At 47.4% G+C, this 131,743-nt stretch overlaps 2 protein-coding genes across 4 annotated transcripts; one reads left to right on the plus strand and one right to left on the minus strand.

The window, feature by feature from the left end:
* Positions 1-3,014: 3,014 nt before the first annotated feature.
* Positions 3,015-98,729, minus strand: SSPO (SCO-spondin). The gene is given in 109 exon segments (XM_078152987.1): positions 3,015-3,342; positions 3,902-4,052; positions 7,083-7,213; positions 7,607-7,667; positions 7,874-7,969; positions 8,333-8,556; positions 10,833-10,879; positions 11,195-11,337; positions 11,652-11,779; positions 12,230-12,391; positions 12,516-12,718; positions 13,116-13,254; positions 14,283-14,399; positions 14,828-14,986; positions 15,832-16,110; positions 16,355-16,401; positions 16,805-16,935; positions 17,446-17,576; positions 18,715-18,882; positions 19,509-19,853; positions 20,144-20,190; positions 20,404-20,556; positions 22,839-22,960; positions 22,962-23,086; positions 23,222-23,353; positions 25,714-25,881; positions 26,217-26,444; positions 26,919-27,074; positions 27,253-27,294; positions 27,543-27,763; positions 28,036-28,196; positions 33,086-33,252; positions 33,762-33,961; positions 34,097-34,193; positions 34,547-34,747; positions 34,986-35,156; positions 35,330-35,521; positions 36,229-36,275; positions 36,985-37,154; positions 40,044-40,123; positions 40,288-40,458; positions 40,630-40,833; positions 41,228-41,280; positions 41,529-41,623; positions 42,476-42,621; positions 42,882-43,013; positions 43,487-43,657; positions 43,862-43,908; positions 45,463-45,715; positions 46,119-46,283; positions 46,724-46,897; positions 48,743-48,834; positions 49,278-49,403; positions 49,567-49,696; positions 49,900-50,022; positions 50,115-50,294; positions 52,314-52,478; positions 52,633-52,803; positions 55,022-55,168; positions 55,575-55,754; positions 56,237-56,294; positions 58,721-58,787; positions 58,973-59,126; positions 59,226-59,367; positions 63,959-64,086; positions 64,338-64,556; positions 64,952-65,050; positions 66,404-66,458; positions 66,780-66,933; positions 67,954-68,104; positions 68,384-68,566; positions 68,685-68,825; positions 69,218-69,370; positions 69,687-69,918; positions 70,031-70,122; positions 70,637-70,765; positions 71,112-71,348; positions 73,373-73,597; positions 73,912-74,145; positions 74,461-74,630; positions 74,742-74,835; positions 75,096-75,245; positions 75,525-75,634; positions 75,733-75,817; positions 75,820-75,859; positions 76,038-76,181; positions 76,183-76,241; positions 77,111-77,245; positions 77,528-77,784; positions 78,643-78,737; positions 78,894-79,083; positions 82,779-83,013; positions 83,260-83,425; positions 83,561-83,791; positions 84,648-84,823; positions 85,049-85,166; positions 85,388-85,532; positions 86,131-86,371; positions 86,762-86,924; positions 87,653-87,805; positions 88,296-88,375; positions 88,517-88,675; positions 89,359-89,461; positions 89,946-90,190; positions 90,461-90,631; positions 90,896-90,978; positions 92,446-92,619; positions 93,026-93,102; positions 98,104-98,729. Coding segments are annotated over 109 exon segments (15,855 nt in total). The 5' UTR covers positions 98,167-98,729; the 3' UTR covers positions 3,015-3,319.
* A 205-nt stretch (positions 98,730-98,934) lies between these two features.
* On the plus strand, positions 98,935-110,151 carry ZNF467 (zinc finger protein 467). Of its 3 annotated transcripts, none has more exons than XM_020977921.2 (4): positions 98,935-100,203; positions 103,545-103,661; positions 104,482-104,595; positions 107,924-110,151. In XM_020977921.2, the coding sequence occupies exons 1-4, from the start codon at positions 100,080-100,082 to the stop codon at positions 109,471-109,473; spliced, it is 1,905 nt and encodes a 634-aa protein (XP_020833580.1). In that variant the 5' UTR covers positions 98,935-100,079; the 3' UTR covers positions 109,474-110,151. The 3 variants fall into 3 exon arrangements, with proteins under 3 accessions (XP_020833580.1, XP_020833579.1, XP_020833581.1); XM_020977920.2 differs by having other exon boundaries at positions 98,936-100,203; positions 107,921-110,151; XM_020977922.2 differs by lacking the exon at positions 98,935-100,203 and adding an exon at positions 102,676-103,128 and having other exon boundaries at positions 107,921-110,151.
* The last annotated feature ends 21,592 nt before the right edge of the window (positions 110,152-131,743 follow it).

Consider the following 131,743-nt stretch of genomic DNA (forward strand, 5'->3'; position numbering starts at 1 on the left):
CTGAATATGAGTCAAAGTGTGATAAAGTATCCAAAAAAGCTAATGTGGCCTTAGGGTACATTAGGAAAGGAATAATGACAGCTGTACTAACCATACTCATCTGGACTCTGGGGTTTAATTCTGGGTATTGCTTTTTAGGAAAGATATTGATCAGTTGGAGAATATCCAGAAGAAGGCAATCTCTTGCCCTCTTTGAGTTCCAACGGTGTTCCAAATCATACCACATGAAGATCAGGTTCACAGACTTGGGGATGTTTAGAGATTAGATTTATTTGGCTTAACTCCAGAGAACAAAACCAGAAGCAATGAGTGAATGTTATAAAGAAACAGATTTTAGCACGAGGAAAATCTTCCTAACAATTTTTTTGTTGTTGTCATTTCCAACTCTTCATGACCCTATTTGGGGTTTTCCTTGGCCTTTGCCAAGACACTGGAGGGGTTTTCCATTTCATTCTCCAGCTCATTTTACAGATGAGGAAACTGAGGCAAACAGGGTTAAGTGACATGCCCAGGGTCACACAGCTAGTAAGTGTCTGACACTGAATTTGAACTCAGGTCTTCCTGACTCCAAGCTAAGCTCTCTATCCACTGTGCCACCTAGCTGCTCTTAACAATTCCAGTGATCCAAGAGTTGCTTCAATAGATAGTGGGTTTCTCCCTCGCCAGAAATCTTCAAGCAAAGGCTGGATGACCATCGATCAAGTAGAGGAGATGCCTATTCAGGCACAGGTTGGACTAAATGGCATTTGAGAGCCCTTCCAATTCTGAGATCTGGTAATACTAATTCTGCTGTCCTGTTATATCCTGATGTATTAGCCTAATGGATTGGCCATCCAACTACATGTCTGGGCAAGAGGTATTTTTTTAATCCATTTAGTTTTTCCTATATAGATCATTAGGCCAATTTTATCAAGGAGGAGACTCTGCAATTTTCTTGGGTTTGATACAATTAGTACTAAATCATCCACAAACTGAAGCATCTGGATGGCTTCCCCCCCCAAATAGTACATCCCTTTTTCATTTGCTCCCCCACCACCACCATGGACATCCTCAGAGGAGTTGGAAGGCACCTCAGACACAATCTGGTTGAGCCCATACCCTAATAAGAAATCTCTCTACAACATAACTCATTCATAGTCTGTAGAAATATTTTTTAATTTGCTTTCATACATATTACTATTTCATAGGATTCTCATGACATCTCTGTGACTTACCTGGGTCAGATGTTACTCCTGTTTTATAGATGAGGAAACTTAAGACTCAGAGAGGTTATATGTTTTGCCCAAGGTCATGTAGCTAATTAGTGATAGGTCTGGATTACACACAGATTTTCTGGCTCACCCAACACCCTCCGGGTGGCATTGGTTTGCTAGTTAACCCTGGATTTCAGGGCTAGCTTCCTGTACTCCTCATTTGAATACAGTATGACATGTTAGCTTGTCATCTATCTGCTATGTGTTAATTCTTTGCTGTATTTATCTGCTAAATGTATATTATTTGTATCCCCGAATAAAGTATAAGCTACTTGAAGACAGATCTGGCACAGCAGAATGAGTCCAGACTCTGGAATCATGGGATGTCAGGTCAAATGCTTCCTAGGTAATACCTGTATGATCTTAGGCAAGTCACTTTGGGCCTGTTTCTGTACCTGTGAAATGAGGACATGGGACTAAATAGCCTTTAAGGTCCCATAGAGCTCCAGATCTATGATTATTCTTTAAACTTCCTTTATATTTGAAACAGGGTTGGACACAAAAAACTTCATTGCAAGCCATGGCTGAAGTGGAGAAGTGAGGGTAGGAAGAGCAATACATTAAAGATGAGCTCGATAAAAATATATTTTCTTTGATCTAAGGACCCTCACCCAACTAACTCCCCAAGGAGTCTTCTTTTCAAAATTATAATGTTCACTACTTAAAATATTTCTTTCTTTCATACTCTGACATTGGCACTCTCTCTATTTCCTGTCATCCCCTGAAAACCTGGCTCCTTCCCTGGACTTCCCACTGGACTAGTCTCCCTGTGGCCTCTCAACCATCACAGGTCTCCAGAATTAACAGCTGTGCCTCATTGGGTGGTTAGGGTTAGGACTAGAGACTGAATGTCCTGGAACAGCTGAATGGAGCCCACAATAAGGCACCAGCCCAAACAAGGGTTGGTTGTGGTAGAAGAAGGGGACACTGGACAGGGTAGATGGATGGACCTCTCTTGTCTGGGTTAATGGGAGGTAGGAAGGGTCCTGGGTGAAGGCGGTTTAGAGAACATTTTAGAGCTGGAAGACCTTAGAGTACATCTAGTGAAACCTTCTCATTTTGTTGATGTGTCCGAGGTGTGAAGTACTCAGCCAAAATCACAGCTGGGAATAGCAGACCCTGGACTAATGCCTTCATCTCCTGGCTATAAGACCAGATGGCTCCAGAGGAAGGAGTGAGGTGGTAACTTTGCACAGCCCTCCCTCACTTAAATCCAATTCACTTGCACTTTCCCGATGCCATGGTTCTCTTCGAGAAAGAAGGACACGCAACAGCAGAAGACTAAAGGACTTTCCAGTCTACCACGCTACCTTTTAGGCAGCTAGGTTGCACAGTGCTGGGTGCTTTAGGAAGACAAGTTCAAATTTGACCTCAGACACTAGTGCCATGACCTTGGGCAAGACATTCAACCACTGTCTGCCTCAGTTTCCCCAACTGTAAAATGGGAATCACAATAACATCTACCTACCTGCCAAAGGTTACTGTGAAGATCAAATGAAACAATATTTATAAAGTGCCTGGTACTTAATAAATGCTTGTTTCCTTCTCTTTCATTTCACAGGTGAAGAAAACAAAGCCTAAAAAGGACAAATGATGACTGACATACTGAGGTTACACAGTTAGTAGTAGATTGTGGATTTAAGGAACACCACCCTTCCTGTCCTACAGAAGAAAACCACTCCAGCCCCCGGGTCCTGTCCAAGGCACAGATCCACCACCTACTTCCCCAGAACCCTCAGACAGAGATTCCACACACATAAGTATTGGCAAATTTGCTTTATTAGGGAATGAGCTGCTCCTGTTCCACAAGCCCCCAGGCCATTCATGGTTCATGTACATAAAAATATACATGCAGGCCTGCTGGCTTCATGAACAAAGAGGGATTGTTTCCCATGACTATGGTAGACTACATTCTTCCAAACTCCAAATTCCAGAAACACAGTCTAACAAAGTATGTTCCTTCAGCTAAGCTTTGTTAAAAAATGTATTTTCTTGAAATGAGGACCGTTCCAGACAATACAGGTCATATTGTTGAACTAAGTATGTTGCCAACGAGTCCGATCCCTTCAGCGCTTTGATAAATCCCCTCCTGTGAATGAGACCCAGGCAGAGAGACAGATATGCAGAAGAAGGAGGCAAGTGGCAAGCTAACCCAGGATGGCTGGGACAGGAATGAGTTTTGGGCAGAGAAGCTGGTAGGGGAGAACAAGGTCAGGAGAGAGGCTTTGTTTGTTTTGGTGAAAAAGAGATTAGGTGGATGGGGGGTAAATAGGAAAAGTCTCCCTAAGATCAGTCCAGAACAGAGGCAGCTAGGTGGCACAGTGGATAGAGCACCAGCCCTGAAGTCAGGAGGACCTGAGTTTAAATCCAGCCTCAGACCAAACACTTGACACTTACTAGCTGTGTGACCTTAGGGAAGTCACTTAACCCCAATTGCCTAAAAAAAAAAAAAAGCAAAACAGAACAGACCCTGTGCTTCTTGTATCCTTTGTACCACCTAATCCTGGCACACTGTGCATCTGTCTTGGGATGGCAGGAAGAACCCACTAGCCCAGGTACAAAATTCCAATCCCCTCTCAGACCATCAACAACCACCATCCTCCCCACGTTCATACACCTACACGCATACAGACACTCTTTGGCCTCACCCTGGCAGGCACTGCACTGGCAGCTGTGTATGACCGGAAGTACAACAGGTTCTGTGTCACCCCCAGGACAATGCAGATTCAAGATGCGCACAGGATTGACAGGGTCCAAGAGGTAGCTACAGCAGTTACACACACTCTGCAGGTATGGCTCCTGGGTACAAAAGAAGGGAGGCTGAGTTACAAAGGGATCCAGCTGGACTGGGGCTGGAGCAAGAGATCAACCTTGCCCAGACCTCACACTATCTCCCCGATGCCATCTGCCCACCATTACTAGCCCCCTTGATATCAAAAAGGGAAATCTAGAAGCCTGGAGTTGGAGCCTCCAACTTTGACTCTCTCCACTGGCATGTTTAGCCAGGTAGAAGAGGACAAGAAACACACCCTTCCTCCACAAAGTTTCTTGATTACTATAACCCACACTGATACTCAATTAACTGATCACGTTTTTATGAACCTAGCTTTGAGCTTAGGGATACACAAGATTAGAAGAGGTTAGTAGTCCAGTTCTCCAGAGGCTTTTAGTCTAGTTAGGAAGAAAATTGTGAAACTGCTTAACTATCAGTATTTCCCCACCACACACTTCTGGGGATTTTCTGTATGTAAATTTGGCTATGCATTTAAATGATAAAGTCATTTGGGGAAGGCCAGTCCATAGGTCAACACTTGAATCTACATCAGAGCACCTAAGGAATGAGCCGATAACCTAAGACCAGAGGGATAACCATGGAAGGAGAGATCATTGACATTTAAATAGTGCTTAAAGATTTACAAAGTATTTTACACACATCTCATTTAAGCCTATCCTATGAGGTAGGTATTATTATTGGAAAGTGAGGCTGAGAGAGGTCGCAACTTGTACATAGCCACAGAGTTAATATTATAGGCAGAATTCAACTCAGGTTTTCCTTATGACAAGTCCAGCATTCTAACCTCTGAGTTAGGATCCGGTAGTCAACTACCTAGTCATAGAATCTCAAGATTGAAAAGGACCTCACAAAACATCTAATTCAACACAAGAATCTGCTCTGTAACATGTCTGACAAGTTGTCATCCAGCCTTTAGGGGCAGCCAGGTGGTGCAGTAGAAAGAGCGTTCGACCTAGAGTCAAGGGGACCCGAGTTCAAATCCAGCCTCAGACACTAGCTGCGTGACCCTGGGCAACTCACTTAACTCTGTTTGCCTCAGTTCCTCATCTCTAAAATGAGCTGGAGAAGGAAATGGCAAATCACTCCAGTATCTTTGCCAAGAAAACCCCAAATGGGCTCATGAAGAGTCAGACATGACTGAACAACAATAGGTACAGTCATCAGACATGGTCAGTATACCCATTTGCTGGGCTTAACTGCACTCTATTACACAGGAGGGTGCTACTGGAGTGGAAACGTTATTGGGAAGCAACTACAGTGCTTTTAGGTGGCACAGTGGATAGAGCACTGGGCTTGGAATCAGGAAAACTCATCTTCCTGAGTTCAAATCTGACCTTAGACACTTACTAGCTGTGTGATCTTGGGCAAGTCACTTAACCCTCTTTGCCTCAGTTTGCTCATCTCTAAAATGAGCTGCAGAAGGAAATGGCAAACCACTCCTGGATCTCTGCCAAGAAAACCCCAAATGGGGCCATGAAGAGTCGGACAGGACTGAAACAATTGAACATGTCTGGGAACTTCAAGGGTAGATGGACACTTCTGTATACTGTGGTGAATTTGCCCTTTTCATTTTTGATACTAGTGATTTGGTTTTCTTCTTTCTTTTTCTTAATCAAATTAACCAAAGGTTTATTTATCTTATTAGGTTTTTTTTTTCATAAAACCAGCTCTTAGTTTTATTTACTAGTTCAATAGTTCTCTTACTTTCAATTTTATTAATCTCTCCTTTGATTTTCAGGATTTCTAATTTGGTGTTTAATTGGGTATTTTTAATTTGTTCTTCTTCTAGCTTTTTTAGTTGTATGCTCAATTCATTAATCTGTTTTTTCTCTATTTTTACTGATGTAAGCATTTAGAGATAAAAAATTTCACTCCTACATACTGCGAAGAAATAACCCTTCCTCTATACCTGAGAAGATCATGAGAGTTAGAGCAGGAGGGACTTTAGAAAGAATCAAAGTCAAGCCCCTCATATTACAAATCAAAGATGGATATGATTTGAGATATGATATACATGTGATATTGTAAACCTATAAATGTTTTTCTGTGGGGAATGGAGAAATATTTTCTTGGGGAAGAAAAACAGGAGGAGTGTTGATGCAATAGTCACTCTGGAAGAAAAGACAGAAGGAACTATGCTAATGTGGTGCACCATAAGTTCTTGTCTAGGGACTGGTAAGCAAAGCCAAGTTTAGTGCAGCTGTTCTTGGGAAGAAGAAAAGCAGTCAGACCTAAGTTAAGCTAAAGGGATGAAGCCAATGGGTTTGCTCCTAAACAAAGACGGCTGCACCATGAAGCATGGAACCCAGACACTCTGACTATAAGTAAGGAATGTTCTACCCTTCTAAGCTCATCCTAGACATTTATGGGCCATATAAGAAGGCACCTTTGGCTAAGATTACCTGGATTCTGTGCTAGATACCTCTGTAACTCTCAAGAGGTTGTAGACGTTTACCTTTTTCCATGAATTGCTAATAAATGTCTCGAAAACCTATTTCCAGAATGGATGTGTTAGGAAAGATGTCTATTGATTTGGGAAGATGACAATGGCAAAAGGCATATACAGAAGGGCTATATCCTAAAGTGGCTATCCTGAGTTGTTAATTGCCAGCAATCATTTACTTTGGTTACAGAAAGACTGTAATAGAAGAAATAATGAGCTGAACAGGATTTAGGCCAATCCTCCTGCCTCAACCTAAGCCAAATGATTTTTTTCACTAGCACTAATTATCTCTGTCTCATAGCATATCTTTTTTTCCCCTTCAATTTGATAGGAAATTCTCAGGAAAATAGACCCTTCTCTTATTGTATTGCCCACAGTGTACTGTATTACCCAGAGTAGGGCAGTTGTAAGTAATCAGTAAAACTGGCTGACTTCATTCCATCAGTTCTCCTGCCTCACAAAACACTTTCCCTTCATTAGACAACAGGGCCCCCATTTCTTCAATCTTCCCTTCCCAATGTTCCTGTCCTCCTTCCCCCAACATCCTACCATCCCTCCCTCCCTTCCTTTTTCTGGAGGATCCACTGCTCACCTCAGGAATGACATCAGTGCTGGAAGGACAGTGTCCAGTACAGTAGCTCACCTCTACCTGGTGCAGGTGGCAGGAACCCTTGGTGATGTTTCGAAGCTCAGTGAGATGCTTGCAGGACATCGATGCTTCTTCTGTTAGGAAAAGAGGGAGAAGCAGGCAATGGCATAGAAGGAGGGCAGGCAAGAGGAGGGGATATAGCGTGGGGGCTGGAGCAAGATGTAGGAAGGCAGAAACCTGGCTGGGTCTAGCCTCAGTCCCTACCCTGAGGGATAGCGAAGTGCTAGAAGGGGTCAGGGCTGGGACACCTAGACCAGGCCTACAGACAGGCAGTGCCAGCAGAGGAGGAATCGGGGCCAAGGGCTGCTCAGGGACCATGAAGCAGGCCCTAGTTTTTTCTAAGACTTCTAGTGAGAAGAGAAAGAGCTGAGACAATCCAGAAAGGACTGCATGGCAAGGGAAGGGAAGAAAGGTTGGACATAAAGAGGGGCAGAGCAGGGGAGTCCCCCTGAGCATTCACACTATACCTAGTACTTCCTGCTGACAGACAGGGCAGCAACCATCTGGCTTCTGTACTTTTATCTCACCCTGTAGGAACAGTCAGAGACCCGACTTGGGAAAAGAATCCCACCTCAACTCACTGCCCATCCAATAATCCCAAGAGTGAACCCCACATCCTGGACTTCCCCTGTGTGTGGAGTGTCCCTTTCCCAGATCAGCACATTAGCTCCTTCAGAGATGCCTCAAGAGGGGTAACACGGAAGGCCATACCTGGCACGAGGAGGTAGTGGTACCTGAGCACAGACAATGTGGGGACAATTCCGGGCACAAAAGCTCCTCCCATCAATGCATCTGCACCATTCACAGTCTTCCTGCCACTCAGCCCCAGGCTGAAAGGAGGACAATAATTATGGAATGAGATCCTCTCCACTATAAACCTTTCTCCCCAAAATACCCTGTAGACTTGGTCCTAACCTGGGACCTCCCAAATAGGCCAAAGTGAGAGAGACCAAAAGAGCAGAAAGAACAGGCTCTGGTACATGGTTAAGGAAGTCATACTTTATGATGGGAAGGAGGTAGAGCTGCTTTCATATCAGATGCCATGACCTTTACATTTGGGCTGAAGAGCCCATACCAGTGTCCAGGGATGTGGAGGAAAGAACAAAGAGAAAAATTGGAGCCAGGGTAGTAGTTGGAAGAGCAGGGTGGGGGAAATGGCCCTTTTCTGTGGTTGGCAGAAGGCGGCATCTCACCAAGTAGAAGCGTCCGTGGTGCCAGCACTCGCAGTGGGCAGCAGTGACACAGGTGCCTGCCTGACTGCGGTAATGCCCACTCTGGCATACACAGCCTTCAGTCTGCCCCATGCTGCAGTTGTTCTGATGCGGCTCCTCAATGTACAGCTCCTGACAAGTCTTCTCACATGCGCCTGGTTCCCCTGGTACCACCTGCTGCCACCTCTCTCCAGGCGGGCACTCTGCTGAAGAGTACCACAAGCCCCACCACTTCCATTAGTCCTGGACAGTCCAGGGACCTGGGACCTGAGGTAGACTTCCCCAAAGGATTCTATTTTCTCCCGTTTCCCTTCATGGTCCCTGGAAGACTTCCTTGCCCCTACACTCCTTCCCTATACATCTCTTTGAATCCAGACAGACTGGTTTCCTTACTTTCCCAAATCACACCATGCTCACTCCCACCTCTACACATTCTGTTCCCTCTGCCTTACACCCACTTCTCCACCCATTCTTCAAGAATTGGCTCAAGCCTTCCTTCTTTTGTTAAGATTTCTCCAACCACCCCACCCACATGGTTCTTCCCCTTCCCTCACTTCCTCCAGCATCACTCACTGTAACGCTTACCATGTGCTACCTTCTACTCTTTTGAAATGCTTTCATAACTGTTCCGTGGATCTCTCTAGCTAACTTACAAGCCCCTAGAGAGCAGAGGCGTGACTTATAGCATAGAATTTAGAGCCAGAAGGGATCAGAGAGGGCTCATCTTCCCAAGGCCACATGGGTAGAAAGTAGCAGAACTGAGATTCTCACCCTGACCTTTTCTGATTCAATTACACTAATACCTCCACTATCCCCATGCTGCCTCTCACTGTAGGCCACACAGAGGTGTGTGTAGACTGCTCAAGGGAGGCTAGTGGAATTGAACTGAATTGAATACAATCAAGCCTCCTTAGCACAGTGGAAAGAAGACTAGGAATAAGGAGATGAGTCCTAGTTCTCACTAATGAGGTGTGTGACCTTAGATAAGTCATTTCTATTCTTGGAGCCTCACTTTCCTCCTCTGTTCCACAGCGGCACTATATTAGATGACCCCTACAGTCCCTTTGTGCTTGAACATTCTGTAATTCTCTTGACTTCTCACTTCCTGTCCTGAGGTCTCCCTGCTCTTATCCACACGTTCCCCAGATACCTCTCTCCCAACCTGCCTATTCCAGTATGGCAGCTGGCAGGATTGCTGAGACAAGCAGAGGCTTCATATGCAGGGCCTAGTGTCACAGGGGTCTGATGGAAGTTGAGGACTCCTTCCCCACTGCTTATAGAGCAAACTGACCAGTCCCCAGACACATGAAGTTGGAGAAAAAGGCAGGACAGATAGGGAAGGGAGTCAGGCCTGTGGGGATGCTCACTGGAAAGTAAGGACTTCCCTGGGAAGAGGAGGCTAGCAGGTGGGCATTACATTCAGGGATGCTGACCACATCTGGATAGATGGGTCTCTATCCTTCAGGGTCCCTGGAAGACTTCCTTGCCCCTACACTCCTTCCCTATACATCTCTTTGAATCCAGACAGACTGGTTCCCTTACTTTCCCAAATCACACCATGGATAGATGGGTCTCTATCCTTCCCCTGCCAGCCACATACATGCCTAATGGCACAGAACCCCTCAGAGTAGGCATTCTCACTTTTGTCCACGTTATTCTCCCTACCCAGATGCCCCATCCTTTCTGTCCAGCCAAATACTGCCCGTCCTCCTGTGCCCAACTCAAGTCAGGCTTCTCCAGGGCCTTCTCAACAGCTCCGGCCCACAATGAGCTTTCCCTTCTCTGAAAGCCTAGTCCAAGCATGTGTGCATCAGGCACTTGGTGCTTATCAATACTGCTTTGAGTCACTCTCCACCCATTCCCCATAGTGATGTTTTTCCTTCCCAGCTAGACTGTAATCTCTTAAATGGCTAGAATTCTCCCTCCTCAGGCTCTGTATTCATCACAGTATATGCTGGGTACACAAGTGGCTGCTAGGTCCTATGAGGGATAAAAGAGCATATAGCATGGTCCCTAACCTCCAGCTTTCAATCTAGTTGGGAAGACAAGATATATATATATAGATAACTGCCAATGGCAGGCAGGAAAGGAGCACCAATGAATGCTAGATGACAGAAGTGTTACAGAAATTGAGGAGGAAGAGGTTGCTGTGGTCAGTGGTCACTGGGTGGGTCAGGGAAAATGTGAGACCTTGAAGGACAGGTCGAGTACCAATAAATAACCTAAACAAATCAGGGGAGGAAGGATCAGGGCCCATCCTCCCCAAACACAGCCTCCTGGCCACCGATAACTCCCAGTGCAGCCCCACTCCTAGCCCCATCTCCAATGAAACGTGCAGTGCCCAAAGCCCTGGGTGTTGGGAAGATGGGGACTTCGGACGTGACCCAGATCCTTAATTGAGCCTTTAGGACTCGGGGAAAGCCTGGCCCTTGGTGTGGGGGTAGTGCCAGTGGAAGGATCGCTGCGTAGAGCTATCTCTCACCCTGACAGTCCCTGCTGGAACAGTTGAAGGATCCTTCCTGGCAGAGGCTGGCAGAACAGAACCACAGGGCTCAGGTGAGCATCCCACTCCATTCCCTTTCCCCCCCTTCCCTACCCTATCCCATCCCTACTCTTAACCCTATCCCTTTTCTCTTCCCCCATTTCTCCCCAAAGGCCCCATCTATTAGGTTCCTAGGTGCCTCCACCAGTTGGTATAATTCCTACTGAGCACACCATTCCATTCCCTTCTGTCCCATCCCCTCCCCTCCTATTCCATCTCTAGCCTCATCCCCATCCCATTTCTCTCCCCCTCCTTATTTTTCCCCAAATTCTCCTAGCTATTAAGTTCCTAGGTGCCCTCACCAGTGGGTACAGTTCCGGACAAGTATAGTCCCAGAAGGCAGCTCTTGGGCCTGATCCTCTGGGGTCAAGAAGAGGGCCCAGGGCAACGAAAGCTGGGTGCAGGGGCACTCAGCCAGGGGGACACATCTGCCCATCTGCAGCAGCTAAGGCAGAAGCATAGCACTGACTTAGCCCCATGCCCAGGGTAGGCTCTGCTAAGGCTAGAGCCGGCTGCCTCCCCACACTGACAGTACCTTGATGGAGCATTTCCAGTCCTAGGCCTTGAGCCAGTCTGTGCCCCCTCCCGTTTCCGAGGATGGCCTATCCTCTTCTTATAAGATCATGAGAGATCTCCACTCCCAAGACACATGCACACATCAGTCTGGCGTGTGTAGAATATAAAGAGACAGCCACACACACACACACACACACACATACCCTCCAATCCCCACTCCTATAGCATTCTCACTATACTCACCTGCCCATCAGGACAGCTGCAGCCAGGTTGGCAAGGCAACTGCACACAGAGGGTGCCAGGCTGTAGGTCTGAGCAGCGGCTTGGGCATGATGTGGCACAGGGGGTGGGTCTCTGATCAGGGGGGCACTCTGGAGAGGGAAGCAAGGGAGACCACAACTTCATGGGAGGAATCACAAGGTAGAGAAGGAACTAGGTTTGGGTCCCCTTCCTGCCTAGAGGGAAAGGACCACAGAGCTGGAAGTCATGAGGCCTGGCTTCTTAAACTAGCTCTGCCACTGATCAGCATTGTGAACTTAGGGGCGACTCATTTAACTTCTCTGTGCCTCAGTTTCTCCACATCAACAATGAAGATATACTACCTTCTCTGCCTGTATCTGAGTTACTGAGATAAAATGAGATCATAGCTGTAAAGGCTATTGGAAAGATTAAAAAATATTCTACAGAAATATAAAACTTTGCTCCTTGCCTCTTACTGTAAGCACACCCATTCCCTGTCCTCCAGAGTTTAGGATTTAGAAGCAATGAATCTCTGCCCCTTACCTCTCCTCTGCCTGCCTCTGTTTCCCCCCAACCCTTACGTTGGCTGCAGGGCTGAGGGTTGCATGTCCTATGGAGCCGCAGGGGTGGGAGCAGGGGGCACGGTGTCCCCAGAGGTGGATCTCTCTTCCTTTCTGTCACACCTCCCCCACAGCTGGCACTGCAATCACTCCACTCTGACCACTCGCCCACCTGGCACAAAGCTGAAATATAAGGTACCTCAGTCAGTTCCAGCCCAGGATGGCACCTGGGCATCTAGGGGAGGGGTAAGAAAGTGCTGCTTAGTCACATTATCCAAGAACGGAAGGACCATCCATGGGCACTCACTTGTGCAGGGCTCAGAATTGCATTCTTCTATCTGCTTCATGTCCTGGAGTTGGCATGGGAACCCCTGGAGACTCTCCTCACAGCTCTGGTGCCGCTCCCTAGTACCCCCGCCACAGGAGGTTGAGCAGTCACTCCAGGGTGACCAGGGCCCAAAGGCCAGGCATTCATAGGGACTGCATACCAAGGACCCATTGACACAGGTACTAGGATAGGCAAGTACACACCAAGGGAGAAGGACTGAGATCTCAGTCTCTGGGTCACTGCATTTCCCCTCTTCCCAATCCTCTGCACGCCCCACTTCTCACCCACCCATCCCCAAGGGCTCCAGGCCTAGTGTATACACGCTGATAAATGCTTAGCAACTGACTTTCCAAACAAAAAGAAGTACACCTGACATACTTTTAAGTGTCATCTGCACTATTAAACTTTTCTCCATAACTTTCCTAAGTCTAGGCAATCAACAAGGTAACAAACCAAGCCCCGATTTGTAGTGTTTGCTGATTTCTGAGGTGTAGATGCTCACATTAAAATTCTAACAATTAGCCCTCTGGAGCCGGGTCTAGGTCAACCTCCCTCCTAGCTCCACAACCAACACCATACCAGTTATGGCAATCCAACTGCAGCTCCCCAGCTGGGACCAGCTCCCAAGTGGCATTGGAGCTGGGGAGGCCACAGGGACAAGAAGATACAGGTACACAATGCCCATCCTGAAGCAGCTGGCCAGAGGGACAACGGCAGCCTCGGTGGGAAAACAAGATTTGAGGGGTTAGGGGAGGACCCAGGATGGTGGGTAACATACACGCGCATGCACACACACATGTATGTGCATTCATTCTCTCCCTAATGAACAATGGCTTACGATAACTACAGAAAGTGTGAAATACTTGGGAGGCTACCTGCCAGGACACAACTACAAAACATTCTACATAAATAGAGATGAATCTACATATTTGGAGAGATATTAGTTGCTCATGGGTAGGCTAAGTCAACATGGAGATGACAATACTACCTAAGCTAATTTACTTATTCAGTGCCATATCAATCAAACTACCAAAGGATTAATACACAGAACTAGAAAAAATAATAGCAAAATTCATCTGGAGAAACTTAAGGTCAAGAACATCCAAGGAATTGATGAAAAAAGTGGGAAAGAAAGGAGCCTAGCAGTACCAAATCTTAAACTATATTGCAAAAGAGTAATCACCAAAATAATTTGGTACTTGGGTGATTAATATCAAAGCTAATCAGTGGAATAGATTAGGTATACGATGTGCAGAAGCAAATGAGCAGAGTATCCTAGTGTCCAAAAAATCCCAAAATTTTATTATCAGGGCAAGAACTCAGTATTCAACGAGAGCTGCTGGAAAACTGTAAAGCACTCTAGCAGAAACTAGATATAGATCAACATGTCACTGTATCCCTAGTTCATAATGGCTCTCCGTTGCCTATAACGCTTCCAAAACTACTTTGGAAATTGAACATTTTGGGACTAAAAATTCATTGGTGGAATCCATTAATGCTTTTCCAAGGAGGCTATGGGTACAGAAAAATCCACACTGCTTTCTTAAGCAACCATCTTAGATAAAGAACAGTTGGGTTAATTTTGAAGCAAAATAAGGAAGTGAAACTTATTTTCATACAGGAATTATTATTGCATGCGTAGCAGTAGCTAGGGAGCTGGAACCAGGACATTAGTTCTGTGGCTATTAGCCTCTAGCCTGGTCCTTCACCAGAAAGTAAAAAGCTGACTGGAGGGTGGGTTTATACCTGGGCTGCAGGGCCCTTGGAGACACTGCACTCTGTTCCACAGGTCCACACAGCTTCGGGGACATTGATTGGCACAATCAGCTGTTGGCACTGTACCTTGGGCCTCACAACTCTCCCCTGAGGACACAAAAAAGTATGTTAGGAAGAATGTAGGGTAAATGGAAGCCCCATTTTGTCCTCCATCCCCCCTCAATCTCTCTACCACATCATTCTTTCCTTCTGTAGTCCCTACCTTTGCATTTCCTTCATTCTTTCCCACACCTGACTTACCCACTAGCACTGTTCTTAAAGATGGGAAAGGGAAGGAAACAAGCATTTATTAAGTGCCTACTCTGTGCCTACACTGTGCTAAGTGCCTTACAAATGTTATCTCCTTTGATCCTCACAGCAACCCCATGAGGCTAATGCTATTATTATCCCCATTTTAAATGAGGAAACTTTGGCAGAGGCTAAGTTTGGGTAGGTCATTACCCAAAGGGAGCCCTCCTCTCCCTGCTATTAGTCTCTGTCTTAAATACCTGGAGTTTCTGGAGCAGGAGGGTTACCTGGGCATGGATCAGTATTGCAACTTTCTGTCTGAGCCCAGGGCTCCTGGCATCTTTCTCTGGCAAGAACCTTTGCCTTCCTCCAGCGTAGCCGGAATCCTCCACTGCAAGATACTTGACATGGACTCCAAGAGCTCCAGGTTTCCCACTGGCAAGGGTCTAGTGGGCAAAAAAAGGAAAGATTTAATTTTATAATAACATAACTTGATAAGATGTTTATACTTTGCAGACCTATCATTTCCCTTATACTTATTTCCTACTTTGTAGCAGGATTTCTTTTTTGAAAAAACACACAAAACATGGCACCCTATGTAATTTATGTAGACTAGTATCTCTTGGGAATACATATACCATAGAATGGTAGTCCAGTTGTACTCAAGTTTGAAAAAGCTATCATTTCAGGATTTATGCTAAAATTAACCACTGCAGGGACTCATGATCACTATCTAACATATTTGAGTATACAAGAGTTATAATTTCAACAACAAGCATAATAAGGACCTTTTACGTCAACAGGATTGTCAGAGTTGTCAAAGGAAGCATTACAGATATTAGTTGTATCATATTCCCTATGATATGCACACAATCAGGGGACTTTCTGAGAACTGTGTTAACCATGTAAAAATTTCTCTAATAAAACTGAAATTGTACAGTAAAAAAAAAAGAGAGAAAGATTGCTGGGAGATAAGTGGTGAGAGGAAAAGATCAGGGCTTACTTCCCATCCCTATTTCCTGAAAGGAGACTGCCCCTATACCAAGACCTTTCTTGGTTTCCTTCTGGAAGCATAGCTGGTTCCTGAAAACATCATGTTCAGCTTGGCAACTGGAGAGCCTCCTAACCCAAAGGCCAGGAAGGAAAAAGGAAGGGGAGGAGAGGGAGTTCAGGCCTGGTTCAAAATCCTTACTGGGTATGGAAACTGGCCTGGTCACTCTAGAAAGAAACTCCCTCCCAACTCCATCCTGGTGGTAGGACCACTTCACTTTCTAGGTCCTCTGTCTGTTACCTTGGCAGACTTCAGGGTCAGGGCAGAGGCGCTGCTGGCTCAGAGGGGCAGTGCAGAACTGTGAGTCCCCATCCCAGGGCTTTCCTGTCTCAGGATCCAGGCACAGGCGGTGCCGATGCTGCTCTGAGGCCAGTAGGGGGAAATCAGCAGGCATAGGAGAGGGTCCATCCTTGGGTCCATGCTCCCACAGAGCACTCAGCAAGGTGGGAGCCAGAGCAGCAAGTGGCAAACAAGGTCCACAGGGTGACCACTCTGACCACCCACTCAGGGGTAGAAGACCTGGGGGTAGGGCATGGATATGGAGGATCCAGGCCTGTCTCCCACAAGCCCTATTTCTCCCATATGGGTGCCTCGACTCTAGTGGAAATCACTAGACCCAGGCATGAAGGAGACTGGAGAATTAGCAAACAAGAGGCATGAGGAGAAGTAGTTAGGCTTGGTGTATATGAGCCATGGAAGAATGGCCCAATGGGACCGGGGCAAGGATGAGAAGGAGATGGGATCAAGGGGGATCTGCAGTTACCTTGGCAGTTATGACTGGAACACTGCAATTCCCCATCCTGGCAGACACTGTAGAGAAGGCATTTTCTGTGGGTGGGGGGCTGAGTCTGGATAACCCTAGGAGTCTAGATACAGGTAGGGACGTGTCCCTGAGGAGTTTGGTGAGTGAAGGTGAAGGAGAAGAACCGGAGCCTGGGAATACTCGGGGATGGAACAGGAGAAGAAGGATACATCCATGAGTCCAAACTCTCGCACATTCCACCCCATGGCCAGGCTTCCTAAACCTTTGTTCAATTTGCTCTGTCAAGGTCGGATAAATGTCCCTACCTCTCCCTACTTCCCCCATCCCTTTCCTGGCCATAGATCTTGGGCCTGTACTAAGAATCCATCTCTCCTAGTTCCTCCAACCCAGCCTCAGTCCCAAATTCTCCATGGGGCCCTATCGCCAACCCATCCCCCTTCCATCACTTACCACTCCTTACAGCCCAAGTGCAGGTGTTCTCCAGGAGCCAGAGTCTGGGGCTCCCCTACTCCATTGCTGGGACCCAAGTGACAGTTACACTGTTCAGGAGGGACACAACCCCCTGCCTGCTCTAGTAGCCCCTGGAAGAGAGGGAAAGAAGAGTTGGGAGCTGGATTCACAAAGTCCCTGTCTGTCCCAAACTTCCCTGTTTTCCTAGGTAAAACCTATAGGTGTTTCAAAGGGACTTTCTAGAGAAAATGGACAGATATAGACACAGACACAGACACAGACACAGACACAGACACAGACACAGGCACAAGCACAGGCACAGGCACAGACATAGACAGATATAGACACATACTCAGACACAGGCACAGGCATAAACACAGACACAGATATAGATATAGATTGTTTGAGCATCACATCAACCTTGGCAGGTAGATGCTATTATTATCCCCCTTTTAGAGAGGACAAAATTAAGGCTCAGAGAGGTTGGGTCACTTGCTCAAGTTCACACAGATAGTAAGTCAAGATTTGAACTCAGGTCTTCCTGATTCCAAGTCCAGCAAATGCTTTCCTCACAATAGCCTTAAGATGTGCCCTCTTTCCCCCCAAAGATGTGCCCTCCTTACTGCCTTTCTCCCCCTCACCTTGGGGCAGTAGCAGCCAGGCTGACAGGGAGCTAGGTCTTGGCAAAGGCCAGCGTGCTGACGGATAGCACAGAGCCCAGCACAAGGGGAGCCACAGGCCTGGAACTCAAATGGTGGCTCACAGCTCTTCTCTAGGGGGAGAAGAAGTTAGGGAAGCAGAGTCACCTGGTGGGGAGACCCCATGATAATCCCCTCCTCACTCCTACCCAAAGCATCACCCAATCACCTGATTGACACTGTCTAACCCAAAGGAGGGGATTCCAGTAGGATGAAGTAAAAATCATGGAGGAAACCTTAGAAGTGGGAAAATGAGAAATCTGGGATGTCCTGCTCTAGACACAAGAAGGAAAGGAGTGCTAACCAGTATGGCTGAGATAGTTCCTGAACTCAAGGCATTGACAGTTCCATAGAAGGAATGTGATTGACCCACCAGCCCCACATAATGGAAGGGACCCACCCCAATACCCATATAAATCCATTATATCAGGGAAGGATTTGAGGGAGTGAATGATGCCTTAGAGCTGTTTTTCTGATATATCAGGGAGAGCTGTATGGAGGAGGAGGTGGGGGAGGAAGAGAAAGAGCTAAAGAAGAGCGTGGAAGGATAGGAAGGGAATAACCTGACAGGTGGGAGAATAGGAATTTTCAGTTTGACCTGAAGTCTGGAGATGGAAGAATACTTGACAGAGATAGGAGAGAGAGAACTTTGGAACTCTGCCTGGCTATAACAAAGGCTATGGATAGGAGAACAACCACAGTTAGGGATGAGCTTTGGGTGGGAAGTAATAATAATAACTCCCATTTATACAGGCTTTAAGATTTACAACATGCTCTCCTCACAGCTCTATAAGTTAGGTAACGCAAATGTTAACTGTTCCTCAACTGAGGAAAGCCAAGTTGACAGCGTTTAAGGCACTTGGCCCAGAGTCAAACATCTAGTTAGTATTAGAGCCGGGATTTGAATCCGGGCCTTCTGATTCCAAGGATCCTTTCCATTACGCCACAGACACCTTTCTATACCACACCTACCGTGAGTAAGGGCGAAGAGTAATCACTCTTGGTATGGTAACTGCCAGGTAGGATGGAGCAGTGGGTCAAGAGGACTGTCAGGGAGACCCAGGGTGATGCTAGGATTTTTCCCCCCGGGAGTCAGGGGCCTGGGTAGGGCACTGGTGGTAGCAGGGAGCAAGACAAAGGGAACCTACTCTCCTCAGTCCCTGGGATCCTTCCTCCCTTCACTCTCAGTGTACCCCAGCAGCCATTTCTCACCAGAACAATTTCTGGGATGGCAGGGCCGGAAGTGGCCATCTAGGCGGGTGCAGGGGGTCTCCTGACTGGTCCCCCTGGAGCCTGGACCCTGGTGCCGGTATCGCTGCTGAACTAGCACCCGGCAAGAGCAGACAGTCCAGCTGCTCCAGCTAGTCCACACGCACTCCTCTAGGAGAAACAATGAAACAAAGCGTTGGCCAGACACGTCTTCCAGTGACTCCTGCATAACCTCCCCATCTTTGCTCCCCTGTCCCAATCACAGCAAGAAAGGGGAAGGGGGTAAGAAAAGTACAGGATATTTAGAGGAAGCTTGGGCCATTTCTGGCAGGGTTCCCTTCCCATGGTTCACAGCTATACAATCTTTCTACTATATCCCATTATGGAGCACAAAAGGAGTCTCTAGGGGGCAAAGATAGAGAAGAAAGAAAAGAATATCATAAAAGTGAAATAATGAAAATTAGAAAGTCTAGAGTTTGGGTTTTTTTTTTTACAAAAAAGACACTCAAGTAGAAATTCTTTTTCCTGAAATTTTGTCTCCGCTTCCTCTGCTCCCTCTCCTTCCCCAATCTTTAACATCAGAAAGAAAGGAGATCATCGACCTAGGGTTGGAAGGGACCTCAGAAATAATTTCATCCAACCCCCTCATTTTACAGATGAAGAAACTGAGGCCAAGAGAGATTTCATGACATCTAAATTTACATAAATAGCAAATAATAACTACAATTTAAGCTCTGGTTCTCTGACCCTAAATTCAATGTTCTTTCCACCATACCTTATTGCTTTTCTATCCTTACCTGGGCAAGGTCCAGAATAACATGCACGGGTGTCCAGGTGGGGTGTGGTGCCATTGCAGGAAGGACTGAGGCCATTTGGGGAGCAGGGACAGGAGCCAGATCGGGAGACAAGGCCAGGGCCACAGCTTTGGGAGCAAGGTCCCCACGGCTCCCAGGAGCAGGAAATAGGCAGCTCTGGGCAAAGCTGCTGCCCACAAGGCTGGGCTTGGGTATCTGGGCCTGGGCAGGGCAGCCCCCCATGTTGTGGGGGTGGGGCAATGCAGGCTCTGGTTCGAACCTGGTTTGCACCCCCACAAGAAACTGGACAATCTGACCAGGGGGACCATGGTGTCCAAGCCCCAGGCACTGTAAACAGAGAGGTCAGAGGTCAAAGGAGCCAGGACAATGTGGGTAATGGTCACAGGGATCACCACCCTCAGGATATAGGAGTTGAAGGGGACTCCAAGAGGTTTCTGGGAATAGATATGAATAGAATCTCAGCTTCTTTGGGCCTTAGAGGCCAGATGGAAAAAATAAACAACAAGGAGGACAGAAACAGACCTGGGCAGGGCTGGGATGACAACAGAGGAGGAAGCAGAAAAGGGCAAAGATGGAAACTGGTAAGGGCAGGGGGGTGGGGATTAGGGACACTGCACCTGCGCATTCGATGTCCTGGCAAATAATGCCCTCTGGAGTGCAGAAGCTAGAGGGAGGAGGTAGAGACTTAAGTCCCTGGAAAGCAGAGCTGAAACATAGCTTCAGAGGACCCAACTCCTTTCCTTTCCTCACGCATTTCTCCCACCTTGGTGCTTCCCCTACTCTGTAATACTGTCATTGCCAAGCCTCTGCCCAATGTGCCAGCCACACATCTACCCCCACCTAGGGCAGCTGTGCCCACTGCTGCCTATGGACTCACCACTGATGACATTCTCCTTGTAACCAGCTGTCCCCGAGGGCCTTGAGGTGGCTGCCATGTGGGCACAGAGGTGGGCACAGGGGCTGGGGGCAAGGCTTACTCTGTGACTGCTCCTCCCGGCACTCCGGGGCCCATGAACCAGATGTGGATGACCTGGGTGGGGGTGGAGGGGAAAAGCAGAAAGAAAGTGAGATGGGACCCCAGGGACCCTCTTCTAGCACATCTGAGAGGACATGCAGATGAAGGCCCAGGATGGTGCAAAGACAGGAAGCAAAGAGCTAAGGTTTGGGGAGGCAGGCGAGAGGTCAGGAAAGTTAGGCAAGGACTGGCAAGCATAGAAGGGAAAGAGGATATGCTGGGGAGGAGAAAGGGAGAGAAGGAAGAGGAAAGAAGGGAGGAGGCAGAGGGAGAGGAGGAGGAGGGGAAGGAAGAAGAAGGGAAAGGGGAGGAAGAAGAGGGGGGGAGGGGAGGAAGAAGAGGGGGAGAAGGTGAAGAAGAAGAGAAGGAGAGGGAGGTGGAGGGATTGAGGAGGAGGAGGAGGAGGAGGAGAAAAAGAAGAGGAAGAAGAAAAAGAAGAAAGAAGAAGAAAGGAGAAGGAGGAAGAGGAGGAGGAGAAGAAGAAGAAGAGGAAGAAGAGGAAGAAGAAGAAGAAGAAGAAGAAGAAGAAGAAGAAGAAGAAGAAGGAGAAGGAGAAGAAGAAGGAGAAGGAGAAGAAGAAGAAGAAGAAGCAGAAGAAGAAGAAGAAGCAGAAGAAGCAGAAGAAGAAGCAGAAGAAGAAGAAGAAGAAGAAGAAGAAGAAGAAGAAGAAGAAGGAGAAGAAGAAGAAGAAGGAGGAGAAGAAGAAGAAAGGTGCCAAAGAAACCTTTAAAAAATGCACAGAAGAAAACAGAAGTTCAGAAGAGGACATAGACAAGCAGGGCAATATTGGCACTCCACACTTCCACACTGAATTTAATCTTTATTTCTAAAAACTCAACAGCATGTAATGGATTCATAATTTTGTGTACAATCTCCATTTGGGGGCCTTCTTTGTATAGGGAAATCTTTGTCTTTGTTGATGATTTTCTAATTCAGTATTTTTAAAAAATTTTAAAGAAAGGGAAACTTCATAAGGGGGTGAGAGATAATTCAAAGAAGACAATGTGATTGAGTAGGGGGAGGAGGGGACAGAGTTCAAGTTGAAAGAAACAGCATCCTAGAGAGAGAGGGACACTGAGGGAAGAACGAGGCACAATGGAGGAGAGAGAGAAAATGAGAAGAGAGACATTGGCAAGAGACACTGAAGAAGAGAGACAAGAGAGTGACCATAGGATTAGAACAGGAAGGAACCTTAGAGATCTAGTCTACTGCTTCTCAGAGGATAGGCTGAGAGTTTAGTTTCAATAAGTGTGACTGTGATATTTCACAGTTATTGCAGATTTTAAAAAACCCATAATTTTGTTTAATATATATTTTATTTACCCTGCATACAAAGTCTGGTAATTGTTCACAAAATAAACAAAACATCTCTATTACCCCTCTGCACTAATATCAAAACACATGATGGGCAGCTAGGTAGCACAGTAGATAGAGCTCTGGCCTTGGAGTCAGGAGGACCTGAGTTCAAATGTGACCTCAGACACTTAACACTCACTAGCTGTGTGACTCTGGGCAAGTCACTTAACCCCAATTGCCTCATATAAAAAACAAAACAAAATACATAAGACCTTACACTTTTACTCAACAAAAACAGATACTATCACTGAAGAGAAGCTATGCACGTTCAACTGTCCTGATTCTCTAAAAGTGCTGTCAAGTTTAAAGTGATGGACCTGGAGTAAGGAAGACCTGAGTTCAAATCTGGCCTCAAACACTTGCTAGCTGTGTGACCCTTGGAAAGTTACTTCACCTCCATCATCTGTAAAATGAGGATAATAATAGTACCAAACCCCTCCCCCCGCCACAGGTTGTTGTGAGGATCAAATTATATAATACACGTAATCACTTTGCAAATTGTAAAGCACTATACAAATGCTATCTGGCATTACTGCTATTATGTGAGCCAAAAAATGTTTGCATACCACTGATCCAGTTTGACCCTTTCATTTTATAGATGAGAAAACTGAGGCCCAGAAAAGTCATGCTTTGCCCAAGGTCACACAAGTAGCAAGTAGCATATCCAGAATCTGAACCCAGTTTGTTGGGGGAGAGGTAGACAATTGGCAAAGAGAAACATCAGAGGAGAAAGACATTAGAAGAGGGATATTAGGGAAGTAGAAATGTCAGGAGGAGATTGAGCTGTCAGGGGGACAGAGGAAGAGGAGCTTTAGGGGAGATGGAGCTAGAGACAAAGGAAGGAAGGCCCAGGTAAACACAAGGGAAGGGTGGGAGGGATCCAGAGGATTGAACAGAGAAAAGAAAGTGCCAGGTGAGCACGGACCAGGGGGTCCCCTCACCGGAAGCGGCTTTGCTGCCCTCCTTGCCCACAGGAACGACTGCACGGTGACCAAGCTGACCAGCGGCTCCAGGCACAATAGGCAGGCGGTGGGCAGAGCTGGGCACTGCAGGACAGATGCCCCCACCTGGCACGTGCAGTTATTACAGTCATCCTGGTGTTGGCTCCCCGGTGCCCAGCTGTACCCGTGAGTATCAGTGCACTCACAGTGCTCAACTGGCACACACCCTCCATCTTGCTCCAGGAATCCTGGAGGAGAGAGAGAGGAATAGGCAGAGTGCTTCCCATCTGTTGAACAGTGGGAAGCCAGCACTGGACGGAGGGGACAGGCGCTGCCAATCCCTCCCACCCTGCCCCGCATCTAGTTACTTCATGGGCACATACCCTCCAGGCAGCGGCAGCCTGGTGTGCAGGTCTGGCCTTCCTGACACACAATGCCTTCCTGGAGGTCAGAACAGTGGCGCGGGCATCGGTTGGCACAGTCTGTGACTTTCATGCCTGGAGGGCAGCCTTCCGCTAAAGATGAGAACAGCCTGAGTAAGGAGGGCCCATGTTGAAGCGCTCTCCCTCCCCCCCTCCCCAGCATATCTCTAATGCCCACCATCAGGACGCCTGGGGACACTTGTAGGGTCATAGAGAAACCTCATCTCTCCAGTCCACACCATGTCTCACTGCAAGACTATAAGCTCCTTGAGGGTATGGACCCCATCTAACATTTCTGTGTATTCTCTACAGTGCCTAGCATGGGGCTGAGCATAATGCAGATTCTCAATTTATATCCATTTGATTGATCAACTGATGAATCAAATGTCATTGCTATGCTACCTGAAGTTTCCCCAGCTCACATCCCCCTGCCATAACAAGATGACAACCATAATGTAAGAGAAAGAGCATTGGGAGTCAGGAGACCTGGGTCCTAATCCCTGATACCCTTCAGTCCTCACTGTAGCCACTCTATTTCAGGTCCTCATCTCTTCTTGCTTAGAATATTATAATAGCTTTCCAGCTTGGTCTCATACTACCTTCCTTCCCATTTATATGCTCCTGTCTGTGTCCCCCTTCCAGTTCTGCCCTCTTCCATCTCAATGCCTTTACTTAGGCCATCCCCCATACCTGGAATGAACCCCTCCCCACATACCCATTTCCATCTGTTGAAGTCTCTCCCGTGCCTTAAGGCCACACCTCCTCCATGAAACCTTTTCTGATCTTCCCCCTCTGCCTCCCATCTAAAGGTGACTAAGTTCTTGAGGGGCAAGTAAGTGGTAGTAAAGACTATGTGCTAGGTCTGGCATCAAGAAGACCTTCCTCATATACCTATTAACTGTAGGACCCTGGGCAAGTCACCCTTTCTTAGCCTCAGTTTCCTTATCTGCAAATAAGGAGGTTGGACTCAATGGTCTCTAATGTCCCTTTCAGCTCTAAATCTATGATCCTATGATCAGGACACTTCGCCTAGCCTGCTTCTTGATAGGTATCTCAACTTCCCTTGTGTCAAAGTAATTTGTGTGCATGTCTTTTATCTTCGAACACTGAAGGAACAAGGACTAGGTCTGCAGTTTCAGTAGTACAGGGAATTCCTTCTACTAATACAAGCTGGCCCCTCCTCCAGGCAACTTAGAGTCTTAGACTATTGCCTAGACCAGTGGTATCAAACTCAAAGAGAAATAGATCCCTGCTGCATATTGGCTTAAAAAATCACAAATTAACATTATCTATGTTGTGTTCCATTTTGATTTGTTTTTGTTAAATATTTCCCAATTACATTTTCATCTGGTTCAGGGAAGCTAGCTGCACATTTGACATCTCCGGCATGGACCACCAAGGAATTAGATGGACTTGCCCGGGGTCACATAGCCCATAGGAACTACAGACTTGAACCTGGGTCTTCCTGGCTTCAGGACCAGATCTCTGTCCACTACATCACACACTGCCTCTTATGGAAGTGTAAACTCCTTGAATATAGTGGTCCTTATCAAATCTAACTTTGCATCTCCAAAGGGAAGCCCAGCAGCATCTGGGTACATCTCTATTTATATTCTGATTAAAAAAAAATCACTGTCAGTTTATATTACAAGATGGGGGCCTTTGAGATGTCATCACACTTTATAACTGTCCCTTCAGTTGATTGCTTTGCCACCTCTGTTTCCCTTTCTTGTGCTTGCTCCAAAGTAAGATGAAGTGAGAAGCTTTGTCTTCTCCTCCAGCTTTGTTGGGGAAGAAAGAAAAAAAAAAGCCTTGGATTTTGAAACAACAGCTGTTGGCAATGGAAAAGCCAGGGAAGAAAATCAAAGATGGAGGACCCAAGCTAGGACAAAAAAGCATCCCCAGGTGCTTAGACTGGGAGACTGCCCATGCCCTGGGGCCTCTCCTGTCAATTTCTTCATCTGCCCAAGGAAGATTATAATCCCAGCCCAGCCTTCCCCCCACACTGGAGTTGTCTAAGGGCTCAAAGGAGCTAACAAGTGGGAAAACTCTTGGCAAAGTAGAAATCTCTATATAAAAGAATTCATAGTGGTATTGACATCATGTTAATAATTTATTTTATTTTAAATAGGATCCATGACTTTATTGATATTGGGAACTGCTGGTGGGGAAACATCCTCTACCAATACAGAGAGGGAACTTCAAGAGCTTCCTGGGGCACTGAGGCATTAAATGACTTGCCCAGGGTTACATAGCTAGCATGAATCCAAGGTGTCACTCGCACCCAGGTCATCTTGACTTGAAGCCAGCTCTCTATCCTCTGTGCCACACTGCTGCCCATCCAGAATTTAATTATTGTTCATAACAATAATAGCTGACAACTACCCAGCACTTTTCTGGTGTCCAAAGTGCTTCAGATTCACTATCTCCTTTGAGTGGGATTGTTACCTTACCACAAGGTTCAGGGTTACAAAGCCGGACACGATGCTGCTCCCCAGCACAGGGGGCTCCCCCATTCTTGGGTGGAGGGCGGGTGCACCTCCGGCTCTTCAGTGAGCGACCTCCTCCACAGCTCCGGTCACACCAGGACCAAGGGCTCCAGTGAGACCAGCCTCCAGCCACTGTAAGAGGAGATGAAAGGGATCAGCTTCCACATGGGCAGGGGGTTCATAATCACCCTCCAACACCTCCTGCTTGACAAAAATGTCTTTGGGGGATACCCTGTACTAGATAAGAAACTACAGGGCACCAGGATAGCCACTGGGTGTCCTGGGGCAATGGAAGTGATGTCAGGCACGTCACTGAACCCGGGCAGAAAGCCAGTATGGGAGCAAGGTGAAAAGCTGAGGATGGACATTGTGCCCAGACATGGCAGGTTCCCTGACCCCTTGCACTACTCATGAGATGCTATAACTCCTCATGGTGCCCCTTTCTACCTCAAACAGCATCCCCTTACCTGGGCATGCCCACAGGTTGCAGAATCGGCGCTCCTGATAGGCAGTAAGAATGTCAGGGCACCAATGCCCACCAGGCCCAGGGGGGTGGTATGCCCGCAGGCGATGCTGCTGGCCCACACCACAGCTCCGGGAGCAGGGGGCCCAAGGAGCCCATTCTGTCCAGGAGCAGTTGGCCCCAGTGCAACCCGGGCCAGGGCACAGGGGCATGGCTGGGGAGGGAGGCTGTCCTGGGGGACAGGATACAAAAGAGGTCAGTTCTTTAGCTGGACCAATCCCCTGTCTCCTAAACTCTCCTCATCCTGAACAGGCCATTTGGATGGTTCTCCCCAGATCAAACCAGAATCCTAACCTTAGGTGGCACCACCAGCCTAGGCTCAAGGGCCAAACTATAATCTCAGTGAGGAGTCTAGAGATGGGGGCTCTGATCCCAGCTTAACTGCCGATTTGCTGTATTACCTTGAGCAATTCAGCTCTATCTCTCTGAGTCTCAGTTTTCCCCTCTGTCAAATAAGGATAACAACCCATCTTCAGAGGCATTTTGATAAGATAATGTTTAGAGAGAGATTTGAAGAGTATGTTACAGTACTTAAGGGTATAAATCATTAACTTGGAATTTGGTAGGAGCTATTTGGTTTCCCTTGCAGGGTTGAGAGGGTTGGAGGCCCTTATGGTAGGGGGATCCAGGATATGGATAGGGGTACCTGCACACAGGGGCAAGTTGCAAGGCCTCTCCTGGATGGAATTCCCATTGGTGCAGTTGGCCAGGCAGTGGCGGCTCCGGCCACGAAGGACTGGATGAGCTAGATCTGTGCAGCTTCGTGAGCAGGGGGACCAAGGGGACCATGGCCCCCAGCCGCCTGGTGGGGAAAGGGTCAGAGGCTTAGTCTGAGAAGAGGAATGGACCCAATAGGAGGGAAAAGAGTTTAAGAGCTCTCCTCCTCCAGAAGAGAAGTGATGAGAGAAAGGGTTTGCAAAGGGGTTAGGAGCCCATTAGACAGAAATTTCAGAGCCAGAGAATCTGGGGCCAGGCCTTACCTGGGAGGGCTGTCCCTGGCATTACTGTGGATCCTTCAGCTTCTATGGAGAGAGGGAATATCAGCACAGACAATGACAGAGAGACAGCCGGAGATAGAGACAGAGATGGAAAGACAGACAGAGACAACAAGAGAGAAAGAAGCAGAGAAAGTGAGGGAAATTCAGAGACAGAAATACAGACCCATAAAGAGAGAAAAACAGAGGTAAAGGATGAATTGGACAGAGGAAGACCAAACCCTGCTTCCCAATCTGCCCATCCACCTCCTCTTCTTTCTCCACTCCCCATTCACCAGGACAGTCTGGGCTGAGACAGTATGCGAGGTCCTGGCGGGGTCCTTGGCAGTCCTGGACACCATGGGCAGGTTTGGGGTGGGCACATTTCCGTGTGCGGGTGCGGGTGCCCATTCCCCCACAGGAGCGGGAACAAGGCCCCCACTGATTCCAGGGAGTAAAGCCCCCAGTCACAGGACAGTGCAGGAGGGAGCAGGTGAGCTGCCCGTGGGCACAGGAACTGAGGGGCATGGAAGAAAACACATGGAATTGGGTAGAGAATGAGTAAAGAAGCCTGGCTGAGGCACCTGCTTCTGTAGATGTCAGGAAGAGAACAGACCAGAGAGCCTCAAGTTGCCTTCCCACATGACCCCTGCCTCTACTCTCCTCCTTCCCCTCAGGCCCTTCTTCCTTCAATTCCTCCATCTTCCCTGACCCCCACTCTCCTAACCTTTCCTCTCCTAAGCTAGGTTTCCAGGATCTCCCTTCTACCTCCCCCCCAGGCCATCTCACCAGTTGCTACAACCCATTCTGAGGGTTTGGCCAGGATCTAGCTCATCCCCAGGCCCCAGGAGCTGACCAGTGTCCCCCAAGGTGGGTAGAGGTGCCCTGGATTCTGGGCTATGAGCTTCCAACTCCTGTAGCAGGGATACAGTCAGGATACATGGGCATTCCTGAGGAAATGGAGGGGGAAGGAATATAGTCAGCCATGGTAGAGAAAAAATGTCCCCTTCCCACCAGGTGCCTGAGCAGGGGCTGTGCTTGAGGCAAGCTGGAGGAAAGTCACAGAAACTCAAAAAGCTGGAAGAGACCTCAGAAGCTCCCCTATCCAAACTGTACCTGAACCAGAATCCTCTCTACAACATGTAATAACAATTATTTTTTTTATTATTATTATTATAGCTAACACTTCTATAGCACCTACTATGTGCCAGGCATTATACTAAGCACCTTACAAATATTATCTCATTTGATTCTCACTATTCTGGGAGATAGGGACTATGATTAATTTTACAGTCAAGGACTGTTTAGCGAGGTTAAGTGACTTGCCCAAGATCACACAGCTACTAAAAGTCTGAGGCCAGATCTGAACCTAGGTCTTTCTGATTCCAAGCCCAGAGCTCTATCCATTGCACCATCTATCTGTCACTATCAATAAACATCTTCATTTCCTTCAACTGTTTCCCATTCAACATGATCTCAAGGCCCCTCAGCAATCTGATTCACCTCTGAGGGATACTCTCCAGCTCATCAATGTCCTTCCTAAAAGGTGGCTCCCACAACACACACAATACAATATGGTCTGACCAGAAGAGAGGGCAGCAAGATTACTATTTCCCTAGTTCTAAACATGGGGCAGTGGTCAAAGTGATAGGCCTGGAATCCGGAAGACTCAGCTTCCTGAGTCCAAATCTGACCTCAGATAATTACTAGCTGTGTGACCCTGGGCAAGTCACCTAACCCTCTTTGCCTCAGTTTCCTCATCTATAAAATGAGCTGGGAAAGGAAATAGCAAACCACTCTTGTAAGTCTGCCAAGAAAATCCTAAATGGAGTCACGAAGAGTCAAACACAACTGAAAACCTTCAATAACAACAAAAAGTTCTGAACATGCTGACTTTCAGCGTAGGTAAAGACCACCTTAGCTTTGTGCGCTTGTCATAACATACTCTTCACTTGTATTAAATTTATGGCCCACTCACCAAAATTTCCAAATTCCTTCCAACAGAACTACTATCTAGCCACATCTCCCTTATCTTATATTTTTTAAGTCAACTTTTTGAAGACTTCACCTTTACTCCTGCCAAGTTTCATTTTATCAGATTCAGCCCAATGTTCTAGTCTGTTGTGAAATCTTTTCGATTCTACTGTCCACTGTGTGAGTTCTCCCCAGAGATGTGCTGGCCAATGTTTAACAGCTGGCTTTCCGAGGGGGACAAAAACCTGCACGCATAACATAATTTTGAGTTTAACCTGCATTACTGACATTTTCTCCATCACCTTCTCAAATCTAGACAGTCAACAAAACGAGTCAAGCCCTGATTTGTAGCATTTGCTGATTCCCAAGATGCAAATGCTAACACTGAAACTTAATAATCTGGCTCCAGTTCACTCCTGGCTAGCCTTCTTAGTTTTGTATCATCTGCAAATTTAATAATCACAGCATCTATGCCTTTATTCAAGTCATCAATTAAAAACAAATCAAACAGCACAATGCCAAAAACAGATCCCAAAAGCACACCACTAGAGACATCCTTCCAAGTTGACATTCAATCACTAATGACTCCCTTTTGGGCCCAGCCATTCAACATTTCTACAGTGTTTTTGTCTGTTTGTTTGTTTTTGGAAAAGATACTAAAGTTACTTGTCATTTCCTTCTCCAGCTCATTTTACAGGTGAGGAAACTGAGGCAAACAGGGTTAAGGGACTTGCCCAGGGTCACACTGCTAGTAAGTGTCTGAAGATTTGAACTCGTGAAGCTTAGTCTTCCTGATTCCAAGCCCAGCGCTCCATCTACAGTACCAGCTAGTTTCTCTGTTCTCTCAATACTTGATCTCAAAACAAACCATGACGGAATCGGATTAAGTGAGGGAGGACTGTGCAGAGTCACCAGCCTCACTTTCTCCTCTAGAGCCATCTGGGTCCAGTGGCCAGATGTAGATCAGGATGACTGGAGACGGCCCTTGGATCAGCTTGGATCTGAAAGCTCAGACACCTGGGTTTGAATCCCTGCTCTGCTTTTTGCTGCCTGGATGATCTTGAGGAAGCCAGCTGACGTCTCTCGGACTCAGTTTCCTCATTCACAAATGAGAGGGTTCCGCTTTTTCATCTCTAAGGTTCCAGCTCTAAGTGCCTCAGTGGATAACGCACTAGGCCTAGAGTCAGGAAGACTTGAGTTCAAATCTAGCCTCAGAGACCTATCGGTTTGTGTGTCCCCGGACAAACAGCTTAACCTCTATTTGTCTCAGTTTCCTCAACTGTAAAATGAGAATAATACTAGCACCTGCCTCGCGAGGTTGTCATGAGGATCAAATGAGATAATTGTAAAGTGTTTAGAACAGTGCCTGTAACATAGTAGGTGCTTTAAAATGCTGATTTCCTTTCTTCCTGGGGGATAGACAGGACAAAAGGAGAGTGTGTTTACCTTCACCTGTCAGCCCTAATAACTGACTAGTAAGCACAGAATTAGATCAAAGAATTAGAGACAGAATCTATGTTCAAACCAGGAAGAAATCAGGCAGTAGAAAACACAGAATGATAACAATGCTTTTTAAAATAACAATAATGGGGGGCAGCTAGGTGGCGCAGTGGATAGATCACCAGCCCTGGATTCAGGAGAACCTGAGTTCAAATTTGGCCTCAGACACATGACACTTACTAGCTGTGTGACCCTGGGCAAGTCACTTAACCCCACTGTCTAGCCAAAAAATAATAGTAATAATAATAATAATAATAATAATAATAATAATAAATAACAATAATGATTTTATACAGTGCTTTAAGGTTTCCAGGCCGTTTACAAAATGACTGGCACTTGTAAAGCATGTGAAAATTTCCAAAGTGCTTTATACGTGTTATCTCATTTGGGGTCCTGAAGCCCTTCTCTAGTTTAACAGGCACAATTGCCATCAGATCCCTGTGGCACAGTTTGAAGCCAGACTGGACTCTTTGGGGTGCTGGCAGGAATGCACCTTTCTCCTTGCATGAGTCAAGGCCCAGGGCAGAAGAATACATTTCTATAGCAATTGCAAGTTTAACAAAATGCTTTCCTCAAGACAGGCCCCGTGGGCTAGGTGGTCACAAGTGCATTTTTATCTGTTTTACAGATGAGGAAACTGAGGCTCAGAGAGGTATAGTTGCCTCTGTGACTATATCTGGGACCACCTAGCAATCAAGCGTCAGCGCAGGATTCAAACCAAGGTCTAATCCTTGTATTCTCGCCATTACGTAACACTGGCTCTCAGAGCACTGAGCCGAGAAGATGGAGTGACGGCTACAGAACCAAAGTGGGGGAAAGAACCAGCTGACCCACTTCCATATGGGCAGGGACCAGGGCAGAGCCAGGGACAAGACGGCAGTCAGAAGAGAAGTGAAGCTTTCTGCACTCAAGCTCTGAGCCAGAGTGAAGGCCCCAGTCAGCAAATCTACAACAAGCAGGGAGTGAACACAGCCACTCGCCAGAGAGCCCTTCTTCTTTCCCTTTGTCTACTTGCCTCCTGTCTATTCCCTAGTTTTACAATCAGTAGAATTCCTCAGAAGATCCCTAAGGAAGGAAGGAGACAAGCATTTATTCAATGGCCACTATGTGCCACACAGAAGGAAACAAGTGTTGATTCAGCACCTACTATGTGCCATGCACTGTGCTAAGCGCTTTACAAAGATTAAGTCTTTTAATTTTCACATTATTCCCATTTTACAGATGAGAAAACTGAGGCATACAGAGGTGTAGTGACTTTCCCAGGGCCACATAGCTAGTAAGTATCTGATGTCAAATTTGAACTCAAGTCTTACTGACTCTGAGCCTAGTATTCTATCCATCGCACCACCTTGCGGTCTGTCTCTAAGGCAGGCCTGCACAACATACTACCCACAGGCTGCTTGTGGCCCGCCAAAGGATTTGGGATGGCCTGCAAAAAATATAGAGGATATAAAATAGGCTTGCACAACATACCACCCATGGGCCACACGTTGTATATGCCTGCTCTAAGAGCCTGAGGGACAGGTGGCAAGGCGAAGTGGGAAAAGTCTGGGATTTCTGCAGCCTGGTGTGGTGCAAAGAGTACTAGATTGGGAATCAGAGTGCCGAGTTGTAAAGTGGATCTACTACTTACTACTCACTACTTATATGACCTTCCTCTCTCTGGGTATCAATTTCCTCATCAATCAATAAACATTTGTTAAGCACCTACTATGTGTTGAGCACTGTGCTAAGTGCTGCAAAAGACATCTGTAAAATGAAATCTGTAAGGCTCACTTCTAGCCCTAGAGCAGGACTCCCCAAAGGGGTCTGTGGATAGATTTCAGAAGGTCTTTAAACTTATATAGGAAAAAGAAAATCATACCTTTACTTTAACTAACCCCTAACTGAAATTTAGCATTTCCTTCCATCATTTAAGGACATTATTCTGAGAAGAGGTCATAGGCTTCATTAGACTGACCAAGGAGTCCAGGCCACAAAAAAATATAAGAGCCCCCACTCAAAAGGATACCAAATTAGCTCTAAGACTGAGCTCCTGATCCACCGTGGTTCAGGGGTAAGACTTCCTGGGCAGGAATATGTGGTGTCGGCTGAAAACATTTATAGAGGATAGGCTCATTCCTAGGAAAGGGGATGGGGGCCAGGCAGAGGGCAGAGGGAGAATTACTAGCCTCTGGAGACTAGTGTAGCTGCAAGCAGTGGCAAGGCCTGGGGTGCAAACAATATGTCCAGGCATCTACCCACAAAATTAGAAGTTAATAAACAAAGACACATCTTTAGACTCAGCACATTTTGGAGGAACCCATAAAGGAAATCAATTAGGGGGTAAGCTAAGATGATTCCCAAGGAAGAAATGAGCTCTGACCTGTATGCAGGTGGGACCATGCTGAAAGGTTCCTGGTGGGCAGTGACAGCCCTCTTCACAGCCATCAGAGAAACAGTCCACCTGCTGGGTGATGTGGGCACAAGAGAAGGGGCAGCCTTCATCTGTCTCACATTCCCGGAATAGCCTTCCGGCTGGACAACCTGCTTCTATGAGAAGATACCTATTTCAGCATGTCCTCCTTGTCACCCATGCCCACCTCAATGCTCAGCTGTCCATCTCTGGCATGCTTGGTGTCTAACCCATTGCTCACAGTAAGAACCTGGCCCAGGGCCCCCTTCAGTCTCCATCAACATATTTAACTTATGACCATTCACCCTCCCAGAGCTTAGCACAATGCTTCTTAGCACCCAGTAAACATTTAATAAATGCTTTTTTTCCCCCTTTAGTCTTAGAAAACATTCTACCTAGGGCAACATTTCTATCATAAGGAAGGTGATATTCTCCACCTCTTGCCCCCAGTGACCTTGTGCCAGGCTCCCTCCTCCCTTCATAAAGCTGCTGAGACCCCATTTCAAAGTCTTTTCCCCAGAGTGGAGGTGTAGGTCAAAGACCCATCCCCAAAGCAGAAGAAAAGGATGAAAGGCAATGGTGGACTAAGGAGGGCCTGAGAACCACAGGGAGGTGTGTAGGTGAGCAGAAAGTTCAGAGAACTCACCTCTGCAGACCTGAGTATGGCAAGTCTGGCTCTGGCGGGCAGGGCCCAGGCACGGGGGGCGGGCACAGTGCCGGGAGCGTAGCTGCTCTCCACCTCCACAGGACATGCTACAAGCTTCCCAAGGGCCCCACAGTGTCCACCCCCCAGGACCTGGACAGCTAGGCACTTCCTGGCACTGCAGTGTGCCCTCCACACAGGTACTGCGGAGATAATGGAGAAGAGGGAATCTAAAGTTAGTGGGCCCATGTCATCCCCAGCAGCTAACTCTATGTACTAACCTGGCCCTTTTCCAAATCCTGTCCCCTCCCTCTCAGTCCTACCCCAAAACAGCTCACCAATTGTCACAAGGACCCATCAGAGTCTCTCCAGGCTCCAGACTCTCCCAAGAGCTGACCTGGGACCCCACTGAACGGCTTCTATTCTCAGGGATCCCTGGGAAGAAGGGTTCATATGTATGAGCACCCTAGATAGCACAGTCCCCTGTCCCGCCCTCCCTGTTCCTCTGAGGAGTTCAGCTTGCCAAATGTATCTGTTTTCCCCCAACTTCTTTCTCCAGTGGGGTTCCCCTCCTGGATGTGAGGCTCTCTTGGCTCAGGGGGATAGAAACACCTAACCCCTGGAGCATACCATGGGATCACAGGGGAACATGGAGGCCTGAGAAGTACAAGAATCTGGAAGAAACATCAGGTGGTTGTTCTCTCCCCCCCGATTCCATTCCCCACTTGCAACCTTAGGCTGCATCCTTGGTTGTGGGAGGAAAGGAGCAAGGTGAAGGAGGAACTGACCCATGGCTCTGGGCTGGTACTGGCAGCGGCAGTGAGCATGAGGCACACAGAGCCCATCTTGGAAGAGCTGGCCAAGTGGACATCCACAAGAGGGCTGGCAATCAGATGGGTCAGAATGGCACCCATTCCCTGGGGACAGGTCCTGGCAAGATCGGGGGCAGGGCTTCCCACAAGGGAGAAGTCCCTGACCACCCCCACAGTCTGCAGGGAAAAGATGAGAATACTAAAAAGACTGCTATTCCTAGCTTTTCCCCTCTATCTATATCTTTGGTCTTACGCCATTTCTTGGAGACGGTGGGACAGAAAGGCTAAGAACACTCTAATCCTAAAAAAGAGAGAAAAATGCTGGGGTGGGGGGGAGGGATAAAAGGAGAGTAGAGGTCACAGGGACAAAGAAGAAGAATTGGAAATGCAGGTCCCCCCCTGGGGTCCTCCTCACCTGTGCAATATGTAGAATTGTCCTGGCAGGCCTGGCTCTCCTGGTGCCTCCCAGGACAAGGGCGGCCCCCGATCTCTGCCGATGGATGGGTACACTCCCTCCTCCGAGATGATTCCCCAGTACAAGAACTGCAAGGGGACCATGGTCCCCATGGGCTCCAGCCACCATCCACTGTACCAGGGGAACAGAGGCATCTATGTCAGGGTGACCATTTCAGGCACTGGTATCATCAAGGGATCATTACAAGTACTGTAGGTGTCAGACACATCCAGACCAGGGATTCAGGTCCCTGTTGGAAGGAATGGGGATCTGGGACACCTAAGGGAGCCCACCCAGCCTAATACCTGGACACGCAGTGAGTCTGGGACAGGGCTCCCGCTGAAGTTGTGAGCCAGGTTCTCCAATCTCCCCTGGGCATGAAGCCCCTCCATGCTGAGGGGGGGGGCAGGCACAAGTCCGCGATCGGGCACGATTCTCACCCCCACATGGCAAGGTGCACGGTGTCCATTCAGACCAAGAACACCAGCCTCCAGGTACTATGAAGGAAGAACAGGAGCAGAAGAGTAGAAAAAAATATTACAAAGAGCCCTGAATTTGGAGTCAGAGGATAGAGTTTCGAATGGGGTTCCACAACTTACTAGCTGTGTGACCTTGGGCAAATTACTAAACCTCTCTGGGACTCGGTATCATTGCTCAGTAGCGTCAACTCCTTGGGACCTCATGAACCACACAGCACACCAGTGCTGTCCATGGGGTTTTCTTGGCAAAAATACTGGAGTGGTTTGCCATTTCCTTCTCCAGTAGATTAAAGCAAATAGATGTTAAGTGATTTGCCCAGGGTCACTCAGCTAGTAAGTGTTGAGGTGGGATTTGAACTCAAGTCTTCCTGACTCCAGACTCAGCACTCTGTCCCCTGAACCACCTAGCTGCCTCTAGTACACTTACTAGTACACTTAAATGTAAAATGAGACCCTTAGACTAAATAACCTTTTAGAGTCAGGAGGACCTGCGTTCAAATTCACCTTCCGACACAGAACACTAGCTGTGTGACCCTGGGCAAGTCACTTAACCCTGATTGCCTCACCAAAAAAAATTAAATTAAATTAAAATAAATAATAAATGACCTTTAAGGCCTCTTCCAGATGGGCATGGATGGGGCTCACACCACCTCCCTGGCCCGATGGCTGAGCCCCTTCTTCCCTTATCCTCATTGGTCTTTTTTTTCCCTAAATCAGGCACTCACCTGGGCAAGGCAGGTTAGTACAATTCAGCCTCCCTTCCATGCAGGTGCTAAGTGAAAGAGACAGCGGTTCAGTCTCAAAGCCATAACCAATAGAGGACGTATAAGGATTTGACCCAAGGTGTTTACATTGTGTGTGAGGGGAAAGTGAGCTATGCTTCCTCCCCAAGGAGTCCCCCTCAAACTTTGCCTCTAGTCTAGACCCTCCAGAGGAAGGGGCACAACCTTCATTGAGACACTCTCTGGAGGACTGAATGACGGACTCTGCTCAATCCCTCTCCTGCCCCCTCTCCATTCTCCTATCTCCCTCCATAGGCAGTGAGCCCTACCAGGTCCCCTCCCTTAGTGGAGCGGTTCCCAGCCCATTGTTAGGTCTTTTCTCTGCATGAGTTCAAGGATCTGAAAAACTAATAAATTGCACCACCATGTGGCTATATCTAGAAATAACACATTTTCCGGTATCAGAAAGTATGCAACATTCCCTCCCTCTCATTTAAAAAAATACAAATAAATGAGTCATTTAGCCTACCCACTACCTCACTACGTGACCTTGGGAAAGTCACTTACCTCCTATAAATCTCAGTGTTTTCTTGTGTCAAATGGGAATAATAACTGCATGGGGTTGTTTTGAGCATCAAAGGAGATAAATTAGACATAAAAAGTCTCTGAAAAATATAGTTCTACACAGGCCTAATGTGCTGTGAGCTTCTACTGTTATTGTTACCCTGCTCTCCTCCTGGCCCATGCCCCAGCCCTCACCACTCATTGCAGCCATCAGGTCGTGTCAATACGGAGCCCAGCTGATGCCGCTTTCCAGTCAGCAGGTCGAGGCAGCCACAGTAGCTTGGATCCACGCAGGCAGTGCCATCTGTGCTCAGCACTTGGCCCCGAGGGCAGTAACAGCCTGGCTGGCACTGCCACACACAATGCTGGTGGCACAGGAGATGGAAGAGGTCATGGGTCAGCAGGAACACAGGAAGGGGAAAGGAGAATGGTGAGAGGTCAAGGGCATGAAGGCAGACACAGGCATGGGCTAGGTGCTGGTCAGGGAGACAGGTGGAGGACTTGGTGACGAATGGGGGTGTGAGAAGACAGGAAGAAAAGCAGAAAGAAGGAAAAAGAGAATGGAAAAGGAAGAGGGAAAAAGGTTTTGGTAGAGGATAGAGGAATCTGGACCTATGATTTCATGGTATAGGGAATTCCCAGTGTAGAAACTCCCTCTGCCAATGCACACTGGGTCTGTACCTTGTAATCTTTGGCAGCTAGGTGGCTCAATGGATATAGTGCTGGGCCTGGAGTCAGGAATACCAAAGTTCAAACCCGGTCTCAAATACTAGCTGCGTGACCCAGGGCAAGTCAAGTAACCTCTGTTTGCCCTAATCCACTGGAGAAGGAAATAACAAACCACTCCAGTGTCTTTGCCAAAAAAACCATGGACAGCATGGTCCACAGAGTCACAAAGAATCAGACATGACTGAACACAACACTGTAATCTTAGGAAGCTGTGTGGGATGCTAAGAGATTGATTAAGTGATGTGCCCAAGGTCACCCAGACAGTATGTGTGTCACAGGCAGGATCAAATCCAAGACCTCCTGACTCCAAAGCCCCTACCTACTAACTATACCGCCTCTACAACAAAACTCATATTTCTATGTTTACTCCACATTGCATATACTGCCAGATGTAGTCAATATGCTGGTTGGTTTTGTTAAGCTTTTTTTCCTTTTTCTTTTTTAATCTTTATTGAAAGAGAAGGCTCACGAGACAGGAAGCGGGAGGGGTATATTCAGAAACTAATGTGATAGAAAATCAAAAGGCATCCATGATTTTTTAAATAAAAATATATAAATTATATTCATTTTGTTGTATAAGCATGGAAGGAAGGGTGGGGCGTTTTTTCACTGAATTTTGTTTTCAGGTCTACATTCTCTCCCTCCCCACCTTGAGAAAGCAAGGTCCTTATTACAAACATGCAGAGTCAAGCAAAACATTCCTGCACTGGCCATAGGCTTGGGCTTTTTAAAAAAGAAAACAAGTAAGCTTCCCTAGCTTTTTAAAAAGAGTAATAATTAGAACAGTTAGTGGGAGACAACGTTTCTCCATTTTGAGAGAAGGCATATATATTTGAGAGTCAGGGAGAATGGACAAGGAATAAGGATCTCTTTGATCTGGCAGGCAGGCCAGAGGACCTTTATCAAAAACAACAACAACAGCAACTTACAACGACATAGAGCTAGAAAGAGCCTTCAAGACCATCCAATCCAACCTTTCCATTTTGCAGTCGAGCAAACTAAACTAAGAGCAGAGAGAGGAAGGGCAGAGTTTCCTAGCATGAGAGCTGGGGAAGGTCACCAGCTTATGTTGAAGAGATGTGTGTACCAGCAGGGCCGTTTTTTAATCCAAAAGCCAGTGAACCTGGGACCTAGGAAGAAGTAAGGACCAGAACGGTGAGAGAGCTGTGCTGATGGCTTCAATGGGAAGCAGGAGAGGATTCCAAAGAAGAAAAAACCAACCGGCTGCAGAAACCAGAGGACAGGGTCCAGGTGGAGTTTGTGGAAGAATAATACCAGGCATTTTTATACCCACAACATTATCTCATCTAAGACACACAACAACCGGTGAAGTGGCTGTTAACAGGCACTATTATCTCCAGTTTGCAGATCTGGGACTTGAGATTTAGAAAACCTGAATGATTTGTCTGAAGTGTCAGAGGCAAGATCTGAACCTATATCTCCTTGACTCCTAACCTCTATCTACTATACCATGCTGCCTCTGTACCCTCATCATAGGGCTAGGAAAGGAGCTCTGCATTGGATGGATGCTGAAACGTCTTTAGGTAATTCTGATCGACTAAGATATGTAGATTCAAAAAGATCCAGTTTCTTTCACAACTACTGACCACCACTGAGCACTTTGAGAGCCTACAGTTTTCACTCGAAGTTTAACAAGAGCTCTAAGGTGGGACCATAGTCAGTCAGTCAGTCAACAACATTTATTAAGTGCCTATTATGTGCCAGGCACATAGTAAGGCAGCTGGGTGGCACAGCGAATAGAATTCCAGGCCTGGAATCAGGAATACCAGAGTTCAAATCCAGACACTTACTAGCTGTGTGACCCCGGGCAAATCGCTTAACCCTGTTTGCCTCAGTTTCCTCATCTATAAAATAAGCTGGAGAAGGAAAATGCAAACCACTCCAGTATCTTTGCCAAGAAAACCCCAAATAGGGTCAAGAAAAGTTGGACACAACTAAAATGACTGGACCCCAACAAAAACGTGCCAGACACTGGGCAAAGGACTAGGGGATGCAAAAAAACGAAAAAAACATGAGCCCTGTCCCCAAGGAGCTCACATTCTAATCTCCAATCTCAGTTCCAGTCATTCCTAGCTGTGTGACCACAAATAAGTCACTTTGACCTTTGACTTCATTGTCTGTAAAATGGAAATAGTAACATTTGCACCACCAATCTCACACACTTGTGGTAAGGACAGTCCAGTGTTTTGTCAACCTTAAAAAGTCCTCTATAAATGTGAGTTGATCTCATTGCCTTGCCCATCTAGACTACACTGGACCTGGTAGATGAGAGGTGGACTACTAAAGACAAGGAAGCAGAGACCCCAGAGGCAGTTTCTTGGAAGCAAGAAAGATCACTGAGTAGTAGCAATAAAGTGCATTAAGGGAAGCCCAGAAAGTCAGGAATGAGCAGGTTTCACCACATGCAGGTGCTACATACTGAGAATGTGAGAGCCCCCCAAGGCAGGGATAAGAGCCCAAAGAAGAAGAGAAGGCATAGGGGGGTATCCGGGAACTTGACTCACAGCAAGGTCATCACAGGACCTGGGGCAAGGTGGGCCACAATGACTGAATTCAGCACCAGGGATAGCACTGCAGTTGGACCCTGGGAATACAGGACAAGTCAGGAAGCCACACTTGTCTTCATTCCCCAGTCCTTCTTTCTCTCTAACCCTCCCTCTATAGGACACCAGTTCTCTCCCCGTCTTCAGCCTGACAGACAATATTTCCCGGGTCCTTTCCTTTCCTCCCCCAGGTGTAGATAGGTACCTGGACATGGCAGTGCCTGGCAGGTCTCCCCCTGAGCATGAGGGCCCTCACAGTAGTCACCGAGGCCCTGAGGCAGAGGTTGGTCACAGAGTCGTGCCCGACTCCGAAGGCCTCCCCCACAGGTCCGACTGCAGGCTGACCATGGGCCCCATGGGCCCCAGCCTCCTGAACCTGGGATAGTGGAGAACAGAGGGGAGAGTTTAGAGAGGGTTGGGAGCCAGGAGGAAGGCACTCAGCTTGGACACAGGGAGGATTAGCCAGGGCCACAAAAGGTACAGGGCAAACAGTTCAGGAAGGAGCACAGTAGATACCAGGCCTAGGTAAGGGTAAAAGGGGACTTACGATCACAGGGGGACAAGATGCAAGGCTCCTCTTCAGCCTCTGGACCATGGCAAAGCAAGGGAAGGGAAGTTGTTGAGATAAGCATGATGCTGGAGGATTTCAGGTGGAGAGACCTGGGGCAGAAACGATGCCGGTGACGACGGGCAGGACCACAAGAGGCTGAGCACTCACTCCAGGGGGTCCATGGTGTCCATGTGGCTTGATCTGGTGAGGTAAGAGGGCATTGGCCTTAGCAGCACTGGTGGAGTGAGGACACTAAGAATGTCATTTGGACAAAAACCAGATATTTCATTTCTCAGCCTCTACTGCTATTAAACCCTCCCAACTCCATGGGTGCTTCCAATGTTCAACATAATGCCTAGCACACAGTAGCCACTTAATAAAAGTTTACTGACTGACTAACTGATTATTGCCCCACCTTTAGAATTAAAGTTTCAAGGAATGTTAGCACTAGATGTTAGAGAATGTTAGAGCTCATCTAGCCCAATTACCACCTTTTCACATCTTTCATCCCCCCCCCCCCCCCCCCCCCCCCCCGCCCCCCCCCCCCCCCCCCCCCCCCCCCGCCATAGTGGCAGTGGAGAGGGAGTGTGCTTGCCTTCTTCACATGGCCGGGAGGTACAATTGGTGATGAGCCCAGAGACACAGGAGCTGGGAGGAGAAAGGGAGTAAAAGAGAGAAGGGAATAGGAAGACAAGACAGACTCATTCTCAGTGCTGAAGGAGTATGATAGGCCCATATGGGAGAAACCAAGGTTTCTCTGCTCAGCCATGAGCCATCTGGCCTAGCCAAGCCCTTTGCCCGCCCCCTGCCTTTGATGTGATGTCCTTAGCAGTAGAAAGAGATTGATGAAACTGGGTCCTCAACGGGTTATGAAGAGAGAGAAATAGAGGCCTCACCAGTTCTCACAGGGCTGGAGGATAATGCTGCCAGCAGGGTAAAGGTGCCCACCATAGGTACAAGGGCAATCCTGGCGAGGCACACATATGTTGTTCTGAAATAAATAGGCTCATTGGCACCTTCCTGACTTCTGGTTTAGCCTGACCTCCCTTCATTCCATTTTGCTACTGGGGCTCTGTGACCCCCAGAACTGCCTGACCAACCCACCTCAATTCCCCTACCACACTCATCTCAGCTCTGCTCTTCTCCATGCCCCCAGCACCAGCTCCTTCAGATCTAAGCTCTGGCCACCTCCATCTCTCCAAATCCATCTTGCTTCAGGTCCCACCCCTTCCAGGAAGCCTTCCCTGACCAACTCCAGCTCACAAGAACCTACCTACTGCCTTCTACTATGCTGCAACTACTGCATGTATTTATGTCTTGGCTTCACAGAGATTCAATACACACTCCTTAAGGATCCAGACCACTTCTCCTTTCTTTGCTTTGTCTTCCCTAGAGATCTAAATCCAGGGCTCAGCAAATATGTATTGACAACTTGGAATCAAAGAACTATTTTAAAGTTGCAAGGAGCCTTAGCAAGCATCTTGTCTGTCTGTAGATAGATAGATAGATAGATAGATAGATAGATAGATAGATAGATAGATGGATGGATATAGATCTCATTTTATAGATAAGGTAGCCTCCAGAGAGATTAAGTCACTTGTCCTATGATACACAGCTCATTGTAGCAGAGCCTAGATTAGAACTCAGGTCTTCTTATTCCTAGCCCAGTGATTGTTCCATTATTCCATGCTGCCTCCTAGGTAGCTGCCTCTTACCCCTCCACCTTCAGCAGCTCTGCTCTGCCCCACCTCCAGTGCTATCTCTTTTGCCTCCTTTCCCCTTGCCTGTTTCAGGTGCTCCCAACGGTCTCTTACTTCTCAACGCCCCAGCAAGCAGTGCTTACCAACAAGAGGGTCCCAGGGGGACAATAGCAGCCGGGGTGGCAGGTTCCATTGGTATTTTCCTGGGTGCTGAGCTCTGCACAGGTGGCTGGGCCCTCAGTACAATCATGCCATTGCTTTCCCTCTGGACATACTCCAGGCACTGGCCCTGGGGACACAAACTACTAAGCCCAGCCTCAGTCTTTCCACAAATGTGTATTGAACTGAGCTGATAGATTAATTCAATTAACTTAGGCCCCTCTACCCAAGGAATGTACCAAGCTCTTGAGATGGAAAGAGAGGTCTGGGATGACTACAGAAATGGAGGGGTCTCACCTAGGTGGTGATGAGGGATATGTCTAGTCCCAACCTTCAACCTAGGAGGAGGGAATTCCACCGAAAAAAGCCATAATCTAAGATGGCTCTCACCAGTACAAGGCTGCAGACCACAGGTAGAGAAGTCAATTGGGCTATGGGGGGCATTGCCTCTGGTCCGATTCCTGTAACCACCACCGCAGGGTACAGAGCAGGGAGACCATGGACCCCATTCCATACCAGGGCCTAGAGATGGGATGAGAATCATTCCAGCATTCCCCATAGTCTGACTCATATATTCCTGGGGTGATTCACCTCATCCTCTACCTAGACAACAAGGGCCTAGGGCCTGCACAAAAGCCTTCAAGTCACCTCCCAATTTCTCAAAGGTAATTCTTCTGGAAGCCATATATGTCACATGATATAATCAAATTTAGAGTTCTATGAGACCTTAAAGATCAACTAGTCTAATGTGCTTATTTCACAGATGATAAAAATGAAGCTCAGAAGTGCAGTGACTTTTTCCCCATTGTCTCTCTTCTAAGTAGGCCTCTTGGAGAGGTCTCTTATAAGGGGATTTTCAAGGTCTATCTTGGAGTGTCTAGGGTAGGTCCATTGGGGGGAATCTCTTGAGGATGTAACAAGGAAAATCTAAGGAAATCTTGAGAAGGGAGTGCCTCCTGGGGAACAGGTCATAGGGTTCCAGGCCTCTCTCTCACCACGACACAGCTGCAGGCTGCAGAATTCAGCCTCTACACTGGGACCCTCGCACTCAGCACCTCCAAAGGCAGCTGGGGGTGCTGTGCCTGCCCGGAAACGTCGTCGTACGCCCACGTTACAACTTCGGCTACAAGGACTCCATGCAGTCCAGGGGCTCCATCCACAGGCCACTGTCAGGGCAGGCAGATCAAGACTCATATTGCCCTCCCTCATTCAACCCTTCAATAACCAACAAGTCACAGTCTTGAAGGAGCTGAGGGAGGGGTGTGCGTGGCACTTTAAACACGGCAGGGTCTATGCCAGCTTCCCTTGTTCACCACCTAGGACCCACCCCACCTCTGCCTCACCAACAAACACAGGAGACACAAAGGTACCCGGGCAAGTCTTGGTGCTGCACTCCATCTCTCCAGAGATGCATGTGCTAGAGAAGAAAAAGAAAAGAGGCCGCGTGAGACCCAGCCCAGCCCCAAAGAAATGCTGACTCCCTTCCCTTCCCTTCCCTCCCCCTTCCCAAATTAAATCTTTTACCTAAAAGTTATCTGACCCACTGAAGGTGTGGGAAGAGTAACCACCTAGGGGGGGCAGCTAGGCAGTGCAGTGGATAGAGCACCAGCCTTGAAGTCAGGAGGACCTGATTTCAAATCTGGCCTCAGACACGTAACACTTACTAGCTGTGTGACCCTGGGCAAATCACTTAACCCCATTGCCTAGCCAAAAAAAAAAAAAGAGTAACCACCTAGGTAGACTTAGCAGCCCATGCCTTGTCCACCTCTCAGTCAATTGAAAGGAAATGGATTGTTCTCTGTACAATTTGAGGTTAGCCTGTGTGTCACATTCTTCTGATTTTTTAGGTGATAGAAACACCATCATATTTACCCATTTTTATTTCCATATTTTCCCTAGTTGAGGCAGGAAAGGGCAGGTAGGAATGGAAGGACCATTACAAATCCTGTGTTGCAATTAGGAAACATTCTATTTGGCTCAGAGGGATATGGAGGGCTGGAGAATGAACCAATGAGTCCCATCCAGGACACTCAAACAGCTGAAGCATTTAGCAGGAATAGGGTCATTATCTGATGTAGAAGATTTCGTCTCTTCGTGGGGAACAGGGAGGTAGAGAAAAGAAATGGACATATCCTCAGATCATACACCGAGCTAGGACCATGTGGGGAAGTATCATTAAACTGAAAGCTTTAATGGGTATTCTTAACCTGTGATCCATGAACTTAAAAAAAAAAATTGATCACTCTTTCAATATAATTAGGTTCCTTTATACTCCTATGTATTTTATTTTATTTATTTAAAAACACTATTCTGAGAAGTGGTTCGGAGGCTTCACCACATTTCCAGGGGGGTCCAGGACACAAGAAAGACCAAGGACTCCTCTTTTAGAAGAACTTAAATACACCAGACTTCATAATTTAAGAGACTGGATAATTTCCTTCCATTCATACTCCCAATGACCTATCCTGGTATATTATTTGTGAACTTTCACATTCTCTTTTCCCTTGTAAATAAGCCCCTCCGTGGTGCATGCTTGTGGCTTTGGGGTAGTGTGTATCAGCAGGAGTCGAAAAGGAAAATGCTTAAAATCGGGCACCCTGTTATGACAATAGCAGCAGCAAAGGAAGAGGGCAGAGGCAATTGGGAATGACTGCAGCTGGTCTCTGACCTAGCAATCCAAGTAAGACTGGCACAGGGAGTGCCAGGAGGCTCCTTACCTTGAGGTAAGGGTTCAGTGATCACTGACCATTAGAAAGTAGTGAAAGAAAAAAGCCCTTAACCAAGGGAAAGGATCCCTTGGATTGGGTCTAGAATCCCCAGGACAGCTAAATTGATTCACCCTGGCCTACAGTCCTGAGGTACAGCCTTTACGTTCATACATTACATAACCTGCTTTTTGAGACCCTGCCCTTCACCATCTCCCAATGTCTACCCTTCAATGCCTTACTGGCTCTGGCCAGAAGTAACCTACCAATTGTTGCAGGAGTCCAGGCGGGCCACAGCCCCAGGTGGATAGAGCTTCCCATGAAGCTGGCAGGGGCACTGACTAAGGGGCATGCAGCTGGTGTTGTGCAGGAAGAGGCCAGGAGGGCAGCTACAGCCAGGGCCACAGGTGCCCACGCATTCCACACCTGGGTCCTGTGCCAAGCATAGCCGTGGGCATGGCCCTCCCTCCTGTTGACATTGCTCCTTGGAATGGAATACCATGCCCTCAGGACAACGGGCTAGCACCAAACAAGACAGAAAAAGAGGGTTACCCTCTATCAGGACCCTATTGGAGGGCACTGGGGCCTGTGCCTAAGGGGAAGGGACACGGTCTTCCGGCTTTTCCCAAGGGCTTAAGCCCTTGGACATTTAGCCCTATTGCCAGGCCCTTTGAAAATGGGCCCATGTGGTTTTCTTTTGGGGAAGAGGTGAAGAAAATTGGGACAGCTTCTTATTTTGTTGGACAAAACATCTGCTCAAAAATTAAGGAGTAGACAGGAAATTCACCTGAATGGGGCAGGAGGATGATGGTGCAGGAAGGATGGGTAGACTCCTAAGTGGCAGTGTTGGTATGCTTGCTAGCCTGGGTGTGGCCATGGCTGGGTGATGGGAAAGGCTGAGAAAGAGGTAGGGTTTCCATACCTGAGCAGGGCTGGGTGTGGCAGTCTCGGGTCTGGCTATGGGGCCCCTGGCACTCAGGAATCCCAGAAACTGAGCCAGAGCACCTGCGCCCACGGGTTTGAATACCCCCATCACAGTCAGCTGAGCAGGAGGACCATGGCGCCCAAGGTGTCCAAATACTAGACACTGTCAGGAAGGAAAGGGTTACCCCCAAAGAAGACACAAGCAGGGGTTTGAACATAAACAAGCAGATGGATGTAGAAACAACAGGATGGAATACAGAGGGGGGAGGGCAATCCTGGAGAGTCCAGATGCCTTCTCTCTCTCCCCACCATGACCCTGTCCCCTCTGAAGGCGGAAGCAGCAAGTGTGGACCAGTAGAATACTGATCTTGGCCCCAGGGTTCCCCAGGGACACAGAGTGAGAGGGATTCTGAGCACAATGACTGGGGAACCTCTCAGCATCATGCCACTTCCCTGGCTAGGTAGTGTGGCTTCCATGAGCCGATCCTGCCTAGGAGTCAGCCCCTCAGAGTCAGCACCCTCTTCCCCATATCTTTCTCCCATCAGATGCATTGTCCTCTTCTGTCCCCTGCCCATCCCTCTGCTTAGGACATAATCAAGCACCCGGACATGCAGGGAGGCTGCAGAGCTCTTCTTGAGAGGGCTCCCCAGGGCAGACTACCCCCTCAGACTTGGGGCAGAGGCGAGAGCGGTGTCGCCAGACAGGGGGTCCTCTAGGGGCAGAGCAGCTTTGGGAACAAGAGGACCAGGGTGTCCAGAGAGTCCAGCCCAGAAGCTCTGTGGAGAAAAGAGGAAGAAGACCATGGTGAGGAGGGCCAAGGGAAGGTGGAGAGGCAGAGAGAGTAGGAAGTTTAGAGGAAGCTTCGGGGATCTGCAGGATCAAGGAAAAGTCAAAGAGTGTCAGAAGAACCAGAGGGGACATTCCTTCAGCCTCTGTCCTCTGCTGTCTGCTCTTCTCTTCCTTGGGCATCAAATGAAGGTAATGGATGCAAAATCCTTCATAAACCTTAAGGCAACTCTATAAGAGGCAGCTACTATTACTGAGGGGCAGTACAGATGGTGTAGTGGATGGAGAGCCGACCTCTAAGCTAGGAAGACCCAAGTTCAAGCGATGCCTCTGCATATACTGGCTGTGTGACCCTGGACAAGTCACTTAATCTCTCCACATCCTGGGCAACTCTCTAAAACTGTAAGTGGTGGAAGAAAGGAAACAAGCATTTACTAAGCACCTACTGTGTGCTAAACACTGTGCTAAGTGCTTTACAAATATCACCTCATTTGATCCTCACAGCAGCCTTTGAGGTACAGCTGCTACTATTATCCCCATTTTAGTTGAGGAAACTGAGGCAAACAGAGGTTAAGTGACTTACCCAAGGTCACACAGCTGGTGTCTGAGGCTGTATTTGAACTCAAGTCTTGCTTCTAGGCCCAGCATTCTATGCACTGTGCCAACTAGCTAGAAAAGATGCTGACCTACACTGGCAGAGGGGGTCTCCTCACCCAGGATTCCCTGTGCCAATGAAATCAAGATCTTGTCCCTCTCCCCCATTCCTGTTACTGGTCACCTCACTCATCCTTGGGACTCCAGCTGTTGCCTCTATGCAGAAGATCCCCTCCTCTTGAGTTCCAGATCCTCAATTCCCATCGCCAGAGAGATATTCCCTCCTGCTTCACCCACCTCCCCCTAAGATGCTCCACTAGCACCTTAAACCCAACTTATCCAAAACCACCATTATCTCCCTTTCCCCCAGAACTGCTGCTCCTCCCATTTCCTTAGCACTGTCAAGGATGCCACCATCCTCCCAAGCTCAGAACATCCTAGTCATCTTTGACTCTTCCCTCTCTTTCATCCCCCACATCCGCTCAGGCACCACATCCTTCAAAACCTCACTCAAAACTGCTCTTTCTTAGATCCCCAAAGGAAAACTCCTAGGAATATTGTAGCCAAATTCCAGAGTTCCCAAGTCAAGGAGAAAATATTACAAGCTGCCAGAAAGAAACAATTCAAGTACTGTAGAAACACAATCAGGATAGCACAAGATTTAGCAGCTTCTACATTAAAGGACCGTAGGGCATGGAATATAATATTCCGGAGGGCAAAGGAGATAGGATTACAACCAAGAATCACCTACCCAGCAAAACTGAGTATAATCCTTCCGGGGAAAAAATGGTCATTCAGTGAAATAGAGGACTTTCAAGCATTCTTGATGAAAAGACCAGAGCTGAATAGAAAATCTGACCTTCAAATACAAGGCTCAAGTGGAACATAAAGAGGTAAACAGGGAAGAGAAATCATAAAAACTGCTCTTTCTTTCCTGTCACAGCCCTAGTGAGGACCCAAATAACCTCAGCCCTGGAACCCTGCAACAGCATTCTAAATGCTTTCCACTCATCTGTCTCTCTTTGCTAATCTCAGGAGGCCGTGTGGTGTAATGAAAAAAGTACCAGAACCCCCATTACCAGAATATTTATAGCAGTTCTTCTTGTCCTAGCGAAAAACGAGAAACAAGGCAGGAGTCCCTCCAATAGGGCATGGCTGGACAAGTTGTGGTATATGAATGGAATGGAATAGCATTGTGCCATAAAGGTGTGGTTATGCTCTATCCCATCCCCTGACTTTACCAGAGCCACAGTCTGTGTGACAGGCCTGAACCTCCTGCCCATTTCCCTCACAAGGGGCACCTCCAGAAGCTGCTGCTGGATTGGAAGGAGACCTGAATAGGGAGGAAAAGGAAAGGCCACAGTCTTCCCTTCTCTCCCCACCACCTACCTTCTTGTGTCTTTGCGACCCTTCCAGTCCTCTGTTTGGCTGAGGTCAGAGGTTCCTTCCCTCCTTGTACCCCTAGTTTCTCTTCACATCCCCTCCAGCCCAGCTCTCTGCCCTTCTCCTTCCTACCCGTCTCTCCTCCCCTTTTCAACCCTCCTCTTCCAACCTCCCCTGTATCCCATCCCTCCCCACAATCCACTCTCCTCTCCTCACTTTAACCCACACTCCTTCTCTCCAATGCTCTCAACTCTCCCTTCCTCCACTCCAATTTCACTTTCTCCCTTCATTTCCTTCCATTCACTCTCTTTCTTCCTTCCCACCCCCCCATTAATCTTCTTTTCCTGTCCCTATTTTCCACCCCACCTCCCCTCCACACACAAACACACATACCTGAACCTGGCCCTGGTTCCAGAGCCACAAGAGTGGTCACAGGGTCCCCAAGAGGACCATGCTGACCAGCCACAGGGCACAGGACAATCCCCATCCTCACAGTGAAGAGTTCCATCTTCACACACACTAAAGGAAGAAGGCAGAGGAGTCAGAAATAAGAAGAAGGTGGAGAACTATGGGTGACAGAATTTCCCTCTTCCCAGACTCAGCCCTGTCCCTACCCCAAGCCCATACAGTGGCTTCTTCTGTGCTCCTTAGGATGGGCACTCACAGCCAAGTCCGCACTCACCATTGGCTGCAGTTGTCCAGCAGGAAGGACTCTCTGGGCAGCTTTATCTCTGTGCCCACTAGACACGGGCACTGGGAAAGTGTCAGGCACTGGGCATCATGGAGAAGGAGTCCGGCAGGGCATCGGCAACCTAGGAGTAAGTGAAATGGTCAGAAATGGGAGAGGTATCAAACTGAGGGAATTGAGAAATAGGGGAAGAGAGGACTGAAGAATTTGAAAGTAGAAAGGGAGTAGGGTAGGAAAGGAAAGGTCAGCTCCAAGCAGTCAGCTAGAGGATCTGGATATGTCTGTGTGAACCTTGCCCACTCTCTCAGCCAGGCAGGCCTATCTTACCTTCCATACAGTGTGTGCTACAGTTCCTCCTAGCTTCAGGATCCTGGCAGGAGGGTGGGCACTGGGGCACCAGTCCCTGCTGGCACTGCTCAGCACTCACATACACAAGGTCTGGGCCACAGTCTAGGAGGCAGATGGTTATGGAATCAGGGAATGAACACTGAAATGATCCCAGCTGCCCAAACTACCTAGCACAACAGGCTGTCCCCTGGTACCTGTACCACCACTGCAGGGCTGCAGACCACAGGGTAGGCTCTCCTCTGGTGCCCCAGAGCAAGGAGCACCCCCATTCTTCGGTGGGGGATCCGTGCAGCTACGCCAACGTCTCTGTTGGCCTCCCCCACAGGAGGCGCTGCAGGGTTCCCAGGGGCCCCATGAAGTCCAAGCACCAGGTACTGCGGAAAAAGGGAAGATAGGCCCAGAAACTGATGGAGATTGTCTTCGTATAACAGAGGAAGGGAAGCTGGCTTCTGGACCTCAGAAAAGTGAAAGGAATGAGCATGTATATAGCACCTACTATGTGCCAGGCACTGTGCAAAGCACTTTACAAATATTAGCTCATTTGAGAAGGCTGGGATTTGTATCTGTAGCTTCTGTCCTCTCCATTCTGCCAGGCAGTGCCAAGGATGGGGGTGGGTGGGCACTGGCTCCAGTCACATTCATGCTGCCCACAGGGCAGATATTGGTAGGGAACCCTCTCACTAAAGTGCTTTGGGTAGTGGCCTGAGCTCCCAAATAGCAGAATCAATCCCAGAAGGATAAGAGAGAGGTCATCTGGACAGCCTAAATAGAGGAGAGGTCAGAAGCATTGATCTATGTGTGCTCAGTTCAGCCACAAGGCCAGAGAGGCCCAGATTTTAAGTAAATAAAGGCAAAGCCAGGACTCCTCTACAAACAAACCCTGGGATCAATATCCGGGCTGCCCATTAACCACTCACATTTCCCTAAAGTTAACAAGCACTTTCTTTACAATTAACCTCATGAGGTACGAAGCACAGGTGTTTTTACAGATGAGGAAAGTGAGGCTCAGACATGAAGTGACTGGCCTAGCATCACAGTCTCATAACAAACGCCAGAGTTTTGCTGAGTCATTTTTCAGTTTTGTCCTACTTTTCTTAATCCCATTTGGGGTTTTCTTAGGAAAGATACTAGTTTGATTTGCCATCTTCTTCTCCAGCTCATTTTACAGAGGAGGAAACTGAGGCAAACAGGGTTCAATGACTTGCCCAGGGTCGCCCAGCTAGTAAGCATCTGAGGTCAGATTTGAACTCAGGAAGACGAGTCTTTGTGACTCGGAGCCCAGTGCTCTATCCATGGCGCCACCTAGCTGCCATGACTGAAATTCCAGAAAGTGGAGTTAAAATCCAGGCATCGTGATTCCAAGCTCTCTTCCTTTCCCATCAGAGTCTCTATTTGGCAAGGGCTAAAGGCGCTTGAAGATACCTAGCAGACTCATCCTTCTTAGAGGATGGAAGAATGAGTACCCTAAGCTTTTTTAGGGACACAGTTTTCTAATCTATAAAATAAAGGGGGTTGGGCTAGGCAACATTTGCGATCTAAAACTATGATCCGAAAACCTCCTCAAAGGGATTAAGGCATTTATCAGGTAATAAATACTGTGTGTTAAGTTATCTCCGAGTGTGTTTTATGTTCCTAATAGACTCCAGGAGAGCAGGGTCCAAGTCTCAGCTAATTGTCTTGCAGACAATTAATAAATGTTCGTTGTTGTCTGGAGAAGTTCTAGGATCTAGGAGAATGGGACCTCAATTAACAAAAGAGCCTGGCAGGGATATTGGGGTGGGGAAAGGCAGACACTCTATAAGGGTTTACCAGGTCTCCTCTTGTTTCACCCCCATTTCTCCTCTTTGTCAACAGTAAATAATCAGAAAAAAAAAAGTATGATGGGCTGGGAAGGTGAGATGAGGGAAGCCAATAAAAGGCAAAAAGGAATGAGCCGGCTGGGATTCATCCTCTAGAACTGCAACAAGGCCACATTGCCCTCTGGTGGATATTTCTGGTGGTGGCAGCAAATGAAGAAAGGTGAAAGAAGACTTTTCCCTGGGCTCCACAAGAAAAAGGAAGTCCTGGTTGAGAGCATAAGATTAGGTTGACCAGGAAAGAGGGTTGTGTGGTGTTACAAAGGGCCCAATCCTCCAAGATTCCCAGTGCAGTGAGCCTCCTAAAGAGGACATTTTCTGTGGTGAGATGCTGGACCCTGGGGTCATCTGGGTGACCTTGTGCTCTCTGAACCTCAGTTTCTCCATCTGTAAACTGAAGGGCTTGTGCACCCTTCCAGTCCCAAATCCTATGAACCCTGGGTGGAGGGAGGATCATGACCCTGGGCTTCCTCAGCTGCCAGGGTTCCCTGCATGGGAGGTGAATTTCCTTACTAGGAATGCACACTGCAGGATTACCTGGGCAGGCCTGCAAGAAACAGGAGCGACTTTGGAAATCTTCTTGAGGACAGCCACCACCAGGCAGTGGGGCTCGAAGCAAGGCCCTCCGCTGGAAGGTCACCCCCAACCCACAGCTTCTACTGCAACTGCTCCAGCCAGACCAGGGTGCCAACATGCAGTCCACTAAAGGGGGGAAGGGAAATAGGGACAGCATTGGAACCAAGAAGAAGGCCTATGGACAGAGGCATCAGGGAGAGGTCCAAGCATTAACAGGCGCTCAGGGTACTACCCACAGCTAGCTCCTCCCTCCCTGCTGGCTGCCCAAGTGTTCCCATACCACAGTTATCCTCATCAGAGCCATCCTGGCAATCAGGGTGCAGGTCACAGCGCCGGTCAGCGGGGAGACACTCGCCACTGCGACAGCTCAGCTGCTTGGGGGAGCAGACAGCCCCCATGGCTGGCAAGGTGGGTTGTGTGGCCATGGACACCACAAAGAGTGAGGGTCTCACTGCCCATGAAGCAAAGCAGAGAAGGAGAGTGGTCATCTGTTTGCATTTTTGCTACAGTTCCCACCTACTCAGCTAAATTTCCAACCTGTTAGGCACAGGGCTGGCTGAAATAAGACCTAGGAACCCTGCTCTTCTCCAAAAAAATTATCTTGACTATGGATCAGCTCAACTTCCTAGATTCCTTTCCATGTACCATGTGACAAATTATGTATGTGTGCAAGTGAGTGAATGAACAGATGAAAAGGGATCTATTAAGCACTAACTAGAAATATACACCTTTGAAAGCTGAATGATGTTTTTCTTGGTCAACATTGACTCAGAATGTGTTTAGAGCTCTGATTGTGCTTTTTGAGGGGCTAGAGCAGGAGTTCGTAACCTAGGGTCCATGGACCCCCAGCAGATCAGTGGATAGATTCCACAGCCGATCCATGAACTTGGACAGAAAAGAAAAATCTTTATTTTCACTAACTTCTCATTGAAGTTCAGCATTTCCTTCAGTTATTTAAAATTATTTAATTCAATTATTTTTAAAACTTATTCTGAGTCTGTCTACAGGCTTCATCAGACTGCCAAAGATACAAGAGTGGTTTGCCATTTTCTTCTCCAGCTCATTTTACAGATGACAAAACTGAGGCAAAAAGGGTGAAGTGACTTGCCCAGGGTTACACAGCTAGACTCTCATCACTGGACTAGATTACTACAATGGCCTCCTAACTGGTCTTCCCATTTCCAGGCTCTCCTTTCCAATCTATCTTCCACACAGCTTCCAAATTGATATTCCTAACACACAAATCTGTCCATGTCACTCCCTCACTCAAAAATCTTCAATGCTTTAATAGCCATTAAAGTAGCTTTAATCTTTAACAGCTTCTGGTATCAAACACAAAATCCTTAGCCTAGAATGCAAAGCTCTCCACAGTATGGCTCCCACCTACCTTTCTAGTCTTATTTCATTTTACATCCCTGTCACATATTCTCCATTGTGGTCAAGCTGGCCTTCTAGCTGGCCATTTATTCCCTGTACATGACAATCCATATCCTTCCTCTTTGTCTTCACACAAACCATCTGTCCCTTATACCTGGACTCCCCTTGGCCTCAGAGAATTCCTTCCTCCAAAGCTCAGGCTGAAATGTATCATCTATCTCTGTCTATTCTATTTAGTGGCTTACCTATGGACATGTTGTATTCCCTTCAAAAGCATGGAAGATCCTGGAAGGCAGGAACGGTTTCAGTTTTGTTTTCATCTCCCCTGAACTTAACACTATGTCTTCATATAGGAAGCACTTAGTAAATGTGTAATTGAATTGGGTTGAAGTGACTTATCCAAGGTCACACAGCCAGGAATTCAATCACTGGACTTCCGATTTCAGATCCCGAGCTGTTTTCATCATATTTCTCTGGTCCCTTCCAGCACTGACATTCTGTGAGTCTATCATGCTACGACAGCTTCCCCAACAATATCTCGTGCCTGCGATCGACCCTTTAGCTTCCGGGCTTCCTCAGAATCTACCATGGTATAGAGCACCTTACAAGTAGCAGGTGTTCAATAAATAGTTGAATGAATGAATACTGACTAGAGTTCTGGGCCAGAGTCAGGAAGAACTCAAATCCAGCCTTAAACATTTACTAGCTATGTGACCCTGGGCAAGTCACTTAACCTCTACCTCAGTTTCCTCACCTGTAAAATGGAAACAATAATAGCACCTACCTCCCTGGGTTGTTGTGAAGATATAATGAGATAATAATTATAAAGTGCTTAGCACAGTGCCTGGCACATAGTAAGCACTATATAAGTGTCTGTTATCATCATCATCATCATCATTATTATCATGAGCACATATGGCTCATGATACAGGCTACAGTCGGCCAACTCCCTTTCATTTCAGGTTGCTTTTTCCTCTACCTAGCTCATCCCAATCGGGATCATTTGCCATTCCCTTTCTCTGGAAGATGAAAATGAGAAAAGAACTCTTAACTTTCTTTCTCACATCTACACTAGCCTAAAAATGTATTCATTCACTCAATAATTATTTATTAAGTGACTACTGTGTGCAGATAAGCCCCAGTACCTGCCTTCATGGAATTTACAATATAGTACCAGTCATGTGGTCTCAGGTTTTGGGGGGGGGAATTATTTTCTGCAAAGCTTTTGAAAAAAATTTTGCCTGTCCCTAACTCCCATCCCTTACCTCTTCCCCCCAGTACCCCATGCTTACCACAGTGTAGTTCATCAGAGCCATCGAGACAGTCCTCCTGCCCATCACACACCTGCCTGGGGTCCACACAACCTAGGAACTCACAGGGAACCTGGTCTGGGCTGCACAAAACTCGGGGGAAGGGTGACCACCGGGTAGTGCTTGGACCTGGGGGCAACATGTCAGTCCCATTCAGTCTGCAAGCAGGAGCCACCTCCCTTAATCACTACTTCCCTTCAACTATCCTGGGTCCAAGGTTTCAGTGGGGTCAAGTGCCCAGTTTGTCCCTATCTTCACCCTCTCTCCCTCCTTATCATCCTGGAGGACACGGGATCCTGGGATCAGGAGTCAGGAAATAACCAATTCTAGTCTTGGTTCTGCCATTTATTAAGTGTGAGACTTTGGGCAAGTCATCTAACCTCTCAGACCCCCAGTTTCCTCATCTATAAAATGGGAATAATGTCCACCCACCTACTTATTGTGAGGAACAAATGAGAGCATGACATGAAAACACCATACAAATTTGGGCCACTGTTGCCATGACGTCTATACCAACGTAAGAAATGAGTATTACCTATGGTGGGCAGAGTATGTGGGGTGAGCACAGTCACTGCAGCAATTTTGGGCTGAAGAGGCTGTGCCCCTGGTGGCAAGGAGGTGAGGGACTCAGGCACTGTCTCCTTTGTACTCGGGTAGGGAGATTCAGAAGCTGGAAAAATGCCTTCTGGGAGGGGGCCAAGGCCTGGTTCTGTCCCTGTGATAAGCAAAGACAAGAGTTTAGCCAAGCTGGGACCCCGCAAGGAAACATTTAAACACCAGGAAGAAAGGAACTGAGAGATGTTGCTTTAGATTAGCTAGGTGGCTCAGTGGATAGAGCAGTGGCCTGGAGTCAGGAGGACCTGAGTTCAAGTCTGACCTTAGATACTTAGCTGTATGACCCTGGGCAAAGCCACTTAACTTCTCTCATTTTCCTCCTCTATAAAAATAAGGATAGCAATAGCATTTGTCTCATAGGACTGTGGTAAGAGCCAAATGAAATCCTGTACTCGGCACAACAAAAGAATTAGAACTGCTTTTCCCACTTCCTCTTTCTTATCTAGCTTTTGTTGTAAAGAACAATTTCCTTGATGAAGGTGGGGAGACAGATTTGGAAATGAAGGTAATGTCATAAACAAAATAAATCAATTAATTTAAGCGTTTTTTAGAAACCACTATAATAAAAGCCATCATTATTACCTATGGTAGGAATAGAAGACCCCTGTCCAGGTTTCCAGGCTTCAGTATCCAATGGACCCTAGGAAGAAAAAGAGTTCAACCCCCAAATCCTGGCCCTGATTCCAGTTCTCCCATTGTCCATGTGTCCGTGGGCTGGTGTGTCTGTACCAACTGCCATTCTGATCAGAAGCCCTAAGGAGTAATCTCCCCATCTCTATGGTCTCACTGCTCATCCCTCTAACCACCCCGCCCCAATCACTTATCCTTCTTATGCATCACTGCTTCTGTCCCAGACCAGGAAGACACATGAAAACTAGCCTACCCTGAGTCAGTCAACACTACCACTAGCCCACCTCTGATCAGGGAAGGCATTCTGCCCTCAGGCGACTCACAGGAAAGTTATGGGGACCTATTCCCACTGTTCTCCAGGGCATATCTACTTTGTCCTCTAAACTGGCGCAATACCGCTCAACTACCTTTTCAACACTAAAATATGTGTGTGGGCATACACACACATACATACACATACATGTAGATATATGCACATATATCCATATATACACATACAGATATATTGTTGTTGTTGTTGTTGTTGTCGAATCATTTCAGTCATGCCCAACTCTTAGGGGCATTTGAGGTTTTCTGGGTAAAGATACTAGAGTAGTTTGCCATTTCCTTCTCTAGCCCATTTTGCAGATGAGGAAACTGAGGCAAACAGGGTTAAATGACTTGCCTAGGGTGACACAGATAGTAAGTGTCTGAGGCTGGATTTGAACTCAGGTTTTCCTGGCACTCTATATACTGTGCCGCCTTCATGTTTTTTATGTAGAGATATAGTTTTATAGATATAGTGTTTTACATATATATATATATATATATATATATATATATATATACACACACACACATATTGTACATGCATAGGTTTTCTATCTATATAATATGTGCATAGAGACACACGTACGTATATGTGTATTTGTGTATATAGCTCTATATATCACATACATACACATCTATTTGTGTGGGTGTTTATATGCATAAAGATGCAGAAGAAAATGCTGCATCTGCAATCACAGCACCTGGTTCTGAGACCTGGACCTACTGCTTATTACCTATTTGACTCTGGATGAGTTACTTCCTTATTTGTAAAATGAGGAGGTTGACCTAAGTGATCTCTAAGCTCTCTTGCAGCTGCCTGATCAATCTATGATCTTGTCTCCTGAACCAGACTGCCAGCACCCTGAAAACAGGAACTATTTCCTAGCATAAGGAAGTGACTCCTAAAAGTCCAGCACCCAAGAACAGAAAAGCAACCACAAGGAGGTACTGGGGTGTGCTACAGCCAGTTCTAACCAGTTCCCCAGAACTGATTGTTAAATTTTCACGTATGAACATTTACTCCTCCGAATTCATCAAAATGCCACAAATCAGAGCTTGGCTTATTGTTTTGTCCATATTGAAGAAAGACATGGAGAAGATGTCAACAATACAGATTAAACTTTTTAAAATGTGTCTTTCGTTTTCAGAAAGCTGGTTGTCAAACATTTACCAGCACACCCCTGAGTTAAATTAACTGTAAAAGATGCAGTTGTGCTGGATGATCTCTTTAGAAAGCTCATCTTGGTCCCTGGGATGAATCAGAAAGAAAACAAAGAAGACAGGATGAAGAATGATGGAACATGCCTCTGGGTGACCTTGAAAAGTCCATTTTTGTACGTCCAGGAGAGAACTTGAAGAGGAGCCCAGCTCCTGACAGGATGAACAGAAGAAGAACAAAGCCAGAAGCAGGGAAGCTGGAGGAAGCCAAATGGAGCCGAGGGAGTGGAAATGCAGACAGAGAAGTGGAGGCATTGGGACTGAGGCTGCTTGGGTGCATCGGGGCAGATGCATACTGTTGAGGCAGCATCTTCGGGATGGATTCAGGCTCCGCTACCTGTGTGACCTCTATGTCACCTCGGAGGATGTCAGCCTCTCTGAGTCCCAATTTCCTCACATGTAAAATAAGGGCAATGGGCTATATTACCTCTTGCTTTCCCGCTCTAAATCTACAATTCTAAGATTTTAGCACAGGACTGGAAGGGAGAGATATACATTTACGTAGCACCTCTTTTGTTCCAGGCACTGAGCTAAACGCTTTACAAATACAATCTCATTTGATCCTCACAACAACCCTGGGAGGAATGTGCTATTATTATTATCATCCCTATTTTACAGTTGAAGAAACTGAGAAAGACAGAGGTGATGCGACTTGCCCAGAGTCACATAACTAGTAAGTACCTGAGGTGGATTTGAACTTGGGTCTTCCTAACTCCAGGGCCAGTGCTCTATCCACTGCACCACCCGCTGCCTCAGCTACCAGTGAGTGTAGAACAGAGACAGAGTAAAGAGGTGATCAGGAAGGGTTAATCAAGGAAAGCTTCCTGGAGGACAGGAATGTGGGCATGGGAAGCTTCTTCCTTCTCCCAATGCCTCCATCATTATGTCTCTAGGCTTCTGGCTTCTCACCTCCTTGGTCCAGGGAATTGGGCGCATCAGGTGGGCAGGAAAGACCGATGGGGTATGGTCTCTGGGCCTGAAAGGAATGAAGGAACCTCAAGTCAGCCACTCCAGGCCTCCGACTCCACCCTCAAGCCCTTGGCTCTTTTTCCATGGTTAGGCATATGCAAAACCTGACGATGCCCATGAGCAGAATGGCAGCACACACTCCATCCCTGGAAATTCCTGTGGTTGGGTGGGATGGCAGTGCCCAGATTGTACCTGGCAGTACTTGAAAGAAGGGCAGCACAGTACTCTTCATCAGAGCCATCTCCACAGTCTTCTACACCATTGCACACAGCCTCCGATGGGATACACACGCCATTGGCACAGAGGAATTCATTTCCTGGACATGGTGGCACCACTGGAGTGGACACTGCAGGGTAGATATAAGGAGGGGAGCCTTGCTAGGGTTCTACTCAATAATGGCTCCTAGATCTTCTCCCCATCCACACTCACACACACTTCTTCATACCTGGATCACAGCCCAGCAGCTCCACCCTCAGGAAGATGCTGTGATGAAAGTCTCGGGGTAGTACTCGGACATGCTGTGCTTGCACAACCCGGCCAAAAGTCCTCACCGCAGGTGTGGAGTCATCCCAGTTCCCTGGGAAGACCTATTAGAGTGAGGAAAGACCCAGCACAGGTGATATAGGCCCCCCACATACTCTATAATAACAAATTCCCTTTCTCCCTAGCCCTTTTCATAGGACACTCTATCTCCTGGCATTCACAGAAACCCAGCTCTTTAGAAACTACTACATCCCCTGGCCACTCTCACCAGACTGGATTGCTTCTTTTCCCATGCCCCTCTTCCAAAACGCTAGGCCAGGAGGAAAAGTCAACCTGCTCCTTGTGCCCTCTGCCACTTCCAGGCCCTTCCTCTGTCACCATCACTCTGAAACCTCTCCTCCCTTGAGATTCCATCCATCTCCCAGATTCTTGCTACCATAATATACTGGCCACTCTTCTTCTCTTTCTCAAGGAGTTCAATACCTGTCTCACATTCCTCCTCAACACCCCAATCCTGTCCTCATGCTTGGAGATTTTAATACAGATGTTAGTGTCCTCTCAAACACCCTGGCCTCCCAAGTCATCAACTTCCTCAGCACCCATCAATCAATAAACATTTATTAAGCACTTGCTATGCACCAGTTACTATGCTAGACTTCAGCTCACCCACAACAGGCTTTCACTCAAGCTCAGTAACCTACTGAGATGATCATAGTTTTTAGATCACCACATCACCCTTTACTTTTCCACCTCCATGGTCTTGAATACTTCAGCCCCTAGTGCTAATCTTCTATCCTTCTATCCTTCCTTACTTATATACTTAATCCCACCCCTCTGTGTCTCCTCTGACATTGCCCCTGCAGTCATCCTCTCTCTTCCTCTAATCTTCAGTCTCTCCATACCCTTCTCTTCTGCCAACAGACATGCCTGGGTCTCCCCCAACTTTAAAAAAAAACTCTCCCATGATCCCACGATCTCCTCAAGTTGCTCTCCCATGTTTGTCCTCTGTCCTCATACTTCCTGACCTTTCTACAACATTTCAGCACCTCCTGGACACTCTTTCCTCTGTCTATTTGCTCCTTCACACAGTTTCTTGATAGGTCAATCCATGTCCTACCCCTAACTATAGATATTCCCCAAATGCCATAGGTTTAATTATCATCTCTATGTAAATGACTTCCAGATCTATGTTATCTAGGCCTAGTCTTTTCCTGAGCTCATCACCAACTATCTACCAGTCATTTCCAACTGGAAGTCCCATAGGCATCTCAAACTTAACATGTCCAAAACAAAATTCATTATCTTTTCCCAAAAAAAACCCCACCTTTCTTCCCATCTTCCCTATTTCTGTTGAGGGTACTACCCTCCTTCCAGTTACCAACCTTCTCAACCTCAGAGTTATCCCCTGCCTCATGCAATCGGTTGCCAAGTCTTGTTGATTCCACCTTCTCAACATCTCCCTCACATCTGTCTCCTTCTTTCCATGCACATGGCCTCCACCCTGGTTCACACCCTCATCACCTCTCATTTGAACTTTTGCAATGGGCTCCTAATTGATCTCCTTGCTTCTGCATTAGCGCTCTCTCTTTCTCTCTCTCCCTCTCTCTCTCAAATCGATCCTGCACACAGCTGTCAAAATGCTATTCCTAACTAAGACACAGGTCTGACCACCTTACTCCTTGATTTAGAAAAGCTCTAATAGCCCCCTATTGCCTCTGCATAAAATTCTACCTCCTTTGTTTGGCATTAAAAATCTTTCACACACGGGCCTCACCCTACTCTGACAGACTTATTACCCATCATTCCCCTTTCCGCTCTCTGCATTGCAGCCGGACGGGCTTCCTTGCTACTTCTCCTACGTGACATTCCATCTTTCCTCTCTGTATCAACAGATACAGCTGCTAAATCCAATGACCTTTTCCCAGTCCTCATCCTCCCTGGCTTGTCTACAATTCTGGATACCGCTGATCAGCACCTCCTCCTGGATCCTCTATACTCCCTAGGTTTCTTTTTTTTTGGGGGGGGGCAGAGAATTGGGATTAAGTACTTGCCCAGGGTCACACGTGTGTATGAAGGTCACATTTGAACTCAGGTCTTCCTGACTCCAGGGCTGGTCCTCTATCCACTGTGCCACTTAGCTGTCCCCTCTCTTGGTTTCTGAGACACTTCTCCTTCCTTGTTCTCTTCCTATATTCTTAACAGTTTCTTCTTTCCTAGTTCATCATAACATCTCCCAACCCCTCCCTACCCATGGGTGTCCCCTATGGCCTCATCTTAGACCCTCTTTCTCCTCTCCCTTATTGATCTCAGCAGCTCCTGTGGGTTCAGTTATCATCACCACATAGATAACACTAGAGACAATAACTGTACATACACATGTATTCTCTATGTAAATATAAATCCAGATGGAGATGTCTAGCATGCAACTGACAATAAGAGACTGAAGTTCAGAAAAGAGATTATGGTTAGAATATAAATATATCAAATTAGACTGAAAATTTTATACACGCACACACATGCATGCATGCATACTTTTGGAGAGGGATTAAACCTGTGACTTCTTTGGTATAAGGTGAGGAAACTCCCTCTACCAGCACAAGTCACCACCTGTTCTGCAACCCACTGTCTTAAAAAGTTGCCTGGAGCATTGAGAGGTTAAGGGTCACATAATCACTAGGTGTTATAGGCAAGACTTGAACCTTTGTCTTCCTGACTCAAAAGCTGGCTCTCCATCTATCCTGCCAAAATAAGTTCTTATTATATACACATAGTACATTTTTTTTAGTATTTCAGTCATGTCGGACTCTTCATGACCCTGTTTGGGGTTTTCTTGGCAAAGATACCGAAGTGGTTTGCCATTTCCCTCTCCAGGTCATTTTTACAGATGAGGAAACTGAGGCAAACAGGGTTAAGTGACTTGCCCAGAGTCATACAGGTATTAAGTGTCTGAAGCCAGATTTGAATGCAAGTCTGTCTGACTCCTGGCCTGGTGCTGTACCCACTGAACCACCTAGCAGCCACCTAGCAGTGTGTGTCTGTGTGTATACGTATGTATGTGTATGTATGTATATATATATCTTGAAGTCTAGTTCCCCATCACCAACAGCCTGCTGGATGTCTCTATCTGGATGCTCACTGGCATCCCAAAATAACATGTCCAAAATGTTAATCATCTTTCTACCTAAACACCTTCCAAATTTCCTTGTTTCTTTTGAGGGTCACCATCATCATCCCCGGTGCCCAAGTCCAACAACGACACGGGCCTTTCCTTCACTCTATCTAGCTATTCAATGGATCACCAAATCTGGTCAACTCTATCTCCACGTCCTTTCTTGAATCTATCTCCTCTTCATTCATATAGTCACCACTCTCACTCAGTCCCTCACCAGTTCTAAAAACTGATAGTTTAAAAAATAACAGTTTAATAGTTAATAGTTAATATATAGTTAATAGTTAATAATAGTTAATAGTTTAAAAAAACTATTTCAATAGTTTCCTGTTTAGTTTTGTTTTATTTTGTTGTAATAGTTTTTTATTTCATTGTAATGGTTTCCTGTAATAGTCTCCCTGTTTCCAGTCTCTCTATTCTCGATTCTCCAGGCAGCTTTCCAAATACTATTCCTGAGGCACTGGTATGACTATGTTACTCCTCCCTGAAAACTTCAATGGCTTCCCATTGCCTCTAAAATCAAGCACAGACTCTTTGGCTGACACGTGATGCTCTCAACAATTTCGATCCGAGTTACCTTTCCACCCTTTTTTCCTATTACTACCCTTCACATGCTCTGTGTTCCAATGAAACTAGACTACTGACTGTTTCCCAAATCGCCATTCCACTTCCCACTGCCATACATTTCCACAAACCATACCAGATTTCCTGTAATACGCTCCTTCCTCATCTCCCCTTAACTTCCTTCAGGGCACAGCTCAAGTGCAACTTCCTATGGAAAACATCCCCTGATCCCCTTCCCCATTGTTAATGTACTCACTCCTCAAATTGCATTTCTATTTATTCAGGTACATCATACCTTCCCTGTAGAATTAAGTTACTTGAGTACATGGACTGTTTTATTTTCGTCTTTGCAGATTCTAGGTGACGAAGTGGATGGAGAGCTGCAGCCTCGGGTCAGGAAGATTCATCTTTCTGAGTTCAAATTTGGCCTCATACACTTACTAGCTCTGTGACACTGGGCCAGGCACTTAACCCTGTTTGCCTCAGTTTCCTCATCTGTAAAATGAGCTGGAGAAGGAAATGGAAAACCACACCAGTATCCTTGCCAAGAAAACCCCAAATGGGGTCACGAAGAGTCCGATACAACTGAACAACAATTCAACAACACCAACAACCACCCCTATCATAGCACTTGCACAGTAAGTGTTTATCGAGCTCCTAGTCATCCTTCAAAGACTGGCTCAAATTCTCTTCCTCCATGACCACTCAGTGCTCGGTAATTTGTCTCTCTTCTGAAGTCCTTTAGCACTTAAAGGCTGTCTATGTCACTCTTTTGTTGCGCTCCCTATCCCTAAATAAATTGTAAGTTTCTCAAGGACAGGGATCACTCCCCACAGTGTTTACCCCAGGGCTGCACCTCAGAGGGGAATCAGTCACCTTGATGAATTGATTGGTGGCAGGAAAACCAGTTAGTTAAGCAAGCCTCACGAAGGTGAGGAATGAGAGGACTGAAGCGAGGGTACCTTGGGTGTAGGCAGAATGCCTGGCAGAACCTCATGGTAGTCATGCCAGTGACGCCCATCAACACTAAACTGGAGTGAAAAGCTGGTGACATAGGCATCAGAGGAGCCAGCACCCTGGACCAGGACACCTGACGAGAGGCCAGGGAGAAATCAGGGGCTGTCAGAGGCCCTGGCCATCCTCCAGGGCTCTCCCAGCACACTCTCCTGTGTCTTCCACCTCTGCCTATTCCACTGCCCTTCATCCACTCCCCCCAACTCCTTTGATCCTCCTTCTGGACTTCTGACCCCCCACCCCTACTCCTCTGCCCTCTCAGCCCTTGTTCTTCCCCTAAGTTCTGCCCCTTCCCCAAGTCAGTCCTCCAACCCTTCACCCACTGACCAGTGAGGTTTCGGGGCCTTAGCAAGTCCATCTGAAGGAAAGGAGGATGGATATGTAGCTCAGCATAGGCGTCTTCCCTGGGACTCCACCCTTGAGGCTCCAGCCCCAACACCAAGGACCCCAGACGACCAGCCCAGGCCGGGTGTTCAGGATGTTCAGATGATGCCCTTAGACTGCTAGAAGGGAGCCTTGACAAGCCCAGTGGGGAGTAGCAAGGGTCTGGAGGAAAGGACAGATATTGGATGGAGAAAGTCCAGGGGACTGAAGAGACACTGCTGGTATAGAGAGCCTAAGGACATCTGGCAGAAACATTGAGAGGATGGGAAAGACACAGGTCAGGATAGAGAGAGAGAGCAGTGGGGACAGTCCAGAAGACATGATGGATTCTGGGCCATAAGATCTGAGGCACAGTGATAATCCAAGAAAACCCAGAGAAGGGCATGGGAGCAGTCACACTATGAATATACCAACCAGAACAGCAGGCTCACTCCAGGCTCCTCAGTACCCAGCACTCCCATGGAGAATTAGACACTAAACCCTAGCCCCCATCTCAGGCCAGCCCTATCCTCCTGCAGCCTCCTCCTGCCTCTCCCACAAAAGCATCTGGTCTTCACCTCCAGGTGCAGGTAGTGGGTAGGTGGGAAGACTGGGTTCTGATTGAAGACTGGGAAAAGGCGATGACATGGTCATAGGAGCAGCTGTTCCATTCTCTCCTAGCAGACAAAGATAAACCTGAGAGTTAAGATGGGGACATCTCAAGGCCTCTCAGCCCCCCAGGCCCTTAGGTCACACAGAGACATCTAGAGTAGGACAAGACTATATAGATCACCTAATCCAACCCCCTTATTTTACAGATAAAAAAAAAATGAGATGAAGAAACTTACTCAAGATCACCCAGCTATTTCAGATTCTAAGATAGGTCTTCTAATAAAACCTAGTTTTCTTTCTATTACACTACATACACTATCCAATACTCAGGAAACTTTTTCCCCTAGATATGGCTTCTACTTCTCAAAACATTGTCATTTCCACTACTAGATTCTCATACTAAACCCTGAGAAGTTATTAGCCCTATTTGTCAGATGAGGGAACTGAGGTTGAAAGAAGGTGAGTAACTTGTCCAAGGTCATATAACTAATCGGCTGAAACCAGGAACAAAATCCCACACATGTAGCCTATGGGCTCTTCCTGGAGCTATATATGCAATAGCTAACAACTACACCTAAACTTCACCACTGTCTACCCACTATTGGTTCATCTTCTTATTAATTTTTGTCTGGGCTCAGTCAATCAAGGGAGTATATCTGACATTTCCTCATAAATTAATGGAAATACTGAATGTCTCATTAATTAATAAATTTGCTCTAAGAAGAAAAAGCTTTGATCTGAAAAGGTATGACCAAAATAAGAACATTTTGTATTAAAACGGACAAGCCCCAAACCACTAACATTCTGTGGATTTGCACACTCACCTTGTCCAGCAAGGCAAGCTAAGACTGATCCAAATGAATGAATGAATGAATGAATGAATGAATGAATGAATGGGGGTGGGGGGAGGGTGGAAAGCCAGATTTGTACATGCCATAGAATGGTCTGTCTCATATGTCTTTCATCTTTGGTTTGCCACAGCAATTATTTTTCAAAATAAACCCTCAGTGGTTTATGTGTGTGAAGTCCCACGCAAAGATGGAAAGGGGGTTCTGGTGGTGTTCCCTTCAGCTAAAGGAGAAAGGCATGGCAGAAGGAGAGGGGCATTCTCTGATCTTGGTTCTCATCTAATCAAAATTAGAGCAGTGATGATGGGCGCCCAGAAGCCAGGGAAATCTGGGAGTGCTTCGTGGTCCGGGAGAAGTTGCTATACATTACTATTTCTCTCCTTGCCCAGGATTCTTCCATAGAACTCAGATCTCTGGAATCCCAAGCCAGTCTTCTTCCTCTACATCCTAATGCTTCCCTGGGGACTGGGTAGGGATGAGGAGTCTTCACCCAAAGACCTTTCCCAGTCCTTCACGTTCTCCCCATCCTCAAATTCTCCTCTGTAACCCTCTACCCCCAGTCCAACTCACCAACAGGAATACAGTGGCAACATGATTCTCCCTTTCCTTCCACCAGCATCCACGCCTGTGGAGAAACGAGAGTTAGATATAAAATGGGGGACACGCTCTAAAACCCACCAGGCTCACAGGGTCATAGATGTCGAGCTGGAAGGGACCTCAGAGGGCATCTGTTCCAATCCTCTCATTTTACAGATAAGGAATCTCACTTCTTCTCCTCCATCTCTGCCATCTCCCACTACACTCAGTCTGTCACCAACACCCCCTGCCTCTATCTCCCTTTCTCCCTACTGCCAGCCTATACTTTCACCATCTCAGCTTCTACACCCCACCGAAGCATCTACTCCCTCCTTCTTCCCAGGTAATGCCAGGCCTTCCTTGCCCTCACCTGGGGGCAGGCTCCCAAAGAACAGTAGGGTGAACACTGAACTGTGTGGTTGAAAAGACACTGGCACACCTGGCACGTGCCCCAACGCCAGCGTTCCCCAACTCTGTGTGTGCTCCCCTGGTGCTCACATTCCTCACAGGGATCTGTTTGACACCTGGTGGGGGGAAGGAAGGAGAAAGCTGTGGTATCCATGAGGATCCACACAGCCAAGTGGGCTTCCCCACCCTATGGACTCCAGGCCAATTTCAAGACAAGGAACAGGGGGCAGCTAGGTGGTGCAGTGGATAGAGCACCGGCCCTGGAGTCAGGAGCACCTGAGTTCAAATCCAGCCTCAGACACGTAACACTTACTAGCTGTGTGACTCTGGGCAAGTCACTTAACACCAATTGCCTTATAAATAAATAAATAAATGAACAAACAAACAAATAAATAAATGAATAAAGTAAATAAATGAGTGAAATGAATGAACGAATGAATAAATAAATAAGTAAAAAATGAATGAATGAAAAAATAAATGAGTAAGTAAAAAAGTAATTAATAAGTAAATAAATAGACAGATGAATGAATGAATGAATGAATGAATGAATACAAATATCAAACATGCAAATGAACATTGTGTCAAACAGTTCCATAACTCAAGATTTTCCATGTCTTTCTTCTCGCCATCTTTCAGTCCAATCTACTCTCACCCCATTCTACCTAGATCCTCTCTTTTTCTTCCTGGTTTTCTCCTAATGGATCATAAAAGAGAATCGAGGCAGACAGAAAGATAGACAACCTGATCATAGGAGCATAGATTTAGACATGGAAGAGGCCTTAGATGAACAGAATGGCCTTTGATCCTAGCTTTATTGAGATTTGTCTATGGGCTAACAAATACCCTGGGCTGGAATCTCAGGAGACCAGCAATCCTTTTGGGGGAGGGGACAGGAAAATGGGGGCCCAAGTAGGTTTTTGGGTCCTGGTATTTGGCAGTTCCCCTAATTGTGGATATTGTGATCCCTATGCCTTGATGCTCCCATGTTTTGGAGTACAGGTATTATCTCTAAATAAGTTCCAACATTTGATGGTATTAGTATGGGGCTTCCTTATATTTGGGGGGTTCAGGTATTTGGGGGTAGCTTAGGTGTAGTGTTTTCAGGATGATGATATCCCTACACAGGCAGGAGTTACCTTCGGGCCTTTCGGTAGATGCCTCGGCACTGGTGACCACGACCCACATGGCTAGGGTTGCTGGGACTTCGGAAGGACCACTGGATGCTCTGGCTCCCACAGGGGCCTGGACACTCAGCCCATGGGGACCAAGATGACCAGCCACAGTTCACTAAAGATTAGTTCACAAGGGTTAGGGATAGATGACCCAAAATCAGTTTGAAAAGATTGAGTCAGGAGAGGAAGGCCCCAGCAGTTAGGAGGAAGGGGTCAGGTCAGGGAGAATGGCCTAGGTCCTAGAGTAGAGGGTCCTAGGAGGAAATCCCAGGCAAAGGATCCAGTGTAATAGAGGACTGTTTGAGGAAGAGATACCAGGCTCCCAAGGTGCCAGGAGCCATGAGGTGAGGGGTCAGGAGTGGCATATGTAGGAACAATTCTGGGTATATCTCACCAGCACAGTCAGGGTTAGGCTGGCATCGACGTAGCCGGCCATCCTGACATGTGCAGAGCCGGCAGTTGATCTTGACCCGCTGCCCTGGCCAATAGAGGGTACCTTCCACCAGGCAAGGGCACTGCCGGGGTCGCACACACTGTCCATCAATGCCCAGGACCTGACCTTCAGGGCACCAGCAGCCTGAGGGATAGGTAGGCACAGAAGGACACTTAAGACAACTATCAGCCCCAGAGGGCCAAAGAGTAGGCTGAGTGGTGCTGAATGCCATTCCCCAAGTCCCTGCCCATGAGCACAGTACCTGGACTGCAGGGTCGGTCAGATGGGCACTTCACCTGGCTGGAGATGTCAGCACAGCTCAGAGGGCAAGGGGCACAGGGCTTGGGAACCAGTTCTCCTGGACATGAGGTGACATTGGGACAGCCATCCTGTGAGCATGCCTCTGGTCAGAAGCAAAAACAAGAAGATATATTGAGGATAGAAAAAGTCCAAAAAACACCCCCTTTCCCCCAACCAATTGTCCCCCAACCAATTGTCCCATGAAAATTAATAATAATAATAATAATAATAAAGTATATTTCTGTCATGATTTCCTGATAAAGAATCTGTAGGGTAACTAGTATAAGTATTATTATCTCCTTTTTCAATTAAAAAAACTGAGGCTGAGATAGGCTAAGTGATTTGCCTTTGGTCATAGAACTAACCAGTATAAGAGCCAGATTTCGAGCTCAGGTCTCCTAATTTAAAGTTCAATACACTTACTACTGCAGCCCATTGCCCAAATTCTAGCCATTATCCCACTGGCATGTCCCTACCCCTTAGGTGGGCACTCACTGGTTTGGAGGGTGCTGTGGGGGCCCCCAGGCAATGTGGCACAGGTCCGGCCACCATTTTGGGGTGGGTGGCAGACCCGATGTCTAGCCACAACCCCCCTACATGGCTCCAAGCATTCAGACCAGGGGGACCAGTCACCCCATTCACCATCCTCTGTGGAAAGGGAGAGAGTCAAGGGAAGGGCAAGAGTGATAGCAGAAAGATATAAGGATATTGGAACCAGGGAGAAGAGGAGAATGAGCAGGAAGGGGAAAGTGTAGGAAGGGAGGGCATGGTGAACAGAGACAAAGGAGGGGGAGCTCCAGTCAGAAAGGCCTCAAGAAACCCCTTCTACCTCTTCCCTTTTCTCCCTTCACCAGATTTTCCCCATCCCCTGGGTTCTGCTGAGCCCCTCTTCCTCATACTCTGGAAGGCTTCCATCAGATCACATTCCCAGCCTCCTTCCTCATGCCCTAGGGCCCACACTCACCAGGGCAGGCAACAGTGAAGCAAGCCCGGGTTTGGTGTTCCAGGCCTAGACAGCGCTGAAGCACAGGGAGACTAGGGGGGAAGCACTGGCGACTGCGAGCCTGCACCCCAGCCCCACAAGTCTGGCTGCACAGCCCCCATGGGGCCCAGGATCCCCATGTGGCACAGCCCTGCTCCTCAGAGGATGGCCTCAGCCCATCCCTCACCTCACAGTCAGGCTGTCCATCACACACCTGAGGGTGGGGAGGGGAGGGGGACAAGATGGGCAGAAGGTAAAAGGTCAATGTGCAGGTCAGAGATCAGGCAGGAATGACCAGAGTGACTCCCCATACCCGTGACTCTCACCTGTTGAAAGCTGATACAGTGGCCATCTGGGCAGGAATATTCAGGGCAAGGAACCCCAGTCGTGTTAGGAGTTGTGGGGAATGGCAGCCTCTCTGGGAAGGGAAGGGAAGGGAAGGGAAGGGAAGGGAAGGGAAGGGAAGGGAAGGGAAGGGAAGGGAAGGGAAGGGAAGGCCAGGGAAGGAGGGAAGGGAAGGCCAGGGAAGGCCAGGGAAGGGAAGGGAAGGGAAGGGAAGGGAAGGCCAGGGAAGGCCAGGGAAGGGAAGGGAAGGGAAGGGAAGGCCAGGGAAGGCCAGGGAAGGGAAGGCCAGGGAAGGCCAGGGAAGGGAAGGCCAGGGAAGGGAAGGGAAGGGAAGGCCAGGGAAGGGAAGGGAAGGGAAGGCCAGGGAAGGGAAGGCCAGGGAAGGCCAGGGAAGGGAAGGCCAGGGAAGGGAAGGGAGATAGGATAAAGTGTCAGGGAGGTATTCCTCTTGTCAATGATAATGTCCACAGACATAGAAGCCATCCCCCTGCTCATGAGCACCCGAGCCCCCTGCCCACAAACTCTGGCCCCCCTTCTATGCCCTCACTGTTGGGGAGAGGAAGGATCAGGGCTGGAGGAATCCATACCACAGTTCGCTTCATCTTCCCCCTCTGGGCAGTCAGGAATTCCATCACAGAGCCGAGTCAGTCTCAAGCATAGCCGGGGAGCTGAGCCACAGGGGAAAAGCCCTGGACAAGGTGGCAACTGGGTGGAGCCTATGGGCACAGAGCCAGTTTCCATATTGTTCAACCACACTCAGGGTAGAGGAGAACCGTGTCAAAGTAGGCTGAAGCAGTGGACTCAAGGGAGAGATCTAAGGTTGAGATCCAGAAGGTGCCTCTCTGTACCCCACCTTTCAGTGACTGTCCTGGCCAGGAAAGCTGAAGAGATCTGGGATAAGGAGATTGGATGGTGCCAGGACAGAGGGTGCCCCCTAAGGAAGACAGTAGGTGATAAGGTATCTTAATTTCCAGAAGAACTGGGAGATCAAACACTGGGAAGCCTTTGGGTAGCTCCTAGCATGTTAAAACTCCCTGATAGTGTGAAGGGCAGGCTACTCACCACAGGCATCCAAGCTTTCATCGGAGCCATCTGGGCACTGGGCAGTCCCGTCACAGAGCTGCAGGTAGGGTATACAGTGGAGGCTGAGGGTGCAGGCCATATGATGTGGGGGGCAGGGCTGCCCACAGTCCAGCTCATCGGTGCCATCCTTGCAGTCCTCCTCATGGTCACAGCGCCAACCCCGAGGTATACACTCACCATTGCCACAGCGGAACTCATAGTGACCACAGGATAGTTCTATGGGCAGAAAACAACATATAATTTCCCCTAGTTCATTTGCATGAGTTTTACCCCTGTCTAACTAGAATGTAAGCTCCTCAAGGTTAGGAGCCATATCTTCATATTTTGTGGTGGGAAGATGACTGGACTGGGAACCAGGATGCCTGTGTTCAATTTCTGGCTCTGACATTTAGGCCTCAGGTAACTCACATCCCCTCTAAGGGCTTCAGTCGCTTCATATAGAAAAAAAATATTTTAAGACTATTGGACTAATAACCTATAGTCCCTTCCAGCTCTGACATTCTGTGGTTTTGCTTCCATGTTTTCCCTTCTTCCCATTCCCGCTGCTAACCCCTAAATCAGTGTCATTCCCTCACACCAGGACCATTGAAATGGTCTCCTAACAGATTTCACTGCCTATATTTTCTCCTCCAATCCCTTCAGCTCCCCATAGCCACATGAATCAGCATGGAGCAGTGGAAAGAATGCTGGCTTTAGAGCTGAAGAAGCTGGTTTTGAATCCTAGCTTTACTACTTACTAACCAGTGTGACCTTGGGCAAATTACTTAACTTGTCTGGGCCTCTGCTTCTTCACCTGTAAAATGATAGGGTTTAGCTAGATGACCTCTAAGTTCCCTCTCAGTTCTAGGTCTACAGTCCTATGATGATACGAATGTCTCTAAAATGCTGATCATGTCACTCTGATGTTCAACAACCTTCACAGGCTTGCTCCCCATGGCCAAACTCCAAGGTCCCTATGGTCAGACTGAGAACTCTCCAACATAGCCTCCCACCATGTCCCTTTAGACCCCCTCCTCTCCTGCACAGCCCTGCCATCACTGCCACACAGCTCCCACCCACCCTCCTGTACAATTTCCAAAGGTTATTTCAAATCCCACCTTCACAAAGCCTTCCCTCATTACTCCAGACCAAAGGGATGAAACCTCCATGGCACTTGCTCATGGTACTACCTATTTTAACGTTCTGTGAACAGCTGTGGCTTAGAACCCAAGTGGGGAGGCTCAGTGACCCTTAGATTTTCTTGTAATCCTCTAGCACGTCTAGCATAGGGCCAGTTATACAATGAGCCCTCAGTGAAGGTTCGCATTGACTGAGTCGGCCTAGGAGGCCTAGGGGACCCCAGTAGTGGGGGAAGGAAGGAAGTTGGAATCATAGGAGATCACTGCCATCTCCTTGGGGCACAGGCTCTCTCTTCAGAAGCAGCAAAGCCTGTGGAAAAAGTCAATTGAGAGCCTGGAGATATGAGCTCTAGTCCTATATCTTCCACTAATTAATAGAACCACAGAGTAACAGAACTGAAAGGGGCTTAGAAATGATTTAATCTACAGGTTCTAAACCTAGAACTCATTAACATATATATCTATATATACATATATACACACATTATATATATATATGTTTATGTATTGTATAGATATATATTCATACATTATATATTAATAACTTTTAATATCATTGGTTTGCTTTGTAATCCCATGTATTTCATTTTATGCATTTATGTGTATTTGATACAATTTATGCGCTTAAATGCATTGCTCTGAGAAGGGGTCCAGAGGCTTCACCAGACTTCCAAAGGAGTCCATGACACAAAAAAAAAGGTCAAGAACCCCATTCAACCCTCTCATTTAGCAGATGAGGAAAAAGAGGCCCAGAGATGGGAAGTGACTTGCCCAAGGTCATGTAGCTAATTTAGGAACAGGGCTAAGGCTCTAATCTTCTGACTTCCACTCCAGCAATCTAGTCACAACTTCATTTCCTCTGCTATCCAATAGGAATGCTGCCACCTCCCCTGCCTATCTTATAGGAGAAGCAAGAGGATGAAGGGAGATTGGGAATGGATAATATTCTGGAAAAGTTGTACATGTGATATAAATGCAGCTTTAATTATATTAATAAGTATCATGGTATTAAGGTAATATTATCATCATTGCACTCCTATTACCTCTTTCTCTTCCCGTTAACCAGAACCACCGTCTCCCCCCTCCCCAACTCACAGCTCTTCCTACCCCAGACCCCCTCACCGGGCCTGCTGACTCTGATCGGTGAAGTTGGTCCAGTCTCCAGGTTGACCATGGAGGGTCCAGTTGGGGTATCAGCAGGGGGAGTAGGTAGAAGGGGAGAGGGGCAGTGCTTGGGTCCCTCATCTGCCCCATCTACACAGTCCCAGGCCCCATCACACAGCTGTGAAGTGCCAACACAGGTTCCATCCGAGCAGGGCACCTCTCCAGGGCCACAGTTCTCCCATCCTGTGGCCAAACAAGGAAAGAACTAGGGCCTTACTGCCCATTCAGTGCATATTATGCATAGCCCTCAGAATATGTGAGCTCTGGGGCAAAGGATGAGCCCCTGCCAAAGAACATCACATATCTGCATAATGGATATCAACCTTTGGGTGGGCATCATGGGAAAAACAGAACAGGGTCTTGTGCTGATCTGGAACACTGGAACAGATGGTGCCCATGGGAAAAAGATGGGACCTAAGAAATGGATCGGTACCTAGGGCAGCAAGTAGGGTGTACCCAGTGGAATGGAGCCCAAGGGCTAGAAAAATGGCACCTACCCAGGCAGGACTCCTCATCAGCACCATCTGGACAGTCAGGACGCCCGTCACAAAGCTGGGCCAGGGGCAGGCACTGCCCATCAACACAGGGCAGGAAACCCATGGGGCATGGGCAGCCATGCTCATCTGCCCCATCTCCACAGTCATCTCGTCCATCGCAGTGCAGTGACAAGGGCAGACAACGGCCTTCACCACAGGAGAACTGCCCCTCTCCACAGCCCGGAGGGGCACAGCCTACACACACAGGGGCACTGAGATCCCACTGTCAGGCCCCCAGCTCCCGAGACAGGGGTTCTCCAGCCCTCATCCAAGAAAGACCTCAGCCCTTTCTACTCCTAATGGAACAACACCTCCTCCCCCTCCCCAAACACACACACACACACATACACAAACCTTAAGGCTAACTTTCCAAAACTCACAGCCCTTGGGAGTGGGAGCATTGGAGTGGGATGGGATCTGTACTCTAGCAGTATCTCAGGCCAAGCATACACACACAGAGACATTCATTCACCAGGACTTACACACGTGTAGACACAGACCCAGAATTACCCTCCTCATCAGAGCCATCTCCGCAGTCATCCTGGTTGTCACAGAGCCACTCCTGGGGCACACAGTACCCACTCTCTTGGCATGGGACTTCACCCTCTGCACATTCCAGCACCATCTCCCTACACTGGGAACCTGCTTCCCCACAGTTCCACTCTCCTGCATGGCATGTGCTAAGGAAGTAAGTGAGGTCAGTGGTGGCAGAGAAGTACAGAAATTCCATATAGGCACAAAGACTCAATTTCTGGCCTGCCTCCATTTCACATACATCCCCATACACTCACCAGTTCCCACAGTCCCTCTGCAGCATGGTTCCCAGTGGAAAGAAGTTGCCTCTCCACTCACAGGGACAGGCAGCTGGCTCCAAACAGACCCCACCTGAGGGAGGAGCAGTATGTAGAAACGGGATAGGGAAGGAACCCTCTCAAGGTTCCAGGTCTCCTGCTTAAGGGAATGGTGTGCCCCCACCCAGGTCAAGCATCTAGTAGGCAGCTGCCCAGTCGTTCCTGCCCATTCCCACTCCTGACACTAACGCTACCCATGATCAGAGCTGCCCTCCACTCCATGCTCTGAGTATCCTCCCCCCTTCCCACCAGAGGTGCCCATCTCTTCTGCTCTATGCCCCATGTCCTACATACCATGAAGCAGAGTGCCCTCAGGACAGAAGCATCCCTCCACACAGGGCACAGTTTGACAATGCCACGTAGGCTCAGGACCAGGGTTCTGGCAGGTAGGGGGGCAGACAGGGCCACAGGCTTCATAGACCTGACCCCCCTCACACTGTATAGCTGTGTAGATCAGAGACAGACCCAGGTGAGAGTAGCCCAGGATTATGAGAACCTATGAGCACTAGATAAACTAGAAACAATGGGCCTTAGGACATGAAGGCACTGGGTAATCTGGGCACCACAGGCATTGACCCTTGTCAATGCTGGGAGTAACTAGTAGAGATTCTTAAGCAATTCCAGTGTCATTCTGAGTGGTTCTGGCTGCCCTGGGTGAAAGGAGCATCCCCAGGAGGGCAAGAGAGTAAGAGACGACAGGCATGAAAGAAGAAAGGCACTCACGGCAGAGGTCTTGGCTGCGCCAATGCGTGTGGTGCCCATGACGGGCACACTCCTCTGCGTAGGTAGCAATAGCTGAACAGAGACACTCACAGTCGCCTCCTGAGTCACAGCTGCCAGAGAGATGGTCTCAGCACCTGATCCCCAGCCCGCCAAATACATAGACAAACCTCACCTGACCTTCCCGCCCCAAATCTCAGCCCTTCCTTACCCACAGGCATCATACACACACCACTCGTAGTGCTGCTGGGGGGGTACCTCCATATGGCAAGAGGCAAAGAGTGGCTGAAGCAGCACCCACATCGGGCCCGGGCCCAGCCCACCCTGTGGGCATTCACCTGCAAGGAAGAAGAGGGAGGGCCACAGCTGTGTCCCCTCATACACACTTCCCCTTCTATGATGCCTAGATATCCCCCCCTCCCATGGCCTCAGGCCTTCCTGACCTTCTCCTTTTCCTCTCTTAACCCCCTCTCCCATCTCATAGATAGTATAGGATTATGTCCATTTCCCTCTTACAGTGCAGGGATGGGGCACGTCCCCAAGGCTTGGCTCGGGGCAGAGGAGGCTGAGACGCCACGAGTGGGCAGCCAGTTCAGCTGTCGGCTCCAGGACACCTTGACGGCTCCGAAGGTCATTGGCGGCATCACCATCAAAGTCCCCCACACAGCCCTGCCACACGGCCCCGGAACTGGGGGACCAACTGTATCATAACCCGTGTGCCTGGCATGGGGAGAGGCAAAGCAGGGAGACTTTAGAAATGAGCAGTCTGTAGTCTTTACCAGGGGCAGCAGAGAAATGGTGAGGTGGGCATTGTAAGGTTTGGGACCTGAAGTCAAGAATTGGTTCAAGTCTCACCTCTGACAAGGGTGACCTCTGGGAGACTACAGGCAAGTCTCTGAGCCTTAAGCGCATTGGTAAGACATCAACTAAGATATAGTGGTTGTGATCTTCATGGCATCAATAAAATCGAAAAGGCAAGGTACCACTAAGGATTATTGTTGGGTTTTTTAATGGAGGTAGGCTGGGTTACTTGACTGCAGAAAGTTCTGGATTTCCCCTTGGAAAGGAGGTCCAGAGGCAAGGGACTGTCTTTACAACTAAAAACAGGACTTTTGTAAAGGGGAGAGTGGAAAAGAGGTTCCTCAAGATGGATTTAGCAGGAAAAAAATGACTTAGGGTTCTAGTTGCACCCAGAAGTCACACTGGCTAGAAGACTACAGGGAAAAATGGAGAGAGGGACAGCTAGGTGGCGCAGTGGATAGAGCACCGGCCCTGGATTCAGGAGGTCTTGAGTTCAAATCCGAGCTCAGACACCTAACACTCACTAGCTGTGTGACTGTGGGCAAGTCACTTGACTCCAACTGCCTCACCAAAAAACAAAAAGAAAGATGGATAGAGACAGGAGTCAGAAGTCAAGATCCCAGCCTTAGTCTCAATGTCAGCCTGAACCCAGAAGGTGGTATAAGGCTCAAGTACTTGTTATATCCCAGAGTGAGGTGAGGCCAATCTAAATGAGGATGGGAGCTCAGACACTGAGAACTGAGGGTCAAGTGGAAGTAAAGGTCAGGGGTCAAGAGTTGGGGCCTGACCTCCATCCCAGAGCAAGGAGAGGCCAAGGCGAGCAGTGAGCAACAAGGAGAAACCAACTTGTTTCAGGCTCAGCCCGGGTCCTGTGTAGATCTTGGGAGGGCGCACACTCACTCCATTCACTGTCACTGCCCGACCTGTACAGTTAGAGACATCAGGAAAATATTGTGGGGGCCGTCCTAGATCATCTTTGGGGCCTTTGGCCACCCCCTTCCTAAACAGGGGAAGGTATGGATGAGATAACTGAGGCCCAGACACAAACCACATTGGGGTAGAGAGCAGTCTAGATCATCAGCTCTCCGTCTGGTGCAGACCACTCCGCTCCCTGATATCGTCCACCCTCTGCTCCTGTTCCCCTCTCCTCAGCAAGTGTTTGCTGTCCCACGAGCTCCCCCCCCCAATTCCCTCACCCCAGGCACCTCTGAGCATATGCACAATGGTGTTCCCCAGACGAACAGTCAGGGCCTTGGTGCAGGTAAGGCCACTGGTCCCACAGGGTAGGTTCTGGGCAGAGATGGAAAAGCTCCCATCCACCTCCCGCACCAGCAGATACTCGCAGGTCCCAGGGAAGGTAAATGCCAGGCCATCAAATGTCACATAGTGAGGGGCACCTGAAGATTGGCACTGTCCACTGCATTGGTGACCCGTGCAGTGCCACTGTCGGCCCTGGCACACACTGAATTGGGGAAAGCAGAAGGGATCAGTGGGAGAGCGTGGGATCAGAGGGCCAAGGGTCACTAGCCTCAAGGGCAGAGGGTCAAAGTCACAGGCAGTTACAATACTGACTTAGGAACACTAGCCCTAAGTCAGCTCTATCAGAACATGTCAGGTCAGAAACTGAGGTGTGCCAAGGACAAGGAGGCTAATCAGAATGCTCCCTCACCTCACTGAGATTCAGAGAGTCCCCGGCATGTCCTTGGCACTACCTTGGCACTACCTTGGGTAGTCCTTGGGACTGCCTTGCACCCACCCTTGTACAGAGTCATTTGCATGTTTTCTCCCCTTTAAATGGAGATCCTCAAGAGAAATCAATTAATCAATAAATATTTATTAAGGGGGCAGCTAGGTGGTGCAGTGGATAGAGCTCTGGCCTTGGAGTCAGGAGGATGTGAGTTCAAATCCAGTCTCAGACACAAGACACTTACTAGCTGTGTGACCCTGGGCAAGTCACTTAACCCCAACTGCCCCACCAAAAAAAAGGCAAAAAAAAAATATATATATATATATATATATATATATATATATATATTAAGCAACTACTGTGTGCCAGACACCGTGCTAAACGATGGGGATACAAAAAGAGGCAAAAAATAGTCCCTGCCCTCGAGGAGCTTACAATCTAATAAGAACAGAGACTATATTTTACCTTTCTTTTTGCACCCAACACTTAGCACAGTGTCTGGTACATAGTAGGTGCTTAATAAATGTTTATTGACTGACTGACTGCCCAGGCCAAACAGAGACAAGATGCCGAGTCATCAGGAGATGGGGGCTGAGGTCACTAGATCACGGAGGGACAGAGGCCAGGCCTTACCAAGTATTGCAGTCCTCCTGGATGGTCGAGTTGGGTGGGTACAGCTGCCCACTGTGTCTGCAGGGGCACAGTTCAGGGGACACACAGTGTTCATCCTAGGCAGGAAAAGAGAGAATCAAAGAGTGCCTGCCAGTCAGCCCTGCTTATTGGCCCTGGGAGCCAGAGGGCGAACGTCATGGCTGATGTCCTGGATGCACACCAGAGCTGATCTCCAGAGTGCCCTCCCTCTGTCTGGAATCTCCCCTACTCACCAGCAGCACAGTGCCCAGAGGGCATATGCAGCCATCAGAAGTGTCTGTGGGGCAGGAGATATTGGCACTGAGACTGTCACAGGTGAGGAGGCAAGAGCCTGGGGAGTACACGCGCCCTCCAGGGCAGAATGCCACTCCTGGGGCACAGTGCTGAGCTGTGCAGTTCCAGATGCCTCTGTCCTGGCAAACACTGCCAGCAGGGAATGAGAGTCAAATTCACTAAATCTATTCCATGCCAACTCCCACCCTTCACCCCCTGGAGAGAAAACCCAAGCATCTCCCAATCCTAATCACGCAAGAACACAAATCTCTGACACTGATAAAGGAGACCCAGGAATCCAGAATCCAGCCATGGCCTCAGGGACCCCAGTACTCAGCCCCTCCTCAGACATGACTGAAAAGACACAGGATACCCCACATTTCATTCTAATACTTGAAGGTACCATTCATCCATTCATTCATTCATCAAATACAGAGAGCTCTAACCCCTAGCTAGGTGGTACCATGGATAGAGTGCTAGGACTGGAGTCAAGAAGACGAGTTCAACTCCAACCTCAGACACTTTCTAACTTTATAACTCTGGGCAAGTCACTTAACCTCCATCTTCCTCAGTTTCCTCAACTGTAAAACAAAATAATAACACCACTTACCTCCCAGGGTTGTTGTGAGGATCAAATGAAATGATATTTGTGAATGCTTAGCACAGTACCAACACATAACATGAACTTAATAAACACTTGTTCCCTTGTCCCCTCTCTCTTCCATAATAGCTAATATTTCTACTCGCTTGGTAATCCCATCAGATCCCAAGGGTCTAATTATCATCTCCATGCAGATGACTCCCAGATCGACAGATCCAGTCCATCTGTCTCTTCCCTGAGCTTCAGTTGAAAATGCCTGTGGGTGATGTTGAGATCAAAGGTATGACCAGTCCTGTATGTGGCTGAGCTGGAGCAAAAGTATGTGGCAGCTGAGCAGGCAGGGGAAGGAGAATTTGGGATATTTGAAAGGACATTCACATGAATAATAAAGCCCCTAAGTGTATAAGGAGAGGGGTTGGAATCTAGAACAGGACTGTGAGCCAGGTACTGAGCACCTCAAAAAAGGGAGAGAAAATTACCTAGAAGTTGTCACTAGAATCCAGGTGCCATATTATATCTAGATGGAATGAATCTCAAAGGAGGAGGGGTTGTGATAGCAGCAGAGGGAGGGTCTGAAAGGGCCAGTGGGGAGCAGGAAGTATGCCTCTCCCTCCTTCTGGCCAGTGTGTGTGTGTGTGTGTGTGTGTGTGTGTGTGTGTGTGTGTGTGTGTGTGTGTGTGTGTGCATGTGCGTGTGCGTGTGTGTGTGCGTATGATGAGAGGGAAGTGTGAGGAGGGTAACTTGAAAGAAGATGCATCTGGTATTGAGACAATGGATAGCCAAGGTTCTAGTATCTTCTGACATGAATCAGGTTTCCATGATAGAAAGATGATACCCCAAAGAGATCAAAGAAAGAGGAAAAGGACCCACATATATAAAAAATATTTATAGCAGCTCTTTTTGTGGTGGAAAAGAACTGGAAACAAAAGGAGTGTCCATCAATTGGGAATGGCTTCACAAATTACAGTATATGAATGTAATGAACTATTATTGTGTGGTAAGAAACGATGAAAGGGAAGGTTTTCAGTGAAACCTGGGAACACTTGTGTGAATGAATGCAGAGTAAAGAGAGCAGAACCAGAAGTACAATTGATACAATAATGTAAAGACAAACGACTTTAAAAGACTTCAGAATTCTGACCAATGAACCGAGCAACCACAGCTCCAGAGGACTGATGATGACGCTGCCACCTGATAGGAAGGTGATGGACTCAGGACGCAGAATGAGACATATTTTGGGAGTATAGTCAAATGTGGGAATTTATTTTGCCTAACTAGGCATATTCCTTGCAAGGATTTGGTTTTTCTTTTTTTCTTTCAAATGGGACGTAGGTGGGAAGGAAAGAAAATAAATGCTTGTCAATTGAATAATAATAATATTAATAGTTAACATTTATATAGCACCTGCTATGTGCCAGGCACTGTGCTAAGCACTTTACAATCATCCACTTCATTTGATCCTCACAACAACCCTAGTGGGTAGGTGCTATTATTATCCCCATTTTACAAATGAGGAAACTGAGACTGAGTTTAAGTGATTTGTCCAGGGTCATGTAACTAGCAAGTGTCTAAGGCAGGATTTGAATTCAGATCTTCCTGACTCCAGTCTTAGCACTCTATCCACTGTGCCACCTAGCTTGTTTGGTTGGCAAAACAAATAAATAAATAAACGGATGGATGGATAGATAGATAGATAAATGAATTTTATATATATATATATGTATATATATATATGTATATGTGTGGATGTGTGTATATAATACATATACGTGTGTGTGTGTGTGTGTGTGTGTGTGTGTGTTATATGGAAGATGGAGGTAGTGCCAGAGGAGATCTAATAGTAGGATAACTTGTTAGCAAGAGAACAGAGTTTCCAGAGGCCAAATGGAAGGAAAAGGCAGATGGGGACAGGAACATGCTAGGGCTCATTGAAGCGGATGGGGGAAAGGGAGCAGGAAATGGTTGCGAGGCAACGGAATTTTTGCCATAGGAATGTTTAGGCTCCAGATTTTGATGAAGAGAAAAGAGTTTGTTAACCACAGGACAGTAGATTGCCACCACCCTTCCCAGGACCAAGGATAACTGAGCCCTAGACCTGAGAGAGGATGTTGGTTTGAATGGGGTAAAGGGAGAGAGGGATTAAGAATCCTCAAAGCTCTGGACTTGGGCCAGGCTAAGTCAACCCAGAGGATGAGTACAGTATTTCATCAAAGCCTCTCTGCCCCAACAATAGCAGTAACAGCTGGGGTTTATATAGCACTTTAAAGCTCGCAAAGTGCTTTACAAATATTATCTCATTAGGTTCTCATAACAACCCTGGGAAGTAAGTGCTATTATTATCTCCAATTTAGCGATAAGGAAACTGAGGCAGAAAGCAGTTAAGTGACTTGTCCTGGGTCACACAGGTAGTATGTGTCTGAGGCTGGAGTCACACGCAAATCTGGTTCTATCCACATTCCACCTAGCTTGATTGATTGAGATATACAGAGATAGATATAGATATAGATATAGATATAGATATAGATATAGATATAGATATAGATATAGATATAGATATAGATATAGATATAGATATAGATATAGATATAGATATAGATATAGATATAGATATAGATATAGATAGATATAGTGTGTGTATACATATATGTATATAGGTGTATATATGTATATGTATGTATGCATATATATATATATATACATATATACCTATACACACACACACGCACACACTATATATATACACACACACATACACACACACACACACACACTCACATGTATATAAAATACATTAAGGTTGACAAAGTACTTTACAAATGTTTCCTTATTTGATCCTAACAACAGTCCTGTGTACAGTAAAAGCGTCCTTATAATCATCCCTATTTGCCCAAGGTGACACAGTTCATTAAGTGGCTTAGCAGCTGACTCTGAGTCCCTTGGTCCTTGTACTACACCATGCTGTCTTCCAAATAATCCCAATTCCCAGACATTTTCCAGCTACCACAATCTAAGCTAAGGAACCCATGAGGCCACACCTTTAGGGTCTTCCCCATGGTGATCTCTTACCAGCTGCCTTAAATTTTGATGCCACAAATCTGGCACCATTTGCAAGCAATTTTCTGCCTATCTGGGCTCCCCTGTCCCCCATAACCCACCCTGAAGGCCTCTCTTACTCTGAACCCTCTCACAAGAAGCCTCCCCTCATCCCCAGCTTTTCCCTTGGTCTTCAGCATCCAGTCCTCACCAGCGATTGCATCCCTGCAAAGTGATGCTGCCTGGAGGGTGAGACTGGCCTCCCAGCTGGCAAGGACACAGGCTGGGGGGCACACATTGGCTCTCATGATCCCACAGCAGGCCAGAGGGACAATTGCAACCAGCCACGCAGCCCACTAATTCCCCACAGGTCTCCAGTTCTCCACATCTCTGGCCACACACTGGGGCACATTCTTGGTATTCTTGACCAGCTGGACACATGACAGCTGAGGATGGATATGGGCACAAGTCAGGAGTAGGATCATAGAACTAGGCCTCCTTAGCAGCCTTCAAACACCACCAATTTCCCTGTTCTCCATATGGGGAGATTCTAGGAAGATAAAGGACAAAGCTCACTCTGGAGAAGGATGGTTGCCCTGGTAGAGGCTAATGAGTAGGATTAGGTCTCCATTGAGGAGAAAGGGGAAGGGGAAAAGCAGGGAAACAGGTAGGTAGACAGAAGCAGAACTCACGACACAGAGTCTGGTTCCTCCAGGGGCTGAGCACACCCTCCCGGGCACAGTGGCGGGCATAGGCAGATAGCACAGGACACAGGCAATCATGACCCAGGGCACAGCCACATACTGCTGACAGGCACCGTAACTGATAAGGCTCTTGTTCCACCAGCCTGTGGCATTGCTGGGGGTGTGAGGGGGAAAGGCATGGGGGGGCTGAGTCAGCTCCTGCACAAGACTCCTTCCCACCATCCCAACCAGCACATCCCCTCATGCTGATGACCATCTCCATAGTGTAGTGCCTCGGTGTTTGGGGTACCTGGAAAGCTGGGCCTTGGAGAATGGCACAGGTGGCTTCTGCATAGGGCCGGCGCTGAGCATAGGTACTGCAGGGGTTAAGTGGGATAAGAGTATCCCCCAAACGGCAGGTAGCCTCCCCACTCAGCTGGAACTTGCCGGCAAAGGCAGTCACACTGGATTCCACATCTCCGGCGGGTGTGAGGAAGTCGTCCTGCTGGTTCCAAGTGAAGGTTCCACACATACCCCTTACCTGGGTCCACCAATAGGAAGAGGTGAGTCAGAGGGAACCCTTCCACCCCTCCTCCCCTTCCCCAGAATCCCGCACACTCAGAACATGGCATTTCGGAATTGGGAGAGAGATCAGAAGCCCTCTCATCTAACTCATAACTGAACCAAAACCCCCTCTACAACCCGCCTCAGAAGTGACCACCTCCATCTAAATACCTCCCTCGAAGGGAAGCCTCCTGAAGCAATCCACGGTACCTCAGGTCAGCTCTGCTTGTTAGGGAAGTTTTCCTTACAACAAGCCAAAATCTGCTTCTTCTTACCTCCCACCCACTCACTATTCCTAGTTCTTTCCCATTGAGCCAATCAGAATAGATTGGATTCTCTTCAGCATAAGAGATCTTTGGAAGAAGTGCTGGATTGGAAATCGAAGGATCTGGATTCAAATTCTGACTCTGCCACTTAATACTGTGCCACTTTGGATAAGTCAGCTCATCTCTCAAGGTCTTCCTCATTTATAAAATCAGAAAGTTAGAAGAGACGACCTTGAATGGCACTTCCATCTCTAAGTCTCTCATCTCTCAACAGCCTAGTTCTTGGGACACCATTGGCCCCATTTTCTCTCTTCCCCCTTCTCTTGCTCCCTGGAACCCTGACCCAATCTTCTATCCTTCAACCCCACTGTGGCACCAGTAGCAGGTTTTGGTTCCTGGCATTGTATCCCCAGTTCTTTCTTTATGTATCAGTCTCCAGGACCTCATTATCCTGGTCACTCACCTCCACACCCATTCCTGTTTGTCAAAGCCCCTTCTAAAATGTGGTATCTCCCCTATGGGAGCCTAGCGTCTCCCCAGGGCCTTGGTCCCCTCACCTAGACATACCCGGTGGGCATAGAAGGGTTCCAAGGTAATGTATGCGGCAGGTTCACGCACACCCCAGAGGAGCCAGACACCAGGCCCACGAAGCAGTAGGAAGGTAGAGGAGGCATGATGGACATGGAGACCACCAGGCCCATCCCAAGGCAATGCCACCTCTTGCCTGCCTACCAGCACTGCCCCTGTGGACAAAGAGAGTATTGTCAGAGGGGGAGGCTCCCTGTGACAAAGAGAATGGGAATGGGAGTGTGTGTGGCACGCTGGGGGACAGGGGAGTAAAGGAGGGAGCATCCTGAGTGTTTGAGTGACCTTGAGACTGGAATAGGAGGAGTTGTGGGGCTAGGTGAGGCAGGAGGTAAAGGAAGTAGTCTGGAGATATGAAGATAGGATGTCAGAGCTAAGGGCACCTGAGTCCCGGAGCTGGACATAGACTTCACCCAGGGTGACTGAGATGGCACGGAGACAGCTCCCGGCCTCACAGACCCCGTGTTCCAATACCATCAGCAGCTGCCCCTTTAAATCATCCTAGGACAAGAGAAAGAATGAAGAGTAGATCCACGGGTCCCTCTGTTTCCTCCTCAGGTCAGAGTCTCTGCCCATGTACCCAACCCAGATTGGCAACCCATCCTTCATGATAAACACTTCACCACAGTTGGGTGGGCAAGGACCACTTCTAGACAATATTTAACAAACCATCACCCTCTCCCAGGAATTTCTTTCCCTTTCAGTTCCCCTCTGATGCCCACCTGTACCAGGTTGTACCGGCAGCCCCCGGTGCCCTGGAAGAAGAAACTTCGCCCATCGAAAGTGACGTAGTGCCCATCTCCACCCACTGCACATTCAGCTGGGCATGGCTTCTGGGAACAATGCCAGTGGCCTTCCAGGCACACACTGAGAGGGGGGAGGAGAAGGTTAGAACAACAATCATATCCCCGGAGAAGGTAGGAGTAGAGCTGGGATGAATCCCTTTCTATACCTCCCTTCCTTCACCTTAACAGATGGAGCACTGGACCTAGAGTCAGAAAGACCCAAGTTCAAAACGTGCCTCAGATATTTCCCAGCTCTCTGACCCTGGACAAGTCCCTTAACCTCTCTCGGCCTCAGTTTTCTCATCTGTAAAATGGGGATAACAATAGCACCTACCTAGGAGGGTTATTGTAAAACTCAAATGATATCATCCATTTAATGTGCTTTACAAACCTTAAAATGTTATCCAAATTTAACTATTATTATGGCTACCCCATTAAAGTTCTTTTTGTTGTAAGTCATTCTGGGCAAACTAAGGGTCTCCATGGGGAGATCAGAGGTCACTCTGAAGGCACCCCAAAGCAGGAATGTGAGGGGGCTGGCATCAAGGGAAGTGTCCAAGGATGGAAAAGTCAATTTGTATGGAACCATAAGAAGCCAGAAGTCCAAAGAGAGAGATTAGATTGGTCAGTGCCCCTCGTCTGTATGCTGGGCAGGGAGGAGAGAGTGCCCAGGGCCTCACCACGGATTGCATAGCTGGTACACTGTGCTGCCCGGGGAATAGCGCTGGCGGTGGTGGTAGCAGGGGCAATGAGCAGCAGGGACACAGAGGTCGTCATCCCTGTAAAGTCCTGGTGGGCATTCACAGCCACTCACACAGCCCTCTCGACACTGCCCCTCCTCATGCTCACCCACTGCCCCACAGCTAGGTGGGCAGGATGACACACAATCTGAGTATAGCTGTCCTCCTGGGCAAAGGCGCTCTGGAAAAGCCGTTTAAGATGTGATGCAAGGTGGCATAAGAGATGGCACTCTCTCCCTCCCCACACCAGGCACAATCTCAGGGCCAGAAACAACAATGCGAAGTATAGAAGCTGAAACATGCCTAGAATGGGCATGCTGATGCCCAGATGGGAACAGAGGAGATGTCCCAGCTGGGTCTGCCTTTTGAACTGATGACCACCCCACCATAAAGATATTCATGGTGTAGGTCATCTGTGATCTAGTAATGACAGTGTCCGTGTGGAACAAGGCCCAGAGCAGGCCTCCCCAAGCTCCCACATGTAGTCCAATGCCCATGTGTATGGCCTAGTGCTATAGGGGATGGGGAAGGGCGGAGGGTTGGTGGTGAAGGAAAAGAGTAGAAACTGTACCACAGAAGCCAGGCTTCCGCCAAGGGATGAAGACATCGTGCTGGGCACAGTCACGGGCATAGTTGGCAAACGTAGCACATACCGCCTCCTGCCTCCCTGCCTGCCCACCACCTGCCGCGCAGTAGGCAAAGAGGCAAGCTTCATGGAACCCACTGGGGGGAACCTACAAGAGGAGGAGCCATAAGCCAGCAGCCTCTGATGCTGTCTCTTGCCCTCTTGGGGCCCTCAGCCATGCCCTTTCGGTCCTCTACTGCCCCCACCCCAGTCCCTGATTCACAGAGTCATGCATTTTCAGGGCTGGAAGAGCCCAAGCTTCCAGCCTAGAGGTAAGATCTTCCCAAGGTCACATAAGGAGAAGCAAAGCCAGCACTAAGAAGTCAGGGCTCTGCCTTCTAGCCCAGGGTTCCTCTCCTGGTTTTGGTTTGATTGTTTTCCATTGAATTGCACAATTAAGTGCCGCATACCACGCAGAAATGAACAGTGCCTGCCCTCGAGGAGATCATTCCATCGACTGCTTCACATTAAAGGGAAATTCTTGCCTCACAATTAGGGGAACCCCCCCTCCCAAGGGAGAGATGCTTCTTGGGTAGAAAAAGGTAGAGGTATAAGGATCCTACCCAACAAGCTGAGTCTGGGGGCAGCTAGCACGGCTCCCAGGGAAGGGATGTGGTGGAGTGTAGGGCAGGGCTGGGGAATAGTGTGTTGGGGTCAAGGAGATTTGGTTCAAGACCCTCACTAACTGTGTGACCCTAGGCAAATCTTAAGCCCTCTGAGCCTCCGTTTCCTCATGAAAAGGGGGCAGGATGATCATGATAATTATAATGATGGTCGTGATGGTTCTCTTATTAACCTCCAAACTCCGCCTGCTGCTCCCGCCCCAAGCCCCGACACCTGCACATGACACTCTCTGAAGCCGCCGTCCAGCAGCTGGTGACAGATGTCCTGAGCTTCAGCCCGCAGCACCCCTGTACCCACGCCTGCCTCTGTGTCTTCGGTGGAGTCCATGCAGCCTTGAGCTGCTTCCATTGCATCCAGGCACCCAGGCTGGGAAAAAAAGTGAGGTTGACAGAACAAGGTGGAGGGAGGGCAGCCACTTTTGAGTGAGGCCTAGGAAAGTCAATCTCTCTCTTGAGCATTCCATTCCACCAACCCAGAACTTCTCTAAATATGAGGAGAAGACAAAATCGGATACAACTAGGGGAGGAGACGCTTTAAGGGAAGCTAGGAGCAGACAATCTGCAGCAAATAGGCCCAGCCAAACTTTGTTAGTCAGCTCCATATAGTGTAGGCCTGACTGGTGCAGAGCTCATTCCTGGAGCACCCTGTTAGATACAATGTCAGGAACCAAAACCTGCTACTGGTGCCACAGTGGGGTTGAGGGATAGAAGATTGGGTCAGGGTTCCAGGGAGCAAGAGAAGGGGGAAAAGAGTTCTGGAGAAAATGGGGCCAATGGTGTCCCAAGAGCTAGGCTGATGGCCCAGGGGAGAGTTGGTGGAGAGGAGAGGGTCTGGGGTCAAGGATAAAACCTCTCACCTCTGAGTCAGGGGACTTCCAGGAATTGCCAAAAGTGGCAGCTAGTACAGCCTGCCCCCCTTCAGGCTCCAGAAAATCATCTGTGGGAGTTTGAGGAGGGAACCCTCAGCCTCCAGCTTTATCTGCATCTCTCCCCTCCAAGTTCTCTTTCCAATCCAATACCCCTCTTCTCCTCTCCTTCCCCCCAACACACACACTCATTCTATCCCTGAACCCCTTACCTTCAGGTCGACCATTGTAGAGCCCACAGAGGCCACTAGTCTGCCCCTGGAGTTCGTGGTCAACAGTGAGTGAGACAGAACCAGCCCTGTCCATCCTCACCACCACACCCAAACCACCTGACAGCACCAGCCAGTCCCCTGGCCACTGCAGGCTCAGCCCTGGACAAAGGGAGATAAAGGGAGAGGGGGGGTTAACTCTATCTCTCTCCTTGTCTCCATTCCTAGCTTTGCAAGGACAAATTTAGGAGGAAGGAGTGACAGGAGAGAAAGCATTTCTTTCTCTTGTATCTGTAGATAATAGAGAACATATCTCTAATTCCTGATACTTTTATCAGTAGCCTAGTTATGGTGAAAAGAGTATTGCCACTAACTAGGAGATATTAGTCAAGTCATTTAAACTCTGCAGACTTCAATTTCTTCATCTGGTAAATGGGGAGGTTAGATATTGAGGTCCTTTCCATTTCTAATATTCTACGACTCTTCACAATACTTCGCCATCTACTGTCCCATTGTCTCTTCACACTATCCCTCTGACATAAGCAGGATAGGCATTATTCTCTCCATTTAACAGCAGAGGGACCTGAGATCCAGAAAGTGTGCTAATTCGTCCAGGATTACACAGTGAGGCAGTAGCAAAAGCCAAGTCCCCTCACACCCTGCCCAATGGTCTTTCAACTATGGTCGGGCAAAGGGTGAGAGGGAGCACCTTAGGCCCAGGCTTCCCCATCCTTTAGTCTTTGGAGCCCCTCAATTCCCCAGGAGATGCCCATCCCTTAGATACGCAGATGAGGGCTCTTCACTAGAGAGTTACATTCTATTCTTCCCTCAGGGACAGCACTCACCACCCTGTAGTAGGGGCCGCCCCTCCAGCACTGGTGCTCCATTCACTGAAACATTGGAGCCCCGGATGAGCACCGTATCCTGTCCCATCAGAACCTGAACAGTCTTGGAATAAGAGAAAAGAATGGAAAATAATTCATTCAACATTTAATAAAAATAATAGCATTTATATAGGGCTTACTATGTACCAGGCACTGTGTTAAGAACTTTACAAATATTATCTCATCTGTTCCTCACAATAACCCTGGGAGGTAGGTACTATTATTATTCCCATTTTACAGATGAGGAAATCGAAGCAGACAGAAGTTAAATGACTTGCCCAAGGTCACACAAATAATAAGAGTCTGAGGCTAGATTTGAACTCAGGTCTTCCTGACTCTAGGCCTGGCACTCTATCCACTGTGCTACCTAGCTGCTCCCAAGGAAGATGAGACCAGGAAAGAAAAGTCATTGGCTTTAATAATTAAGAGGTGAGGGGACAATATCAGTAGAGTGATGACGGTGGTTGACAGGCATCTCTTCCAACTGTGTCCTGTCCCACTCCTAGTTTTGCCTCTTTCTAGCCTTGACCCCACTCCCAAGTCCTCACCGGCTGGCAGTCATCAGGCCAAGGGCAGTGCCTGCCAGGAATGAGGTAAACAGCCCAGGTGGCATCAATATCACCCGCAAGTAGGTAGGTGCATCGGCCCAGGAAGTGGTAGTGACGCCTGTCAAAGGTCCGGTAGTGGAAGCCTGACCAAGTCATACAGGTGGCTGAGAGGCCCTGGCGCTGGCTCCGAAGATGGCCCACTGCCCCAGGCAAGGGCTGTAAGACGGCTGGGGACAGATGATTGCCTGGAGAAAATCATCTACCTTGAGCAGAGAACTGGGAGGGCCCAGAGCAAGGGCCTGGGCTAGGACAGCAGAGTGCCTACGCCTGGGTTACCTCATGGGGCAAGAAGATAGAAAATGTGATGGTGCATTCTATAGGGAAGAGAGCAGAGGTGGAGGGACAATGGTAGCGTTGGCACCCTTGAGATTGGGGACTGGACATTTGTTCTGGGGAAAACTTCAGAGTTCATAAGCTTGCCTATACCAGAGTACACGTATTGGGAGGATACTCACCTGTCAGAGGCCAGGAAGAACAACTAAAGCAAAGTTCCAAACTGTCATTCCACCAGCTGCGCCCCCAGGGCTGGGCACAGCACTCCTCCAAGCTGCCCGCTGAGGCATTCAATAAATCTGGCCCTACTTGGCACTGCCAGGTGGCAAAACAGTGATCCTTGGTGCCAGTACCTTCAAAGGAAATTGTGGTCAAAAGGGAGGGTATGGCGAAGGAACAATTGGGCAGGGGGTGGGGCTTGGATGGCAGTGTTTGGCACGGATAAGGCCAGCCACCTTTGGGGAATGAGTATTTTCATCCACCTATTCTTCCTATAACCACTCTGATACAACCTAACACCCCAATTCTAGTTTTGACTCTGTCTCTCCTGATATATCTTTCTGATGCGGGCTCCCTTTTATTCTCTGTATCTTCTAGCAGATGCAGAGCAGCCTTACCTAGAGTGCATTGAGGACCTCTCCAGCCTGGGCAACAGGCCCTCACAGTCCGGTTCCAGGCTACTGGTCGGATATCAGGCGGCCTGGAACATATAGAGTCAGCAGGGTTTATTTTCCTCAGGCCCGTGGGGAATGAGGGCCCATAATGTCATAGAAATGAGACTAGAAATTAAACTGCTTCTTGGGAGTGGGCCCCCCTCAACCCATCCAGAAAACTTTCTTCTCCTTCTAATGTCTCCCATACATCATTCCCTAGTCATATCCATTCTATACCCACATCTTTCATCCTCAGATACCCTCTACCACCTAATTGTACATACATAGAAAGGAGAAGGAAAGCTTGAGGTTGATAAAGGACGTTATTCAAGATAGATACTCCCTTTGTCTCTGTCTCTCTGTCTGTCTCTCTGTCTGCCTCTGCCCCCTCTGTCTTTCTGTCTCCCATCTCTCTGTCACTCTCCCTCCTTCTCTCCTTCCTGTCTCTCTGTCTGTCTCTCTCTCTGCCACCTCCTATCTCCATCTCTATCTCTGTCTTTCTGTCTCTGTTTTTGTCCATCCTTATCTGTTTCCCTCTCTACCCCTGTCTCTCTCTGTCTCTGTCTCTCTCTCTCCTCCTCTTTCTCTCCCCTCTCTCTCTCACACTGTCTCTCTCCCTCCTTCTCTGTCTTTCTCTCCCTCCCATCTCTCTCTGCTTCTCTCTCCACCACCCCATTTCTCTGTCTTTGTCTGTTTCTCTTCCTCCTTTTCTGTCTCTTTCTCCATTCCTCTCTGTCTGTATTTCTATCTGTGTGTGTGTGTCTGTGTGTGTCTCTCTTCTCCCTCTATGTCTTTCTCTCTCCTTCTCTGTCTTTCTCTCCCCTTCTCTGTCTCTTTCTCTATCCTCCACCTCCCCGTCTCTCTCTCTGTCTCTGTCTCTCTCTCTTCCACCACTCCATCTCTCTGTCTCTGTCTGTTTCTCTTCCTCCTTCTCTGTCTCTGTCTCCACTCCTGTCTCTATGTTTCTCTGTCTCTGTGTTTGTGTCTCTCTCCCCTCCCCCGTCTTTCTCTCCCCCAGTCTCTCTCTGTCTCTGTCTCTCTCCTCCACTCCCCTGTCTCTCTCTCTGTCTCTGTCTCTCTCTCCCCATTCTCTGTCTCTCTCCCCCATCTCTCTATCTCTCTCCCTCCTTTTCTGTCTCTACCCCCATCTCTCTCTCCTTATCTCTCTCTCTCTCTCTCTCTCTCTCTCTCTCTCTCTCTCTCTCTCTCTCTCTCTCTCTCTCTTTCTCTCTCTCCCACCTCATCTCTGTCTCTATCTCTCTCTCTCTCTCTCCCCCAACCCCTGGTCCCTGTCTCTGTCTCTCTGTCTCTCTCTCTCCCTTCCCTGTCTCTCTCTCATCCTCTTCTCATTCATGTCCCTAGACCCCATTTATTCTGCTCTACCTCAGCCATACCACCCCATGCTCACTCTTTCACATCTTTTCTCCTCCCCTGAGCTCTCTTGCCAGGACCCATACCTGTCTTCCCCCTAGTCCCCATTGTCTATGCCAAATTTTCCCCCTTCCTCTTCTCACTTGTAGATCGGGCAGACAGTATGGGTTAGGGAGGTTGTGGGCCTGCTCCTGGCCAGGTCCAGCTGCCAGCCCCGGTGAATATAATAGTAGAGATTGCTGCAGGGCACCAGCTCTTCCTGCCGAGGGGTCACCACCTCCTCCACCTGGACAGTCTCTGTCCGTTGGCACCATCGCCTGCCCCAGAGATAGGAGAAGAGCAGCTGGTACACAGGACCACCAAATGAATTTTCCCAAGGATTTCCACCCACGAGCCCCCTCTGCCACCTTAGACGGGAGATCAAATTGGGGGAAGGAAGTGCAGAAGGTATGACAAAGGCCAGGGACAAAAGAAAGGAACCTGGTTGTCTGAGGGGTCGTGAAACCAGAGCAAGGAGATGTCAAGGAACTGAGACAGCCAGCAGAAATTTCCTCTGGAGTTGGTAGGCACTCGATATTTCCTGTTCTAACTTTGCAAACCATAGCCCCAGCCTACATGGGGGAAGGAGGGCAGGGTGAAAAGGGATATGGAAGAGAGGGGCTGACTTTAAGCCTTCAGTACTACAGCCCAGGTCCTGGGAGGTCCTGGGATCAAGAGTCTTACCCATCAGCCCAGGCCCAAGTTGCCCAGAAGCAGAGCAGGGCTGGGAGCAGCATGGTACCTGCTCTTCCTGAGACCACCTGCAGAAGACAGAGAGGGGTTATGGAGGGAAAGAGTAGCTGAGACCCTGAGAACTGCTGGATGACTGAGCAGATTCACCAACAGACCCTCACCCTCTATTCTTGGGACCACTACCCCACCACCTATGCTGATATCCCAGTATGTCTGTCTATCTGTCTGCCTTTGCAGGCAGCCTTTCTCACCCTGTCCTGTCCTCCACATCACTTACCAGTATTCCTTCCCAGGTTGGTCAGAAACCATTAGAACCTTTGGGTCTAAAGAGGCTTTTATCTTCATCTGAACCACGCCTCCTGTGCAACATCTGAGCGGTCCCAGATTGGACCTGACCCTTTAATACCACCAGAGGCCAGCAACTGACAGTTCATCCTGGAAACTGTCTCTCCCATCTGTTTTTCTACCTCCCAGTGTGTGCCTCTGTGTATGTGTGTGTGTGTGTGTGTGTGAGAGAGAGAGAGAGAGAGAGAGAGAGAATTTGCAAAATATGTATTATAACCACATAAATACATAGACATCCCAACAGTATGAAGTCCATATTATTGTCTTTTTCTAATAAAAACAAAAACACTCATCCTGCTAATGCTCTGGTTGTTTTTAACGTTGCTGGGTTAGGCTGTTTTAATAAAGAGATTTCTTTGAAATTTGTTATCTTTTATTTTTTTTAATAGTATGTATTCAGGCCATCTTCCCCACTCTACGTAGTTCTCCCCACTTCTTCAGTAAATCCTTCTTTCCAGACTCCAAAAAAAGAGAATTCCTGTCTGTGTGCTAGCATGTAGGTATGAGGGAGATAGAGAAAATGAATGGGAGACTGAATGTGCTCCTGCATATCTGACTGTGTGCACGTGCACATGTGTGTATATGTGTTTACATGTGTGTTTCTTTCTCCAGGTGTCTCCGAGCTGGCCTGGGCCTCCCTGCTATGAGGTTCTCTCTCAGAGAGCTGGGACATTTCTGAGGAGTTTACTATAGGCACTAGGTCAAGAAGAGCAGGGGCACTGGGGAAGGGGGCTCGAGGGAATGAGGGGCTCTATTGAGAAGAGCCTCCTGGTCCAGAGAAGCATCCTGGGTCCAGCTGAGATGAGCCGGATGGGATGATCCAAAGATCCGGGTTGGGAAGGAGCAGTAACTAGGAGGTCAATCCTGGCTGCATCCTGGTTACCAGCCACCCACTAATGGATGACAAAGGCCAGAAGGTGGCCTCGGACTTAAAAGTCAACCTCTGGCCTCTCCCCTCCCCTCCTCCAGAGCCTGAGGCAGCAGCCCAAGAATTCTCCACAATCTTCCTGCCCAGTAACAAGGAGGCCTGAATGAAGCAGAGCCAGGCCAGTGGCCAGGCTGGTTCTGGGGCTTGAGGATAGCAGGAATGGGGGCAGGGGGAAGGGAATGAAACCAGCATCCCATCCCTAGGGACCAATCCAAGGGCTGATCCTTCGTCTTCTGAGGGCCCACTGCCAGACTGTATGCACCCCACAATGACACCCTAAGGACAATTTAGGAGTAGGCCACAGGAGTACACACTGCTAATTAGGTATAGGCACACTGTCTTCGTATGTATGTGTGTGTGTCTTTCTTTATGCATTCGTCTCTCTCTGTCTCACTGTCTCTCTCTGTTTCTCTCTTTCTCTCACAGATACACACATGCACATGCTCCCAGCACCTTTTTCCCCTCCCTTCTCTAGTCAAAGGGGTAGCTGGATATTGTAGCTTACAGTAAAGAAAACAACAAAAGATTTGGAGCCAGGACCTAGGTTTCCATCTCAGTCCTGCTACTTCTAGTAAGTACCTGTGTGTGATTTTGGGAGTCACCGAAACTCTCTACATCTCTACATTCTTCCTTTAGTTTATAAGACTGATGGGGGAAGGGGTTGACTTTCTTTATTGTCTTGAACTCTAAAATCCCTTCTGGCAAGAGATCACAATCTTGGGCTCAACATACACACATACACACACACACACACACTAACCTGAGCAGTTGCCGTCTCTGCCTCTTTTTCTGTCTCCCATACACACATACGTTCCACTGTTTTGATCTGTCTCTCTTTCTCTGTCCTCTGTCTCTATGTCTGTCTGTCTGTCTGATACACACACACACACACACACACACACACACACACACACACACACTCCCAGTAACACACTACCCCAATCTCTCCCTCATACACATTCACCCGGTCACAGTAGGGTATGATAGGCAGGCAGAGCAGTGACTCAAGAAGGCAACAATTAGGAGAGGAGATAGTTCCATTAGTTATCTTTAAAAAAAAAAAAGACCTAAGGCTCCAATTCAACTATTCAACTCAATTCAATAAACATTTCTTTAACACCTATTTTGAGCAAGGCACTGTGCTGTTTATAATTTATTAGCAGGGATAAGAAATGAATATGAATAAGTAAATAAGTATGATGAACAACAAAATGAGATAAACACAAAGGAAAGCTCCAGAGGAAGTACTCTGAGGCATCTAGATGGTGAAGCAGATAGAGCCACAGGCGTAGATCAGGAAGGCCTGAGTTCAAATCCAGCCTTAGTCACTTACTAGCTGTGTAACCTTCAGCAAATCATAACCTCTGTTTGCCTCATTTTCCTCAACTGTAAAATGATGATAATGATAGCACTCATTTCTCAGGGGTGTTGTGAGGATCAAATGAGATAAGATTTTTAAAGTGCTTAGCACAGGACCTGGCACACAGTAGGTGCTTAATAAATGCCTATTCCCCTCCCTGCTTTCTTCTAAGAAATTTGAGGCAGCTGAGCTGGGCTTTGAAGGAAGGGATTTCAATCAGTGGGGATTGGGAGGAAACACTTCAGGTCAATTTGGGCCTGTCTGGGCCCAAGCAAATTGGAGAGTCAGCTTTGGCTGGGAAACTGAGGGCATAAAGCAGAATAGTGTGAAATACGACTAGAAACAAATGGAGCATAGGGTCTTAGATTTAAAGCTGGAAAAGACCTGAAGGTCATTTAGTTCAATTCCTTTATTTTAAATGGGAGGAAACAGAGGTATGGAAGGACTTGATCATGATCACACAGGCAGTAAATAACAGAACTGAGATTCAAACGCTCCTGGCCTTTGACCCTCTGTGTTTCCATTGTACTATTCTGCCTTAGGTCAGGGCCACATTGTGTTGGGTCTTGAATTACAGGTTAAGGAATCTGTCCTCATTTTCAAATGAGATAACATTTGTAAAGTACTTATCACAGTGCCTGGCACACAGTAGACACTTAATAAGCATTCCCTTCCCCTTTCAGAGACAGTGACTGGAGTTTTTTTGAGGGCCTGATCAGATATAACCATTAGGAATGTTATTTCAGTTGCTGTGCAGAAAGATGGATCAGAGAAGAGAGAGAGGGAATCAGCTCAGGAACTATTATAAAAGTCCATGTAAAAGGTGAAGAGGGCCTGATGTTGACCAAGTGAGTGAAAAGTAAGAGACAGATAGGAAGGGACTGTGAAGAGGTATTTCAGTGGCAGAGACAAAGTGCTTTCCTTACGATGTTCCTATGGGGGCCACCAGGTGGATGGTAGGAGTATGGTGGGGCAGACCTATGATAAATGAACCAGACTTTGAATCAAAAAACCTGGATACAAGTCAAAGCTCTACCACTTGCTTACTAACTGTATGACCCCCTGGGCAAGTCATTTCACCTTAGAATCCTCATTTGTATGATGGAAAGGGTTAGAATAGATGGCCTCTAAAGAGGATTCTTGGGGTTCTAACTTGGCTAATTTTTTTTTTAACCAGATCATCCTACATACAGCTGCCAAAGTGATTTTCCTAAAGGACAGGTCTGACCAAGTGACCTTCCTACACAATAACCTTTGGTGGCTGCCTATTAAATACAAACTCCTTTGGCACTGAAAGCCCTTCAAACCAAGCTTGTTTCCTATCTTTCCAGGCTTCTTCCTTACCTCCACACCCACACCCTATACTCTATGCTCTAGCCATACTGGACTACTTGCTGTTGCACATTCTCAAGGCTCCCTCTCCCATCTCTCTCTACTTTAGCACTGGCTGTCCTCCAAGCCTAGAATGCTCTCCCTCTTCCTGGTTTTCTTTCAGGCTTCAGCTCCAAGTTCCATATTCTACATGAAGGATGATGATCTACTTTCTGCTCCCTCCCCCCACCATTGCTAGTATACTACCTAGTATTCATTTTGTATATAGTCTGTATATGTTTGCATGTTGTCTGCCCCCCCTTAGAATGTAAGCTCCTTGAGGGCAAGGACTGTTTAACTTTTACTTTGTCTCCTCAGCTTAGTATAATACCTAGCCCATAATAGGTGATCAATAAATTCATGTTGATTAACTGATTCATTAGTGTCTCAGTGTGGAAATTCCCTTCACTGTCGATGATCAGAAACTTATCTACAAATTTTAGTCATGGAGAATTACCTGGAAGCACGGAGTACTTGGGGCAGCTAGGTGGTACAGTGGATAGCACATCGGGCCTGGAGTCAAGAAGACTAACTTCCTGAGTTCAAATCCAGCCTCAGATACATACTAGCTGTGTGGTCTTGGGCAAGTGCTTTAACCCTGTTTACCTCAGTTTCCTCATCTGTAAAATGAGCTGGAAAGGAAAATGGCCAGTTCCAGTTGCCAACAAAATCCCAAATGGGATCCAGAAGAGTAGGACAGGACTAAACACCAACACCGGGAACTTAAATGACTTGCCCACAGTCACACAGCTAGAATGTGTAAAAGGCAGGGCTTGCATCCAAATCCTTGTGATACCAAGGCTGACCCTTTATTCCAAAGGCCATGATGCCCCTCTGTGATTATTGTTCTCATTTTAGAGATGAGCAAAGTGAGATAGAGAGGCTAAATGTCTTGTAGCTAATAAATTAGGGCTCAAAGCCAGGTCTTTTGACTTTTGATCCACTGCATCTAATCCTGCTTCTTCTGATTATACATATATGTAAAATCCACCCACTAAAAGGCCCGCCTCATCAAGTTACTTAAAATAGAGGACTACTCCTCCCTCTTCCACACCCTTCCCTTACTGTGCTCATTCCTCCCCTCTCTGGGGAGGATGTAACTTCTTCAGGATTGCCCTCCATGTTCATTTGACCCTGATTTCACCTGTATAAACATGGGGGGGGCAAGGTATGAGTGCAATGAGTGTGACTGTCCCCACCATAAACACCTGCCCTGCTGGTTCTACTCACTTCTGAATTGTCATATGTTTTCCTATCACTGACCTTTGGCTCAGAAAACTGGCCAGGGGCAGGCCGTTGGGGTGAAATCTTGCTCCCAGAACCCTAACCATCCCTAGGGAGAGAAAACCGAGAGAAGTGTCCTCTAGGGACCGGGAAAGTGGGGCTCCAGGAGAGGAGGGAGACCCAGCTGTGGGAGTGGGACGGGGGAGGGGGAAAGGGGACCGTTGGAAGGTTAGAGGAATGCATTTCAGGCATTTGCCACGAAGCAGGAGAGGGACAGACTTAAATGCACCAACCTGCAACAAGGTAGATCCCAACCCAGCCCTGAGGCTGGACAAGAGGCAGGAAGGCTGCATGAACGTCCATGCAATCGATTCAGACTGAGGGGAATTCTAGTCCCACAGAGGCGGTGAGCTTTAGCTTTTTCCCTGGGGTTTGCCATACAATCCCTCACCTCCCTGCTGTAAAGTTAGCCCAGGCCCCCACACCCCAATTCCCTGATCAGACTCCTTTCCTGCCTGAGGGCCCCGCCCCAGTCCCTCCCCTAAGTGCCCTCCCAGCCCCACCCCCCGTACACTCTCACTCTCTCTCTCTCTCTCTCTCTCTCTCTCTCTCTCTCTCTCTCTCTCTCTCTCTCTCTCTCTCTCTCTCTCTCTCTCTCTCTCTCTCTCTCTCTCTCTCTCTCTCTCTCTCTCCTTATCCACTCCTGAACCCCGCCCCCAACCCTCTTCCTGACCAGCTAATGGCCTGGGCAGGCTGGGGGGTGGCGTGTCGAGAAGACCTCAGTTACCCGAAGTGGTCAGGTGTCCACTCCCCCCCCAATTCCTCCCCCAGTGACTCCTGGCTCCTGCTGACAGTGCCCATCTCTCTGGGAACTGAGAGAGTGGTGGGGAGATAGGAGGGTGAGACCGGAGGCGGGTGGAGGGTCCGGCCAAAGGAAGGACTGGAAGTGACAGAATGGGCAGAGGGCACTGACCAGGGCAGGCGGAGCCAGCTGGGAGAAAGGGAAGCCTATGCTTTCCAGACAGACGCAGGACAGACCAGTTAGCATATACACAAAGTCACATACACAAAAGGACAGGCACCGATGTGGAAGGACAGACATACACACATGCGATCACCCTCTCCACAACAGTCCATCTCCCTCCCTTCAAGCTCCTAACAGTGCCCTCTCACATCCCCTTCCCCCGTCCCACAGATCCTCCCTCCCCTTTTCCTCCTCCAACTCCCCCTCTAGGGGCCTTCCACCTTTTGCCCTGGCTCCTCCCTCTATGGCTCCCTAGCGCCCCTCCCTTCTAGTCCCCCATGCCCTTCCTCCCCAGCTCTCCTCCTTCCCTCCCCCTTCTCTTTCCCTCCTCCTTTCTCCCCTCCTCCCTTCTCCCCCTCTTCCCTTTTCTCTCCCCCTCCCATCTCCTCCCCCCCCAACCCTTTTCTCCCACTTACCATCGCCCATTCTAGGTCCTCTTATCACCTCTCCCCCAATAATTCCCTTCCCCGTCTAGGTGCTCCATGCTCCTCACGCCCCATCCCTAACCCCCTGCCCCTCCCCTTGGAGTGCCTAACCTTCTTTCCCTTCCTCCTCAGTTCCTAACCCCCTGCTCCCCTTCTCCCTCCTCATCCCTCCGGGTTGCCCCTCCCCTCCCCTTCGAGTCCCTAACCCCCTGCCCCTTCCCTTTAACTCTCTAACCCCCCTGCCGTTCTCCTCCCCTCCTCGGAGTTCTTTCCCTCCCTCTCCCTCTCGCTTCTTCCCCTCCCTCTCCGCCCTGACTCTCCCTCTCCCGTCTCGGGGAAGTTTCAGAGCCATCAGTCTGTCCGTCTGTATGTCCGTCGGTGGGTCCGCAGCAGAGCTGCAGGCAGCGGGCGCCATTGTGCGCGGAGCGGAGGGGAGCGGGGAACCCCGGACGCCTGGGTCCGGGGAACGTCTGCTCGCGGGTGTCCCGCCAGGTAAGGAGAGAGGCAGTGCAACTGGCGGCTCGGTCCGCCTTCCCCCCCCCCAGACACACACACGCACCACACACACTCACACACACACGCACGCACATACTGATGACAGCTCCCGGGGGTGGGGGCTGCTTGCAGTGGGGGTGGGGGACGCGTTTCTGACAGGGAGGAGGAAGGGTGTCAGGGAAGTGGGTGTCTGAGGAAGAAGGGCAAGGAATGGGAGAGAAGGAAGGTGGGGATCGGGGTCTGAGCAGAGGGTGAAGGTTGGGGGGGCAGGGGTCTGAGGAAAGAAGGAAGTAGGAGCAGGGATCCGAGGAAAGGGGGAAGGGAGAGGGGGATCAGAAGGGAGAGGAAGAGGGAGGGAATATGAGAAGAGGGGAGGGGGGATGGGATGGGGGGAGAGGTCTGAGGTGGGAGGGGCAAGGGATTAAAGATTGAAAGAGATGGGGGTGGAAGGGAAAGAAGGAAAAGGGTCTAAGGGGGGAGGATATGGGACAGAAAAGTAAGGATGATCTAAGGAGGAGGGGGAGAGAATGAAAGGTGTCCTGGGGGAGGGGCGGGTAATTGGGGGAAGAGAGGGAAGGGTGTCCCCTGGGGGAGAGGCAGGGAATAGAGGTGTGTCACAGAAGAGGAAAAATGTGGGGGAAGGGAGAAGGAAAGGTATTGAGGGGTGGGGGCAAGGGGAAAAATAGGAGGCTGGTGAGGAGGAGAAAGGGGGGAAGAATCTGGGGGTAAGGTCTTTTAAGGTGGAGGGGTGGGGCAGGGATTTAGGGGGGAGAGGAGGGAGTTTGGGAGCAGGGATCTGGAGAGAGGGGGTGGAAGGGTGGGGTCTCAAGAGAGGAAGCAGAGATTCTAAAAGAGAAAGAAAAGGAGGGTGTCTATAGGGGAGGGGGAAGCCAGAAGTCGGAGGGAGGCTGGGATAGGGAGGGCAGATTTCTGGTGGGATTGGGTTGAAGCTAGGTAAGGAAAGGGGGAGAGGAAAAAGGTAAATCTGGTTTGGGAAAGAGAAGACCAGAAGGAAAAAGGTGAAGGGAGACCAAAAAAAAGGAAAGGGTGGGGCATGGGGGGCATATATATAAAGGGGTCTGGAAAGGGAGAAAGCAGAAACCCCCCCAAGGTTAGAGCAAAGGAAGAAAACTGGAGGGTGCAGGGAGATAGCAGGCAGGAAGGGGGAGGGGAAGAGCCTGCCTCTGGGAGGAGGTGGGGAAGGGAAGAGTGAGTATGATAGGAAGGTGTAAGGGAGGCAGGGGGTCAGGGAGGGGAAGGGGCAAAATAGAGGGAGAGAACTGAGAGGGGGAGGGGAGAAAGAAAAAAGGGAGGAGGGAGAAAGACAGGAGAGGAAGGGGGAGAGAGGGGGAAGGGAGAGGAGAGGAAGAGAAATCAGAGAGAGGAGGAGGAGAGAGAAGGGGGAGGGGAGCAGGAGGAGTGTGTAGATTGAGAGGTGGAGAGGCTGGGAGAAGAGAGAAGTAAAGAAAGGAGGAGGAAGAAGGCGAGGGAAGGGAAGAGAAGGGGGAGGGAGGGGAAAGAAGATGGGGGAAGGGAAAGAGGAGGAAGGAAAAAAGGAGGGTGAGAGGAAGAGGGGGAGGGGAGAGAGAAGGCAGTACAGTATAAACTGGTTGAGGGAGAGGGGAAGAGAAAGGAGAGCGGAGGCATGGGATGGGGACCAGAAGGGGAAGGGGAAGGGAAAGGCAGGCTTGGGAAGGTGGGGGAGGGGAGTGAGTACTGCCACCAGAGACAGAAAAAAAGGGAGAGGGTCAGGGGGAGGAGGAGGGAGCCAGAAGGGTTGGTGGAGGCCAGGAGGGGTGGAGGAGGCTGGGGAGGAGCAGGAAGGGGAGGGGAGAGGGAAGAGCAGAGGGGGGCCCACTAGGGGTAGGCCAGGCCAGCCCATCAGCCAGCCAGCCAGCCAGCCGGCAGGCAGGCAAGCAGGCAGGCAGGCAGCCTGAGAGGAGGGGCAGAGGGAGGAGGAGCTGGGGGGAGCCAGCCAGATTCGGGTGAAGGGAGGGAGGGAGGGCGAAAAGGAGGGAGGGAGAGTGAGCAGGAAAGGGGGAAGGCGGGGAGGGGCAGAGGAAAGGCAGCCAGAGAGATTAGAGTAGGGGGAGGGGGAGCCTACCCCAAGGGGGAGGGAAAGGGGGAGGTATTGCCGAGAGAAGGAAAGGGGGAGGTGAAATGAGCCAGCCGGGCTGGGGAGGGGGAGGAAGGAAAAGAAAGGGGAGGGGAATATTCACTGCCACTGGGGAGAAGGAGGGGCAGAGGGTTCTTTGGTTTTGGGGTTGGGGCTGAATCGTAGGGTTTGGGCTGTGAAAGGAAGCTAGAGCCATCTCACACATCCCGTGAAGACCCTATTGGGAGACTATGAGGGAGGGATCTACCCCTCCCCCAATTGTGGTTACCCCTCCCCCCACTACCAGTTGCCCAATAGGACCCAAGAGCTCCCCCCCTCCCTCCCACTAGGCTCCTATTTCACTAGCTCCCAGTGACAGCTGGTAGGGAGCCTGAGCGCCCCATCTCCTCAGCATACTACACACACACACACACACACACACACACACACTCACACACACACACACACACACACACACACACACACAGAGCCTCACCCTGCCTCACCCTGGGATTGGGGGGGGGAGAAGCTGGGCAGAGGCCACCAGAACAGCCCAGAAGGAGGAGCATCCTAGCATAGTCCCAGGGACTCCTTAGTGAGCCATCCTCACAGAATCCCTTTTGCCCTGTGCCTCAGTTTCCCCCAGATATAACCCAGAAAGAACTCCCTTTGACATTTCCACTGAGATCAGTTAGTGTCTGTGAAGGTGTGGGAGGAACCTAAGTACTCTGAGAGCTGAGTGATGCTGCTGGCCTGATGGCAGGGCGATCAGGGAAGCCCTCCGAATGCCAAACATCCCTGCCACTCAGATGGCAATAAGAGCCCAGGTGAAAGGGTAGGGACACTTGGGAGCTAGGAAGGGAACTTTTTACCTCACAGACAGTCCTTCCCAAGGACCCTCTTTCTGTAGAGGTGGCTTTCTCATAAAATCACCATACAATTACTAGCCCTGTGCTGTGTGCTGAGCACTGTGCTAGACCATATGTTTGCGTGGATATACACAGAACTCTATAGTATTGCAACATAACTGCTTTATGTTGTATCCCCTTCCCCCACGAGGAGTAAACACATCTAGGCCAGTCCTGATGGAGGAAAGGGGAGGGAAGGGGATGGGACTGAACGGAGGGGAGGAAAGGGGAGGGGCTCACTAATGCAGCCCAGAGACCTGCCAAACCAAGGCAAGGCTCAGCAGGGACTTGGGTTGGGGAGACAGAGCTGATGTCCATTCGTCTGCCTGTGACAGGATACTCTGCAGGTCAGCCAGAGATGGCCCCACAAATTGAGCCGGGGGACAGGCCTCATGATGCTCAGGAGCAGACAACCCCTTCAGGGGGAGAAGGACCCCCAGGTGCATACTCAGGTAAGACTAGCAGGGGCAGTGAGGTAAGGCAGAGGGAGGAAGGGAAGCAACTGGAAGTGGGAGTGAAGAGTGGAAAGTTCAAGGAACAATATCTGATAATCTTCATTCTGCCCAGTGGTTTGCCTTAGCTCTGGGGCTCCAGCAATTCTGGGGAGCCCCACAATCCTCCCTTACCTGAAGCTTCACTTAAGCTCTAAAGGACCCCCTACTCTCACTACTTGAAACCAGTGGTTTAGTCATCTAGAGCCTGTTCTGGTCAGACAGGCCAGGCTGTATACTGTCCTACTAAAAGCCTTGGTTGGATTGGAACTCCAGGTCCAGTGGAAAGGGTGCTGGATTGGAACTCAGAAGAACTAGGTTTGAGGCCTGGCTTTGCAACCTACCACCGGGGTGACCAAGTCACTGGGCCCCTCTGGGCATCAGACAGATTTCTTCATCAGTAAAATGATGGTGTTGGAACAGGGGTGGGGAACCTTCGGCCTCGAGGTCCCACATGGCCCTTTAGGTCCTCAAGTGCAGTCCTCTGAATTCAAATCGGATTTGTTCTGTAAAGTTTGGATTCAGTCAAAGGGCTGCACTTGAGGAGCTAAAGGGTCACGTGCGGCCTCGAGGCCGCAGGTTCCCTACTCCTGGACTAGGACTTTAAGGTCCCTTCTAGTTCTAATCTCTGAACTATGATCTTTGTCCCTGACATTCCCTCTGCTACCTGTAGTCAGCCAGGGAGCCCCAAAGACTCCTACCCTCACTCCATACTTATTTTCTTTGGTCCCTGCAGAGCCACATTAGTCTCTTTAATAAAATCAGACCTGTCTTCTTCCAGGGTCCCTGATTCCCAAACCTGAAGATGTTTTCCAGAGTGAACAAGGGGAAGAACAGAGCACTGCAGAACAAGGAGGTGGACCCCAAAAAACAGAGCCTGATGGCTCCTGCCCAGGTGAGCTTAAGCCCCTGTCCCTTCCACCCTTTCTTGTAACCCAGAGTTAAATAAACCCTCCTCCCAGTAACCATACATATCTCTCTAGGAAAGATCATTGAAATTCCACTGTCTTAGAAACTGGTAATTACAGGGCAGTGACCCTAAAGGAAAAAATAAGCAAACCCTGACCTTCCCCTAGGATCCCCTCGGGCCTTCCCCAACAATGGAAATCTTCCCCTTTCTCCTCCCACTGCTCCATTCAGTGGCCTGCCCTCAGAGAGTTTGCCATCCAATCAGGTGGAAAGAGTGTAAATTAATTTGAGGTGGCTGCGTTAAGTGCCAAGTGCTAAAGAAAATAAATACAACAGGAATTCAAAGGGATATTACTTTATTTTGATGCAATGGGAAGCTAGTTTTTCACTACTACTTAATCATTATACACTTGCTGAATATTTTTTGCTAAGGCTGTCCACACTACGTGATCACACACACACACACACACACACACACACACACACACACACACAGAGTCAGCAGCAGCTATCCTTGGCCCCTAACTCTCTCATTCCACAAGGCCAATCATTCACCAGGCCCTTTACTGACATGCATCCCCTTTTCTCCCTTCCCACTGCCATCACCCTTATGTCTGTCTGCCTGATGTCTCTTCTTTCATCTAACAAAGCTACTACACCTGCGGAATACTGGGCCAGTCTAAGTGTTACACTAACTAATGTGGGGGGTGCACGGGGAGCAGCAGACACCATCTTTGCCCTCCAGGAGCTTGAAATGCAGTCTGAGTGAAAAGATACAGATGCAGAAAAAGTTAATACAAGTCAACAGCATGCTAAATGACACACAAAATATGTAGGATGGGATTTCAGAGGGAGATTATTTTGAATGCAATAGGAAGTCATTGAATGTTTTTGAATAAACAAGTGACATAATTAAAAATAGCATTTTAGGAAGAGTAACTCAGTAGCTCTCTTTTGGATGGATAGTCTATATATGCAACAGTGAATTCAATTCAGTGACTATCTAGGAAAGGGAATAAGCAATTATATCGCTCCTACTGTGTGCCAGGCACTTTACAAATATTACCTTATTTGGTCCTCACCACGATGCAAGGTAGTTATTGTTATTATCCCCATTTTACAGATGAGAAACTGAAGCAGATGTTAAGTGACTTGCTCAGGTTCACACAGCCAATAAGTGTCTCAGCGAAGATTTAAGCTGTTACTGGCTGCAGGCCCAGCTGTGTATAAACTTCAACATCTAGCTGCCTTTACTAAGTGCCTACTCTGTGCCAAGCACTGCTTGAGGCATGGGAATACAAAGACACCCTCCCCAACTCCCCTCAAAAAGCCAGTAACTGTCTAATCTAGATAAGTATAATGCAGGATAGGGAATAAATAATCCTTGGGGTTCATATTTGGCTGTAAGGTTTGCAAAGCATTTTGTCCACCATTTGAGCCTCACAACAACCCAGATGATGAAACAAAGTCTTGAAATGACTAAGTGATTTGGCTGGGTCATTCAGCATTAGAGGCTGGTTTCGAACTCAGATCTTTCCTACCTCCTAGGCTGGCAAACTGTTATGCCAGGAGATCAGATAAAGAGCTCCAGGAGTATTTATAAAGATAGAGAGCCCTAATAGCTGGGAGAATCACAAAAGGCTTACTGGAACAGGTACCACCTCAGTTTAGCCTTGAATGAAGGTTAAAGTTCTGAAAGGCTGAGATGAAAAGGGTGATAAGCAATAAAAAGTTTAGGCTTAGACTAGGGTGGTAGCAGTAGGAACAGGAAGGACAAGGAGAAAGGTGAAATAATATTATTTATTATAGCTCTTACTATGTGCCAGGCAATAATACATTACAAATAAAAAAAAAATAATAGTACCAAGTACTTTACAATTTTTATCTCATTTGATCCTCACAACAACCCTGGAACATAGGTGCTCTTATTATCTCCATTTTACAGTTAAAGAAACTGAGGCAAACGGGGGTTAGTAGCTTGCCCAGCTATTAAGTGTCTGAGGCTGAGTTTTAAATTCAGACCTAGTGCTCTTTCTACTTCACCACCTAGCTGCCCCCCAAATCAACATGACTTAGTAAAGGGGAGATGAAGAAACAGGGAAAAATCAAATTTGGCTCCCATGTTTCAAGCCTGAATAAGTGATAGAAAGGTAATGCCTTTTACAGAAATAGAAGGTTAGTAGGGGGAGAGCAGATTTTTCAGTAAAGATGAGTTTAGAGTAAAGACAGGACCTAATAGGTGGAAATGTTGGAGTTGACAGAAGCACAATAATGTAGTATCTGGGATGCCAAGGGAGAAGAGTTCCAAGAAGGGGAGGTCATCAATGTCAGATGCTACAGACAGGTCAAGGGAATGTGGACTGAAAAAAGGACTCCGGATTTGTCGATGACGTCATTGGTGACCATGTAGAGAATAGTTTTATTAGACAGGATGAGGAGGACAGAACAGGGTGGAGTTTGAGGAAAAATTGGTGGTGAAGGAGTAGAAGAACACTGTATAGACCACTCCTTGGAAAAGTCTATTGCATACATTTATGCAGCTAGTAAGTATCAGAGCACCTAGGAATCCAGGTCTTCCTGAGTGCAAATTCTGCTCTTACCACAGAAAAAGACTTTAGAAATCACCTGGTCAAATAGTGCCCAACCAGAGGGCCACAGACACATTGAGAGAAGGGATATGAAATATACTATACATATACATATAATCTCATTAAATGACTCAATACAATAAATAAGCAGTCATACCTTCTGTGAACATAACGTCTTGCACGCATGTATTATTATTTTCCAAATGTTCCTAGATTTTGTTGTGATTAAATGCAAATTCATTTAAAAGCAAAACAAAAGAAAAGTCTGTCTGACATCAGAACTCAGATCTAGGCACTGACTCCTCTTGCTCCAACAATGAGGATACTTTGAGGCAGCTAGGTGGCCTAGTGACTACAGTGGTAGTCCTAGAGTCAGGAAAACCTGAGTTCAAATCTGGATTCAGACACTTACTACTTTGTGACCCTGAGCAAGTAACTTAATCTCTGTCTCAAGTTTCTTCTGTTTTAAAATGGAGATCATAACAGCACCCACCTCACGAGGTTGTTGTAAAGATCAAAGGAGGCAAAAGCAATACTGGTGGACTGGAGGTGCAGAATGAGGTACAGGGTGTCAAACATTAATGAATTAGTTAATTCTCTTACAAGAATGTTGGGGTGGGGGGGAGACTACTAGAAAATGATAGCAATGTAAAAAAAAAGTCAGTAAAACATCAAAAAAAAAAGTCTGTCTGAAAGTCTCAGTTCCTTGTCTTAATTTTCTAGAAGACTGGATGATCCGAAAGGTGAAGGTGGAGGATGAGGACCAGGGAGAGGAAGAGGAGGCTGCATGGCCCCAACACCTCCCCCAGTTACTTCCCTGCGGCCCCTTCCTGCCAGCCGACCTGGGACCTCTGGCGGCTGTGGCCACCGCCTGTAAGCTGGAGCCTGGAGCTCCGGCGCCTCTGAGTGGGCTGGCTCTGGCATCTTGGCCCCAGGTTCTGGAGAAACCTTACGGCTGTGGGGAATGCGAACGACGCTTCCGGGACCAGCTGACCCTTCGGCTACACCAGAGGCTGCACCGGGGCGAGGGCCCGTGTGCTTGCCCAGATTGCGGCCGCAGCTTCTCTCAGCGCACCCACCTGCTGGCCCACCTGCGCAGCCACCGGGGCGAGCGCCCCTTTCCGTGCCCGGAATGCGGTAAGCGCTTTAGCAAGAAGGCTCACCTGACCCGCCACCTCCGCACGCACACTGGGGAGAGACCCTACCCCTGCGAGGAATGCGGGAAGCGCTTCAGCCAAAAGATCCACCTGGGCTCCCACCAGAAAACGCATACTGGAGAGAGGCCCTTCCCCTGCGCCGAGTGTGAAAAGCGCTTTCGCAAGAAGACGCATCTGATCCGCCACCAGCGCATCCATACGGGTGAGCGACCCTACCAGTGCACCGAGTGCGGCCGCAGTTTCACGCACAAGCAGCACCTGGTGCGCCACCGGCGGGTGCACGCAGCAGGCCCTGCCCCACCTCCACCTCCGCAGCCGCAGAGCACTGACCCCTTGTGCCAGGACGAGTCCACGGCCTCTGCAGGGCCCAAGGCCTTCCCTTGCGCAGACTGCGGAAAGGACGTCGGCTGGAAGAAGAACCTGGTTTCGCACCAGCGGGTGCACCGAGGGAACCGACCCTTCGGGTTCTCAGAGCGCGCGCGGGGCCAGGGTGAGCGGCGCCCCCCCGGGGCAGCGGCGGCGGCCCACGCAGCCATCAAAGCCTTTGCCTGCACTCACTGCGGGAAAAGCTTCAGCCAGCGTCCAGGGCTGGTGGCACACCAGCGGACCCACGCTGGCGAGCGGCCCTTCCGCTGTCCAGACTGCGGGCGCGGTTTCTCCCACGGGCAGCACCTGACAAGGCACCGACGCGTGCACACGGGCGAACGTCCCTTTGCCTGTACCCAGTGTGGCCGTCGCTTCGGCTCCCGCCCCAACCTTGCCGCCCACACCAAGGTGCACAGCGGCGCCCGGCCCTTTGCCTGTGCCCAGTGTGGTCGGGGCTTTAGCCGCAAGTCACACCTAGGCCGTCACCAGGCAGTACACACCGGGAGCCGCCCCCACGCCTGTACCGTCTGCTCTCGCTGCTTCAGTTCTAAAACCAATCTGATACGCCATCAGGCAGTCCACACCGGCTCCCGCCCTTTCCCCTGCTCGCAGTGCGGCAAGAGCTTCAGTCGCAAGACCCATCTGGCCCGGCACCAGCGCACCCATGGTGAAATCTCTCATCTTGACCCCAGCTTGCAAAGTCCAACCTGGCCTGTCCCCACAATGCCTGCCCCAACACCACTTTTCCTCTGAATGGAAGAGAGCTCTATCCCTCTTCAGCCAGGTTTCTGTCTAGCCCCTCAGCACCCTCTCTCACCTAACTGCTGGTCAGGTCCCTTGCGGTTTTTATCTCCATTCTGACTGCTCTCCTTTTACTGCTCAAAGGCTCCCATACTGCTTCCCCTCCTTTGGACTCCTTGTCCACCTTCAGTTTTTCAATATAACACCTCTGTTCTGTGTCTCAGCCTCCTGCAGCTACCCTTCACCCCCACCACTCTCCTTCCTTCTCTCTCGACCTGCTGGATGCTTGAGTGAGGATGACCGAAAGAGAATCGCTTTCAGACTCAGGTCTGCATATGTAAAATGAGGGGGTTAGACTGAATGAACTCTAAGGTTCTTTTCTATCTGGAACATTCTACATCAACATGGAGCCTTGGGTGTTGGGGGATGGAAGTGACTTAACTGACCAAAGGAGACTGGAGAGCCAGGCTGAACCATATGGGGAGACTACCCAACTCGGAGGGAATGAAGAACAGAATACACTCCCTACTAGTTGCTCTTCCTGCCTTCTTCACTATCCTTCAGAGCTGTAGGACTCTCCCCTCCCCCTCAAAAAAGGGGGCAGGAGTCTGTTCCAAAAAGAGGGGAGGATAGTCACCTGTGTATTTGATGTGTCATTAAAAATAAAATCTGAAAGCTTTGGGGCTGTAAGATTGGTGGGTGCTGGGACTTTCTTGCCTTGGCCAATGAAGGGGTGGGGAAAATTGGGCCACCTATTGGATAGGTAGCTCCCTGGGCTTCTCCTGACCTCCTCTGTGAGCCTTCAGGTTCTCAGATAATGGTATTTTTCTTGCAAAACACTAAGAGTCAAGCAGAGTAGGACAGTCCCTTCACTCACCATAGTACTTACTCCATTCCCTTGCATCCCAGAAAGCAAGAACAACCCAGCCACTTAGCAAAATCATACAATTTGAAATTTGCTCATTTACTAAGCCTAGATAATAGCTGGCCAGCTTTCCTTCCCGCTCCTCTTTTAGCAGATGGTAAAGATTAAAAGATGGGAAATGCCAAGGGAGAGTCTCTGTGGATATAGGAGGCCCTTTTCATCTTTGACTGTAGCAGTATCAACCAGTTATCAGAGCTCTGTACCTTGGGTCTCTATGCCCCATCCTGGAATTCTTCCAAGGCCCCTCCCCCCCACCTCTGACCCAGTTTTGCCACCTGACTCTAGCTCAGTGTGGAGCACAGAGGAGGAAGGAGGAAGAAGGCTCCAATATCTGTTGTTTCCAGCCCAAGTGTCCCAAACTTTTGCTCCTCCTAGATGGGCAGTGCTCACTCCCAGAGCCTCTGCTTCTCAGACAGAAAAGGTGATTTGGAACCAATGGGCTAACAAAAGTGGAGCAGAAAAGACAGCTAACTTTTACAGGGTATGAGGACAAAACAACAGGACTGATAGTTGAACAAGCAGAGAAAAATTTAGATAATTATGAATGCTATCACCTTAAAGTAGATCCCACAGGGAGCTAGACACTAATTCCGAGGATGGGGTCATTGATCAAAACATCTTTGAAACATATCTTGGAGTTACTTCAGAGTATGGGTGGTGTGTGTGTGTGTGTGTGTGTGTGTGTGTGTGTGTGTGTGTGAGAGAGAGATCTAGAACTCCAAGTGACTTCTAGTCCAATCCCCTCATTCTGTAGATGAAATTGAGTAACTTGCCCAAGGTCAAACAGGTCAGAGGCAGGATTTGAACTTGGGTCCTCCAGAGCCAATGCTCTTGCCACTGTACAACCATGCCTCCTGAATAACCTCAATGTTTGTAAATCTTCAGCCTCTGAGGACAGTTGTGGTGTGTTTCAATTTTTAAACAGCCAAGAAAAATCTTTTGGAGCCACAGTGGGTAAATAAAATAAATGATCTAACTAGGTAAGTTTTTTTTGTTTGGGTTTTTTTGGTTTTGTTTGTTTGTTTTGTTTGTAATCAACAAGATAATAGCCATAAAGTAAGGATACATTTTTTTTCTCCTATGGCTCCTAAATTGGTAACTGAAGATAGTTCTACAAGAGGGGTTTCTTGCTTTAAGTGGAGGCAACATTGCTGGCTTAGGTGTGTAACTTCCCGAAGTAACAACTTTAATACTCAGATTTGCATATATAAATTCTGGTATGTTTGTTAGACATGCCCAGTATAAGGGGGAGAAGAATAATAGCCTTGGTGTCAGAAAGACCTGGGTTCAAATCCCGTCTCTGCCACTTAGTAGCTGTGTAGTCACAGCCAAATCACTTTACCTCTGTCAAGGCAACTCTCAAAACCACAGTTACAGTGGTCAGTACTGGACCTGGAGTCAGAAAGACCTGAGTTCAAATTCTGCCTTACATATGTAATACCTGTGTGACCCTGAAAAAGTTACTCAATATCTTGGCATTTGTTTCCTCTTCTATAAAATGAGGAAGTTGGACTCATTGCCCTCTATGTCTCTTCTGGCCCTAACTCAGTAATGCTATAAGAACCATAAGGCAAAGTTCCAATCCTCAAGGAGCCCACAACATGGGTGGGAATACTAGACTAAAACAGGCAAGTTCCAATCCTCAAGGAGCCCACAACATGGGTGGGAATACTAGACTAAAACACAGATAACAATCAGAGTAGCTAGTTCAACATAATGTTTAAGTTTGTATGATGTATTTTTCAAATGTAATAGGAAGTTAGAGAAGGGCAAAGTTGGTGAAATCAAGGACGGCACTGTGGATGAGGAGAGCCTTGAGCTGGGCTTCTGGAAGGGTGAGATAGGTATGGAGGATGACTAAGTCTTTCCTGCCTCTTGCCACTCCATGAGACTCCTCATTCCTTCACTCCTCAGCTACTTCTTAACCCCTCTTTTCCTTCAATTCCCCTCTCTTTGATCATACTCCCTAGTCTTTCCTAATAGTTCTGCCAGACTGTTTTCAAGTCTCCATCTTACAGACAAGAAATCTGACAAACAAACCAAATTCCTTACCCATCAAGATTTCTGTTGTGATGTCATAAGCCCAGTCACCACTAAATTACCATTTTTGTCAAGACTGTAAAAGCTAACAACAACTAAGCCCCAGACTCCCTCACAAATTCATTGGTGGCCATTACCACTTTCAACCTCAGTATCTCTTAAGGGTTCCTTGCTTATCTTAGCTTCTTTTTTCACCAACTTACATAGCTTAGGGAGTGTGATACAGTGGGCAAAATGCTGGAGTTGGAGTCAGGGGATCTGCATTTGAATCCAGGGTCTGCTTCTAGCTACCTATATAATCTCTGGGCCTCAGTTCTTTATCTATAAAATGAAGGGGTCAGGGATGAGATGGCCCCCAAAGCCCCTTCAAATCCTCTATGATCTTTCCATTTGCCCCAGTCCTGGGCAAAGCAGTTGGGGGAGAGCAAAAGAATGCTTTTCCCACTTTGTCTCAGAGACAAAGCCACAAAAGTAGGCATTGAGGTCACTGCCAGTTGTCTACATGAAGATCCTTTTTCTCTGCTAGTAAGAGACAGGCCTATGGTAGTAGACTGGAGGCTGGGGTATGGTGAGCTAACCAGAAGGAAGCAAAATCCCTAGAGTCAGGGCCTGAGGAATAAAATGGGGAGTTTTGCTCACGTTTAATACCATAAACCTGAACCAAGATATTCAGTGGCCCAAAGGACCAGACCCCTCAGTGAATCAGGACTTATACCCTGTTCCACTTGAAGGAAGAGGAATATTCATTCGATGATTAGTTGACAAGCTCTTATGAAGGCCTTAGTCAAAAGAAAAACCAATAACAACAAAGAAACATTTGTGGGAGATGCCCTGGCATCAGTACACTTTCAGCTAAATCTGTGTCTTCTCCGCTCCGGCACTGGACAATGAGAGCTCATGCTCAGAGTGTTCCTAATCCCACAAAATTTCTGCAATATTCCCAAACAAAAAGGGCAAATTCAGAAGGGTTTGCTAGAGTCTAAAAACTAAAACCACAAAGAGGGCTTTAATTAAAATGTTGGTCACTTAATGAATTTTTATAAAGTGCCAAGTACACACTCACCCCTGAACTAGGCCTGTAGAGGATACAACAGCTGACATCTGTATAGCACCATTTTAAATTTTATTTTATTCCAATTAACACAATTTTATTTTCTCTCCCTCTCCCATTGAGGAAAAAAAAAAGAATCCAAACCCTTATAACAAATATGCATTTATATGGCACTTTGAAGTTTGGAAGACATTTTACACATATTATCTTATTTGGCCCAAATTAATTTTGTATTACTGTCTAGTCGGGGAGACACAAAGGGGGCAAATAGTATTTTCCTTTAGTGTTTATGTTTCTTTTGAGAGGCAGCATGATAGAGGGGATAGAAGGTTGGCCTTGAATCAGAAAGATCCGGGTAGAAGTCTTGCCTCAGATACATACTAGCTAAGTGACGAAAGACAAGTCACTTAACCTCTCACAGACCCAGACAGTTCTCTGAGAATGTTGCACCAAAGATGCTGATGTGTACTGGTGAAGAAAGTTTCCAGATTGGGAGTTCCTTATATCAGTGAAATCATAGATCCAGATCGAAAAGCAATGTGACCATTACTGCACTAAACAGTACGGGGGATACAAAAAAACCAAGTAGATAGTATGATCCCTGTCTGCAAAAGCTTAGAGTCCAGTTGGGGAAATGAGGCTAGCACACATGAAACTGTAAAGTATAAAATGGACAGGCTATGGTGCTGGAGTCAGGAAGATGTGGGTTTGAATCTCACCTCATACAGTTTCTAGTTGTGTTAGCCTTCATAAATCACTTAATCTCTCTAAGCTTCAATTTTCTCATTAGAAAAATAGAAATAATAATGGTGCCTACTTCACAGGATTTTTGTGAGGATTATATGAGATAATGTTTGTACAGTACTTTTCAAATTCTAAAAGCGTTGTGTAAATTTAAGCTGTTATTACAGAATAATCTAAGGTGTGCTATTCAATTCAACCATTTCCTGATTTTTATAAGGAACTGTGTTAGGTCTTGGGAATATGTTGTTGAAAAACAGTACATTCCATGCCTTCAAGGAATTTACAGTCTTATGGGGTTAATATGATATATACAAATAAGCATAATTAATAGATCACTTAACAAGCATTTATTAAGTACTCACTAGGTGCTAAGCACTGTGCTAAATTCTGGGAATACAAAGACAAAGGTAAGGTAGCCCCCACCATCAAGGAGCTTACATTCAGACAGGAGGGATAATATATGACTGATTGATTGATCAACAAAGATGTAGATAATATATACCAAATGAATACCAGGTGGTTCTGGGAGGGACAGCACTGGCAGCTGGGAAAATCAAGAAGGGCTTTATTTAGAAGATGACCCTCCGGCTGGGTTTTAAAGGAAACTGGGGATTCTTCAAGACAAAGGTAAGGAAAGAGTGTAACCCAGGCATGGGGAAGTCAGTGCAAAAATTCGGTAGAATGTGGTAAGAACAGAAGGCATAATGATCTGGAGAAAATTTGAAGGAGAGGTGACTTTCAGCTAATTCAGCCAGCACCTGAATTAGATCTGAAAGGAAGAAATCATTAGGTAGAAATAAAGAGGAAGTGCATTCTGTTCTTATGGGATGACTTTGGTGACTAAATTGAAGAGCGTGTACAAGAATTAGAGGAGAGCTAGCGGTCCAGTTTGACTAAAATGGAGCACACAAGGGGAAAAATATGGACTAAGACTTTGAAACCAGATTTACCTATAGTATTCACAGGGCTATCAATGTATCATCACCTCCTTATTGAATGTCTGTTATGTGCAAACACTGTGCTAGCTGTTATGGAAGGTAAAAAGAAATATAAGACAAAGTTCTTGACTTCAAGAATTTATACAATAGGGGGCAACTAGGTGGCACAGTGGATAGAGCTCTGGCCTTGGAGTCAAGAGGACCTGAGTTCAAATCTAGCCTCAGACACTACACACTTACTAGCTGTGTGAGTGACCCTGGGCAAGTCACTTAACCTTGACTGCCTCAGCAAAAAAAAAATATATATGAAAAAGAAGAAGAATTTATACACTAGTAAAGGAGCTAAGACATACATACCTAAAAGACAAGTACCAAGGTGGTAGATGATAGCATGCCAAGTGAATGCTATAGCACTTCAGAGGAGAGGAAAAATAGGATGAAGTAGGGTGATTTGGGATGGCCTCACAGAAGTGGTAGAAATTGAAATGGGCTCTTAAAGATGGGTAGAGTTTTTATCAGAAGGTGTAATCCCCAGTCCCAAAGCCCATTGGTATGGGACCCTCTCCTCACTGGTGGAGACCAATGCTATGCCCTGCATGAGGGTTGGGGTGGAGTTTATGGAAGAGGTCAAATTTCTTGGGACCTTCTTTGACTTGCTGAATCACTTCAGCCTCTTCTGGCTTCCAGCTTTGAGAGAAAAAAATAGATAATGCTAACTCCTTCAGGCTGCTAAAGGAAATGACTCTGGGAAGACATGAAAGGAGCTGGGAGTCTCTACTATCTCCATCTACACTCTAGATTTAGAGGAATTTCCCCTTGGGTGAAATCTGGGACCCTCTCTTGGTTGAGCTGAGAGTTCCTTCACTCTATATTGTCTGGTATATATTCTCATGTGTATTTCTTTTTTGACTTCTATTTTGCTACCAATTTGGATAAATAGGTTTTTTGGCTAAGTGTTACGTGTGTTCATTGTGAAAATGGTACTGGTGGGAAAGGGGGTCAAGCCTCGCATATAAAGTTTCTTCCTCCCAATAATGAAACAGTGGTCAAAAAGTTAGATTGTCTAACCACTGGTTAGACAACTAGATTGTCTAGTATCCTACACTAATAATATTTAAGTGAGCAGATAGATAAAATTCTAACCTGGTGATCCCCCTCTCTGAGGAGAGCAAAGTGACCACACCATCAGGCCCCAACTTCCTGCTTCTTCCCACCACAATCCCCAGGAATTAAAGTCTCACTGGGGGAAAGGTAAAGGGCAAAGAAGCTAGAGATGGCTATTCTACTTTCCTTTGAACCACACAAGGACACTTTTATGCTCGGCGGGGGGGGGGAGCAGCCCAGCCCAGCCCAGCCCTCAACATGCAGAGGAGGCCTTGCTACAAAGGAATGCTGTACTTGATTGATTGATTGATTTAGTCTTAGAGAGCCTTAATAGGGCACTTAGAGGTTAAATGACTTACCTAGGATCATGAAGCCAAACCATGTCAGAGACAGGGCTAGAACCCAGGTCTTCCTGAGGAACCAGGTTGGCTCTCTACTATGCCAGGCTGCCCCACCTCTACTGATGGTTAATTAAGGAGTTATATATAATTCAGATAAATAGCAGACTGCTCACATAGTACATAGTGATCTAAGAGAATGTCTCAATATGGTTCTTATATGTAGCATTCTATGAAAGTCTTCACAGATATTCAAGAACCATGAAGTTAACAAAAAATCCCAACAAAATGGGGCAGCTAGGTGTCACAGTGGATACAGCACTGGCCCTAGAGTCAGGGGGACCTGAGTTCAAATCCAACCTCATACTCATTAGCTGTGTGATCCCGATTGCCTCAAAAAAAAAATCCTAATGATATAGCAATGAACTTATGCGTTATTTTTATTTATTACCTATTACTAAACCTTGCTGTGCTGGGCTGAAAAGCTTCATAAATGTGATTAACGAAGTTTATTGAAAATAAAAGGAGGACGAGTGGTTGAAATCCCCTTCACACCTTAAAAAACAACAACAACAAAGGAATGCTGTAAACAAAGATATGGAGGCTGGAATTCAAAAGGCATATTTGAGAAATGATGAGTAGATCCCTCTGGTTACAATGGAGCATCCAGTAAGGGAGTAGTGTGAGAGATAAAGTTGGAAAGGTAAATTAAGACTAGATTGTATTCAATCAACAAGCATTTATCAAGTGCCTGTTCACTGGAGATACAAAGAATAGCAGGCGATAGTCCCACCTTGAAGAAGTTCACAGTCTAATGGTGGAGAGACAACATGAAAACAACTATGTTCAAACAAGATATAGACAGAATAAATGAGAGAGAAGCAAGAGAAGGAAGGCACTGGCGTCAAGGGGCATCAGGAAAGGCTTCTAACTGAAGGTGGGATTTCAACTGGGACTTGAAGAAAGCCAGGGAAACCAGAAGTCAGAAATTAGGAAGAGTATTCCAGGCCGGGGGAACAGCCAGTGGAAATGCCCAGGGTCTGCAGTTAATTCTTGAGAGGAACAGCAAGGAGGCCAGTGACCCTGGATCACAGAGAACATACATGAAGAAGAGGGGGATGGGATTAAAGTACAAAAAGGGGGCACAATGGATAAAGTACAGGCCCTGGAATCAGGTGGACCCAAGGTCAAATGTGACTTCAGACACTTGCTAGCTGTGTGACCCTGGGCAAGTTACTTAATCCTGATCTCTTAAGAAAGAGAAAGAGAGACAAAACGACTGGAAAGGTAGGAGGAGGTCAGATTGTGAAGGGCTTTGAATGCCAAATAGAGGATTTCATATTTGATCCTAGAGGTCAAAGAGAGCCACCAGATTTTACTGAATTGGGGGGTAGGTAGTGATATGGTCAGATAGGTGCTTTAGGAAGATTAATTTGACAGCTAAGTGGAGGAGAGACTGGAATAGAGAGAGACTGGAGGCAGGGAAACCAAGCAGCAAGCTATTAAAATAATCCAGTTAGGAAGTGACCAGAGTGTGAATCAAGGCCATGATGGTGTCAGAGGAGAGAAAGGAGCTTTATCCTCAAGCCATCAAAGGTTTTTGATAAGGAATGATTTGATCAATCCAATGTTTTAGGAAGGTTAATCTGACAGTGGTGGTCAGGACAGACTGAGTTGAGAGACTGAAGGCTGATAGATCAGTTAGGAAACAGAACAAACCAAGGAAAAGTTCTTAATTGTTGTAGGGTGCTATGGAGATCAAAAGAGATAATATGTGAAATCAGCTTGCAAAAATAAAAGTTCTTCAAATCGGCCTTACACACATAGCTGTGTGACTCTGGGCAAGTCACTTAACCCCAACTGCCTCACCCAAAAAAGAAAAGAAAAAAGTAAAAGTTCTGTAAAATCCAATTCAACAAAAGAGCTAACCCTGGGACTCAGAGTTGCAGAACACATGCTGATTTTAGCTATTATTACTGATAAAGTTTCTCTCATTAGGAATGCCCTATACAAATGAACTCACAGGTGTGGTCCCCCTAAAATGTGCCAGGCTCTAACCTAGGAGCTAGGATACAAAGATGAAAATAAGAGTCCCTGCTTCTCTCCGAGGTTTCATTTTTTGTTGCTGTTGAGTGTTTCAGTCCTGTCTGACTCCTCATGACCCCATTTTGGGGTTTTCTTGGCAAAGATACTGGAGTGGTTTGCCATTTCCTTTTCCAGCTCATTTTACAGATAAGGAGCTGAGACAAACAGGGTCCCACAGCTAGTGAGACTGGCTTTGAACTCAGGTCCTCCTGACTCCACGGCCAGTACTCTATCTACTGCACCACCTAGGTGCCCCCTATAAACTCAAAGAGTTTACAATCCCCTAAGGAAGATACAACATTGGACAGAGGATTTCATCATGATTACTAGGAATTTGAAGTGCCTGCAGAGGTTTAGCCTGGAGAAGAGGATATTGAGCATGTGACAACTGGCTTCAAGTATCTGAAAGGTTAATCTGAAAGGGATTAAATTTAGCCCGAACCAGAAGTGGTGGGTGGACTATACAGAAGACAATTTAGGCCTGATTGTCAGGAAAAACTTTGAATACTTGGAGCTATCCAAAAGTAGAGCAGGCTGCCTTAAGAGGTGGTGGGCTTCAAGTGGAGACTGAACAACCACTGGTCAAGAGTGTTGGACAGAAGATTCCTGTCAGGTATGGGCTGGGCTAGATGGTCACTAAGGCTCCTTCTGCCTCTCAAATTCTATGATTCTGTGGGAGGACTGGAAGCTAGATGAAGCTTGCCTGGGTAGCTCAGGACCAGCGCCCACTCACGTAGATGCCAGCATTGCCTTGAAGAGAACACAGGCCTTTTTAAGGAAGCTTGTTGGGCACAGCCAAGTGAAGTTCCTGGAGGTGCACAAAGATCCTATCAGCTCTTGAAAAGGGTAGCATCCTCCTCTGCTTCTCCCCTCCCCCAAAAAAACCCAAACAAACAAAAAACTGTCTTCCTACAGTCAAGGAGGAGTCTCAGGGTTAAGGAACCAAATTCTTTTCCTGAAGACCCAAGAAAAGTCCCAGTCAGGTCTGGCTTCTGTACAGCCTGGAGTAGATTCTAATTTGTCCTGACTGTGATGATGTTACATAATGATATTACATAACCACAACCACATTACATAAATCACAGCCCTGCATATTGAAGGAGACCCTTGCTGCCTCACTGCCTACTCTGGCACTAGACACCCAGTGAGAGGGTCAGGAAGTGCTGCTTGGCAAAGCAGTTGATATTTCTCAGCCCTGAAGCCGACCTGCAATGATCCTGGCCCTTAGGAAAGCCTGTTTGTTGAAGTCTTTATAACTTCAGCTCAAGTTTTCCATCTATGCCCCCAGTCTTTCTTTTGTGTCCCCTAATTCAGCCCTCTGTTTCTTCCTTGGCATTTCTATTACCTGTTCCAATGCCCATCTTTCTTCCATACCAGCACTTACTCTTAGGAAGGGTTTTGATCTCAGTCATTTCAGCAATTGAAAGTGGAGTCCTTCAATGCTTATGTTTCTATCCTAAGCCCAAGGAATATATACATATAACACACACACACACACACACACACACACACATATATAAAACATATATATATAATTTTCCTTTTTATTATCATGAACTAGGAGCTTACATTTTAATGGGAATTTAAAACTTCTACCATCTGCCACAGTCCTTTCCTCTTGTCCTGCTCCTCTCCCTCTTTGAATCTCTCTGACTCCCAGCTTCTCACTCTCCAAGTTGTGCCTAGCAGGACCTCCCATCTGGAGCCCCTCTTTTTGCATCTTGCCGCCGCCATTCACACTCCCCTGCTCTCCTGGTATATACTGTCTGCCTGCCTAGCTCCACTCACTTGAATGTTTCTCTTTACCCAACTCCTGGTTGATTTCCTTCACCCCACTGATTTCAGCCTCCCCTCCTCTGAGTTTAGTTTAAGGCTGTGGTCTCTCTCCCCTCCTTGAACTCTCTGTGATAGTCTTAAATAGCTCCTATTTCCTTCCTTGGAGAAGCAACCTGGCTCTCCAGTCCTCCATTCCCTTCAGTCACTTCAGGGGAGGCTTTTGATTGGTAAAGAGGTGGAGGACTAACAGCAGGGAGGGACTAGAAGAGACATTAATATTTTGTTAAGCTCAGTAACTTTTCACTTGCTGTTCTAGTCTGTACCCTGAATTCCTTCATGCTAACAACAAAGAGTTGCATAATCAAATGAAGTCTGAGTGTAATACTGAGGACAAGATGGAGAAGGGGTATTACTTGAGCAGAAAAAAAAAAACTAGAGAAAAACCAGGAATCCTAGCTCAGTTTTTGAAGGAGAAAAAAAAACACCAAGGCTCCTTCTAATGTTTGAAAGTTTTGAGCTGATTTTCATGTTGCACAAGCAACATGCCATGATGACTAAGCAGGCAGAAACAGAATTTGGTGTGCTAGTTAAATACAGCTTGCAACAAAGTGAATCCAGAGCATATGTAACAGTATGCTACCTTTTTATTCAACAAACATTTATTAAGCTACCGGACCCTCTTTAGACACTGGAGGATATAACAACCAAAATGAAGAGGCAGCTAAGTGGTGAAGTGGACAGAGCACTGAGTATGGAGTCAAAAAGACCTGACTTCAAATCTAGCCCCAGACACTTACTACCTGTGTGACCCTAGGAAATTCACTTGACCTCTGTTTGCCTCAGTTTCCTGAACTGTAAAATGGAGATAATAATAGCACCTACCTCCCAAGGTTGTTGTGAGGAACAAATGAGATATTTGTGAAGCATTTAGCAGAGCCTGGCACATTAGTGGTCCTATATAAATGCTATTATTACTATCATTATTAAATAGTCACTGCCTTCCAGAAGCTTTCATCATGAAGGAGAAGGGGATATAACACGTCCACAAATAATGTATAACGTAAGATAATTTGAAGAGGGAGAGCAGAACATTAGGAACTGGTGGGATTATGGAAGACTTCATAGAAGAGGTAGCATCTGAGCTGAGTCTTGAAGAAGGACAAAGATTCTGGGAGGTAAAGTGAGGAAAGATTAATTCAAGGCACGAGGGATGGCCTGCAACAATATACTGAGGTAGGAGATAAAGTATTGGGTCCAGCGAATGGCTGATTGTTCATTTTGTCGAGAACATGAAATTTGTAAAGGGAAGGAATGTAAAATAAGGCTGAAAAGGTAGTCTGCAGTCAGATTGTGATGGCCTTAAATTACAGACCAAAAGAGTTTGTATTTTATCCTGAAGGCAATGAGGAATCACTAAAGTTTTTGTGAGCCCACGGAGTGACAAAGTCAGATATGTGACTTCATGGGATACCCCTATAGGGCTCCTCCCTTATGTGGCACTTGCACTCACAGGTTGTGTGCACTGCTGGTAAGCTTGACACTTGACTTTCTAAAAGGACATTGTTTTTTAAAAAAAAATCACCAGTGGGCTTCCCAACAATAATGAGCCAGGACATATGATTAGCTATTGGCAAAGGCATTTATTCAAATAGCAAAGTAAGAAGAATGGGTACAGTACACTCCAATCCCCCCATAAACCTGGAGTGCATTTTCCCAATAAGACACACAACATCTGTAGGAAGTCAGTTAGAATCCAGAAGACAATCGTCGTCAGACACATGCTAGGATAAACATGTAGCAAAGACAACTCACAGCTCCTGATAATATAGTGCCTGGAAGTCTCTTCTCCCTATATAGAAGGTTTATGCACCTCCCTTTGGGTGTGCAGTGTCTCTACTGGATTCCCAGGGTCTGCAGCGTTCCATGCCCTGGCTCTCCTCTCTGCTTCCAGGGGCTATACTCCATGAAATTTCCTCCTTCTGATGACCATGTCTCTGTTATCTATGCTTGTCTGGAGTGTCTTGTGTCAGCTTCCTGCTGGATGCAATGTCTCCTACCGCTTTAACCCACAATGAGAGTTGAAGTCAGAGAAATTCCCTCTTTCCACTGCAGGGGTCTCCTCCTTAGTTAAAGCTTGAAATCTCTTCCTTTCTCTACTAACTGCTACAATTCCTCTAGGGCTTGGTTATTCAAAACCCTTAAAGGTTTAGGTAATTTGTTTGCTCAACCAATCACTGTTAGGACCTTAACTTTTAATTTAAAACGATTTGGAGATTTTATATAGTTTAGTTGGTTTAACACCACATTAGAACCTTATGATCACATTCTGGGTTTTCTGTGATTACATCCATTGAAGTATCTAGGCAAGTCCCTCCCCAAATCACTCTAGTAGAAAGTGGCCGAGCTGGGATTTGAATCCAGTCACATATCTATCTCCTACTCTTTTCCCAGCATACCATACATACTGTCTATTGACCCTTGCTTCTAGCATTTCCTTAAAAACCCTGTCAGGATATAGCAGCTGGGGAAAGGTAGAACCAGGCTGTTCAGATAGAGTTTGACCCCTTAAGGGTAAATAGCATGTCTTCTACTTTTCTTATATATGAAATCTAATCCTTAGAATATGCATAATATGTGCTGCCTCTTAACTCTTGTAGAGACTTGATGAGCCTGCTTCCAGGCATACATATCAGAGAGGCCCTTTCCCTAATTCAAAACATGCACAGGTATCCTATGACTATTTCCTGTTCGCTTAGTTAAAAGTGATTTAAAAACAAAACAAAAAAGCAAAAAAAACCTTTCAACTGGCTGCTGAACTGGAACTAAGTGTGCATATAAAAAGCTCAAATGAATGGAAGAACTCTCTCACATGGCTTTCAAGTGAGGGGAAGAAATTCTTTATGCCTCTGGGTTGGGGAGCCCCTCGTCTACTGTCTTCCTATGTGGCTGTGAATCCTAAGGGATGCTGCTGTTTCTTCCATCTCTGTTGTATCTACTCTTTCCTATCTTGGACAAAAGATTATTAGAGACATAATGGACCAGATTATGAGCTTCAAAAGTTTGGAGCTGCCACCAGAGGCCGTAGCAGAGTCAGAGGCAGGAGCGAAACCCAGTGAGGGGCTAGACCTATTGAGCAACTTACCTGACCCAGTCCATCAGTGAATCAACCCAGCAACTGAGACACTAGGCCATGAGGTCCTGCAAGCAAGCGAACAACTCTTCCATCAGCCATACCACACCCCGAAATTAACCTAGGGAGGGAATCTTTTGTAGCAACTGTTTTATATTTGAATCCATGTTCCTAGGGACCAAGTGAGTATATAGAGGGGAAATAGTGCTCCAGGTTTGTTTGTGGGTTGGTTTTTTTTTGGGGGGAGGGAAGTTTTTGTGCTTTGGTTCTTGCTATATCTGCTCAGTAAATATCTCTTTGTAAAAGCTAATTGATATTAAATTTGTTTAAGTGACATTGAAAGAAATTATTTTTTCAATTGGTTATATGATATTTGGGAAATGTTAACTGGTTAAGTGATATTGAGGGGAACACAACCCCTACAATCCTTCAGTATTATCCTTCCCCAGAACCTTGCAGGGGGAAGCAGTAGCGACATTCTGGGGACCTGGCATTCCTGTTAGAGACAGGATTAGGAGAATGAGCCCTAGAATCTCTACGTACTTGGGTCCTCCACAGTCTTTAGCACATTGATTACACAGTAAGAGCAAGGTCTCAGGCAGCAGTGCAAAGTGTACATTTCAGTTTGGGGAAAGAAAACAGCTGGTGCTTTGGGGTCCTCACGTGGCTGTCAGCTGATTGCCTTAAGTTACTTTGGCAGCTTATGGAGAATGGATGGGAGAGGAAAGAGACTGGAGGTGAGGAGACCAATTAGTAGTTTATTACAAATGTTCAGACAATGAAAACTGAGGAATAGAATTAAGGTGGTGGCTATGTGGATGAGAGTGGCTCAGGGGAGAGAGCACTAGGCAAACCACTCCACTATCTTTGCCAAGAAAACCCCCAAATGGGATCACAAAGGGTCTGACACTATTGAAATGATCAAACACCATGTGGATGAAGCAAAGAGTTTGGAAGTTGTAGAAGCAGAATTGATAAGACTTGGCAAGACATTCCCTCCTCTAAACACCTCTATTCTTTTGAGGGCGTCATTCTCTACTCCCCATTCTCCCTCACACACACCCCACCCCCATCCAATCAGTTGCCAAAACTCTTCCTTTCCAAACTGTCTTCCACATGGTACCAAAATAATGTTCCTGAATTACAGACCTGATCATACCACTCCTCTACTCAAGAACTAGAACTGGCTCTCCTTTATCTCAAGGATAAATGGCCAGCTTCTCCACTTGGCACTTAAAGCCCTGAACAATCTGGCTCCAGCCTACCTTTCCAGACTCTTTTCACACTCCTTCCCTTCACGTTGCTGTGTTCTTGCCAGACTCGCTACTAACTATTCTCAGAACTTGGCATTACTAAATCTCTCATGTCTGTGCCTTTGCAGAGGTTGTCCTCCACTCCTAGAATGTTCTCCCTCCTCATCTTCACCTCCCTTCAAGGCTGAGCTTGGGGACCACCTCCTACAGGAGACTTTTCCTTATCTCTCTTCTCTCTGACCATGGAGGTCTCTGTGCTCTCACCTTCCAGCCACTTGGGGTTTGAGCATCTGTACACATATTATATCTCCCAGTAGAATGCAAGCTCCCTGAAGGCAGAGACTCTGGTGCCTTATGCTTAGAATGTGCTTAATGCTTATAGGGTTTAATTAAATATAGGAGAGATAAGTAGACAGAGAGATAGAGAGACAGGCAGAGAGGGAGGGGAGGGAAGGAATGACAGAGGTAATGAGGTAATGTTGACTTTGAGGTAACTGGAATGGTAGTGCTCTGACAGAACCAGAATAGTGGAGGGGAGAAACAGTCTATTCCGTTTTGGACATGCTGAGATCTAGAGGCTGCAGAGAGAACATCAAAGAGCTGATGTCCAATAGGCAGTTTGCAATGCAGGAATTACATAATTTAGGCATTTAGATTTAAGTGGCAAGCCCACAAAATCTTTTTGTTTTTGTCTTTGTATACCCAGAGCCTAGCACATGGTATGTGATGAATAAGTTTATTCAAGTGAATTCTTTTTATGCAACCAAACTATGCATTTGTGGGGTCACTAGTGAGATGGATGGCATTAGGGGTACAGACCAGGGAAACACTGGGCAACCTGTGTTTCTGGAGCACTTTGTCTGCAGCCTTCCTTTGTCCTAGCCCACTACCTCATAGGATATTTTTGTACATGTCTGGTACATAGTAGGTACTAAATGTTTATTGACTGACTGAATTATCATAGTTTCCCTGTTTAATTGAAAGTGCCTTGAGGACAAATATTATTTTTCTTTTTCTTTTTTCTTTTTTTAATCTTTGTGTCTCCAACACCTAGCACAAAGCTAGGGGGCTCATAGGGCTAAGAGAAACCTCAGAGGCCTTCAGAGTCCATCACCTTCATTTTTACATAAGGAGCCTAAGGCCCAGGAAAATGAAGGTACTTGCCCAAGAGAACCTAAGTAGTAAGTGCCAGAACTCAGATGATCTGATTCCAAATCTATTGCTTTTTTGAGTGCAATACACTTCTTCTTCTTAGGCCCTTAAGAAATGTTTGCTGGTTTCCAGCCTCCTCCACTGCCAGACAGAAGGGTCGAGCCTCCATTATCTTCATTTTCTTTCCTAGATCTGATGTTAGAATATGCTGTTCCCAAACCTCAGAGGGTTCAATACCTGGAGGTGGACAAACCTGTCAGGTGTTCCTAGGATGACTGGGCTATAAATCAACTCTTGTTTAGGACCACAGAAATAGAAAATAGCTATTCCAGGAAGCTGATTCTAGGTCTCATTGAGAAGTGGAGTTTGAGGTTTGAGGGCAAGGTGACAGGTGACCGCCTCCTTGTGATGAGACAAGCAGGAAGAGAAAAGCCCAATTACAGGGGATTTTAGACACCCAGAAGTGATTGGAACCAGCTGGTGAGGAGAGGAAAGTGGGGGAAGGGGAGAGAGCCAGGGGCAAGATACAAAAACAGCTGTGTTTGAGTTCATCATATATTTTTGTATTTGCTTTTCTTAACACAGTACTAAGAGGATAAAAATTTTGATTGGGGGAGTGAGAAGCAGGTGAAATGCTGCAGGGGGCATCTTTGGTGAACAGCCAGAGGACAACATGAACAAACTATGCTTCTAGGAAATGGAGGAAAGAGGGGTGTCTAAAAATAGGCGAATCATGCAATAGAAGGAAGGTACCAATGTCTGCTCCTACTTCACAAAGGGTCAGCCCTATCCAGTCTCATCAATTTATTTCAACAAACAACATACTTCCCATAGTAATAGGCTTCAGAGATAACTAGGCAAAATCCAAAGTAGTCCTTGCCCTCAAGGGAGTTACAATCTACCAGAGAAAAACCAGGTGTTGGAAGGTAAGCATACACAAAGTACACAGAGTAAATACAAAGTAACTTGGGGGTGGGGTGAAGATAGGGAACAGGAAAAACTGAAGGTGGGGATGGGGGGAGGGGTGGTCAGGAAATCCTTCCTATAGGAAGTAGAACCTTACCAGTGCTTTGAGGGGGGACCCTAGAGATTTGGGGAGGCAAAGGTGAGAAGAGAAAGCATTCCAGACATGGGAGATGCGCTGTACAAAGGTATGGAAGCATGAGACAGAATGTTATATATGATAAGCAGTAAGTAGGCCAATTTGGCTGAAACAGAGTGTGTAAAGGAGAGCAATGTGAGATCAGTCTGGAAAGACAAGTTGAAGCCAGATTGCAAAGGGCTTTAAACTCCAAACAGAGGAATTCACATTTTATTTTAATGGGAATAAAGAGCCACTGAAGCTTCTTGAAAAGGCCAGTGACATGGTGAGACTTTTAATTCCCCCTCCTAGAGATCAGGAAAGGTGTTCTTAAAAATAAAAACAAAAAACAAAAACAAACCTTTCTCTCCTCCCCCAGACTGGGTCTACCAAGGTCAACTTGGTAGGACAGACTTGCTTCTCATTATATATTATTCTCCCTCCCAAAAGCAACAATCTAGCCAAAATGGTTTTCTCTCTGTTCTTCACATACAACACGCCATCTCACTCTATCTTCCTTCTATGTACCTTTGCACTGGCCATCCCATATGACTGGGATGCACTCCCTTCTTCCCTCTAGCTCCAAGTCTGGTGCCGGTATGGTGAACCTCAGAGGTAAGAGGCACCTACCTACCAGGCTACCCACTGGGGGGCCAACAAGCCCAGGACAGAAATAGAGTAGACCAAAGGCCAAAGTGAGGCCTGCCAGTGAGGGGAGACCCAGTCTCAAAAAAGAGGCAGCTCAAGTACCATCTTCTGCTTGGTGCCTTTCCTGATCCACCCAATTGCCAATGCCCTCTCTCTCTCCCAAACAACCTCGTACAACTATTGTGTATATATTTGTATTTATTAACTTTATATTGGTACATATAAATTTATATATGGGGCAGCTAGATGGTGAAGTGGATAGAGTGCCTGATAGAGTTAAGAGGACTTATCTTTGTGAGTTCAAATCTGGCCTCAGACATTTACTAGCTATTTAACCATGGGCAAGTCACTTATCCCTGTTTGCCTCAGTTTCCTCCTCTGTAAAATGAGCTGGAGAAGGAAATGGCAAACTACTCCAGTATCTCTGCCAAGAAAATCCCAAATGAGGTCACAAAAGAGTCAGATATGGCTGCACAACAAATATACATATATATGTACATATATGTGTATGTTATATATATGTGTATACATATATCTGCCCCCATTAGAATATAAGCTCCCTATGAGTAGAGATGGGTTCTCTTTGTACTTGGTATCCCTTACATGGCACTTAGTAGGTGCTTAACAAATCGATCTCCTCTGGGCAGCTGGGTGGCACAGTGGATAGAGCCCTGGCCCTGGATTCAGGAGGACCTGAGTTCAAATCCAGCCTCAGACACATAATGCTTACTAGCTGTGTGACCCTGGGCAAGTCACTTAACCCCCATTGCCTAACCAAAAAAAAAAACAAAAACAAATTGATCTCCTCTCCCCTGTCCCCAAGTACTAACTGAAGCAGGTTACTGGAGTATTTGTGGTCCTCTAGTCCATGCAAATGTGGAGTTTGTTAACATCTTCTCTACTCTCACCTCCAACTTTACCTTTATTTGACCTCTTTTTCATTCCTTCTATGTGATAATAGCAGAAAGTTACCCAGTGTAAACAGTGATGGACCCTAATTCAGAGAGTTGTCTATTTGGGGATGGGGTTGTATAATCTGAGATCTAAAAGGAAGGACCAGCCAGCCTTAGGGAATAAGGTCAAGTAAACCACCTTCATGATTTGAAGAGAGCTGAGGTCTATTTGTCCCTCCCATTCTGATCTGCAATGGTGCCTAAAATATTACCATGAGAAATACATTTCTTAGGATTAGGCTTCAGTTAAAATGTAAAATATACTTTGGGAAGTAGCAAGTTAAACTCTTATCAGTCATTAACACCTTAGTGTTGATTAATGCTAAAAGGAAAACCTTTCTGTAAGAAAGGATAGGAAAGATAAATTTTAATAGGGTGGAAGCACAACCTCAGAGGAAATTTCTAAGACCTAGGTAGGAAGTGCCAGGGCAGCAGAGAGTCCCAGGCTCTTTAGAGGAAGGAAGTGGGGCCACAAGAGGGAATAAAGGGGATGAAGGAGGGCAGATTTGGAGCCACTGTTTCTATTTGAATTTGACACTTCTTGCCTAATGTAAAAAATGAGACATCTTCAAGGAAGACTGATATAACCTGGATTGAGAGGCTGTCCTCAGTTTTGGCAGACTCAGATTGGACTGTTCTTCATCCTTTCAGCTAGGCAGGGCCATGGATAGTATTGGATTTCATGTCAGGAAGATTTGAGTTCAAATTTAGGACAAGTCACTTAATCTTTCTCAGCCTTAGTTTCCTCATCAGTAAACTGAGGATAATTGCAGCATCCTCTTCATATGATTGTGGTGAGGATTAAATGAGATGATAACATATCCAAAGTGCCATGTAAATACTTGCTGTTGTTTCTCCTACTTGATGTGTGAAACAGCTAGAATTCCATCTTCTTCCCATCTGGGAAGCTAGTTGATACAAGAGAGGAGCATGGGTTTTGTAGGGACGGTAGCTTCTTCTTCAGGTATATTTGATTGGATTCCCATCTCTGATGTTACACACGGACAAACTCTAGCATAATATACGGATGTTTCCCTAAAATAGTGGTGTTGAACAGGAGAATAGGCCATGTTTAAAGCAGAAGCAGCCTGGAACAAGGAAGCCTTATGAATTTTGGTGCCAGCAAAACAAAGAAATGTTTGGATTATCACACCTACTCAATACAGAGGGTCCTCTAAACCACAGAAGACTTCCTGATGCTAATTCCAGAATAGTTTCAAGAACTACCAAATATAGGGAGGAGTAGGATATGAACAGAGAAGACTAGTAGGGCAATAGTGTGTTGCATGGTTAGCCCACAAAAAGCCCATTTTACTCACAATGCAGCTAAATGTAGACTCCACTACTCTGAAGCCTCATTGTGGCATGGACCTCGGGTCTCAAAGGCCAGAAGGGCACAAGACCTGGCAATTTCTACCAGCTGAAAACTGAAATATAGTCTGTTACTAGCCTTGGAACATAGGCCTAATAACAGAGTTTGTGTCTGTTGTCTAATAACCAGCCTAGTGAAATTCAGGGAGGTTAATCACCAGAGGATTAGCTACCAAGTGGTGCTTTTTATTTATTTTTTTTTTAATTGTTTTTTGCCAAGGCAATTCTCTCTGTTAAGACATACAGGGGTTGCTATCTACCTTGGTGGAGAGTATTTACACATGAAATCACCTCTCAATCAGTAAACATTTTTTAAGTATTTACTATGAGTCAGGCACTCTGCAAGACACTGGGGATGTAAAAGCAATAAATTAAACAATGGCATTGAAATGTAGTTAAAATGTTACATATTTTTAATGAAAAAAGAAAACACCAATTTCAATACTACTCATTAAATTTTGGAATGGAATATATAGCTAACTAAAATTTAAAGTTGAATATACTACTAACTAGAATTTGAATTTGTATCATTTAAAAATTTATCCTGAATTCTGGTTCTGAGGAAAAATAAATTTAATTAGAGAAAGATGAGGAGGTAGATGGAAAAGTCTATGGAAATTCCAAAACAGAAGGCTGGACACTTTCCAGGACGGTGTTAACCAGTTGATAGCACTGATTCTATATTACGCCTAACTTCTCCTCAAAACATGTCTTTTCTTTTCCTTGATTCAAGTATATTATTAACATGATGTTTAACAGCCATGAATAGGCCAATGGCCTGGTGGGGGATGGGAAAAGGATTCACAAAAGGAATGAAAGGGAGGAAAAGGGAGAGCAGATGCCCTTGAGATAACTGAACTATCACTGGAAGAGAAAAACTAGGGAGGAGGACAATTAGAGAGGATGTGTACAGTTGAGATAAAGAGATGCCTGAACTGTGACTAGTGAAAAACAAAAGGAGGCACCACAGTGGATGCCTTTGAAGAGAAAGAAAGGAGGTGGTAGGGAAGAGTTGTCAACCACCAGATGGCGATGTCTGCCCAAAATAGATATTTGGAAGGGCGTCCACTGATTTCTTTTTGCTGCTCAAAATGCAAGGGAAGGGGACTGAGCAAATTTCTTGTATATATTTCAGGATTTGCTGTTGCGTAATTTTTAGCAGCTGCTGACCAGAGCTACCTTCTTCCACTCCACTGGCTTTTCCCCTGAATCTTACCTACTTACCTTGGTCTCCAAAGGAGTTTTAGAGAGTGGTTCCTCCTAAAGCACTTAGCAATTATAACCATTTTCTGAGGATATAGTTCTGCCCTATAGGGAAGAACACAGTGAAGACAGAAAAGCAAAATAAGGGGCATCTGAGGCTGTCCACATTCTCACTAACCTTTCCAGCCTTCTCTCACAGAACTCTCCTTCAGGTATCCCTTAGGCCTGCCAAAGTTGACTTCCGGCCACTTCCCAAACTCACACTTTTTCACCTCCTTGACTTTGTTCCTGTCATTTCCTCAACCTGGAATTCCCTCTCCCCAATATCTGCACCAGTTGAAACCCCATCTATCCTTCTAGGTTCAGTTCAAAAGCCACCTCTTCAAGGAATATCCTTAAGCTGAAAGTGATCCCATTCTCCTGCAGATTCTCATAGTACTTTGTAACTCATGCACTTTTACAATCTTACGGGGGTTTTGTTTGGGGGGGT

This window comes from Phascolarctos cinereus, unplaced genomic scaffold, assembly GCF_003287225.1.
Source record: "Phascolarctos cinereus isolate Bilbo 61053 unplaced genomic scaffold, phaCin_HiC Scaffold_1;HRSCAF=81, whole genome shotgun sequence".
In the NCBI taxonomy this organism is placed as follows: Eukaryota; Metazoa; Chordata; class Mammalia; order Diprotodontia; family Phascolarctidae; genus Phascolarctos; species Phascolarctos cinereus.

What these genes read in the sequence shown, in the direction of transcription:
- ZNF467 (XM_020977920.2), top strand. Translation starts at nt 100,080, where the DNA reads ATGTCCGTCGGTGGGTCCGCAGCAGAGCTGCAGGCAGCGGGCGCCATT. An exon ending in ACCCCCAGGTGCATACTCAG is followed by an intron (nt 103,662 to 104,481) that starts GTAAGACTAGCA and finishes GTCTTCTTCCAG; the next exon opens with GGTCCCTGATTCCCAAACCT. An exon ending in GCCTGATGGCTCCTGCCCAG is followed by an intron (nt 104,596 to 107,920) that starts GTGAGCTTAAGC and finishes TTAATTTTCTAG; the next exon opens with AAGACTGGATGATCCGAAAG.